This window comes from Pectinophora gossypiella, chromosome 2 (assembly GCF_024362695.1).
Source record: "Pectinophora gossypiella chromosome 2, ilPecGoss1.1, whole genome shotgun sequence".
Classification (NCBI taxonomy): Eukaryota; Metazoa; Arthropoda; class Insecta; order Lepidoptera; family Gelechiidae; genus Pectinophora; species Pectinophora gossypiella.
The window spans coordinates 11,181,875-11,326,053 of NC_065405.1; the positions used below are offsets into that span (position 1 = coordinate 11,181,875).

General features: G+C 38.0%; 1 protein-coding gene and 1 non-coding gene across 3 annotated transcripts; one reads left to right on the top strand and one right to left on the bottom strand.

The window, feature by feature from the left end:
* Window positions 1-38,659: 38,659 nt before the first annotated feature.
* Window positions 38,660-84,954, top strand: LOC126373290 (uncharacterized). 2 transcript variants are annotated; one of them, XM_050019382.1, is made up of 16 exons: window positions 38,660-38,768; window positions 40,865-41,023; window positions 41,988-42,171; window positions 43,940-44,089; window positions 45,459-45,574; window positions 46,943-47,117; window positions 54,695-54,823; window positions 57,650-57,795; window positions 69,370-69,598; window positions 71,012-71,286; window positions 71,617-71,798; window positions 77,907-78,092; window positions 81,178-81,337; window positions 81,788-81,912; window positions 82,018-82,187; window positions 83,007-84,954. In XM_050019382.1, exons 1-16 carry the CDS (start codon window positions 38,675-38,677, stop codon window positions 83,251-83,253), a joined length of 2,727 nt encoding a protein of 908 aa, XP_049875339.1. In that variant the 5' UTR covers window positions 38,660-38,674; the 3' UTR covers window positions 83,254-84,954. The 2 variants fall into 2 exon arrangements, with proteins under 2 accessions (XP_049875339.1, XP_049875349.1); XM_050019392.1 differs by lacking the exons at window positions 81,788-81,912; window positions 83,007-84,954 and having other exon boundaries at window positions 82,018-82,062.
* A 49,479-nt stretch (window positions 84,955-134,433) lies between these two features.
* On the bottom strand, window positions 134,434-134,505 carry Trnav-uac (transfer RNA valine (anticodon UAC)). The gene has a single exon. It is a non-coding gene; the product is annotated as a tRNA-Val (tRNA).
* Window positions 134,506-144,179: the final 9,674 nt, after the last annotated feature.

Consider the following 144,179-nt stretch of genomic DNA (forward strand, 5'->3'; position numbering starts at 1 on the left):
GTTTCTTAAAGACTTTTCAGCAATCTGTGGAGATTAAACGGTGGTTGAAGATCTCCGAAATGAATGTAAGTACTAATATACTAATATATGAATGTAAGTGTAAGTATATACGTGCATAAATGCAGGTATATAAATACCTATATCTTACCACAAACCTAACGTCAACACATATTAAATATATAAAAATCAAGAAAAATAATAATCATTACTTACATTCATTTCGGAGATCGTCAACCACCGTTGAGCAATAAAATCTTCCTCTATAATGAAAAGGCATACTTAGTTCGCAAGGACTTGCCTATTAAGATATTATACTCAGAAATGTACAGAAGCATGAGAAATCTATCTCGTTCTAAAATTGTTCTAGGTTTTCTAGGTTCAATTATTATTCTTTGAAATAAAAATATTAGCGAAAAAAAAGCAATTCCTGCAGTTTCGAGTTGTGTTTAAGCTACCGAATGGGCTATTATGAATTGAACTATTATATTCAGCAGTTAGTCACAGCTAAAAATACTTGTGCTGCCAGCTTAGTGTCGACATAACTTTTCAGATGGGTTATGAAGTTATGGATGAATAGCAAACAGTCGTTAAGTCGCCAGTTGGCACGGCATAGTCCCGTTAATTTCGAGGGCCGAGTAGGTCGCGGCTACGGTTAATGTGTCATGTTAATGGGCCCCGGTAAAATACTGCACATTTCCGTTTTATGGTCTTCCAATTTTATCTCCCGATTCGACGGGAGATATAAAAGCTGGAGGCCATTTTTGTTTTTTGCCAATCGGTTCCTTCATTTGGCGTGAATTAGTGCGCTTGTAAAAGGGTTCTTTTAAGAGTTAACGTGCTTGACTTGAAGAAGATAATGTTTAATATCCGCCTGGAATTCACTTGCAGTACACTACAGAGGCATTAACACTGTCATTGTAACTTAGTGCTGTGTCTCACCACTCACCGCCTTGCTTCTCAAACAGGGGCGCCGCGCCGCCGATTTGACTGATAGCGCACTTGCATCAATCAATTATGGATCTACCTACTCCACTCCAATCTGATCAGTCATCTCGTGATCATGGCACTTGCAACAGTGTCGAAATATCGGGAGTCACATATCTCTATTTTAAACGCGGTAAGAACCCGTTATTATGTGTTTTAATTATGATAATAACCGCGTAAACTTAAAACAATTAATTATTAATTTATCTTAAGTGCAATTTTCACTAAAGAATGATTATAGAAGGCGATACGACTCACCACTTATCACCTAGGTCGCCAGGTTGAACAGATGTTGCGATGCATATACCTCTGACTAACCCATTGGGAATATAGTCGTGGGTTTATATTATGTTACATTACAGGATAAAGCATCACGACATTTCTTGCTCAAGATGTATCCCTAACTATTAAAGTTTACCTTGCGCTTAGACGTTCCCAAGCACGTATGGTCCATTACTTTCGCTACAGGAAGCACTATTATGCCTAAATTGTTTACATAATATGTACCCTTTACCCACATTTTGTGAACTCCCATGTGGCCTGTTCCACGAATTTCGCCTGTATTCATACAATACCCGCGAAATGGCGATAATGGGTGCGAATAAAAATTTATAGGCCTGCAAATGGCCTTCTATTCTGTTGAGCTCCATCTCAATTAAAATCCTATTATCTGCTAAAATGTTGGCGGCCATGTGCCCCGAACAGCTACCATAAATCTGTATCTGTACTCATAATAATACTGGAACGGAGAGTCAGCCCACATCTTTTGAATATCCATTGTAATTTGACCATTATTAAATCGTATGTCGCTAAAGAAGAACTCATAAGTCATAACTGTAGAACCGTCAAAGGTGTATTTTCTTTACTAATACATCTGTCGTGGCCAGATCGTAAAATTGATCCTTTCATGATGTTTTCGACCATTTCATGAAATGGTCATATTTCATAAAATTGCCAACTTAAGTTGACCATATCTTTGAAACGTCAACGTTTAATGATATATCAATCAACGTTTGGCCATATCGTTAATGTAGGCGGTGTTCATGTTATGTGGTGTAATAGAAATGCGAATAGTCGATTAATTTCTTAGGATCAAAATTATGTATATATTCGAGATGGAAAATTGAACAATTACATTGATTCATCGATTATAATATCAATCAAGTTTTAAGTATAATCGACACCAGCGCCACTATCGGTGGATAATGTTACTAATTTTACGATAAGTAATGATTGCCAACGTTTGGCCATATCATGAAGTAATCATGCATTTAGTTACTCATATCGTTAAACGTATTGTGTTCATTGATCTGGCCAAAATATATCATGATGTGACCAACGAATGATATTCTATTTCTTATGACCATGTCATGAAATGTTCGAGCACATCATGAAATGATCAATTCTATGATCTGGCCACACACACCCACAAGAGTTTTTTAATGTGCTGAAAAATAAGCATGACTTCCATATAATACCGAAATGCAAAGGTAGCCGTGCTTACAATGTTAACCACTAAAAATCATGTAACTTATTTTATAACACCGTTGAATGCCATTGCGTTATTACGTTCAAATTATCAATTGGGCTTAATAATAATGATCATAAATTCCCCTTAACAACGTAATTTACTTCTCTACGTAATGAACGAAGTAACATTTAGGGCTTAATGGTACTCTTTTCACGCAAAAACACAATTTTCCCGGGTTTTTATTCAAAAATCCCCCCTAATAGCGTATGATTTAGCTAAAGTACCGGGGTAGCGACAGTTATGAATCAAATACCAGCTACGAGCCTCTACAAAGTCTTATTAAATGGAGACTGCAATTTTATTGAGATGAAAATGACGCGGTGTCCTCGGCTCCATAAAGTAGGTATTTTAAAAAAAGGACGCGATTTTGTAGTTCAATAACTTGGCAGGTGACACGAATGTAATAAGCGGAGATAAACATTGGTAACATTACATTTTACACTGTGAAATTGATAACTTTGTGAGTTAGCTTGAGTGTGGATTATTATTAAAAGGTTTTATCAGTTTTCACTCAAAAAATATATGATTAGTAGTAATTTTGATCGGGTCCATACGCGATAAGGTCTTCTTCATATCGTGTTGGTATCAACCCTGGTGTCAGGGTTATTATTGAGCCACCAAAAGCCCCTGACATGGCTCATGTAACGATTACTCACTTACATCAGTAATTAGTAACCGGGACCCACGACGCGATAAGGTAAAATCCATTGATGTAGGTAAATAATACCTAATATTTTATTTGGTTAAGCTCATTAGTGAAATCAATCACGTAATTAATTTGTTTTTCCCGAGGTAGATAACTTTATTAAAAACGAAAAAGAAAATGAAAAAGAAAAAAAGGTACAGACCTATACTTAAATCACTTATAACCAACCTCAGATACCTCAATGTATAATGGCTAGATAACTTGGGTATCATGCCAAAGGTCTGAAGAGAATCCGGGTCGAGGCAATTTAAGAAATGAACTCTGAATTGAATTTGTGTATATACCTTGTTAAACATATAGAAACTGTATAGATAAATAAAAGTGTTATTAAAAAAATAAAGGGGAACTCATTCCGTCACGTTGTTACAGGTCCGATTATTACAAACCCAGTAGGTTACTTAAAATGGCGGCTGAGTGCCATAAAACGCGGGAGTTTAAATGAAGCGTTCACAAGTTTTATTATCAGTTAGCCAGTGTTAGTATGAATAATAAGGAGCGCAGTGCTGGCAGAAGTCAGGGACGGAGCTATCTCTGGGGAGATGATCTGGGGCCTCGGGACAAGGCCTTATGGCATAATTGGAAGGATGTCATTGGTCATCACTCTTTTAGGTGAGCTTATAATCGCTTTACATCAGGCGAGTTGATGATAACATAACATAGGTTGTATTCCTGAAGATGTAGGAAGAGGAACAGTATATACACCAACTGCCCGTTAGCTACGTGTAAGTTTCAAGTAATAATAATAGGGGGCGAGTCTATTGCCATTAACCGGGCACAAAACCTGGTAATCATCATCATCAGCCGTTCGACGCCCACTGCTGGGCATAGGCCTCCCCCAAGGATCTCCACGACGATCGGTCCTGCGCTGCCCGCATCCAGCGGCTTCCCGCGACCTTCACCAGATCGTCGGTCCACCTTGTAGCGGGCCTACCCACTGAGCGTCGTCCGACACGCGGCCGCCACTCCAGAACCCTTCCGCCCCAGCGGCCATCGGTTCTCCTCGCCATGTGTCCTGCCCACTGCCACTTCAGCTTTGCAACTCTCCGAGCTATGTCGGTGACTTTAGTTCTCCTGCGGATCTCCTCATTTCTGATTCGATCAAGCAGAAATCAAGTGATATCAATTATATAATATATGATCCAAAAATGAATTCAAACTAATAAAGTTCAGATTAGCGATGTTTTAAAAGTTGTTAGGTTATTTTATTTTCTACATTTGTTTATTGTTAGAAGCTTTGCATGCGAGGAAGCGAGACGACTTCTCAGACAATGGGTCGATGCTACTCGGAAGATGAGAAGACCAAGATTGTATAAAGAGTGCGCAAGAGTGGGAGAATTGTAGAGAAGGCTTACGTTCAGGACTGACATAGGACCTTACTATTAGAGGCGCTAGCCTAGCTTGGGGCCCTGGGAATTTTCCCTACTTTTGGCCCTGGTGGCTGGCTGCAGCAGAACTCAAACAACCGTCGTCAGCTGTTTGCGAAATATTCAATGGATTACCACCGGCTTGATTGCTTCTGAGGCCGAGTTTGTATAGAGAGGATGAATTGATTTGCCTTGTCTTCGTGTTTATTTTATAAGTCAGTTATAGAGAAGTACATAATTTTCAGATATTAAAAGTTCATTTTGTTGAGATTATTAATATTTACTTACTTAACGAGCTTAATTAATAACTAGCTTCTAAAAACGTCACAACAACACACATCGGCAATTTGTTTACTCGAAGTACAGGTAGATAGGGTGTTTAGCACGAAAACCAGTTACGAACCAAACTTGTACAATATTTCTAAATAAATAAAGCTAGCAATTTTTTCAGTTCCCAGTACATAATGTTCGCTGTAATAGTTTCCATATCTAAATTAAACATCGTACTCGTTATGTGGTCACGAGGGTTACCCTTTAAAAATATTAAGTTCTACTACGGAATAGAAGAAAGATGTTTTGCTTCTTTGTAATTGTATTGTCAAAAATTTTAAATGATGTTGTTGTTTTGTTTTCCGGTGTGGCGTCCTTTTATAATAAACAATTTCCTATTTTATTCTATTCTAAAGAGGTTGGAAGGGCCAAGTGAGCGTAAAACCAGCGCCTTCCTACTGCTTCAACTTTGCACTCCTACGTCCTTGTATTTATCAAAACAATACTTCTGCATGCAGTAACTTACGAAAAGTAATGATAAAATTGCAGGCTACTACATAAAATATAAAAAAGGCTAAATAATTTGAGAAGCAGTAGAGCTGTCATAGTTATCTGTTTGCAGAAGTAGTAGTAAAAAAGAGTGGGTTGGAACTGGCGACAGTAATTCTCATAAAAAGTGGGCCTTTTCAGCCTCGGGTCAAATAAAACTTAAGGGTGTTATTATATCAGTTGTATATTAATTCGCTTGATGGATGTTTTCGCTGGACCAATGGGGAGCGATGACGGCAGTTATACACTTTTTTACATATATTTACATATTAACAAAATAAAGAGAATATGTAACAAAACCAGGACTTGACTCTTCCAGAAAACAATGCACAGTGTAATAAGTAATTTTATTTGAAAATAAATATGTAGCACAAATGAATAAATGAAAATTCACATCGTTATTTTTGTTAGAAAAAAATATATTTGGCCGTGAAATACATGATAAATACTTTTCTTGTATAAATATTATTCTAGGTTTTAAATAAACGTTCTAATATTTTATAAGTAAATAACGTAACGTTAGGAAGTAAATTTCCGACGTACTTAATATATCTTGTCTTTGCTGTCTTCTGTAGCTTCTTACATGATTCTGTACCTACTTTTATTTGGACATAGTTGTAAATGTCAAAAACGACAATAACATAAGCTCACGACTATATCCCGACTGGGGTAATCAGAGGTAAATCCATAGCAAGATGAACTAAGTACCCACACCTCACCGAGCTTTCTGCTAGACCAAGATAGGTGGTGAGCCGTATCGCCGTCTATAATGCTGTACCGTCGGTGAAAAGTAATACAAGTCCAAAATTCAAGTTTTGAGAAAATCGAGTTTAAAGTTTAAAAAATTCTAGCTCGCGACTTATAAGGAATAATGGAACAGAAGTTAGATGTGTCGATAGGTGATGATGGAAGGTTTCTTTTCTAATATTTAGTTATATTTAGAACCTAAACAGAAATGGTAGAGGATCAAAATAAATTACATGTATCAGTTGACACCAACTTTTATACTGTGTAAATTGATACAAGTCTAGTTATACCTTTTTACACACATAACTATACAAAAGTCATCGTTGATATATCATATTTCAATTAATAATTTTACAGTCTTATTCTACAAAAAACAAAATGTCTTGGTTGAAAGTTTATTTCATAAAGTTGTAGAAAGGCAAAATTCTATTTATTTTCTTTAAAAAGTAAAGAAAAGTAACTTATATCAATTGACACCAACGATAAACTATAACGAATTTGTGTCAAGTGGTTTAACATGACTTATTTTTTCGGTTTTATTGTGTAAAATGATACATGTTTTTACGAATTTCTAGTAATAAATACATATAAAGATGGTACACGTATATATAGTGTAAGGTGTCGATAATAATATATTTTTGTTATGATTTTACTCTCAAAACTCATAAATAACCGGTCAAAACCACCACTGCTGCCCGCTACAAACACATTTTGTCCACTACACTACGCCCCTAATCAAAACCACTTTTTTCCACCCCTAACAAATGAAGGTAAGAGAAATCATATTAAGACTGGTCATTAGGAATGTTTTGGGCTAGCCTGGCAGTATGGCCTGAAGATAAAGGTGATGTACCTACTTACTTTTAAACCAAAATCACACAAACCGGTAAGTGTTACTTCTTTCCTGCTGAAACTATTTAAAAGATCACAACTCATTCCACAATTAAAATCCCCTAAAGTAAAGTAACATTCAATATAAATGGGGATATGAGACTGAGGGAGTCTCATATCCCCATTTAAACGCGGTAAGAACCCGTTATTATGTGTTTTAATTATGATAATAACCGCGTAAACTTAAAACAATGTATAAACATTCGATATTTCGAATTATCAAAATTCCCGGTCTAATGGTAGCCCGCAACATTGACAAAACGATAAACGGAGTCGAATCAATGTTGACGATAAGAATAGGTAGTGAAAATGAAGATCATTGGTTCACCTCCAAACCTATAGGTTACACAGGGCTATCCTCAGGGTAGGCCTTATCACCTTTACCATGGTCTGTTATGGTTAAGCTAAATGAGCTCGTTTCCGTAAAACTCTACACGTAAGCACACGTGGGGGACTTTCCGCGTATCCTCGCGTATGGACCACTATTGTGAAGTGGGCAAACTTCCCACTATATCATCATCATCCTCCTGCCCTTATCTCACTCTAGGTGGGGTCGGCACAACATGTATGGGCAAATGTCCCATCTTCTTCTTCTTCTATCGTGTGGATTGTGAGGTGAATTACCAACCCCATCAACCCTGGTGTCAGGGTTATAACTGAGCCGCCATAGGCCCCTGACTTGACTCAATGAATACTCGAATGTCCCATATGTAATGTTATTTTAATGGGCTCAGTTTTCCACATAAACGCAAGTGGTCCATTATGCGTGCTTTTATTGACTATGTAAGCCTACTAACTCCTTACAGAAGCTCAAATACCTCCTGGGATTTTTACAAACTTTGTGACCTGGTTTAATTAAGGGGTTGTGCCCGTGGTGTTGCCAATTATTTATTCTAATCTAATCTATCCTACAAGATCCCACTGCTGTGCAAAGGCCTCCCCTTCCTCTTTCCAGTTTTCACAGTCCTGTGCGTAATTCTCTCTTATGTAATCAAAATACAGAAAAAAATATTAACGGTGGTGCTCAAGACTTCAGAGTAGTTATTCCGTTTATAAAAATGAGGTAGCTCGACAAATTTACACCATTCAACGTGTTTGAGAAACTGGTAATCTTCTCTTGAGAAGATGTGGCAGATCCCGATGCTGCCGATGCCGAGCTGGATCCCAGTAGGACCTTATCCCCAAAAGTATGTACGATCATCTACGGCTGTGTAGGTTCAAAAATACCACTACCGGCGCTCGCATCAAAGATCTAACCAGCGTGTATTTAATAGCTTGCATATTAATTGGAGCTCGATAATATTTGGAGCCATTATTTCACGTCTACAACCTCCTTAACAATTAAGGCAGCGTTCAATCTGCCACCGCTTAACCTGCATGTAATCAAGAAAACTATGTAAAACAGCTATGCTTCGGGCTAAGGGAAGGAGACTAACGACAGTTATGACAAATCTCAAATACCTCTTGACTAACCCTGCCATGGTGATAACGACGCCATGATCAGGGCCCACAACTTATTGAGGTACTGTAATTAAGTACTACAAGGTGGCTATAGCAGAAAGAGAAAAATACGGTTTGGTCTGAAGTACTAACTTAACCTATACCCATTCGCAATGCGGATCAGATATGGTTTGCTGTGGCTCTAGACAAAATGTCTCCCCATAGACAGGTTTATGCGGAGGTCACCCTAGGATACACACTGGTGGCGCATGGAATCGAACTTGTATGTATCATTATACACGACACGTTATTGATATCCAAGATGGTATTTTCTGAAATATTTTGATATATATTAATTTATATTACTTTTCACGAAAAAATAAATTTGGTGTTTGATGTTACAACTAAAATTATATCATTAAACACGGACCGTGAGAATTCAAGGATTGCGTGTATTTTAATATATGTTGAGTTGCATTTACTTACACCAAAATATTTAATGAAAATGTTCATTTTACTTTAATACAAGTTAAGATGAATTATGTTACACGTGATATATCAGCATGAATCCTTCACAAACAGTACTTATATCACTGAACACAAAAATTATCTCCGTATTTATAATAGCTACAGTTACGAGAATTAGACAGAAAGAAAGAGAATTTTTTGAACATGAAGTGTGTGCTAATAACTCAAAAGTGATACAACTCGAGTTGTATTACTTTTCACCGACGGTACAGATGGTCGAGCGAACTGTGTTAGAGAAAACTGCACTTAAGATAAATCGACTGTCGATTGTGTCATCTAGTTTCCATCATTATAGACTTAATAGAGGTGGTGTACGTAAAAAAACAAAACATTAGAATAGGATTATAGAATTAGCGCTTAATCTTCACTGACTTCCGCGAAATGTAAAAAAATAATTTATATTACTTATTAGTGGTGATAAGATAACGTGAAAAAAATGCTTTTGCCGTCTTTCTTTTTATAAAGAAGGTCTAAAATGTACGAGCAATTTTTCCAGTGGCATTATTTTATTTATCAAAGCATATATTTTGTGAAATATCATCCCCATTTTCACAACTTAAAATAAATTACTATAAACTTACGAGTACGTAAAATAAAAATGCGAGTCTGTTACATGACAATGTGTCTCTTGCATACACAACAGTATCATTTTATAGATGTTGTACACTCGTGTAATGTATTTGTCCTTGCCTCAAGGTCTAAATTTTTAGTATTTATTTTTAAATGAAGAATGAAACTCTCGGAATACAACTTGCACCTTGTTATTGACTTCATAAGACTTGATTTCTGTAAGAACAGGTTACCGTGACATTCAATCGTCGATTACATGTCCTCAAGTTAAATAGGAGCTTAGAGCAACACGGGCCTCTTTGGATAGAAGTGACTTAAACGTGTGGTTAGGCAATGCAATCCTGACTGGAGATTGCAAAATCAAAATCCCGCGGTATTGTAAATATCAATCTCGCGAGATCCCGAAATTTTCGGGATCACGTCTAATTGATAAAAAAAATGTAAAGTTCTTCGTCTTCTTCTTCGTCGTTTCCTCACTGCTGAGGATTGCGACCACAGATTATGTTTTTCCACTCGGTACGGCTATATGCTGCGTGGACCGCCTTCTGTATGCTGCCGCCCACCGTCTTCTTCGTAGACGCCCTTCCTCGCGCATGTTTGCCAACTGTTCGCCCAACGATGATCTGCTTCTCCAGACTGTCCGAAGAAGCTTAGGACACGATAAAGGGAAGGAGGGAAGGGAGGGGAAGGATAGGGGGAATGTAAAGTTAGGATTGCTAAAAACGATGAAAATTTATTAATGAGGTTAATGAGGTTTGTGATAATGAGGTTAATAATAATAAATATTTTTTGAAAGAAAACAGAAACCTTTATTCTTCAATATTACTAACTAAATAATTAAGTTTTCTTTGGAAATCAGCATAATCAAAACAAAAAGTATTAACTGAAGGAGTTTCGCCCAATTCCGTTAATCTATTAAACCTATTATGCTTATTATTCTTCTAAAATTAGATGGGATCTCGCGAGTAAGGATCCCGCGAGATCGGGATTGCATTCCCTACGTGTGGTATGTCAAAAATCTCTAACATTAATGAACTGTGGAACTCTTGTTACAATGTGTAATATATATAAAGTAATGTAAACTCACTCAGGTACACATTTTTAATTCCAAGAAAAATCTCAGCACTCAGTCTCTTGGAATGTGTGTTCAGGAATGGACGCTAATATAGCCCTAAAGCTGGGTACACAATCACGGGCGGCAAATGATCTCGGATGCGATTGATTGACGCAGAACAAGGCCCGGGATCAATGGGCACTTGCGGCGCGTGTGTCATGGCCACAGAAAAGGTTTTATGTGCGGCTTAATCTCCCTTCGGGGGTCAGCCGCCATTAATTAGGTCGTCCGCTGCCTTGGCGGTTTTTGCGGCGACAATTGACGTATGCCTTCCTCACGCACTGGCCTTTAAGGCTATTTGTGTGTTGCGTCCCCGGCTTAAGCTTTTAATGTGGGTATCTCCCGGACGTTATCGTGGAACGCGCTAATTGCTCATTGTCGTTTGTCAAAATGTGAAATAAATATATATCTATTAGTACTAAGTAAGTTCTTTGCTGGTAGCAATTACCTTGGGCTTTATTTGCCGTGGCCAAAATGTAATTATTTTAAAAATGATGGCTGGGGCTTAATAATGTGTCACTTTCTCCCGTTACGTTTGATTGATATTTTGAATAATTAAAACTTAAATTCGTCAATATAGCAAAATATGCTAACTAGCAATGAAATTGATTTTCCAATAACTAATCATAATACGTAAGTACTACTTGTCTTTATTTCCCAGAATCTACAACACAAATTAATTGCTCCAGATGAGCTAAACCCTTGCATCGTTTCCGACCATCAATATTTCCTTTTCATAATTCGATATTGAAACGTTTTGTCATTTTGCTGAAATTCGCAAAATCCCAAAGGCTTTAGCAAAGGTACGGATTACGTCTTCTTATTGCGACATGTACAAATGAGTTTTAATCTGTGAAATTTTTCATTTTTAATTAAGTTTAAAATCAATTGGGAGCTGGAAATTCAGTTGGAATAAGACGACTTGATTTCATATTTGTTTTAATAGTTTCGTAGCATTTCGTAGTATTTTGGCGCCGAAAAATTACAGTTAAGTACTTAAAATACATTTCACCAAAACATATTTAACAATTTCACAAAATAATATTTCATCTTATATTATTTTGTGTAACTTGTTGAATATGATTTGATAAAAAAATATGTTATATTATTGTTGACTGTATTTTTGTGTAAATTTGATTTAAAACAAATATAATGAAATGTTATCGGTAAAAATGACTGTGGGTATTTTCTGTTATGAAATGTTTAATGCTGTAGCTTAAACTATGACATTTACGTTTAATTTATCAGTACCTAAAATAAAGTCTAGATTATTCAAAATTAGAACGTGAGTTTTGAAACGGCTCGTTTTACATAAAATATTGTAACTATGCCATTCAAGTACCAAACTCCAAAGAGATAATTGCGTTTGATATCCGTCTGACGTTCAATTAAGCTTTATTTTCCTTTACAACATATCGATTGGTTCAAAATATCACGGTATTCTCATAGGCAATAGGCGCACTGTTTTAATTTTAAATGAGACAGAGTTATTGCATCGACCGGCTACGGCTAGCCTGAATAATGTGTTTGCTATTGATTGCTGCTATTTTCAGCGGCATAGTGTCTCGGGGCTAGGCCGATTTGTTTCATTAAACATAGACCTCCAGTCCACAAACTGCGGCATGAAAAACTTTGGATAAGAAGTAAATTATTTACTAATAAAGGACAACACAACTATTTACAAACTTACGCTAAAGACATCACTACATAGTATAAAACAAAGTCGCTTTTTCTGTCTTTAAAACTACGCAACGGATTTTGATGCGGTTTTTTTAATAGATAGAGTGATTCAAGAGGAAGGTTTATATGTATAACATCCATTAAATAGTTGAGAAATACTGTTATTTTTGAGGTTTTTAATGTGATTCACTTCAGTGATATGGTGGTGATGTGAACGTCCTGAATATTTACTGTTAACACTTTCAAGGACAGAATGTCTGCGGACGTTCTGATTCCATACTACCTATTATGAACCATCAATGACCCATGGTCTCTGTTCGTAAAAGGGTTAAGATAACCTCGGCCAAGTTAGACGGCGTCGTGAGCTCCGACCTGATACATGCAAGGTACATGATGAATACTCACGTTCGTAACTAGTGTCGGGGTAGGCAGAACTTATGCATCTGATGATCTAATATAAATGTTATTAGAAGAGGAATGCATAATATTTTTACCGACTTCAAAAAAGGAGGAGGTTCTCAATTCGACCGTATATTTCTTTTTTTTTTTTTTTTTTTTTTTTTTTTTATGTTTGTTCGGGCATATCTTCGTCGTATATGAACCGATTTTGATAATTCTTTTTTTGTTTGAAAGGAGATATACCCAAGGGGGTCCCATGTCAAGGAAGTCAGGATCTGATGATGGAAGACCAGAGAAATCGAGGGGAATTTTCAAAAATCGTAGGAGCGACTAGTGCGTTTGTAAAGTCATATTGATCGGATCGATCTTTAAGCTTCGGGAAAACTTCCCGACCTTCGAAAACTGGTCAGCATCAGGGAGATACCCTATGGCCTGGCAAAACTATACAACCTGGAGCAATTTTTCTTTCACGAAACGTATTTAAATCTTGATCAAATTCAATCGCCGGTGCAAAAAAACATAATGGCGGAAAAAAAGATGGCCGCCATACAAAATTTTGTCGATTTTGGAAGAAGCCCGTTTGGGTAAAAATAATGTATGGGGCGCTTACTCAAAACGTCATGTAGAGTACGGAAATACTTTCTGGTCACCAAAAACTGCTCCGCATCAGAGAGATACTCTACGGCCTGGCAAAACTATCGCACGTGAACCAATATTTCTTTCAGAGCACTTATTTAAATCTTGGTCAAATTCCATAGCGCGTAAAAAAAAAAACAAAATGGCGGAAAAACAAGATGGCCGCCATACACAATTTTGTTTTTTCAGAAAATGTCTCGGGATATAAAATATATATCGGGGTTGTGATTGGATCGTCATGTTAAGTATGGAAATACTTCCTGATTTTCGAAAACTGCTCCGCATCAGGGTGACACCCTACGGCCTGGCGAAACTATCACACCTGAACCAATTTTTCTTTCACGAAACCTATTTAAATCTTGGTCGAATTTAATGGCCGGTGAAAAAAATACAAAATGGCGAAAAAACAAGATGGCCGCCATACAAAATTTTGTTTTTCCAGAAAATGTCTTGGGGGTAAAAATGATGTATAGGGGTGTGATCGGAACGTCATCTTTGAAAACTGCTCCCAATCAGGGAGACATCCTACGGTCTGGCAAACCTATTGCACCTGGATTTTGTTTGTTTCCACGACACCCATTTAAATCTTGGTCAAATTCTGTCGCCGGTGAAAAAAAACAAAATGGCTGAAAAACAAGATGGCCGCCATACGAAGAGGGACAGTTTCGAATAAACAGGACACGCGAGCTGCTTTAGCAGCGAGCGAACCACGCGAAATCTACTGTATCTATATGTATGCGTGAGTGTGTATGATAGCAGCTTCCACTGACAACCACATGTGTGTATATACACATACACATGTGTGTGTGTGTGTGTGCGTGTGTGTGCGCGCGCGCGCGTGTGTGTGTGTGTGTGTGTGTGTCTGTGTGTGTGCGTGTATCTGTGTGTGTGCGTGTGTACGTGCGCGTGTGCTCGTGTGCGTTAGCGCGTGTGTGAGTGTGTGTGTAAACATGTTCATCAATAATAATTGTGATCACTACTAATAATATATTATATTATTATATATGAATATAAATCAGAAAATCTGTCTGTCTGCATCCTTGCTCGGTCTAACCATCACTTAAAATCGTAAAATAAAATAAAATTTTTAACAAAAAAAAAACCGACTTCAAACGCAAAACTAAAAAGCAATAAATAAATTTACTTCGCACAAAGTAATTAGTACGTATTTTCAATTAGTTAATTAATTTATAATTCTGAAGTCGGTGCCAAGTAAATGCTACAACAACCCTACTACAATATCAAATTACTATGTACACACAATATTGTTTAATACCTATATCAAAGCAATTACAAAACAATGTCAAACAAAATATTACAAAACAATCAGTATTGAAAAATATATGAATCGGTACTTCGTTGTAGCATTTCCTTGGCACCGGCTTCAGAATTATAAATTAATTAACTAATTGAAAATACGTACTAATTACTTTGTGCGAAGTAAATTTATTTATTGCTTTTTAGTTTTGCGTTTGAAGTCGGTTTTTTTTTTGTTAAAAATTTTTATATACCTAACGAATGATAAACTCACCCCTCTAACATCCTCTGCCTACCCTCTCGGGGATATAGGCGTGATGCTCTCTTGTTGTGTTGATAAACTCAAAGTTGACAGGGTATCCACTTTGGTACTTGAAATTAGACATGATGGAATCCAAGACAGATTTTCCAAAAAAGAACCTGGATTGGAGGCTTGAAGAACCTCCAAACACGAAAAGAACTAGAGAAAAAATAATTAAAAAAGATTGAGGAAAAACCCGGCTATAGTAAAATCAAGCTCTAAAAAGTATGAAATAAGAAAATAGGTATATTTCTCTGAAATTCTTCCGAATAGTAATGTTTAGTAGATAGCCGTTTTCGCATGCCGTGATAAGCAAACTTTTAGAACAGATTGTGTGTTTAGAAGTTACTCATATATTATATACATACATATCAATTAAACACATAAAGAAGTCGGGTAAAAAATAAATTCACATTTATTACAAACGACGACTATAAGCCAGCTTTTAGTTCGCGTTTCGCATATCAGATGGTTTAGAAATGTTTTGTTTCCCATATAGTTTGTAGCATTGTTTATTTTAGACTACAAAAAGATACAGCTGTAAAACTAGGTTTTGCTACAATCTATACGGGAAACAAAACATTTCTAAACCAACTCGGTTCCGATTGACAGGAACGTGCGCGGAAAACATATTTCACGGAATTGGTTATCTATAGTCAAATAATATTTTTGTTTAGAATTTTTGTACATTGCTCTTTGTTTTTTGGGTGGCCAACGAAAAAAAATCACTAAAAACTGATATATTCTACCGTTATGCCCATAATGGACAGAGATTGTAGCTTTCAAATAGAATCTATATTCGAATGTTGATAATATGTTTGCGTGTTTTAATATTTTGACGAAAAACCAGCTTTGGAAAGAGATAGCAATACCGCGTGACGTAAGCAACACGAAAATGGTCACGTGGATTAAAGATTGTTACATTATGCAACGGCTGTAAAGAAGTAAAAGATATGTCGGTGGTGTGTTTACATCGTGACAGCAGGCCGCAAAAACGGGCAAGTCGCAGCATCCACTTAATTCTGATCACGTTCTGGGGCCAGGAACAATGAACGCGCAAACATACAGAGGATGCGCGCATCAAACGGCATGTTCTGACTGTAAGAGATTGATTTGAACGTTCTGTTGTGTGGTTAGATTTATTACAGTATAACTGGGAGACGGTCTAGAAAATGCTAATAACGAAAATATTACAGACTGTCGCGCTAACAAGCTAAATGACCGAGTAAGGTAAATTATAAAATGCTAATGTAGAAATAAAAGCTAGTCCAAGATAATTAAAAATCAACTTCATTTTTCTTTTTCACTGATTTACAAATTTTTGCGTTTTGAAAAACGTATCTCATATGACTGCAGCCAATCACATGTAGGTTTCATCATCGTACGCTAAAGACTGCGTAACTTATATTGACAGGAATAAAGATTCCAACAGAGATTCGAACCTGGAAACTTCACATGAAATCTAAAAGGACAAAGGCTTCAATAGGCGCTCTAAACATTCCGTCGGTTTTGGGGCATAAAGTGCTGATTGTGGCACTGCACATTTTCCAAATGTACTTATGAAGGTGTCGTCCACCGAAAAGTTAGCCGTACTTAATTTAATACTAAAAGAAATTGGAACCTGGGATCATCCTCTCCGAACATCCTCTTGATGCAATTTAAGAAGACAAAGGCTTAAATAGATGCTCTAAACTTTCTGTCGTTTTTGGGGCATAACGTGCTCGCATGCACAACTTCCAAATGTGCTTATGAAGGTGTTTTCCATCGAAAAGTTACTCGTACTTAATTTAATACCAACAGAGATTTCAACCTGGGATCTCTTGATACAATCTAAGAAGAGAAAGGCTTCAAAAGGCGCTATAAACAGTCGTTTTTGGGGCATACACCGCCGCACTGCACCACCGAAAAGTTAGTGGTAAGTACTTAGTTTATATTAATATGCTGATACTTTTCAGAAGAAGCTTCTGTAGATACTGTAATCTTGAATATTTAAAACACGTATATAAACAAGACAAAACCCTTTCGAAACTGCTCATTTATTTTATTACATTGGACAGTCATTTTCTCCTCATCAATAGTAGGGAATACGGTATTCTATGATAACGATAAAAAGAAAAAGGTATTTCGTATTAACATTTAGCCGGTCTTTATTTAAACTGAGGAGGGTCTAAAATCTAAAATCCCACTACAGTTCTAAATTATAAACTAGAGAATATTCTCGTTCCGATATTAATTCGCAAAGTAAATCAAACCCAGCCGGAGGGTATTATTGGTAGTTAGTTGGTAAAGGTCGCTGTCCGAACTAAAAATACGATAAGGAAGCTATGAAGCAGTTGGTTTTCAGGTTGCCAAACAGATAACCGACCACTCATGAATAGAAGGTGTGCTGTATAGGCAGCGCACAAAGTATACGTGATCTCAGTTTCCTTGCAAGGTGTGCTATTGTTAATTAGTCGCGGGCGAGCCAAATGCATGGAGGAGGTGGGAAAAAAGAGAGCTCTACGAGTAGTGGAAAACTCGGGGTTCTTGAGGTGTTCGTGTGAGCTCAGGCTTATTGTTCGGGAGGCATGCGCGGTGTGGCGAGACGGCAGCCACTCGGCAGAGAGTGCCCCGGCGCGGAGGGTCCCGGTCGTCCGCGCTCGACCGGCGACCTCGAACCTACTTACGTAAGTCGAACCCTCACGTGTAACTAGTCCACCGACTTACGGCCAAACGTGCTTGATTGTATCAGCCTGGATTTAATAAATAAAGTTGCGAATGTACCTTCCATGTGAGTAATCATAAGTGAGTGAAAAGTGTCGGACGATTGTTTGTACCCGAAAAGCGAAAGGTAAGAATTTATTAAAGGATTTAATGTTTTTAGCTTCACTGAAACGAATTTAATTAAAATCGTAAACACTCTGGAAGCTTCCAGAATACAATATGAGAAGTTTGCATAAATTATTTATTGGAAATTTCTAACGAATCAACGAATAAACGATCAACGGAAATGTCTAAAGACAAACAATGTAGTCATTATGTTTAAGCAAATATGGGTTTGTTTCAGTAACTCAGTGTGTGTGTGTGTGTGTGTGTGTGTGTTAAAATATTTATATGCTAAGCATTGTTAGGGCATTAAACTTGCTATACGCACCTACGTAAGACATTTGACTGTAGAAAATTTTTAGGTACTTACAATATTTTCTTAGCGTGGCTGTAAGAATGTGTAATTTGAATAAAAGATGAGAGTGGAAAACATATTATTATGATGAGTTGAAAACTAAAAAATCCTGTCTGATGTGATCACATGTTGGCGATAGGCTGGTAAATAAATACTTACACAATATCAACAGCTGCATGTTTTCTACTGTCAATTGCAGTAGAGTGGTAGTGTTTACTTAATCATAAATGAATTTTGAACGAGTGAATATTGTATGTTAATTACTACTATTACAGTAAGTACAGAAGGTCTTTGTTTTGAATTATCTATTCTATGATATACTTAAGCACGTGGTTTTCTGGTTAGGGGTCATTACACAATTCAATTGTGAATCTTGAGTCTGTATGTGTGTATAAATCCTCTATCGAAGGTTGTCTGGAAGAGATCGTTTTTAGCGAAAAGACCGAATTCGTACAGTTTTAGTTTTTCGTTTTACCTGCTCTGTGGTTGTGTGTGTAAAAATGTACTTATACAATGGTGATGAAGATGAATATAAATAACTTAGGACCCTATCTCCACTAAGACACCAAAGTGGCGCAACAGTGAGTGCATACAACACGTTGAAAACAGTTGAACTGCATATTGCTGGTGGCGGCAGAGGTGGCGCCATCATGGTATCCTACAGAGATATGGCCCTTACTGTTAAAAATATGCAATTTCTAAAACAATGTAATTATGTCAAATTTTCAATTACGAAAGTAATTAAAATTAAATTTTAAATTAAATTTTGATTATACAACTTCAAAGACTTTCGCAATATATCTGGGGTGTTTTGCAAATAAATTACTCACCTTATATAACTGAGTGCGTCTTCTGTGACAGAGCAAGTCGAGTGGTACTCGATCCGTCCAGGGCACGATGTCTTCATGTCAGATTATTGCAATAGGGCACTGACATACTGTAAACAAATATACTCACATTCGCTAGGAAGTTTTTCTAAAAAAACCATGTTTATGTACATAGTATAAGTTCGTTCCCTCAAATTAAGATTTTAATGGCTGTTCAAATACGCCGTTGCACCGCGTTCTTTATGACAAGATGCGCCGCGGCCTTTTTTTAAGGAGATTGGTTGTCTATTTCTTATACGAGGTCTATGCAATAGGGGTAGAATTTTTTTTAGGTAAATGACGTCCATTCGTTAATATTTTTCTACTCATCATCATTAGGCCTTGTATATCTTGACAGATGATTTAAACAGCATCTGTCCTAGGGGCACAACAACTCCGCTCATGGATTTCTAATCCTAGAATAGAAATCATTTATATTACATACATATCTCCCTATCCATCCATAGGGAAGGCCCGTGCCCCAGCAGTGGGGACGTTAATGGGCTGATGATGATTTTAGATATAAGTAGGTATAGGTACACAGTAGGAGTGAACATAATAATTAAACCTTAATTATAAAAAGGGACGTCAATATATTGTGACACACCGACATTGAGGGAGTGCCACAACGCTGATTATCAGCTGTGCCACATAAATACTAAAAAAATATAAATGCTTAAAATCTGAACAATAAATTAAAATTAATGAACTGTGTTAATAAAGTGTGGATTACAATGTATGTAGACGGCGCATTCGCGTGTGTTTGTTAGGGTGCGTGTGTGTATGTGTGAATAGGGTCAAATCATGGCTAAATAGACCGATTTTTCTACTACATTACTCATTATCACTCTCTTATTATCTCTTATTATTATTATGTTTTCGTCTTTTGTTATGACATACATCAGATAAACTGGCGTTGGCGACGTTTTCCTTTCTTCGCCGCTTATCGCCATTGGCCCACTCCAGGCCGCCTCTCTTCGATATAATCCTCACAGACAATGCCCACACCATAGACCAATAAAAAGTAACACTACGTATAGAACGTCAACTCTCCGCTCCCCACCAGCGTCTGGGCTAGGTTTATCTCACCTCCCCTCGGTCTTATTTTAGTCTTCAATCGTATGGGCGTCGGACGTCACTATAACGTCAATGTGTAGTGTGTGTGTAAAACGAGGTGTTTTGTATGAAGTGTCCGGGGTGTGCAGCAGTACTAAGAATGTCAATTTTGTGTTTTTGGATTAACTACTATGGTTCATCCAGTAAGTTCTAGGTCTTTGATCATTGGTAACGGCGTCATGCTCTTCGTTGTTTATGTTTTATTTGGGTTTCCTCGCGACTTGGCAACTGTTTCCGTAGACGCGATGTTTAAGCTGTGGAAGAGTTTTTATTGAACTTGATCAATACCGTGCAGCTCACTTGCACACAGTTAGGTATTTTTTGGATTATAGGTAATTGATATGACGTTGGTTCCAGGATTTGTGCCCGGTTAATGGCAATAGGTTTGCGTACATATTATGCATCTCTGTCTCTCTGGCGTGATGATATTATGTTAACTTTATAATGTTTGACTTCATTTACAAAATTGTCTTCAAAATTATTAATATAAAAATCAACTACTTATTTGCTTTAAACGATGAAAGAGTAAGCATCTGAGAAAACTTCAATATTTGAACTTGAGGTAACATGGTTTCAGACGCGTTAGCAATAAGGACGGGAAGGTCGGAACTTACTTCCTCAAACTAATATAACAAGAGTGGAAGTATTCCTTACTCTACCTGAGGTTTTGCTATTAATATTTGCTTTACTTTCTCGATGGCGCAGCGGTTAACGCGCTCGGTCTGCGATTGTTGAAGTTAAGCAACTTTCGCAAAGGCCGGTCATAGGATGGATGGGTGACCACAAAAAAAAAAGTTTTCATCTCGATCTCCTCCGTGCTTCGGAAGACACGTTAAGCCGTTGGTCCCGGCTGCGTTAGCAGTCGTTAATAACCACCAATCCGCACTGGGCCCGCGTAATGGTTTAAGGCCCGATCTCCCTATCCATCCATAGGGAAGGCCCGTGCCTCAGCAGTGGGGACGTTAATGGGCTGATGATGATGATGATGATTTGCTTTACGACATTACGCTTCACTACCATTTTTATTCTACCAACATTTTCTGTATTTATTTATGAAAAATAAACATTTTACTTACCTACCACGTCGGTTTGACAGAAACTCGGTGAGGTGTGGGTACTTAGATCATCGTGCGAAGTATGTACCTTTCACTACCCCAATTGGGGTATAGTCGTGAGTTTATTTTATGTTATTTGCTATAAGGACTCGAGCCATCTCAGTCCGACAGCATAGAAATAAACAATAATATACTACTAAAGCCTCCGTGGTCTAGTGGTTAGAGCGTTAGGCTCACGATCTGGAGGTCCGGGTTCGATTCCCGATGGGGACATTGTCGAAATCACTTTGTGAGACTGTCCTTTCTTTGGTAAGGACTTTTCAGGTTTGCATCACCTGATTGTCTGGAAAAGTAAGATGATTCCGTGCTTCGGAGGGCACGTTAAGCCGTTGGTACAAAAACACCTCCACCAACCCGCATTGGAGCAGCGTGGTGGAGTATGCTCCATACCCCCTCCGGTTGATTGAGGGGAGGCCTGTGCCCAGCAGTGGGACGTATATAGGCAGTTTATGTTATGTATGTTATACTACTAAAGGCTATTGACGATGATGAAAGAAGCAGTAAAGGCTATTACAATCATCGCACGCCATCACCAAATTTCACATCCATTTCTCCTACTGCAGTAGTAAATAAAGAAAGCGGTGATAACTCAAATCCTCGTGCAGTTACATTGTTTTGGCTCGGGACTGAGCGGTGTCGGATGAGATATGGGTCACGCTTGTATCAGGCTAGAACGCCACCCACAGGCGCATACTAACACTTCTATAGCACTTTCATTTTTTGCATACAAGCGAGAGTGCCAAAAGTTTTGCGCACTGCGTCGCGGCGTCCTCCAGCTGAATATGTATGGGTCTCCAAGCGCGACTTGGTCTTGCCAAGTCAAATTTGGTTACTTATTCACCGTATTTATTGGATGTTTTTCCAGACCTTCCCATTTTACCGGTAGAATATTCAATCAACTTTTTAACTAATTGTGATTCAAATTGTTGTTGTGTAAAAGTATCTCTAAATAAATCCTGTAGTAGCGAAATAAGTTTAATCGCTTAGAAATTGGTATTATTAAATTTTGTATCGTATTCATTCGCACCTATAAAATCTCACACCCACAAAATAGTTTCTGAATGTTGAATGTTGTTTCTAGTTTTGGTATCACGCTATTCTCGATAAATATTTGAACAACTGGAAATATCATAGTACTTACTTACATTATTTTTATTAATTCTGAACTCACGGTGGACAATACAACACGACAAAGCTAAAACAAATGAGTGTTTTCTAGTACTGAAAGCTTTAAACACAACAACAGGGTTACTACACAACTGGCTACCTTTTCTTCCACACTGGCGAGCTCAAACAACAAAACTTTCACACAATGTCGTATAAACTTGAAAATAGGGGATACTTAGCGGACTTTTCTTGTCGGGTGTAAGGACTAGTATTACGTAGAGCCGTTAAAGAAAGGATGCAGGATAAAAGGACATGGCAAGAGGATCGAGAGCTCTAAGCCTTGAATCAAAGGACGAGAAGTACACCGAATAAGCATCCCACTTTGTCTGCTTTTGTTTGCTCGTTAGTTTTTCTGTTACTTTTACTGAATTAGATGTTTTATAAAGGAAAAAAGGTAAGCTGTCTTTATCTTTGTTATTTGATAACTCTGTTATGTTGTACCATTTTTTTTAACGTTGGGAAATGCCGCCCGGGAGGGGGGGGGGCGTGGTTATGTGGGACTCCCCGGGTGTCGCTACCCGGTATACCCACTAAACCCAACGGTGTTCCTCCTTGCCGCCCTGTGGCGGGGATACGGGAACGCAATTGCACACAACCGCGTCCCCGCCGGCGGATGCCCTTTGGGGCCCAGCGCCCAAGCGTCAGCGTCAAGCGCCTCCCCCTCCGCCGAGGGCTGCCCGGAACATTTGGGGAGCCCTACAGCACGGGTGTTATGTTGTACCAACAATATTCGCATTTATGTGACATGAAAAGAAATTGAGAGCGGGAGTGCGTATAAGCAATTTTTCGGTTTTTCCTTATTGTTTTCCTTATTTAAAAAGACAGCTATTTATTTTTTAATTTCGAAGAAGGAAATACATTTTAATATCTCTTAAGTAAAATTGATGACGCAGTGATTTTATATAAAACGACACTAGCGTGTGTTGCATGTTACGAGCACTGCAATAAAACTAAACCAATTTAAAAAACGTTTTTACATCAATTAAATATGTATAAGTACGTTGATTATTTTAGCAGCAGGATCAAAAATATAGTAAATAGTCTTGTGCGTAAGAGATGTATCAGGAAATGTATTGTTCTGACAGCTGTCAGATTAATCAAGCTTTATCTTACGGAGTATAAGTGTCAATCGAACTGAACTTCATCCAAACTTCTGAAAAACTTTCCCAAATATTACATAAGGAAAAGGTACAGAAACTAAGCAGTTGGTCCCGGCTACTATTTACTTAAGTTAGTAAGTATTTAGTCACATGCTACATGAGTCACGACAGGGGGGGCCTTTGGCAGATCAATAGTAACCCTGATATCAGAGTTGATGAAGTCGATCATAGGTCTGACAACCACAGAAACCTAAGCATTAAGGTTATGCACATTTATTTAATCATTTCACAAACATATTTTAAAATACCCTTGTAATTTGTTTAATTAGTAGTGTTGCCAATTAAGCAAATCTGTGCTTTCATTTAATTTCTACTCTTTCATTGCTGCATAAACAGATGTGGTAATTAATGCGTTGTCACTGTTACATGCTATTTGAACAAACTGACCATTATTTGCGAAGAGAAGTAATTGCTTCGTTACGTTGTTTTAATTACTATCTAAATAGGTGCTCATTGGGGACCCACTGACTCGTTTCAAATCCAATCATATTGCCAAACCAATTATTATGTCGCCAGACCCAATAATCTGCGGCCCTTGGTGGATTGGTTTACAGAGTCTACCCAATTATAAGCAGTTGTGAGGAGAACTTCAACAACCCTCGGTGGAGCAAGGTTAGAGAGGTCTGTGATTAGATGTGGCACGTACATTCGCTCTTTATGTTTATTACCCCACAGACGTGAAGGACTGGAATAAGATATACTTCGAACCATTTTCCTAGTTAGATCGCGAAACAGCAAAAATGTGGTAGTTTCCAACTAGTCAAATCAGTAACTTTTTACTAAACGTCAAAACACAAAATTACTATGGAATTTGTTTGAAAAAGCAACCAACGTCATAGGAAAACGTGACCAAATCCCGATGGGGACATATCACAAAAATCACTTTGTGATCCCTAGTTTGGTTAGGAAATTACAGGCTGATCACCTGAGTGTCCAAAAAGTAAGATGATCCGTGCTTCAGAAGGCACGTTAAGCCGTTGGTCCCGGTTACTACTTACTGATGTAAGTATGTAGACGTTACATGAGCCATGTCAGGGGCCTTTGGCGGCTCAATAATAACCCTGACACCAGGGTTGATGAGGTTGGTAATTCACCTCACTACCCACACGAGAGAAGAAGAAGAAGTGACATAATGACGCACTATTTACATTTTTCTTTATTAAAATTCATAAATAAGTTAAATAAAAAAAAGAAAACGTTTTTTGTCACCTTTAGATCTGTCTTTATTTAGTAATCAGAATTTTATCATTTATCTTTGACTTAGAACTACAAAGTTATGGAGTAAAGTAGTTACCGTACAATTTGAAATGACGTGTTGATGTTTGAGTCGGTCGAGGCAAATTGGTCATCCCGCTAAATGGAGTTACGGTATGTCTGCATTTCCACGTCACGGGGCATCGTAACGTGAAAATTCTCGTTGACGTTGTTATGAAACATCGTGAGAGATACGTACCGGCCCACCGGATCACGTCACGCCCTTAGTCGTTTTAAAATTCTGCATGATATTTTTTTAAGTAAGTAAGTAGAACGTGAAAAGGTATTTACTAGGTAAGCGAGTAGCACCTTAGGCCGTATCATTACTAGTAAGTACGATACTCACACAATTGTGGTCAAACACAAACCTATTTTTAATTTAAGATAAGTATTTAGAAAATACTGCTGCTGCAACCCAATAGTAAGGCCGGGTTTCCACTGACGCGGATATGAGCGGATAAGAGCGGAGATGTGCGGATTTGACCAATCACAGCGTTCGAGAGAGCGAAAAACGAAGACGCTCTGTCACTCTCTCCCTCACGGTGATTGGTCGATTCCTGCACATCTCCGCTCATCGCAGACGTATAAGGCCAATGATAAGGCCGCTCATCGCCGCACAGCTCCGCGTCAATGGAAACGCAGCCTTACAGTTTACAAAATTTTTTTTTCTTTGATATACAAGTTGTTAGTGACATCGTAACGAAAATTTCGAGGCATGATTCAGATCATGATTCTGAGTTGATATGAAGTGGATTTTCCTCTGAGAAAATTCATGAAAATTTTTGTGTATTTTTAATTATTTTCAGTTCCATACTTTTGCGATGGAAAATTCCACTTGAATAATGGTCTGAATCATCCCTCAAAGTTTTCGTTACGATTTTTATCAGAAAAACTAGGTCCAGAATTAAATAAGGTAAACATCTTCAATTCGAATAGTGACACAAACCGGCGGCATTTGGAACAAGAACTACTGTAAACTAAACCCAAACGAAACGTTACGTTGCCAAAGTTATTTGATTCTCGGACTTTAAACGAGCTTTTGTTATACATTCAACGTAGCAAATATAAATTTAAACAGGATAAATTAATGCCTTATGCGTCGCCGGTTACAATTAGGAGGGCCTCGTTGGACACCCTGAAGTTGCGATTTGCGCCAGAGTTGCGTTTAATTGAGTTCTGGAACGTATCGCTTTATGCTATTATTATATTAAACTTTAATACTTAATACAATACAAACTTTAATACAATAATAGCATAAAGCGATACTTAATAGATACTTTAATAATTTAAAATATGAAAAATATTAATTCAAAGAAAAAAATGAGAAATGTTAAAGTATCTATTAAGACATAAATATTATGCACGTTAAGGTTTCCAGTTAAGCAGATAGTGAAGCCATCCGAAGATAAATACAATAAGTAAGATTAAAAAAATAACTATATCGGGAAAAGGAACCATGTAGATCAAGTTCATGACAGCAGAAACGAAAGTCAAGAGAAGTGCTATTTGTTAAGTGACTTCATGAAGTTGCAATTTATGTCCTCGAGTTGAGTTGAAAGAGTTCCGGACAGTGTCGCACTAAACCATTACGACCTACTTTGATATAATTACTTTGTTTAGTAGGTGGGTAGTTGTCGTAACAAAGTTGACGTCCCGTTAACTTAATTATATTTATGCGTATTATAATTTTAAATTGTAATATAATTTCGAAAGAGAAGAAGAAGGCTAAGAAAGAGCTTACATGGAATCAATTTAAGAGAAGGCGAACTTTCTTATAAACATTAAAATTAAAAAACATTAACATTAAAACAAAAAATAGTATAGATGGCGCTGTCGATTTAAGGTGATAATTACCTATTTTCTTATAACTCGGGCATATAATTTTTCTAATATACAATTTAATGGCAGAAGCATATACAAAAATAATTGTTGCCTGATATTTGGACCACATTATGTATATAGCCGTTGGATGCGGGCAGCGCGGGACCGATCGTCGTGGAGATCCTTGGGGAGGCCTATGCCCAGCAGTGGGCGTCGTACGGCTGCTGATGATGATGTATATAATTATGTTGCTACCTATACTGCTTTTCTTTATTTTGATCAGAATAATAATGTGTAGAAGATGTAATTGTGCCTGAATGTAATAAAAAGGGTCATCATTTATACGCAAAAACAAAGATAAATAAAAGACGCATTTTATGCCTGTTATCCATGAAATTAGAAGGTTAAACAACGAAAATCTGAACAGCGCCATCTATATTGACTTTGAGGAACGCAGCCTGGAAAGTCCCTCTGTGGTTTTGGATACACAAGAATGCTATACCGACAGGAGTGTGGTTTTTAAGTTCATCATCAGCCGTATGACGCCCACTGCTGGGCATAGGCCTCCCCCAAGGATCTCCACGACGATCGGTCCTGCGCTGCCCGCATCCAGCGGCTTCCCGCGACCTTCACCAGATCGTCGGTCCACCTTGTAGCGGGCCTACCCACTGAGCGTCGTCCGACACGTGGTCGCCACTCCACTGCCACTTCAGCTTTGCAATTCTTCGAGCTATGTCGGTGACTTTAGTTCTCCTGCGGATCTCCTCATTTCTGATTCGATCGAGCAGGGAAATACCGAGCATAGCTCTCTCCATTGCCCGCTGAGCGACACCGAGCCTCTTTTTAAGTTAATGATGATCAATTGTATTTTCAACATTACTCTTCTATTACCGTGCCGTGTGGCCAAGTAATGTCATTTAATTTAATTTAATATAATATACTAACATAGTTCGTAAGTCTCTATTGTTTTACTAACATTATATGGATGCAGAATCTGAAATAAATATTTTATTATTATTATTACACTTGGAGCTTGGAATAAACAAATACTACGTACAGAAGGGACACTCCCCGCCCCGCACCAATATGAGCTTGGAGTGAGCTTGATTTTCCTCATCTTCCCTTACTAAGGAATCCTTGGTCGACATTTACGATACGTCGTCATCGTCGTTAAGCTTTTGGTCTTGGTTAGTACTTACTGATTTAAGTGGGTAATCGTTACATGAGCCATGTCAGGGGCCTTTGGCGGCTCAATAATAACCCTGACACCAGGGTTGATGAGGCTGGTAATCCACCTCACAACCCACACGAATAAAGAAAAAGAGACGACACGTCCAGTATGAAAAGAATGAGGGATGAGTGTGTGTGAGTATAATTGTTCATCACATCTATTTAAGGACTTCAGCACCAAGTGTGACTGCAAGTACCTAATCATCTGGGAGCTTGTCGTTCTGCCATCCCCATAAGGACGCGAGTTGTTCATGTCCGAAACTCCACAGTTACTCGAAGTTTCTCTTTGACCTTGGTAATAGATTATGCATGATAGCCAATGAGTTTCCACTTGATTTCATGCTGGCTGACCCTACATGTGATTTGTGCGTAAATTAAGGCCATTTCTGACCACTTAATCACAGTAAATTGACCACAATGTACTAATATGATAGTCAATTGAAGCTAAAAGTGAAAACATCATTCGACGACGAATATGTTTACCGTTTTGCATAGAGATTTTTTTTATTGAGACCCTGCTCTGTGTTTCTGCTCGATGTACAAGAGAAATTTATTAAAACAGGTTTACATAATGAAATAGGAAAAAAAACATTTTTTTCGTCCGAAGTTTATGTCCTCTAGAGGGCGCCACATTGAATTTAGCGTGACGTCACATAGCCTATAACCACCGGACAATCAAGACGCTTTTAATGACACTTCATTTGTTAAATTCTGTTAAGTGGTTTAGAAATCAGGTGGTAACAGACGTGCATACATACATACATAGCGGTCAAACACATAACTCTCCTTTTTACTTCGCCGCATTCGGGTAAATAACATAGCATCACACGTATATCCTCGAAGCGGTATAGTATACCTATATACTAACACCATACTGGCTATGCTTAAGCCATGTATCGTAATAGGGTGCGAGCCGGTATTAAGAAATAACATTTTGCGAATGTCTTTTAAAAATATTTCTGTGGATGGAAATGTCTCACTAGGACAACATGGTGGCGCAACCGTACAAACGCTACCTCACTTGGTATGTATGATTAGTTGCGCAACACTTCCACCGTTGAATCACTCTGACGGAACCATTACTATCCTAGTGAAACAGAGCCCTTACAGTATGTTCAAATATATATTTTTCACTCCTAAAATAAATGCATTATCATTGTTCCTGTAAAGGTGTCAATTTTAGAAGGGATTTGGAGCCCTGAATAATATATAGGATAATTAGCAAGTGGGTAAAAACAGAAAACAATAGTAACAAAAAACGAAAAAGCCTTTTTAAAAGTAAACATAAATCTTGTGGGTTGGGACTTTTTCGGTCCTAGAGGGTCAGCTAAGGGCGCTTACAGACCAACGACGATGGCGTCGACGAGTTACATGTACATTTATTTATTACATAAAAAACTATTTTCAGCGTACTTTTTCGAGTGAAATACAGTGAAATCAAGTATTATAAAGCCTTAGTAAAATTTTATTGGATAAATAAGTGAGTGTCGTATTTACGTAAAATTTTCCTTACTACTTGCTACTACTTAATACACTGTAGTAAAGTAGTGAAACGTCAAAACTGAGCGTCTGCCGTTGCCCCATGGCGACGATGTCGTCGACACCATCGTTTCTGGTCTGCAAGCGCACTAACACATAAAATAAATTGTTTCCCTTTTTTCAGTCACCCTTTCTTTCGGTAACTGTGCAGAGTATTTCATTCTTTTTCTCTCAAAACGTTTTATTATCTGCTAATGCTGTTGACGTCACATCTTACAAGACAATCATAGCTTTTGTTTGCTCGTTGGTTCATTGGTTACTACGTAGTTATTAAGTACACTTACATAAGAATTATAATAGTTTGCCCATAGGTACGCACGATAGGTAATGTTTCGTAAAATCATACAGTATCATAAAGTAAAAACTCTTTATCTTTAAAAGTAGTTTAGTTCCGTCAGTAGCTTTCTGTGCTTTAAGTCATTGTTTTATGCTCGTTACATTTAATAAATGCCTTCAAAAGCGTTAAGCTCTATGCGAACTCGCGAAAGTTTATAGAAGAAAGTATATTATTTTAAATTCAAGAAGTTGCCGACAAGAACAAAGTTGCGCTGTAGTCGGCAGCGCGGCGCTCAAAAATTATGTTCTCGTTTGTGGGAGATGTCACATTACCCACAAACTTGAATATTCCCGCAAAGTTCTCACCTCTCGGGACCTTACCTCAATAAAATTTGCTTCTGTTTAATTAACCAACAAATGACTTTCACAAAAATAATTACGCTTTAACCAATTAGTTTCTCTTCACAGACTCAGATAACAATTTTCCTATTACAGTCAGAAAAGTAAGCAGAAAAATACAAAGCTTTTATAGAAATTAACAAAAATATCAGCAATTAGAGAGTGGGTAAAGGATACACTCGATTAAATGTCGTAAAACAATGGGAAAAGACTCTTAATGTGATCCAGGGTACTCCTACTGACAGTCCCTTTTATTGATGCACAGATAGGGAGTGCCCTATCAAAATTTAAATGCGGTCCATTTTGGTGTGTTTTCCGGCTCGGGGCTGTAATGAAAATATCCTATATTTTTCCCTCTATTGGATTTTTATTCGTTTCGGCCCCCGATTTTCAAAGAGGCTGATTACTTTCCGTGATTGCGGTCATCGTCTTCGGACATGTTATTTTCTAAGATTCCATTCCGAGGTTCATTGCTGGTTTTACTTTCCATTTTTATTCAGATCCGATTCTGTTATATTTACGAGGTAAATTGCAACCTCAACCCGCTGTGTGCCGGTGGAAATATAGCGCTTTCATAAAATCCGAGGTGTCATTTCCTTTTGAATAGTTCGTTATATGTACGCGGGCGTCGTGTATAAAGTCTCAGGTTATTCAGGTTATTACGAGTCCCGGCCATCTTTCCTCGTCAAGGCACGACGTGATATACAGGAGAGGACACTAAATCTCGTCACTATTGACAAATGACGTCGCTCGTTACATTATACGAGTAGTATCGCTTTCCGCGGCCGTTGGATTTTATATTTCCACCGATTTGATGCCGTATGATCGTAAACTTGCACGCTATTACTTCCTTCCCGTGAAGCGTAAGGATTGAATATCCCTCTTTTTGTATATTTCCTCGATAAATTAGAGCGCTATTGGTATTCGTTTACCAGTCTCCCTCTTTATGGCGATGTTTTTGCGGCTATTTAGTGCTTCTCCGTACATTACACTGGCACAAGGATAAAATATGGACGCTATAATCGTTCTTCTGCACTGAACATAGTTCTGCAAGTACTTATTTAACAAAATGTGTTTCATCACTACTATTTCACTCGTTTGTATGAAATATTACTAAGTGGTCGTGTTTCAATGTTCACGAGTAATTTATAATCTGAACAACAACAATAAATTACTTGAACCGTCAATATATCACGAGACCCTCAAACATATTTCTATTGAATATGGCGTATAGAATATTGGACGAACGTGGAAGAATTTGTTACGTTCTCATTGTTATGTAGCCAGTTTTGTATCTACGTTTTAGTATCAGACGTAAATCATTGGAACTTATCTCCTTGTTCATAAACAAAACCACCACTATGTTATGGATCGAAATTGTTTAAAAAATATTTCTTAACAAGATAAGCAGAACTTGTAAATAAACTCACTTTCAACAACTCAACGTTCAAAATCCTACCGTAAATATGAACTCAGATATAGTTATAATAGAAATAAAATCTAAGGCAACTGTAAGAAGTGTAAGAAAAGTGTTTTCCGAACATGCTGAGAGTGCGATTTCGCAAATGGCAGAGCAAAATGTTTGCTTCCGAGTCCGCCAATACAAACAAAACACGAGTGCATTTCCATGGATTCCCAAGCAAATGTGAACGTGGGAGGCAAAGAAAGTGTTCGTAAACTTGTATGCTTGTGCAATTTTAAATAAATACCTGCAGCCGTAAATAAATGCAGTGCTTTGTTATACTTACAACAAAACGTTCAGTACTAGCAAATAACAACAAGCATTTAGTTTCGAGACCCATTCACTTCCCAAAATGTGTGAATTTTATTGCACCCCAACAGGAAACATTGTTTTAGAATTTCATTAAGCAGAAGACTACATATCTTCTGCAGCGAACGTGGTCGCCGTTTTTATACGGAAATGATGAGCGGAATCGGCAAGTAAAAGGCATTAAATCTGTCTGCGGCGTTCGATTTGCATTTGGAAAATTGCATTTTCGAGTCGCCCGCGACAAGGAGGCGGCTGGAAATGTTTGCGGATGCCTTCGAAAGATTTGCTTTAGAATTTCGCCTCCGGTCTCACCGAGCTAAGATGACGTTATGCAAAGTAAACGACGAGAACGACGCTGGAGTCTAGAATTTGCCCCTAATTATTTGCCTTATTGTTGAGCAAACAAGTACAAGTAAATAAATTTTTCAAAAGGAGATTTGCTTATATTCTAAAAAACAGGCAAGTTTACAACATGAAATGTCACTTATTATAAGAAAATTAAACAGAAGAACAATTTCATTTCATTATTTGACATTTATATTCAATGTCTTGATTAGTTTCGATATTTTACAATAAATTCTTCAAAATTATAAGTGTTTCAAATATTATGATATAAAGTTATTAGTAAAAAACTGAAAACAAAGCAAAATTAAAAAATGTGTTCGTACGAAAATAGTGGGGACTGCTGTATAGTTCCACCGTTGGTGACTCCAGCTAATCCGGTGTTGGAATACTGCACGCTGCCACCGAGATGTGCTCCTTGCCTGCCGCCTTGCGAGAAGATTGTGTACATTAAGCCGAAGCCATCGAGGGAGTCGCAACCGCAGAAATGTTGTTATGAGTCTCGCAAGCCAAGCCATGACTCTCACGAGTGCTGTGGGGAACATCATGAGCATTTTCATTGTCATATTGTACGGCCATCGTGTGAGAAACCCAGACGAGAACCTGAGTGTCCTCCCCCGCCGCCCCCTAAGCCCAGGGTGTGCTGTCCTCCCCCTACATGCTGTCCTCCCCCCACATGCTGCTACTACTGCGGCAGTCCCACGTCTAGCTGCCCTGTCCCCGTCTGTTGCAGACCTGTTAAGACGAAATATGTCATACCTTGCTACAGATACGAAGACGGTCGTATTGTAAGTAAGAATATATTCCACAATTACATCTCTATTAGTGTCATTAAATAAATAGTATTTTTTTTCGTCTTAAAAGAAAGTGTAAATGATTTTTTTTCTATAGTGACACTAGCACAGATGTTACGCTAATATTTACCAATTTCTATTTTATTATTCTCTATCATAATATGACTCTCAATTGACAAGCCAGCAATGGATGGTTACTCCTAGAATGATGTTTTTATCATCGGATTTGGTCGAAAGTTGGGATTTTATTATTAGTTACAGGAACGGTATGTTCCGACCCGACATGGTACTCTGCCTTTGTCCGCGTACCGGCGGAATGGAATGCAGGACCAAATCCACGGATACAGAGGTGCGCAGCGCTACCTCTGCGCAGGATCATGCGACAGCGATGGATGCTATGTTTACACAGTCGTAGAACCCCTCCAAAAACATTACACCCGTGTTACAGATGAAGTATCGCCTGTCGGAAGAAAGAAAGATAAAAAATAAAAACAATAAACTTACAATTTTGTTGGTACTGTTATGTGTAAAACATGTTAAATACCACAATAAATGTTGTCTCCGTCATTCTTGCATTATTTTGTCTGGCTACAGTATATTTTAGTAAAAAAAACAACCAAATTGAAAAATTGGTCATCATCAGGTCAATCCTATACCGACATCCGCGTTAAAGAGAAACGGATTGCAAGACAAACACTTCTATGATGGTGGTGGCGTTGGGCATATCTGCAAGTCTTGGAAAGATGCAATATACAGCGACTACCCTTTTGTACTCCATGTTAGCCCTCAGAAGAAACTTCCTGCTATACGATTTATGAAATAAATGATGTTTTGGGTGCGTAAATTGAATGATTTTGTAATAAAGTCGCACACGAGTTTCCTGGCCTGAAAGTGACTGGTCTGGCATTTATTATTTGGCTTGTTAGTTTTTGGTATCCACACACTAGGATATCAACGGAGAATAAGCATCTGGTAATGAATTAAAGGTAGCTGTCTGGTCGGTTACAGGTACGAAAGCTACCGGTGACTGCATTCAAGCGTAATGGCATACAGGATCAAGAACACTCTTTGCTGGGAACGACCAACTTCCTCACCAGATACCCTCGGGATTTGATGATCGAGTGCGATGTTTGCATGAGCCCAATGAAAGTGTGCGATCCACTGAAAGTGCCAGAAGAAAGCAGGCGTCTAAGCGATAAAATGCTTAAGAAGAAACCTGTGGTTGTACAACTGGACGACATAATGGATGATTAAACGATATAAATTCTAGATTGGACGTCACTAAAATATAAATATTTTGTGTTTGTTACATAACGAGTTTATTACGTAAGCAAATTATTCAAAAAGTATTTAAAAATAAATATAGGCTTTAATTTAGGATGATTTGGAATCATTTAGGTAATACAAGTAGTCTAACAAAATCTAGCTGAAAGCAGTTTGTGTTGTTGCAGTTGCATCAACCAACGAAGCTGATGCGGCGAGCGTTCAAGGTGGCATTAGGCCAGTGGCCGCGAAACGAAGACGTTGACGCGCCTAACTATTGCGTCGACAAGAACCACATGGTGCATAAATACAGTACACTAGAAAATCAGGTAATGTCAATGTATAATTTACTTTCTATTTAATAAACTCGTGTACTTCATCTCGATAATATTAAAACCAGACTTTAAAATAAAATATTCACTTAAATAACCCTGGTCTGCTCTAGTGGCTTTAAATGAAAAAATCATTTGGGGATATGGAAAAAGCGTCACCTGAATTGATTCCCACGCAATATCCTTTCAGAAGCCAAAGTAAAAAGCCGACGAAACGCTTTGCTGGTGACGCTACGGGGAAGAAAATTCAATTTCATTAGAGCTCTGCTAGAAAAATGAATCCGATTTAAAGCCACAAAAATAGAGCTAGATTCCTTGATATTAAAAAACTTTGGCTTGAGACGCAACAGTAGATCGAACAGTTCATCGGCCCATCACTTTCAAATTATTGTTCTCACAAAATCTGAATGTGGTTTTCACGAAAAATATATTTCATAGGTACTTACTTAATATTCTTATGTAAGGAAGTCTTTAGATCCTAATTTTGTTTACCTACCGACTGATTAAATTCGCAAACTTAAAATTGAAAGTGTTTCCGAATCAAGTTATCTGGTGAATCACAATTTTAATTGAATCGCCGTGAGACCGTTTGCGAATAAATTGCGGAAGATTAGACGTTACTCGTGGGCCTGTTGTTTTTCGTGTTTTTGACATCGATCGTGTCGCCTCTGGACCGCGATGTTTATTCGGCGAACGCGTCGAGGGTTCAAATGGGGATTTATTTCCGACTGGGCTTAAGATACCGCTCCTCGTGATTGGCCCTATAATCCGACGGCTCGCAGGATTGTTCCTTCCATATGTGCAACACACGTCTTCCCCTCATCTAATCAAACATTATTCCGTGCCGAATCTAAAAATCACGAACAAATTGACTATTTGCTGGATCATATCACCCAATTGCAGTAAACTGCCGGGAGGGAATAATGAATTCGCTACAAAAGCAATTATAGAATTTTGCAAACAAGCGCGAATTTCTCAAATCTCTTCCGAAATAAATATGGAGATAAGTTGGTAGGATAACGGAATTTAAACTTTCCGGCCTCTCCTAAGCTCAGTAATTAACAGAAAGCATAGTATTACTCGAAATACGAAAAGTTTCTGGATAGGAATTTCTTAAGATTTGTATTTTTTTACCTGGTCTGCAAAGTTAATTAATTTACGAGATCCGAGTTAAGAAACTCATCTGCTTATGCAAAATAGGAGTTTCTGTCGCTCGGCGTTGGGTAATATTTGTAGCGATATGGATTGTTTTCATTAATAAGTTTGTTTACACTTCGTTCTAAATGGCAAACAATATTTCGTCTGTTACATAAATAATTGATGTATTTGATATTTGTTTTATCTATGTCGCATCCAATGATATTATATAATATAATTATTTGGTCGCACCTTTCGTTGATTACCGTGAATAAGCAGTTGTGTAAATAGGACCCTGCTTTGGTGGAGTACCCCTTTCAGTAGATGGATCAATCTGAGGAAAATCACACCACCACATTTTCGTTTGACCGTTTCTTATTTCCAACAGGACTGCTGTTATCAAGCCGTGACAAAGAAACGTCCTTCCCAAAAAAGCTGCCCTGACATGCAATCAATGCCGTCCTGTGACTGTAATATTTGCAACTTCGAGGCAGGTGTGGTAGCGAACACAGTACCACCCGGACAAGAAGGCCTATTCTTCTAGAAACTCTACTCTGCTAATAACTGTAAAATTTACTGTGTCATGTCCTGTACCAGTCCCCAAACAAATGGCGGCTATGTTATTAAAAGTATTTTTTTATTTGTTTCTATTATTTTATTTTTTGTTTACTTGAGGCGAATAGGGTGTACGTGTACGACACAACTACTTAACTTTCCACAAAAACGTACGTACGTTCCTCAAAAACAATATAGATGGCGCTGTTCAGATTTTTCTTCGTTTAACCTTCTAATTTCATGCATAACAGATATATGCATTTTTTTTAAGCTTCGGCCATTACATTGTATTTTGGAATAATTATGTACTCTACTAATGAGAAAATAGGTAATTATCACGTTGAAGTGGGGTATCGTGGGTCCGGAATGGCGCCACCTATATTGTTTTTGGTGAACGGAGCCTGGGGTAAGTAGATAGGTAATATAATGTGAACTGTTTACCTATGAGGGTCTATACTCTCTACCTTATAACAACGCAAGAAGAATCTAACAAATGGATAGTCATTTGCGAGCATATCACAAAAGCTTACGACTGTATGGTCCGATTCCTTTGGGGTAGTCAGTCGCCCTCCGGACACTAGGATCCCATGACTTCGCTCCCATGGGATCCAAAAATAATTTTTTCGCCTCTTGGCTCCCATGGTATCCTCAGATACCATGACTCCTCTCCCATGGGATCCAAAAATATTTTTTTCGCCTCTTGGCTCCCATGGTAGTCATGGGATCCTAGTGTCCGGAGAGTCAAATCCCATGATCCCGCTCCCATGGGACCCGAATATAATTTTTTGGCCTTTTTGTTCCCCTCCAGACACTAGGCTCCCAAGACATCGTTCCGATGGAATCCACAGAAACAGGCCACATTGAAGTTTATATAGGAGCAAAGAGGATTATAAAAATTCGTATTAGATTCCATGGGAGCCAAGAAGAAAACAAAATTATCTCAGGATCCCATGGGAGCCAAGAGGCGAAAAAATTATTTTTGGATCCCATGGGAGCGGAGTCATGGTATCTGAGGATACCATGGGAGCCAAGAGGCGAAAAAATTATTTTTGGATCCCATGGGAGCGAAGTCATGGGATCCTAGTGTCCGGAGGGGTCAGTCGGAGGTACATGAATGTATATTATTATTATTAGCCTGTATGATCCCACTGCTGAGTAAAGGCCTCCCCCAGTATATTTATATACAGAACACTACTCTTTTGAAGTGAAAAATGTTTTTTACTAATACATGATTTGCAGCACTTTCCCGATTTTTGTGCAAATCAAAGTTAATTAGCAACACTGAAACGACGATGAAGCCACCCTTTAGTTCATAGACAACTATAGGTGCCTACACACGAGTTAGCGTGTTAAGCCGCCGCATTTCGGGCTGATAGGCTGGACCGGTACATCGATTTACCCTCCGTTCATTGCATCATCATCCCCTAGCATTATCCCGTCTTTCACAGGGTCCGCTTACCTAACCTGAAGATTTGGCAGGTCCGGTTTTTTATAGAAGCCATGTCGCCGGTCATTGCATGATAATACAAATGATAATTATGCTTGCGTGGTACCAAAGAAGCAATGAATGATATGAAAAGTTTTATAATACGATTGATCGCCTCAGTTGTATGCTCGTTTTGTGCATATTTCGGTCTCACCGGCTATACCGCCGCATGTCTCTTATAATAAGAACTGTGTGGCTTAAACCATTTTATCCTAACTAGTATGGAAATAATACATTGGATTTGTAAGAAAATTGCTCACCTTCGAGCAAACAAGCTGACGCATTTTCCACCGCGCTATAGCCAGATGACGTTTAGTTTTCTATAAGATATTGGGTTCGCTACAATTTGATGCAATTTTTAGACAGGAGGCGATGACTGAAAAAAGAAACATTTTTTCCTGCATCTTTAGGCAAATGCTCTACTATTGTTTTCATTTGAGAGGGACTTACTGGTCACAAAGAAACGACAAAGGAAGGTCACAGATTAGCCAAAATATTAATTAGGTATTCTAGAAAGTTAAGTTTTTACCCATGTGCAATGAAGACACGATGATGATCAATGACGATGATAAAGATGAAAATATACCTGTCCCATAAGTCCCGTAACGTTAGACTGTAATATTATGAACCCAATAGGTACATATATAACTCCTACACAAATTGCTTTTAACATCAAACGTTTTTTGTTACAGGCAAAACGATGGGCGGAATCCGGAGTACAATAAAATGGAAAAAATCGAGGTCCATAATAAAGCGTCTATAAACTAGCTCCGTAGTCAAATAACAATAAAGGGATTTGGAGTTTTGCAATCATGCGAGTTGTGGTGTGTGATAGTGATTTGTGTCGGTGAGCGGTGTGCGGGGGGAATGCGAAGGCGGCGCGGGTGGGTGGGGCGAGGGGCGCGGTGACCGCGCGCGCGCACCATGCGCACAGCTCCGGCGCTGCTGCTGCTCGCCGCTGCATGCGCCGTTGCCTCTGCGCAGATCGCTTGGACACCCATCTTCCTTGATGGCAGTAGTAAGTATTCTACCTGACACGATTAACACACGGTGCAGCTGCTATTATAATATTTTGTCCTAAGATGCGCAATTCTCTTGCGTCTTCTTAACGCGTGGTACCTTAAGATAAAATATTAGTAGTATTTTCACCGTTTTTATAGAAATCAATACTTACTAGTGTGTATAAAACTTGAAAACATTTTAGCTACTACACAAATTAATTTGATCTTTGGAATCTCTTCATCCGTACTTAATCGTTTTGATTGTGTTCGGAAATGAGGAATTTATCCACAGTTTACTGAGCAACAGACCTATGCTATTGCTCAATGATGTAAAAATATTTTTCTCGATAATTTTATTAGATTCCAGCTGGAACTATTAAGTAAATGATTAGTCACGTGATCAAACCCCGGGTAGAGTAGTAAAAGTGGGGCACCCTGTGAAGACTTCGTTCATGAGATACAATCGTAATAAAAATAGAACAGTGTAGCACAAGCGCATTAAATCTTGTCCCCTCGACGAGTTCACTAGTAAAACCATGGTTAGAGATATACCGCGAGTCGGAAAAGTCGGAACTTATTCTGCCTTCCTCTTCAGACCTCGGCGATTTTTCTAAATATTTCTATTACTACTGAATTAAAAAAAAAATTGAAAAAAATAGTTTTGTGTAAATTGTAGCAATATCTTAAAATAGTAAAAATGAAATGTTGTCAGTTCTGTAGACTTAAAATAAGTAGGTACCTAGATTAAAAGAGATGCAAGCGTCCATGACAAGTACGACAGAATTATGAGAAGTTTAGAAATGTAGAACCTTCTTCTCCACAGCATTTACCTATAATAAAATGTATTTTTTTGATGTGGATGAAAATAAAGTAAGTATCGTAAAGGTAGTGTTTTATAAAATCGGAGACAACTGGAGTTAAAAATGGCTTACTTCGTTACTCTGTAACAGTTAGGCGTCACCGTATCATTCTCCTGTCTTGTGTTTCTTCGCGAGTCTCTGGATCTAACAAAAACAAGATTTTACGACGGATTCTTTGCAAGTCCGTGCCAAGTTTATTGTAGCAGTAAGTAAAGGGGCTACACCAGGGTTACACGTAGTATATCGTCCCCTATAATAAATACATTTCGGTTCATAGGGTCCTACTTCTTATGCGGATTGCAATAGAATTTTATATTGCACCAGATGAGCATCATTTTTACGATCTTTTATATTTAAATGAGGGGATTTCTGAATTAAGTTTATGTTTGTGTTTGTCTATAAAATAGCTCAATAACGGATTGAGGATTGATCTAGGTTTCAGTCTTTAATTTACTTATTATATTCTATTTTTGTGTATTGTATTATTTTAAATTTGTTCTAATGATTTTTTTGTAACAAATTCCCTTTCGCGGTTTTGTCGATAAGTGAATTCATTACCTTGTTTCATTTTGTACTTCTCGTAAAGTTTCATTTGTCATTTGCTTCTACAGTAGAGTTGTAGTTGAAAGAGATAACAATAGAGTTTTAAGACCTAAACTTAGTACGTTCGCCAGCTTACTGTTACAACTACGTAGAAACAAGAAAGCATTTGAAAGACATTTTCCTTTTCATGCTTTAGTCAACAGCGTAATGTACTGAGGTAATGTACCTCGCAATATGGGACTGGTGCACATAAAATAAATACATTGTTTTAGGTTTAAGCGGTTATTATCATAATTAAAACACATAATAACGGCTTCTTACCGCGTTTAAATCAGGCGTCTTAACTCATCAGTCATCTCGTGATCATGGCACTTGCAACAGTGTCGAAATATCGGGAGTCTCATATCCCTGATTTAAACGCGGTAAAAACCCGTTATTATGTGTTTTAATTATAAAATAAGTAAGTACTTAAATAATTGAATTAAAACTCAACTGTTTTTCCATGCAAATCATATGAAAACGTGTGAACCATTTAATTTATGAACTGCCTATGAGCGTATTTGAGCCTGCCACTCTCCAGTGCTAACTCTAAATTCTGGTTAAGCTTAATTTTCTCTCAAATAGGGACTTGTTTTATGTTACTGTCGTGTCAGGAACAAGAAGACCTTCTTGTTCGTGAGATTCTGCAGCACTAATAGTAAATTCGCCAGGTCAAGTGGACCTGTGGACGCAGTCGTCGACGGGCTGCGCGTGCCCGGGCGGCGCGGGCGAGGACTGCGCGTGTTGTGTGCGCGATGGCGCATGCCCATGCGGCGACATCGCGCCTGCGCGCTGTGCGCAGTGCGGGCTCGAGCAGTATTGCGCTAGCAGTAAGCATTATGTTATATCAATGTTTTAATATGATGCGTCTTTATGCTAAGCTATTTTGCAATGAGATGGCATTGCTTTTTGTACTGTGACAACTGTTAATTTTTTTAGCTATTGTCGTATCCAATAGGTTCAGCTAAAGTTTTATAAAACAATATTGTGGCCTGTATCTAACTATTCTATTGGTCTTTCGCTTGATTACACTTAACTTTCATAATTAACGAGCTCTTCGCGAACACAAATCGTAGAGCTATTCTCACATTAAGTCGGCATGTACCTGATGTATAGAGTTTCGGAGCCACGTATCCGGGGAATGTATTCCGTGATAGCTCGCAACATACATTCCAAGTGGTCATTAAGATTCCCCGCAGATAATCCACACCGGATTCTGAGACGATCGCTCTCATTAGCGAGGCTTAGAATATTTTTAGCACAGATTTACAGAGCAAACAAAAGAAATGGACGACAATTTCAGAACCGTGGCCGGTCTGCTGCTAGCGGCCCCCTGGGTTTGAATTCCGGACAATGTTTACCTTTTCCTTGAATAACGGACCATTATTAACCCTTGGCCAATATTAAAGCTTTAGGATGGTTTTACTTGTCCAGTGAGATTGTACAATTTGCCCGTTCACGATTGCTTAGTCACGTTTTGTTATAATTTGCGAGTGTTTATTCAAAATGAATGTTTCGAATGGAGGTTGTTACGTTCGTACTCTGCTGAATTTGTAGGAATCTGTTTCTTCTAACGATCCTATCACACTAAGACACCATGGTGGCACAACCATTGTATGCAAACCAAACAAAATGTATGCAGTTGTATAAACACTATCTTGTTGGTTCTGCAGCCAACAAGACACCGGTGTCAATTGTATATATTTTGTTTCTGGCGCGATCCTGGTGGCGCTACCAGGATGCCCTAAGGCACCATGTATTTACAAGTTGTATTTACGTTTTTCTTTCATATAGTGTGCAACATCACAATCGATTCGAGGATTCTCAAGAGCAAGTCCGGGAAGACCTTCGGGCAGATCAAATCTCCATCGATCGAGGGTCCAGGAGCATGTTCCTACTTCCTACAACCGGACGCCGGACAACGGGTTGAAATACAAATCTACAGGCTTGTGTCAGTCGGAAGATTTAATGGCTCCAGGTGAGTTTTCCAATATGGGATTTAGTAGGATTTGTAAGGTCGTAGGGATAAAGTTGTAAGTCTATCAAAGGAAATTCGCTGGGTGAGACTTTATAGGGTGGATTGGATAAAGAAAACCTTTCACGGTGGTTTGTTGAATGAGAGTTTATTCGATCTCAACACGTACCAATGAATTGGGAATCGATCCTGATTTTTATGAGCCATATAATAATATAAACCTGTTACGGAAACGTGTAGGTACGTATTTTACGATCGCCACATCAAAATGGGTGAGTCATAAAAATCAGAGTCTGATTATCTGTGGCGCCCTGATCGTCAGCTGTTTTGTTGGATCGAGAAACAGATTAAAATATGTTTGCCGGATTAGGATCGACTGAAAGGGACGAAAAAGGAATTGGGTGTAAAGGGTCCGCCAGCAGGGTTGTCATACGCACGCAGCTGTGATCAATGTCCCGTCAAATTGAATAGGTATTTGAAGCGAGACATCTTCGGACGACCGCATTTCACTGTGGAAATACGTTATTTTCTAGCGACAAATCCAGAACCAAAATAATTCGGGTTGTTAACAGTATTCATGTAAATATTCAAAGCCAAATATATTTGAATGTATAATTTGAAAGACACAAGCGCCCAACTAAAAGGTATTTACATAATATCCACCAAAATTAGCTAATGGTACATGTATTGTTATAAGTACATAAAAGAGATTTTGCCTTGGATATTTTATGAAGAGCAACGGTCTTGATATTGTAATAGCTTTTTGTTGTGACCTTGTCGCAGTAAAATCTAGAGAGTTATTATTGTAGACAGTTGCTGCGGGAGCATAGCTAGTGGGACAGAATTATGCACAAAACCATGTTATATAACGCAACGATCTTATTATAAAACTGCCCACATCATTCATTTCTTCTTTGGTATTGCGCAACCATAACTAATGCTCGTGTCACTACGCAATGAACGGCTGGTAAATCGATGTAAATGTCCAGTCACAAATGTCTTGAAGCGAAAGCTTCACACTACGACACGAGTTAACAGGCGACATGCGAACTTATCTAGTTTCTTTGTTTCTATGATCTGTGGTAAAACCATTAAAGTGAGTAAGGGAGGCGTATTCCCAAAAGATGTGAAGTTGTAAGTACCTGTTGAAAAGGAAGTAGAATAAAATATTATACCTAATACATTTGAACGAAATATCACCGGGCCGTTCTTATGAGCTTATTCATTTATTGCCTATGGATAATAGTAATAATTATAATAATTTTTCTATTCATGTTTATCAGGTAATATGCCAGAGTTAGAACTAATTCCAGATCCGCTGACTCCATCATATTACCTTATGTATTATCCAGTATATACCATGCGACATATATCATGTCGAGGAGAACACAATAAAAATCTTCTTCTTTAAGTAAAAGCCTTATGTGGAAAATAAGATATGTTAAATATCTCTTACCAATAGTATAGCATTTTCATTATCATCATAAGCTCATGACTATATCCCAATTGGGGTAGTCAGAGGTACATTCATCGCAAGATCCACTAAGTACCCACACCTCACCTATCTTTTTATTAGATTAACGTGATTGGTGCTGAGTCGCATCGCCGTCTATAATGGTTGAGCAAACTGTGTGTTTAGCAGTTTAAATTAAATTTACAATTATTTCACTAAATATTCTTGTTTTATTTTCCGGACGGAATATAATAACGAATGCCCGTGTTTACCGGCCTGTCTTCGCTGTAATAGTAATATTTTTGTTTTTTTGCCTAGTTGCGTGGGAGGCTGGCTGCAACTAGGCAGCGCGAGCGCAGTGCGCGGCGCGGGCGGCGCAGCAGAGATGAGACTGTGTGGTGCCAACGAGCGGTACACACCGCCCGTCGTGTTGTTCGCGGACCATGGTGCTTCTACACTTGAATTTAGGTATTTTTTTATCCTTTTTGTCAAAGTATACAATTATATTACACAATAATGTGATTGGATAGAGTGAAAGTATGAGATAAAACAGGAAAAAATATTTTTGTCGAATTAATATCCTGTACAGTCAATGTATACTATCATGAGTTCCTCTACAAAGTATGCTAGGACACTGTTAGGGAAAGTGGATGCTGTATCTTTGAAGGTGGTAAAAACAGTGACAGGATCTATGAAAATATTAATCGGCACGTACTTCTGATCATTATGCAGTCGCAGCTGTATAGTCACCACCTCGTAATTTTCAATTCGTCGAGGGGTGATATTCGCTTCACTGATCACATTTTCTCACTCCCCCAGATCGTGCTAGCGCCCCTTTGAAACGCTGAAACACTGATCGATCATTAAGCGCAACACGTTTTGGAGAGTGAATCCGGCCTATTTTGCGGCGGCAATGAATCCGCCCGAAATGAGCAATAATTAATTACATTTTCGCTCACTAAACGGGAACTGCAAACTCGTACGGGCATTACTTCCGTGCGGTGGCCGCGCGCTTGAACACACGCGGTATTTATCTCCCGGGTCCTCCTGTATCGCACTTCCATGACAAACTCTTGCAAAGTTAAAAGGTAAAAGTGTCTCAAGTTTCGACGAATAATATCAAGGGAATATCCCGTATTTATCAGTAACACAACCACCCCAGTTTTTATAAAAGATCAATGTGAAACAAAAGACTACGAAAATAGGAATTTTACGTGCTTTTTAGTTGAATTCTTGATGAATGTTCGGAAGCGCGAGTTGTGGATGGCAAGCGGGACTCGGAACGGAACAAAAGGTCGTCACAGCGGAACCGGTAATGCTCGATTCGGATTGTGGCCGGACGGCCGGACGGTGGCCGGACGGCGAGTGCTACGAATTGCCGCGTTACAGCAACACTGCAACGAGGCGATTTTGTGAATTGCTTTTGCATATGCATCTTGAATGGACATGCCCGGCGTGAAAAGGGACGGCCATCCGGAAAATACCTTTCAAGTTGTTGGACCTTATTGCACAATACTTGTTGAATTTAAGTGGGTCCATCAAAATCAGATATCGTTAGCTGTACTGCAGTATTGTTTGGACCAAAACTGTGTCTTGTTTCCATAATAGAGGACACCTGCTAAAACGATTTTTCAAGTGAATTATTTGTTAGATGACATCCGCCCCTATTTATTTTCGTCTCTCAGACAGTATTCTCTGAAAAAGTAATAGCTTCAATTTCTGATGATTTCATTTTCTTGTAATCCGTTTATTTTTCCACTCTAGCGCGTTCAATTTGTTAGAGGGCTTTTAGAATTTGATTTGATATTTTTATAAATATGAAAAAATATGTTACCAGGATAATAGAGAAGACCGTGAGGTCGCAGTTTCTCGCGTTCTTCAGCTTCACTTCTCTAAGCAACACCCAAGGAGTGGGTTTTCATCCTCGCGGCGGATCGAGGATACCTCAAACTGGTAAGAGTTCGTTTTTATTTAATTAAATATTTTAATGAAAAATAACTGTACAATATGATGTAGTAGGAAGATGTACTTTCGCGTAAAATATAAGGTACGTTGCTTTGAAAATAATGAAAACAATTGCAAGTTTATTCTAACTGCATCATAAAATGTATTATTTAAACACACTGGCACTATTATTTGCATACTTCTTCACAAATGACTATAATCTTACGTCGGAAACGTTGGGAGAACAGCTAGGTGTATTAAAGAATTATGGTCATAAATATCTTGAAAAGGTTGTTTATCTCGACACCGTTATAAAATTTGCATCTCCAGTTTTATTCCCGCGAAACTGTTTTCACCTTTTGTTTTCAGGATTTTAGTTTAAGTACCTCCTTAATACAGTCGCATTGTAAGCTCGGTCTTACAAGCTTATGTAAATTGTGGGTAATAAGGTTTAGTAGGTCAGTACTCCTACTTGGACGTAATTATTTATGTTGTCAGTAAACAGTCCAGCTGGTATTTATTGCTCCATTGTCTACAAGTCTTTCAAAGCAACGCAAGTGTGGCGGACGTTGGCGCGACCCTCGTCACTCTGTTTATAAATACGTATACTGTCCAGTTATTGTACTTTTAGCTACTTATTCAGGCCAGTGTGTATTTTCCATAAGTCCGCTTAATTGAGAATTATGTTCCAACATTATGACTGAAAAGGCTTTTTCTCACTCGGCTATTTTTAACAATAAAGCTAATTTGTTCAGGTTTTTTAGGGGAGTGCTGAATTATACGTCAGGGGCACTATAAAATTAGTCGGCAAATTGTAGTTGGAGCACGGTGAAGAGCACTATTTTCAGGTTTTATCTTGTGCAGCGCTCGTCGGGAACACTAGGGTGCACACAATGATGTGGCAACCTCGCTCGAGAATACGGGAAATTGTTTCCACTAAATTGACACCCTGCATTTTCGTTCTTCCTTCACGCGACGCTAAATTCTTTTGAAAACGTTTCGGTCTGAGCTTATTTGCGATGTGTTTGTGTAATAAATTTTGTGTTGAGCTTTTAACCAAACGAGAGTCCTACTCGCGTAATATTTGCCCAACAGAGTTCATTATATAACCTCCCCTTTTTTGCGTCACTGCTCCGTTATCACTTAGCGTCAATTTAATCCAGTTTTGTTAAAGCAAATAACAGCATGTTATATTATGTTGAAATCACAAACCGGAATATACGTAGGTGATTCGTTATTTGCTCTGAGTTGCGTAAAATTATTTAAGTGCCTATTTAGCAAATCGGAAATAAAGAGATTCGTTATTTTGGCAAAGTAATAAGTATCCGTCCCTTTGTATAACTACTCCGTCTTTAAACCGCATTATCTTCTGTACAGATTGTGACTGGCTCTACCAAGACGTATCGTGCCGGGGACCGGGCGCGTGCGTGCTCGCGAGTCCAGGGTACCCCGGCCTGTACCCACCACACCGGCGGTGTCGGTACCTCTTCGCCACCAACTCCGTGCACACTAGAGTCAAGATCATATTCAATTCCATACTGCTGCCTAGAAAGTGAGTATTTTTAGGAGTTTCCATTAAATTAGTGTATAACTTTTTACTCTTTTAGTCAATTTCGCATTTTTGCAATTTTGCATTTTCGGAGGTATGTGAAATAACGTGTATTGGGTTGGTTTTCCCTTCGCGTGTTGGAATGCCAGACAGGCTGTCGCTTCTGTGAAAAACCGGACCTGTCAAATCTTCAGGTTAGGTAAGCGGACCCTGTGAAAAACGGGATAATGCTAGGGAGATGGTGATGATGACTTTTTTATCCAATTTAGATGACGTCGATGTAAGATTACATTCGTTTTTCATTTTCTACGTCTAGCAATGCATTATCATATCATGGACTGTTATTTTAAAATAATTTGGCAGTTAGGTAATTACCTAACGATACTGACATACATATGAGATTATGCCTGTTTCCCATTGGGGAAGGCAGAGATCACGGAATCGCACTAACTATGATCTTGGCACACCACTTCTGCGTCTTCCACTTACATCAAAATCTTCATACGTTCTTGATGTTACACATAATGTAACATCGTCTATTATATCCAAAAATGTCTATTATGACAGCCTCTGTGGTCTAGTGATTAGAGCGTTAGGCTCACGATCTGGAAGTCCGGGTTCGATTCCCGATGGGGACATTGTCGAAATCACTTTGTGAGACTGTCCTTTGTTTGCTAAGGACTTTTCAGATTTGAATCACCTGATTGTCCGAAAAAGTAAGATGATTCCGTGCTTCGGAGGGCATGTTAAGCCGTTGGTTCCGGATATTAGCCGTAAAAACACCTCCACCAACCCGCAGTGGAGTAGCGTGGTGGAGTATGCGCCATACCCCCTTCGATTGATTGAGGGGAGGCCTGTGCCCAGCAGTGGGACGTATATTATAGGCTGTTTATGTTATTATTACCAAAACAGCTGACTTGTATGCTATAGTGTGCGCTACCAAAGCATATATATTTATTAGAAAGAAATATCGACATAGCGATAGTTGGCCGGGAAAATTATCTAGTCCATAAATTGAAGTAGATAACCTCTCGCAAGAACGAGGAAAACTTGTTAGATAAACTCTTTACCTGGCGGAATAGGAAGGTTTGATTCGACCGTCCTCTCAAACTATAAGGTTAAGTCTACGGGTTAAGTGGAGTATAAGAGACGGCTACAGCATTAAATAGCTAGTTGCTTTATGGACACACATCCCCGAAAATGATTCTACAGAAATATCTTCTTCTTATCGGGTTGTGAGGTGGAATACCAATCTCATCAACCCCAGTAATAACCCTGACACCAGTGTCAGGGTTATTACTGAGCCGCCAAAGGCTCCTGGCGTGGCTCATGTAACGACTACTTACATACATCCGTAAGTAATAACCGGGACCGACAGCTTAACGTGCCTTCCGAAGCACGGATCATCTTACTTTCGGACAATTGGGTCGTGTACTAGGTTCAAGATAAATTATGAAATTCTGATTACTAAATAAAGACACATCTAAAACTAACGAAAAACATTTTCTTTTTTCTATTAAACTTATTTATGAATTTTAATCAAGAAAAACGTAATAATAAGTCCGACATTTTGTCACGTTTTTCTATGACGTCACAGAGTGCTTTTTCATACAAATTCCATAGTAATTTCGTGTTTTGACGTTTAGTAAAAAGTAACTGATTTGACTAGTTGGAAACTAGCCTATTAGGTGATCAGCCTGTAATGTCCTAACCAAACTAGGGGTCACAAAGTGATTTTTGTGATTGTCCCCACCGGGATTCGAACTCGGGATCTCCGGAAAAATATAATAATATTACACTAGATTGAAAATTCCATGAATAGCTTCAAGAAAACGATGGTGCCGTTGTGTTTGCTTGGCTTGGCGATAAATATTACTTTCTGGACATTTTCAAATTCACATAATTAAGATATTATGCATTCTCAATCCGAAAACTCGATTCAATTTATAAGTACATAATTTGTATTATCGGCTCCGTACCAAGGCTAGAAACTTAGGTTACACTTCTAGATTTTCTATAAATCCATTGCCGTAAGGTAATACTTAAACTACGAAAGACAGAATAATGTGAAAAGAAAATACCGCAAGGAAATCAACGTGTAACCCATGTGACATTTGTGTGGCGAGCCATTACCCTGCGGTTGTGTATGTTTCGTGACCAGGGTAAATAATACGAGTAAACTCGTCACACGCTCGCTTCAAGGTCGGGCAGAGACCAGTGTTGTCATGTTACCTTTTTCAGCGTTTTCGGGGACCATTTGAGCTTAACGCTGACATAAGAAAATTGTTCTCATGATTTTGTATCTGTAAGTGTCAGAGAAAAGGTAGCCTAAGGCCGTAGAATAAGGAAAAGTACTACGTATAGATCGGCAACTCTCCCAACCAGTGTCTGAGCTAGGTTTACCTCCCCCCCCCCCCCTCCCCCCCTCGAACATAGTTTAGTCTTCAGTCATATGGCATCAGATGTCACACACACAGATGCGCGTGTACGATAACGTCATTGTGTGGTGTCTGTGTAAAACGCGGTTGTTTGTATGAAGTGTTCGAGGTGTGCCAGGGCCTCCTTCTCTTCTTACCGTGTGAGTTGTGAGATGGAATACCAACCTCATCAACCCTGGGTCTGGGCCTGGGTCAGGGTTATTACCTGGTGTTAGGGTTGTTGCCAAGGCCTGAGAGAAATGTTATGTTAACTTAGGGTTAATACATTTTGTGTAATATGATACTAAACGTGTTTAGTAGATATTATTTGATCAATAAAGATAGTGATTTTAAGCAAACTACTGTACGTAGTTTTACATTTCTTTCATTAATGAAGCCTTCAGTTTTAATTATGGTGAATCATCGATATCCTAAGGATCAAAAATTTAAAATTTCATTTTTAAGAAATTAAGCCATTCTAAATTACTTCACTACTTAAACAGCGAGAAATCAGGACTACCGCGGTAAACTTGTGCGGCACAGAAATTGTTCAGATGTGTGAGTGGGAGAGTATTTTCCCCGAGTAGGTTTTTATATTATTGCAATTTCTCATAAAAGCCACGACCATTACGCGATGACAATAAAAAATTAGACCGTTATGATGTCTCGCGAGGCCCATTCTGTCCGGTTGTATTTTTATCAAGCACCCGTATGAAATCCATTCGCTCGCGTTTTGAAAGGCGAACAATCGTTTCACAGTAAATAAAAGGGCCGCCATCCTATCTCCCTTCCGCCCCCGTGGGCCCGTGATGTCGCGGTGACGGAGAATTTACGTCGAGTTCATCGACTTTCAAAAATAGCACATTCATTCCATTCAATTACTTTGTCGTAGAGGGGAATCTAAAATTACCGAGCTTTCATGGCTTCATTATACCGTTTTATTTCGGCCATCAAAGGAATACACCGCGTAATTATTTAACTTATGTTTCAATTTCGCAATGAACTTGCTACAATAAAATTATTTCGTAGCCGTGGTGTAGCGCTGCCGTAGCAATGTCGTAGCGTTTCGTAGCGGTGGCTGGAACTTTATAGGTGTTCTTTTAATTGCACGAAAAGTAATTATTTTAAAGTTTTTAAGTATGCATTTACTTTGTAGACTTAGCCATAATGTACGATAAGTTGAAAGATGAAATCGCAGTAAACGCTGTATTCGAAATGAAACTTAATCTGTATTTGCATACGCAGCGAACTCGACTACGGTTTAATTGCGATATCCGTGCTTCACTCTATGATCCAGGCTTGTACGTCGGCACTTTAATCCTAACAAGACCTACTTACTCTCATTGTAAGTGCACACTTAAATTATTACATTGTCGTGACATAACTTTACATTGTAATTTTATGGAGGTTCGGAACTAAAATCGCTCTAAATTTGCGGTGTTCAACGAGTAAGGGGATAACATTTCATACTAGAGTAGATATAAATTTTATGCAAGAGGATAGATCCTTTCATATAAGCATTGGGGAGGAATTTTAAAATTTCCCTTCGAGCGAAGAGCGCGCTTCGATAGCTTGATACGATGCAATATTATTAAAATTTCTTCCTTCGCGTTTTTCCTTGTAAATGGTTCTTCCTTGTGGGCATTTTTGTTTTAACCACGGCAGTTGAGCAAATCTATTACTTGCAAGCAGAAAAGAGCTAGTATCGCCCACATAAAACACGTTTATACTCAAAGGAGTGCCGGGGAGCGAGAAATAAAAGCGCTATCTTGGTGCAATACGTTTTCAGACACACTAATAGGTACGGGGCGCTCACGCGAGTGTAACCCAGCTCTCAGATTTAGAGCAAACACATCTACTTTAAAGTGCAAAGAAAGCGCTATACGTTTATATTACGTCTGTTGATAACATGCTTGGTGGGCAGACCACGTAGCGATCTGTTGCAAAAACAACAAGTTTATAGTCCACAAAAAGAATAAAAGCAAAGAACGGTTTCTCTTTAAAGTACCTAATGGAAGATATTTTACAGCTAAACGTACTTCATTCAGGTTTTTCCAAACAGAACAGTTCGGAAGCTACGAATTATGGCAAAATTAAAAATGATTAAATAAGCAGCCTTTAAATATACAGGTACAAAGCATACTTTACTACCAAAAACGAGTCATATTAGCAAATCATATTAGTAAAGAAAAGCTGCTTTAAAAAATTGGCCTGACCGGAAATCGAACACTGTACTTTAATTTTAGGTGTCTAGCTACTACACTACAGAGGTTATTCTTTTCGTGTATCTTAATTTTATCTTGTTTCTGTACTGTGTCCATTAGTAAATTAATAGTATCTTGTAGAGATCGCAAATGGAAAAGCCTTTAGCGCTCCTCATTTGTCCGACCAAGTGGTTAATAGGTTGCCTGGCAGAAATTGCTATTTAGCAATAAGGCCGCCTATTGTACTTATGTTTTTATTCGTATGTTTATGTCCTTTCTATATGTCGTTGTGCAATAAAGTATTATTGATTGATTGATTGATTGATACCACCTAAAAAGAACCTAAAATAAATCACGTCAAAAAAGAATGGTAGAGGTAAATAGAAGTGAAGGGAGTGTTTGTATGGGTAATGCCTAGCAATAATGTAACGAATATAAGTGTTGTTAAATTGTAAGTTCATCAAGTTGTGTGTAATAGTAGTAAAACCACTTCTATTTCCCAGCTGGGTGGGTCCTACTTTGTACGATAACAATGGGACTAAAGATAACAACCCTATTGTGTTCTTTAGATTTTTATTGTTGCTCCACAGAGACACCGATTGAAGATACGACGCAGTGGTCGAATCTCGTACTTTCTAATTAATTATATCGAAGCGTTCTTAATTTAAAACTAAAATTACAAAAAAAAAGATTGAATGGTACTTATCGACGACCAAAAGCGTCTCTTTAAAATAATCATATTCTGATGCGATTTTCTTTAACGAAAACGCAATTTTCTTTAATAAGTTTCCACCCGGGTAAAAATTGAGGTCACAATTTTATACCTGGACTGAAACTAGCTTGTCTATTGTGAGGTTTTGTTAACAAAAATCAGTCCAATTATGTCAAAAAGGCGCTTGGCAACTTTCTGTCTTGCATAGCATCGTAAAGTAGAACAGTCAATGCTGTGCCAGTGCTGGGGTTAAAACTATAGCGAATTTCTATTGAAACAAGTGTAATTAAATAATTTATTGTTTACATAAAACGCAACAGCAGCATAAGGTATAATAGCGCTGTATTTATGTTCTATCCATGTAATAGGGAGCGAGCCTATTGCCATATATTGTTCACTTTCAAAAGATACATTGTCCTTTACTAATATAAAAATAACATGAACCATTTTTAATATTTAGGTTCATAAAAGATAAAATACTGCACGTATTAAATTGAACCTCCTATTTGCCGGTTGAAAACAGCTTTTAGCGTTCAAAGCAATATTATCCATTTCGCTATCAGTACGTTGAGCACTATCAGATGCATTTGCTATTGGCAATACGCCATACACCACTCGCATGTCGCGACAGTGGATTAGTCGTAGAATCCATGAATAATACTGGTCTTTTTTGAGAATTTTAGTATTGAAGACGGTTGTAAACTATATGTACTTGGTAACTCAAGATACCGCGTTGAGTAGGTACGTGCTATGCGAGCTGAAAAGAACGTAGGTTAGTTTTTGTTATTTTTTCGAGTGGATAATAATTCATTTAAAAATACCCTATTTTTTATTAGACGGACCGAGTTTTTGTTAAACAAACGATGTGGAATATTCTCCATTACGCTATAACATGATGGAATACCTACATGACAAAATTGGATAGAGGCCTCATTTGCTACCAGAAATACTACCATGTATGTTCAGTGATTATTTACGGTTTAAAAGACATAATAACTTGTACTAAATAGGTCATAATTAGTACATTTTTTAAAGATTTTCTACCTTATTTCAGAAATAATTATTTTCAATTTCATTAAGCTAGTGGTATATTAGCGGCACCTTTGTTTACGTTTTAGGTTTCAATTCTATTTGCAAGTTGCAATGTTGATTTGTAGTTCTGCCCACTTTGGAAGGAATAACGGGCGTGAGTTACGACTGTATGTTACCAAGGAATAACAGAAAAAAGTAGGAAGGGCCATATGAGCGCCAAACGTACGGCATACAAGTATGAGCAAATAGTTCATACTTTAAGTTTCCACTTCATTCGTCCGCGAACTTTACGACACGGAGCTCCGCGATAGCATATTAAAAAACCTGCAATACAAAAAATCAAACATCGACTGTCATGCAAGGAGATCCCTCCTTATCATAGGAAAGCTGAACACATTAGTATGATTTATCAAAAAATATTATGTATGCAGTATCTAACCAAAAGTAATGATTAAATTGCAGCCTATCACATAATAAACATTGCCGGTAAAGTAGCTGTCCAATTTGAGAAGCAGTCGAGCTATCGTAGTTATCTGTTTGCAGGAGTCGTAGTAAAAGAGAGCTGGGTTGAACCAGCGACAGCGGTTCTCATACAAAATGCGCGTTAAGGCGATTCCATACCTTCTCTTCTATTCCGTGATGTCCACCACGCTTAATTCCATTAAGTAGTTCTAGAGATTACCCCCGCGTACATACAAACTTTTAACTCCTTGTAATATTAATGTAGATATTGCGCACAAGATACTTGACGAGTTGTTCCTGCTTTCTCATCCAAAGTTGCTCTCAAACACAGTACAGGATTTGATTCTATTTACAATAATTGAATGTCCTACCATTAACTTAAAACCTTTATATATCCATCCAAAGCCGATTTTCGTAAAATAATCCGATGAAAATGGATGTATATTTCATTTTTATCATTTGTTCGGTATTTCTATTTCGTATTTTATATCTATCACTTACATATATCATTCAATTCAGTAACAAATTGAAAAATATATTAAGCTAAAAAAATCGGATATTCATTTAATAAATTGCTTTTTTAAAAGTTTTTCCCAATCACGTGGATGTTTCATGAAAAATAATCAATTGCTACTTGGATTTTCTAAAATGGCTCTTTGGACTCTGTCCATCCATTGTAGGTATTTTTCTAACTACTTACAATGTTTGTATGTTCAATAAAGGTTAGATGTATAATTATCGTGTGTTTCCTAGCCACTGCGCGACGGATTATCTGACACTGCGCGCTGGCAGCTCGCCATCCGCCCCACTGCTGGCCTCGCTGTGCTCGGAGCGGAGTACTACCCTGGAGCATCCCGGACCTAACCTGCTGCTTGAGTTCAAGTGAGTACATACACAAAAATAATTTAGGATAACTAAAAAAAACATGAATTTTTCGACGGAGAATTCCACTTGATATTAACTTAGAATCATGGTCTGAATCATCCCTCAAAGTTTTCGTTACGATGTCACTAACACCCTGTATAAGATCACGCCTATTTCCCGTCGGGGTAGGCAGAGACCATTTAATACGATCTTGACACACCTTCGCTACCTCCACTCTTATGACTTTATACATGCTCGCCGGAAGGTTTATGGAAGCATAAATCATTGAAAATCATTTTGGTTTAATTAGAATTTTATTGCGTTTCTTAAAATTATATTTTTATGAAAAAAGAATTTGAGTTACTTCATTCATCAGTTTGTATGTCTAATTACACTTCATAAATATTTTATGACATCTAATATGCTCTTAGAACTGCGATTGGCGGTCGTAATTACTTTAGCAAAACAAAACAGCCGAAGTCAAAACATAATTACTAATCATCGTTGCCAAAGTAACAAGTTAAGAAAGTTATAGGGGGGAGATAAACAATATCAGAGCTTTTGTAACAAGATATTAATGAATCAAACGCGACCTTCAAGTTATACGCTTATTACGTCTTTAATAAATAATGAAAGCCGTATAGAAAGTTAGCTTTTTGATTTTAATAGTTCTTTTTGAGAAGTTTTTCGATGATAGAGCGTCTAGTTTTTATAGCTAATCAGAATGTTAACTCTTGTTAGCCTTAGTGGTTCGCATTTAATTTTTCCAAGCTTATAAATAAAATGAAGTAAATTCGTACAGGCAGACAAAATTAACAGACAAATACTAATAGGACAGTCTCACAAAGTTTTTTCTGTTACACTTGTTTGTTGTGCTTTTTAAATTATTTTCAATTCTAAATATTTATTATGATTTTGCGTTGGAAAATTTCACTTGATATTAACTTAAATCCTCCCTCAAAGTTTTCGTTACGCTGTCACTAACGCACTGCATATTTTTTGTTGTTATATTATTTGCTGTGGGAATATATTTATTTAATGCGGCCTAATTATCACCACATTTTCAAGGGTTTTGTTTTACGTGGAGTTAACATCACCTGCAACAGTGTCCGGGAATCGAATACAGGACCTCTCCACCCGTATAGGTGAAGCCGTTATAGTTTCAAATCAAAATCAAGTCAAATCTATTTTCCCGAACTCATAGAAATACAAAAATGTGGTAAAATAGCAGATAACAGAGCTGCGATGGATTCGGCCTGCATGCAAGCGTATAAATATTTTAAATATATATATATTAATTGGTAGTTTAAAATTAAAGCTAGCATTAGGAATTATATTTTAACCTTGTCTGGTGTCGCAGTGCAGCTCGCTCCGGTCGTAGGTCCGGGATAACCCGCAGCTCCCTCGTGGCCATGACCTCGGTAAAAGCGAATGTCTAGTATAGTCTAGATAATCTGTGAAACACAGACCTGTTTAAAATTTTAATTGTAGTCAGATTATTTAAACGGTAGATGTACCTATTTGCTTTTTGCCTTTTTTATACACACAAATAATAAATAAGAAATAGGCGTGAGTTTATGTAAATTGTAAAATAATGAATATTGCGATGGAAAATTACACTTGATCTTAACTCAGAATCATGGTCTGAATCAACCCCCTCAGTTTTCGTTACGATGTCACTAACACTCTGTATATTTTTCGATATATCGCAGATTTTTCTTAGACGATATATCCTGTTTCACCGGACTAATGAGGACGTTAGATCTGTATTACAATAAAAAAACCCTACGTTTTTATCTTACGTAGGTATTCTCTGCAAAAGGTACTGTATGTGACTTGCACATTTTTTACCTGATCACAATTCCATTTTCACTAATGAAAAAACTGAGCAAGTCACGAATTGACATTTGTGCAAAAGAAAAAAACACTTATTGTAATACAAACTTCCCTTATCAAACCCCAAATCATATGGGATGGTGCTTTATCACAGTGGTTTCCAACCTTTTTTTACTAGGAACTCTAGGTTAAATAAAAACTCCAAGAGTATTAAAATTCACTGATTCATTTTATTTAGTAAAGGGTGATTAGAACTTTATTTCGCGGACCCCTCGTGAACCATAGGCCATGGGTTGAGAGCCCTAGCTCTAGGGTACATTTCTTTTGCCGTTTGTTGAAGGTATTTGGAATAAAAGCCAACACAACACAATTGTCAGACTTTTCAATCACACAAAGGTTTAGTTGAACGCGTGACATGTTGTATCAATATCTGAAATGGACAGTTCGACGGGCCTTCCGGAAACAAGGATAAATAGTCGCTATGTAGGTAGGAGAGAGGGCAAAGTCACAAATAGTTAGAAGACATCTTTTGATACGATGTCAATATGTAGGGTGACGTGTGATTGCCTATCGAATATTTATAATCAATTATGTTGGCGTGAAAGTTCATTTTATTCTGGTTCTTTTATCCGTGACTCATTAGATATTTCTCTCTCTATCTTTCTCTCTCCCTGTCTCACTCTCTAGAGTGTTCTCATTCGCTATTTTTGTTTACTTCAATAGTTTGTCGGCTAGAGGGCGCCACATAGAATTTGATGAGACGTCATATAGCCTATATATACAGCAGATATTGCAGATAATCGAGACGCTTCTAATGACATAATTTCTTAAATTCTGATGAGTAGTTCAGTGGCTAGGTGGTAACGGACGTACATGCACATTATACATACATAGCGGTCAAACACACAATCATACTTTTTGCTTCGCCGTAAAAAAAAAAACAATGGAACTTGTAGTACATCAGTGATATTGGTCGCGATAATACTTTAAAAATGTTTATCCCAACAGCTCAGGAGCCTTAGTGCCGCCATATGACTACAACGGATTTATCGCTAAGTTGGAGTTCGTCGAGAGGATCGACAGCAGCGGGCCGCCCCCCACCGTCGTCGCCGCCTCGCCGCCACTAGCTGCGCTTACGCACGTGTCGCAGCACGGTAAGTTTTTATCCTTACCAATATTATAGCGAGTTTCTTTCTCCACTGGAATTATACAACTTTACATTGCCAGGGGATAGTAACTGACATACTGGGTAACTATGCAGGAACTCATTATCATCATCTCCCTAGCGTTACCCCGTTTTCACAAGGTCCATTTTCCTAACCGATCCGGACTAAATAGAAAAAACACAGGTATTCATATTTTGAAAACGTTAACATAAAGGCATGACGAAAATGTAAAATATAGATGAAAATTGAATAAAACCTATGCGATTGAAAATTAAGTTTCCTGGTATTGATTTAACTATTTTAAATCTAAGCTGGGCACCGTTGTACAAATAGTTGCCTTCAATATTCTGATCAAATTTGAATTTTGATTTTAACTTTGCAATGTAACGTTAATAGTAAACTAGTGGTAATAAATTGCATATACGTCGTTGCGTTAGTAACTTAATTATAAAAAAGTATGTACGCTAAACCAAGACTTTAATAATTGATAAGAGTGTTTCATTCCAGTTTGTAATATTAATAATTTTGACATTAAAACGCAGACATTAATTACTCATCATCAATTTAAGAGCCACGCTCTTGTCGGTGCAGCATTTTCCATGCCACCTTTTTAGGGAAAAATAGGGCAGTGGTTTTCCTCTTAAGAGCCTTCCGCTCCGCAGGACTCTGTCTGACGCAAGTGGGATGGCGCCCAGAGTAGTCTATTACAAAGCCATACTAGGACTCCTGTCCGCCGCCTCTAAATAGTACTGACAGTTACTGCTGCCCTCTGTCAGCCCTGTCAGGTTCCAGGTTACAGTCCCTGTGACTTGCCCCTTCCGTCCTGCATTGCCGTACCGATGGCTCCTATCTTCGCCTCTGCAACCGTTGAGGTCTTCACCCGTATCCCTGGGCAAGGGTTCTACGTTATACCCCGTAGGTCCATTAATTAGGTACTGTCTGACTTAAAGTGCACCCTTCACAAACATCAATAACTATTAACATTATCATTTGAAAACCAGGTTCGTTTGAATGTCAAAACATCTTTACACATCGAATTAAGACGTTCGATAGCAGCGCTTGGTGGCTTAGCAGTATAAGACACATTTTATAAGTAAACAGATTTAGCAATCATGTGGTCTTGTGGTTCATCGGATTGCTTCTCAAACAAGGAGCACCGCGCCAGTTCGAAGCCCGGTACCGGACTTGCACCAATGAGTTATTAGAAAGAAAGAAAGAAACATTTATTATTTAGACACCACAGACACGGATTACATATATATACATTATAATGACATCACATCAGAAGTCAACGCACACACGAAATATTTTCTATATAGAAACATGGAAAACGAACACAGAAACTTATACCTAAATTAAAATGTGACGTCATGTCGGCTTACCCATGTGTAGAGTGGATGGTGTCCCGTATAAAAGGTCCTCACTCAACTTATGCCGCGACGGCGTGAGCCGCGACGCTGGTATTCTGTGAGACCTGAGTATTGAGTGAAGTACGGACATCGCGCCACCATACGTACATATACGTACTTACTTACTATTATAGGTTACTTAGATATTATCATAATATAATTACTACATAATATAATTACAAATAAAATAAAATATAGATGTAAATAAGCATAATATATATTATTTATATATTGTGCAAACTCATAAAGAAAAACAAGTAAAAACAATCGTGAGCAGGTTAATAAAATAAATGTTTGAACGAATAAGATGTAGGAGTGTGTACGTGTGTGTGTTAGGCAATGGTCCCGCACCGGTCGGCCTTAATTAATTTCTCTTAAATGTAGTTTTCAGTAGTAGTATTTAGTGTAGCTTTCGGAGGCATGTAACCTAATCTGTATTGGGCTGGTTTGTCGTTTGCGTCGCAATCGCTTCTGCCAAAAACCGGACCTATCAAATCTTCAGGTTAGGTAAGCGGACCCTGTGAACAAAACGGGACGGCTAGGGTGTAGTTTTCAGTAACATAGTTGGCTCGCTCATTATAGACGGCGATACGGCTCACTGCCTATCACGTTGGTCTAACAGTCAGCTTTGTGTGGCGTGGGTACTTAGTTCATCTTGTAATCGATGTACCTCTGGCTACCCTATTGGGATGTAGCTGTGAGCTTATGTTATGTGTTGGGATTTATTAACATCTCTTCGCTAAGGCGTAATTCATTATTGAACGAACTTTTGACTTCGTATCTCGCCACATTACTACGTGACCAGGGGGTATTCTTTTGGCTAATAGTATATAATTAAATTGGACTTGCGGGAAATTAACGGAAGTTAATAAGTCCGTTAACAGTTTTTAAAGTTAACTTTAAAGCTGATTCCCAGCTTGAATATTAAATTAGTTAATTAGTGGTTAACAGATTAAAGGTCTGGTTTCCAGCTACGCTTTTGATACCTGATAAATACGCCTACGAGGATTGGTTAAAACATTGTTCCATTAGACAAGCTTATTATGTTCCGTACTTCTTATCGTGTGGGTTGTGAGGTGGAATACCAAACTCATCAGCCCTGGTGTTAGGGTTATTACTGAGCCGCCAAAGGCCCCTGACACGGCTCATGTAACGACTACATACTTACGTCAGTAAGTAGTAACCGGGACGAACGGCTTAACGTGCCTTCCGAAGCACGGATCATCTTACTTTCGGACAATCAGGTGATCAGCCTGTAATGTACTAACCAAACTAGGGATCACAAAGTGATTTTTCTGATATGTCCCCACCGGGATTCGAACCCGGCCTCCGGATCGTGAGCCTAACGCTCTACCACTGGACCACGGAGGCCGTTAAAAAAATATGTTCCGTATAAAATTCACCACATTATTATTTTTAATTTCCTCGCTGGAAACTAAAATTGATTTTCCCTCGCATTCCGAGTACAGCATAATAATGTGTAAAGCTTTTGTTGCTTCATTTATTGTGTCTACTTTATTATCCTCATATACATATATACCTATATAGGGTCAGACAGGCAGTCGTTTCTTTAAAAAACCTTACCTGTCTTCAGTTTAGGTAAGCAGACCCTGTCAAAACGGGACAACGCTAGGGAGATGATGAGTCCTCAGCGATCCCCATTTGTCCGGCCAAGTAGTTAATGCCATTTGCGGCAAATACATACATTACTAATGTATGTACGTCACGTCAAAAACACCCACAGACACACATACACACTATACACACACAGAAATACAGAAATGATGGAAAGATTTATTTAAAGAAATGTACATCTGCCCATTTATAATTATCTACGTAAGTTAGTGTACTAACAGTATTCGTATTCTTTCGTGTGGGTTGTAAGGTTGACGAATGACCTCGCCGACCCAAATGTCTACAGATCATACAACGTTTATTATTGAGCCGCCAGAGGCAGACATATTCATATAAGATAGATATATCGTGGCCATATCATAGAATTGATCATTTCATGAAATGATCGACCATTTCATGAAATGGTCGTATTTCATGAAATAGAACAACATTCGTTGGCCACATCATGATGTGGTTTGGCCAGATCAATGAACACAAAACGTTTAACGATATGACCAACTAAATGCATGATTACTTCATGATATGGCCAAACGTTAGCGATCATATCGTAAAATAGTAACATTATCCACCGGTAGTGGCGCTGGTGTCGCTTTGTTTATGTTTTGCATAATGGCGGCGGACAATAATTATTCTTGTGTGAACGCGAATAATACGAATAATAATGAGCAAATACAAGATAAAAGTGCATTGAAGCAATGTTTTGACACTAAGGTGAAAAGAAAAACTCGTATTAACAGTAGACAGCAACTTTATTTTTATTTTTAGGTTATATGGCAAATAATGAAGGTCGAGTGACCACGCTACGTAAATCAATGGACTATTATTGGATTTTAAAATATGATATAATTAAAACTGCGAATGAAGAGATATTAATTTTAAAAAAGAAAAATATAGACGATCCTACTGTCCGTAAAGTTTCTTTTTTTGACGTGACTTATTGTAAATATGCCGCAGATGGCATTAACTACTTGAAACAGGATTCTATTAAAACGCATAAATGTTTTTGTCATAATTTAAATTATCATAATCCTTTTTTTTATAATTTTTACAAGGCATAACAGTAGGTTAGGGTGCGGCGGGGGTGGCCCTTGGGCCACCCCTACGCCGCCAGTATGTTTATCTTACACACGAAAAGTATACTGAATGATGACCAATGGCATGAAATAGTGTCAAAAAATATGACGACGACTTCAAAGCGAGATGCAGTTACGGCGTATATGTCAACTACATCAACACTCCGTTAATCGAAAATGACTTTTTAATTTTTAATTGACTTTTAAACATTTTTGTACTTTGTACTAGAGTAATACATTATTTCCTACTATATTTCGCGTTTTTATTACACCACTTATCATGGACACCCTACATTAATGATATGGCCAAACGTGGATGGAAATATCATTAAACGCTGACGTTTAAACGATATGGTCAGTTGAAGTTGGCCATTTCATGAAATACGACCATTTCATGAAATGGTCGATCATTTCATGAAATGGTCAATTCTATGATCTGGCCACGACAGATACAAAGAATAGTGGTTGAATTTTTTTCTAACAGTTGTCACAACTAGCTACTTTAACTTAGTGTCTTAGCTTAAGATTATGTACATTATAATTGTACATCAAACCCTCAGATCAAACCCCACATAATGTCTGCATCTGTCATTATAGATAGGAACTACGGTGACGTGTCTATGATGACAAACAGCCCTCGTTGACAATTACTTCCGCACAATATCCTAGGAAGAGGAAATGACTAAAAACCAGCACTGTATGGCGCCATATCATGGCTCCATCACAGCACAAGCTGAGCCATTTCCTTTTGCCCGTATTCGTAATAGCCATAATTACCTAGTTCTTATTATAGCAAATGTAAATTGTTACTGGCAATAAATTTATTTTATACTTATTCTTAATGAGCAGTGGGTCTTTCTTACCATCTTGTGTCATGTGAGGTCGATGACCGATCACATCAATGTTGTTGTCATAGTTATACTTATTGAGGTACTAGAAACCCCTAACATTGCTCATGTAAAGACTACGTTTGTACATATTTGTGCCTCACTTTAGCATTAGAAAATATATTGCTACAGTCTGCTAATAAATAAATATAATAAAGTACCTCATTTCCCATTTCGAATAATGAAACTTTTTTCATATTTACCACAGAATAGGGTTTACATGGAAATAATATTTACCCACAATAACATTGAGAGACTTTGAAGGCAATTTATTCGTACGCTTTCTTATGATATACAATACAATATTTGTTGCCGATCAATGAAAAATGAAAATATAATTATTTTCATCTCATCTTGCCTATTTAAACTTACTGAAGTGGGACTGGTCCGCCCACGTTTGTCGGATACATCCGGAGCGACTCACTGAGTCCCTCAAGACAGCACAGAAGTCCAGACATACCCCGTAAATGATGGTGTGATGAGGTCATCACAAGCTCATCACACCGTCATTTTATCGTAGGGATTGGTCAGCGATCGCGCAAGACTTTGCGAACCCGACTTGAGAAATTGTCTGAACGAAGTGAAAAAAATATTTAATGATACCTTTTATTGTGTATTTCTACTACGTAGGTTATATAAAGTATATATAAAGTAAGTATTACGTTAATTATATGTAAACCCGGGTCCCAAATTACCTTGGAGTGATAGTGGTGTAGTCACTCAGTAGACTTTTATCACATATCCGGGATGACAAAAAAAAACGAATCACATTTTCCGTTTTGAATTTTCCTACTTCCGGTCCAACAGAGAATTTTAAAAAGTAAAGTCTTCTAAGTAAGCGTGATATTTTTCAGCGCTATCTTTACTTTCCATACTTAATTTAAAATTTGAAAGCAAACTAGAAAAACGCTGGAAAATTATTCGCCTTTTCGGCATTCGTATGTACCTAGACTGTAGAAGAAATGTTGCAGACTTTGCTTTTACAAATCTTTTCATTTAAATACTTAGTTATTTTACTTCATAAGTTGTCTTTCAACACAACATCTTTCTACTATTTAACTAATATACAATAAAGTTACATAAATAAATTCAGTGACTAAGTAGGATATGTACTTCGGATAGGACTGGTCAATAAAACAAAAAAATTAACGCCAATAATATTTATTTATTTACTATTTGGGAGATCAACAAATTAATAATAATAATTATTAATAATATAAGATCAAACGAGCTTCGCAAGCGAAGTTCGATCGATATTATATGAGTACGCTTCATTCGAAGATATAAGAATAACAAAGTAGTCCTTTTTATCCTACAGGCAACTTCGCACGGTTTTAAGAGACAATCAATAGACTAGATAATTTTTAAAAAACGAACGAATGGTCGTAGGTGGCGCCTGTGGTGCGGCCCTTGCCTTGACTCGGTCCCAACTTCATTATTTCAGAGACTTCACGTAACATAACTTTCCACCAGGGTATGGGATGGGTGGGAACTTATATCTTCGAATGAAGCGTACTCATATAATATCGATCGAACTTCGCTTGCGAAGCTCGTTTGATCTTATATTATATTTCGTCGCTTCATTCTTCAGATATAAGAATAACAAAGTAGATGTTTAGAGCGAAAGTTGTGTTTATATATCTGTATAGTTTTTCAAATGTAATGGATAGGTATAATTTCTTAAATTAAACCAATAAAGTAACAAAAGTATTCATTTTATTTTTATCTTTAAACAGAACGTTAACATCTTCTATTGATTAAAGAGTAAGCAGGTACAAATTAACTAATTACGTAATATTAGGAAAACAAATTGATCTTGCAAAGATACCTTCGTCTATTACTTGGCGATGATAAAACCTTGCAAAGGTTTGTGACGTCTCAGTCCACGCAGCCGCCTTCCTGATGACGTCCATGGACACGCCCTGTCCGCGAGCCGCGGAGGTGGCCGCGTGGCGCGTGCTGTGCGCGCCGAATGTCGCTACGTCCACGCCCGCCTCGCGCAACACTTGCTTGATCCAGCGGCTGATGGACTGAGACGTGGCGGGCCTATGTGGCCGTCTACACGTCAGAAACAAATTTTGTGAATTCTGTCTAATATCAGCAGTCATGTTGATATAATCCTGTATGGCTGTAGCCGGACATATGCTAATATTTTGATTGAAAAAAGGTAAGATCAAAACTGGTTGATCTCGTCCCGCAGCCGATGTTTTAATAATGTCCGAAATAGCAATCTTAACTCCATTTGTGTTCGTTGTAATGTTGTTCAGTTTTATTAACGAAAAAGTCTGCACTCTGTGTGCAGTGCACAAGGCTAGCAATATTACAACTTTCTTTGTGATTTTTTCTAACGAAAGATTTAAGTTAGGGTGCCAATTCGAAATGAAATTCAAAACAACTTGAGGGTCCCATGTTGCGGTGTACCTAGGGGCAGTAGGCCTTAATTTGTACACACCTTTCAAAAATCTTTTTGTTTGGTCGTTAGAGCCCACTTCGCTCCCTAAAAGCAGCGAAAGCGCGGATCTATGGCTATTCAAAGAGCCATAAGAATCACCGTTGTCAAAGCGCTCTGTTAAGAATGTTAAAACATGAGAAACCGTTGTATCTAAAGGGTTAAGATCGCTATCTGAACAGTATTGCCACCATAACTTGTATGAAGTACTATACTGAGACAAAGTGTTTTTCGCTAGAGATGCGAGCATAAGTTTCATAGCAGCTGGTGGAGTACCTCGCCTGGCGAACGCGAGCCGCAGAGCGTCGCCGCAGCCAGGGTAAACGTTCGGTGCCGACTAGAACAAGAACGGATGTCGTTATCGGAGTTCAAAAAAATAACTTCAGACTCAATCAAACTGTTCAGTAGCGGGAACCAAGGCTGCGACGGCCAGTATGGAAATACAAATATACCTCTAGCTTTATCAGTAACAATTTTACGCAGGCATCTTAAAATCAAAGTAAAAGGAGGGAATGCGTAAAAGAACCAAGGAGTCCAGACCAGCGTAAAAGCGTCCACTGTTAGAGCATCTGGGTCTTGTTTCCATGAAACGTAAATATCGCATTGTGCATTGGTGCGAGATGCGAAAAGATCAATGTCTGGAATGCCAAAGTATAGTGTAATTTTTTTGAAGGCATTGTTTGTTAATTGCCATTCAATATCAGGATTTCTCCTTCTTGATTCTTCGTCCGCTTCTACATTTTCTGTTGAGTTAATATAAGAAGCAAACAGCCAGATTCCTCGCTCCTCGCACCATTGCCAAATGGACTTGGTCAAATCATTTAAATGGGGGAATTGGATTCCGCCCATGCGGTTTATATAACTCACGGCCGTTGTATTGTCCACACGTAACAATATAGTGCATCCATACATTTCCCGTGCAAAAGACTTTAAGCCTAGAAACACCGCGAGTAACTCCAAGTAGTTAATATGGAAATTTGTTTCACTATCCTTCCATCCGCCGTGCGCGCGTTGATTATTACAGAATGCACCCCAACCTATACGACTAGCGTCCGTAAATATTTCCAGATCGAACTGTAAGTCACCGATCGGGATGTCTGTAGACTGAACATTATTAATCCACCAATCTAAATCTGGAAAAATATCCCGTGAAAGCGTCATCTTCGCGTCATAAGTGGGGTTATTCTTTAGCGCTAAAAACTTTAGCCGCTCGAAATGTTTGGTGTATAGCCACCCGTATCGTACGGCCGGGCATGCCGCCGTCAATATGCCAACAAATTGTGCTAACTCCCGAATTTTGCAAACTCTCAATGACTTAAACTTGTTCGCTAGATTAACTATGTTGTTACGTTTTTCTGATGGCAATGACAACGTCATTTCAACCGAGTTATATATAAAACCCAAAAATTTGCAAATTTGTTGTGGGCGAATAACACTTTTATCGTAGTTAACTACGAAGCCTAAGCATTCAAGAAGGCGAAGTGTTTCGGTAACATTATGGTGACATTCATTGTAATCGCGACCTATACACAATATATCATCTAAGTAAATTACATTGATGAATCCTCGATATCTTAAATGTGTTACTACCTCCTTCATAAGCTTTGTGAAGGTCCTAGGCGCAACTGATAGACCGTAAGGCATGGCCTTAAATTCGTATAGATTATCTACTAATGAATTTTCAAATTGAAACTTAAACCTTAAGTATTTTCGGCACGAAACCGCAATAGGTACCAACAAATAGGCCTCCTTGAGGTCTATTGTTGCCATAAATCCGTTCTTAGGTATTAATTTTACAGCGGTTCTATAGTCTTCCATCTTGAAATGGCATTTCTCAATGAATTTGTTCAGTGGCTTTAAATTAAGAATGAACCTTTTCTTACCGTTAGGCTTGGGAGCCAAAAAGATCTTAGATAAAAACTGGTCCTCTAAAGGTTTACATTGTTCAATTGCGCCTAAGTCCAAAAGATTCTGTATGGCAAGTGACATTTCTTTAAGTTCATTTCGAGAAAATGTATTATTAGGTTCACTATATTGTTCTACATTGTGAGAAAAGGGTATTTGAAAACCATGACTAATCCAGTTTAAAACGACAGTATTGTTTGTGATTGATTTCCAACAATCATAAAAAGTTTGCAGTCTGCCGGCATGTACCTGGTTAGCTATCGCGTTGGAGCACGTGGCTTGCTGCCGCTCGAGGTGTAGGTCTTGCCGCTGGACGTCGAGGGCTGCGCCCTGCGCGCCGCTCCCGCCGCAGACCCGTACCTCTGCGCTCCCCCTCTCCCCCCCCTGTTCGACGACTGGTAGCGAGAGGGGGCCGACCAGTTTCCCTGGGGGCGACCGCGAGATGTCGAAGATCCATGAGCAGTAGTAGTAGCACCACTTTTAGAAACAGGTGGTGGTCTTTTTATCTGCAATCCCTGTTTCTCGATAGTTTTTGAAGCTCTTATTTTTTCAGCCAACTTACTACCGAAAAGAGTTTCATCTCTTTCCAGATCCTGTATTGAGCGTACAAATGACTTGTCTAAACAAGGGTTTATGAGTTTAATTCTCGTTTGTGTCTCGTTGTAATGGAGGTCCGCTAAAATTCGGCAACCGTCCGATATGGCTTTAATTGCTTGAACTTTATTCTGCTTATCGTCCTTGGTAAGAAGAATAGATAATCCATTACTAACGGCTGAAATACCCAACCCGAGCTGATTTTGGTTCGACTCTAGCCTCTTGTCGCGAGCTCTGTTTACATCCGTAATGGCCGCTGTCATTTCTATGTTTAGTGATGGGGATCGCAAAAGTTTGCAATTCTGCGGTATTGTGTATTCCTTTAACAAAAGGTCTTTTTTCTCCTTAGGAATACCCTTACGTAAAATTGGTAGCAACCTCTGGGCCACGTCTTGCACGATCTTTTCTCCATATTCTGGTATGTCGTCGGCCGGCTCACCCAACGCCGCCAACAAATCCGAGTCTAATTCCAATTCTGGTTCTTCCTGCAAAGGGTCGACTTTTGTGGCAATAATTTCCGGCGTAGATTCGTTTTCAAACATCGAATCGTTCGTGATCCCCTGTTGTTCGGGGTCATTATTCGTGATCTCTTGATGTTGAGAGTCTACGACAAAGAAAACACAAAATAGTTATATTTTTTATTTTTGTGGGTATGTTTTGTAAATCACCAGGAACATTATATTGTAAGCAAATTGATGACCTTGCCGAATCATGATCAAATTCTTGATGGTAATTAAGCCGCGTATTGACTCGCAGTCAATATCTGGGCTAAAAAACCATCGTGTTGACTCGCAGTCAACATCCCGGCTGAAATTCCTTTGCATTAACTCGCAGTTAACATCTAGGTTTGTATGAAAACACATGAGACAATGATTTTTGTCGTGTTCGTAATGATCGGGAAAGTAAGTACTTATACATTTTTAAACTCACCTGAATTTTCTGACTCATCCGAATCGGAATAGATTATCACTCTTCGCCACTTTCTTTGAAGTTCTTCACATCCTTGCGGGGACTTAGAACGCCTTTTAGGCATTTTTAAATAGAAATATTTCACAAAAAAATATAATATAAAAATAACGAATATGTAGGTAGCTATCGTAAAATATAAATTGATGGCGCGTGCGTCTGTTGCCTCGCACGAAAAAAGAATGAAGTTGGGACCGAGTCAAGGCAAGGGCCGCACCACAGGCGCCACCTACGACCATTCGTTCGTTTTTTAAAAATTATCTAGTCTATTGATTGTCTCTTAAAACCGTGCGAAGTTGCCTGTAGGATAAAAAGGACTACTTTGTTATTCTTATATCTGAAGAATGAAGCGACGAAATATAATTAGCGAATTATGGACACATGGTCTAAAATAAAATTATTGAATTGAATTGAATTGAACAGCATTCACTTACTGACTAATCATTAAACTAGTAACACAAAGAAAATTATAGATCCCCACAAGTAGTGACAAAATAGAAGTAATAGGTGAGACAGAAAAAAAACAAAGAAAAGAGATAGACATACGCATCGCTTAAAGTGGAAGCCTAATCACTATATAGAACAACATAAACACAACATTGCTCATGAAGCATAAAATATTGATATTAACTCTTTCCCAACAGTGGATAGAATATCGTCATTGGAAACTAACGCTGTTTCCAATGAGGTTTCTAACAACAACGGCGGAGGACACATAGGGTGTGGTGCGACTGTTCGCGGGTACGGCGCAGGCGGTTTACGTTCCGGTCACTTCGACACACGCGCAACGGCCTGGCGGACCCAGTGCGCCATTCACTTGCTAGGAGCACCGACAGACGTTGTCCAAGTGTCACTTTTTAATTATAATTTAAGGTAAGATTCCACACATAATTTATTACTTACCTATTAAAACCGCAAAGCAATACGTAAGCAAATATTGTCTTCAGACGGATTACAATTATAAAGATATACTTAAAAGTTCAAATGCTGAGTTGACCTTTAGTCAAAAATGTTTACCATTAAAGCAGCGATAAAGTACTTTGAACCCTTTGAAGAAAAGGCCATTTTCATTAGTCTGAATAAAATAATGGTTGCTAAGTATACCTAATCTTTATAAAAATCCTAATTACTAAGCTACTGAGACTCAAATCAAGTATATTAATAGAAAGCACTTGTGTGGGGTAATGGACTCCAATTCAATATATTAATACATGTGGAGTGTATAATATATAAACCGTATTAAGTATACGTGGAATAGTTGTGAGTCTCAAAATCAATCAAATGTGTTATTCCTCCCTTGTTCCTCTTTGATCCTTTGTTCTCAAAATAATCTCCCAAATTGTCTCGGTCTTTCAAAGTTTGTATTGTACGGTGTTCCCTATTGATTTTAAATTTAAATAGGAATTTGTTCTTAGTGTTTTGCAAACTAATTTGAATTTCATGAGATAATTATAGTCAGTGAGTTAATTAACCTTTGGACCACTTTGAGGCCTTTCATTGTTTAAAACGGGATTTTGACATCAGCGAGTTCAGCGAGGTGATGAACTATTTACCTGACTTCGGCGAAGCAGAAAGGAGGGTTATGTGTTTGATCGCTATATGTGTACATACATGTTCCAACCTAACTTCTGAACCACCTGTCAGAATTTAGCAATAAATCAGGTGTCACTAGAATCGTCTTGATTATCCGGTGGCTATGTGACGTCATGAATCGTCTGAAACAGATGTATAAGGCCAATGATGATGATGATGATGATGATGATGATGTGACGTCATGCTAAATTCAATGTGGCGCCCTCTAGAGGGCATAATTAAAAAATAAATTCAAATGGTATTGTCTAGGTATCAAATGATAGGGCTTAATTTGAACATTTCAGATATATACAGTATATTACTAGCTTTTACTTGCGGGTATCCTTGTCTATACTCGATCTTCTTCTTCTTGTCGTTTCGATGGCATTCAGATTGTTACTCGATAATTACGTGGAATTGATAACATAACTGATCAGACATGTTCCGAATAGGTTTTATCTGCAAATCTTGCATAAAACACGTTTCGGAATCACGTTATCTTAATTAATTAAAATAACTCCAAAATAATGTAAACAAAAATATAAGTATAAAAAATTAAACCCGAATAAGGAAAAATCCGGCTCTAAAAAGTATGAAACAAGAAAATAGATATATTTCTTTGAAATTCTTTCGAATTAATGTTTAGATAGCCGCGGTCGTATGCCAATTTGTCGTAAGAGTTTGCATACTGTAACTTATATTTTTATTTGGCAGGTTACAAAGCTGTAGATCTCATATTGAGATTGTAGAAGGGCTTCACGAGTTCGTAGGGCGGGGGGAGCGAGGTGACAGGTCTGAGCGGGGGGACAGGGCCCTGCTCAGGGTGTGCGGGCCGGCGGTACGGGAGGCTCGCGACCCCTCCGGCAGGTTCCTCATCCGTCAAGCAGTCACGTCTAAAGGTGCTAACCTGACTATCCTCGTACGGCGAGCTGCTACACAGAGCGTCGATGAAGAGGAATTCGTCGATGGCGGATTTGCTTTCCATGACGGTAAGTTCTGAGTAGTCGTAACTCCAAACTCGTACTAAATATGACCCAATTTGAACAAATTCAACCTTCCTCCTGCAAATTCAAATGTTGTGCAAAAACACGGAACGCTAGAGAGAGAAATTGATTATTTTGCGAGAGCCGACTAAAATATTCAAACGCTCGTTGAACCAGGCGGCGCGCGCGCTCGAATTTTTCTTTTTGTTATTTCGTGAATTTTGTTCGTACAAATGGTCGGTGCATATAAGAATTGCTTTTACGACATGTAGGTAATGCTAGAATTTCTGGTATTTTTGTGAAGGAAGTTTTGAAACTAATAGATATATTTTTTAGAACAACACGAGGGCACTGCATCTCCTGATGACACGTGTGCGTCAACGCACTATGGGCTGGCTGCGCCGGCACACGGGGGGGTCTCCGCTCCATCACACCATCACATATTCTGGAACATCGAAGAAAGACTGCTGTGTACACATCGGTTCATTCCTGCTGCCAACCAAAGCGTCACTATTGAGGTATGATTAACTGGAAATATTTTTAAAATCCATTAAGTTTTTTTCTTAAAGTAGGTAATTACATTACCATTTTTGAGGTGACTTATTCTATGTGCCTAAGGCGGTTTAACCTAGACTCTAGGGGTGGTATTAATAAACGTATCTCAGCTGAGACTGCCCTCAAGATCATGCTCAAGTCTCTGTTTTTATATGAGAACTGTCAGAATGACATGATCTTGAGGGCAGTCTCGAAGCTGAGATTAGTTTATTACTACCACCCTAAGTTCGTGATTTTAAGAATCGAAGTCTAGGTTCTAGACTATTTTATGAAAATAAATTATATATAATTCGATTCGTATAGAGGCACTCGAACCACTTACCTACTTGATGTTGTAACGCTCGTGCAAGAGAAATAGGGCAGGAGGTTCATTAAATTGCCTATATAGGTAGATAGAATATGTAAGCTTAGGTTAAGGCTCTTAGCGCACCTACTTTAGTATGAGTTCTTGGTGGCTCAACCAAATTTCGTATAAGTGCTTTCTGAAAAACTTTTACATTCTGTGGTTTATTTTACGAATCTCTTATCGTAAATAATATAAGATCAAACGAGCTTCGCAAGCGAAGTTCGATCGATATTATATGAGTACGCTTCATTCGAAGATATAAGAATAACAAAGTAGTCCTTTTTATCCTACAGGCAACTTCGCACGGTTTTAAGAGACAATCAATAGACTAGATAATTTTTAAAAAACGAACGAATGGTCGTAGGTGGCGCCTGTGGTGCGGCCCTTGCCGTGACTCGGTCCCAACTTCATTATTTCAGAGACTTCACGTAACATAACTTTCCACCAGGGTATGGGATGGGTGGGAACTTATATCTTCGAATGAAGCGTACTCATATAATATCGATCGAACTTCGCTTGCGAAGCTCGTTTGATCTTATATTATATTTCGTCGCTTCATTCTTCAGATATAAGAATAACAAAGTAGATGTTTAGAGCGAAAGTTGTGTTTATATATCTGTATAGTTTTTCAAATGTAATGGATAGGTATAATTTCTTAAATTAAACCAATAAAGTAACAAAAGTATTCATTTTATTTTTATCTTTAAACAGAACGTTAACATCTTCTATTGATTAAAGAGTAAGCAGGTACAAATTAACTAATTACGTAATATTAGGAAAACAAATTGATCTTGCAAAGATACCTTCGTCTATTACTTGGCGATGATAAAACCTTGCAAAGGTTTGTGACGTCTCAGTCCACCCAGCCGCCTTCCTGATGACGTCCATGGACACGCCCTGTCCGCGAGCCGCGGAGGTGGCCGCGTGGCGCGTGCTGTGCGCGCCGAATGTCGCTACGTCCACGCCCGCCTCGCGCAACACTTGCTTGATCCAGCGGCTGATGGACTGAGACGTGGCGGGCCTATGTGGCCGTCTACACGTCAGAAACAAATTTTGTGAATTCTGTCTAATATCAGCAGTCATGTTGATATAATCCTGTATGGCTGTAGCCGGACATATGCTAATATTTTGATTGAAAAAAGGTAAGATCAAAACTGGTTGATCTCGTCCCGCAGCCGATGTTTTAATAATGTCCGAAATAGCAATCTTAACTCCATTTGTGTTCGTTGTAATGTTGTTCAGTTTTATTAACGAAAAAGTCTGCACTCTGTGTGCAGTGCACAAGGCTAGCAATATTACAACTTTCTTTGTGATTTTTTCTAACGAAAGATTTAAGTTAGGGTGCCAATTCGAAATGAAATTCAAAACAACTTGAGGGTCCCATGTTGCGGTGTACCTAGGGGCAGTAGGCCTTAATTTGTACACACCTTTCAAAAATCTTTTTGTTTGGTCGTTAGAGCCCACTTCGCTCCCTAAAAGCAGCGAAAGCGCGGATCTATGGCTATTCAAAGAGCCATAAGAATCACCGTTGTCAAAGCGCTCTGTTAAGAATGTTAAAACATGAGAAACCGTTGTATCTAAAGGGTTAAGATCGCTATCTGAACAGTATTGCCACCATAACTTGTATGAAGTACTATACTGAGACAAAGTGTTTTTCGCTAGAGATGCGAGCATAAGTTTCATAGCAGCTGGTGGAGTACCTCGCCTGGCGAACGCGAGCCGCAGAGCGTCGCCGCAGCCAGGGTAAACGTTCGGTGCCGACTAGAACAAGAACGGATGTCGTTATCGGAGTTCAAAAAAATAACTTCAGACTCAATCAAACTGTTCAGTAGCGGGAACCAAGGCTGCGACGGCCAGTATGGAAATACAAATATACCTCTAGCTTTATCAGTAACAATTTTACGCAGGCATCTTAAAATCAAAGTAAAAGGAGGGAATGCGTAAAAGAACCAAGGAGTCCAGACCAGCGTAAAAGCGTCCACTGTTAGAGCATCTGGGTCTTGTTTCCATGAAACGTAAATATCGCATTGTGCATTGGTGCGAGATGCGAAAAGATCAATGTCTGGAATGCCAAAGTATAGTGTAATTTTTTTGAAGGCATTGTTTGTTAATTGCCATTCAATATCAGGATTTCTCCTTCTTGATTCTTCGTCCGCTTCTACATTTTCTGTTGAGTTAATATAAGAAGCAAACAGCCAGATTCCTCGCTCCTCGCACCATTGCCAAATGGACTTGGTCAAATCATTTAAATGGGGGAATTGGATTCCGCCCATGCGGTTTATATAACTCACGGCCGTTGTATTGTCCACACGTAACAATATAGTGCATCCATACATTTCCCGTGCAAAAGACTTTAAGCCTAGAAACACCGCGAGTAACTCCAAGTAGTTAATATGGAAATTTGTTTCACTATCCTTCCATCCGCCGTGCGCGCGTTGATTATTACAGAATGCACCCCAACCTATACGACTAGCGTCCGTAAATATTTCCAGATCGAACTGTAAGTCACCGATCGGGATGTCTGTAGACTGAACATTATTAATCCACCAATCTAAATCTGGAAAAATATCCCGTGAAAGCGTCATCTTCGCGTCATAAGTGGGGTTATTCTTTAGCGCTAAAAACTTTAGCCGCTCGAAATGTTTGGTGTATAGCCACCCGTATCGTACGGCCGGGCATGCCGCCGTCAATATGCCAACAAATTGTGCTAACTCCCGAATTTTGCAAACTCTCAATGACTTAAACTTGTTCGCTAGATTAACTATGTTGTTACGTTTTTCTGATGGCAATGACAACGTCATTTCAACCGAGTTATATATAAAACCCAAAAATTTGCAAATTTGTTGTGGGCGAATAACACTTTTATCGTAGTTAACTACGAAGCCTAAGCATTCAAGAAGGCGAAGTGTTTCGGTAACATTATGGTGACATTCATTGTAATCGCGACCTATACACAATATATCATCTAAGTAAATTACATTGATGAATCCTCGATATCTTAAATGTGTTACTACCTCCTTCATAAGCTTTGTGAAGGTCCTAGGCGCAACTGATAGACCGTAAGGCATGGCCTTAAATTCGTATAGATTATCTACTAATGAATTTTCAAATTGAAACTTAAACCTTAAGTATTTTCGGCACGAAACCGCAATAGGTACCAACAAATAGGCCTCCTTGAGGTCTATTGTTGCCATAAATCCGTTCTTAGGTATTAATTTTACAGCGGTTCTATAGTCTTCCATCTTGAAATGGCATTTCTCAATGAATTTGTTCAGTGGCTTTAAATTAAGAATGAACCTTTTCTTACCGTTAGGCTTGGGAGCCAAAAAGATCTTAGATAAAAACTGGTCCTCTAAAGGTTTACATTGTTCAATTGCGCCTAAGTCCAAAAGATTCTGTATGGCAAGTGACATTTCTTTAAGTTCATTTCGAGAAAATGTATTATTAGGTTCACTATATTGTTCTACATTGTGAGAAAAGGGTATTTGAAAACCATGACTAATCCAGTTTAAAACGACAGTATTGTTTGTGATTGATTTCCAACAATCATAAAAAGTTTGCAGTCTGCCGGCATGTACCTGGTTAGCTATCGCGTTGGAGCACGTGGCTTGCTGCCGCTCGAGGTGTAGGTCTTGCCGCTGGACGTCGAGGGCTGCGCCCTGCGCGCCGCTCCCGCCGCAGACCCGTACCTCTGCGCTCCCCCTCTCCCCCCCCTGTTCGACGACTGGTAGCGAGAGGGGGCCGACCAGTTTCCCTGGGGGCGACCGCGAGATGTCGAAGATCCATGAGCAGTAGTAGTAGCACCACTTTTAGAAACAGGTGGTGGTCTTTTTATCTGCAATCCCTGTTTCTCGATAGTTTTTGAAGCTCTTATTTTTTCAGCCAACTTACTACCGAAAAGAGTTTCATCTCTTTCCAGATCCTGTATTGAGCGTACAAATGACTTGTCTAAACAAGGGTTTATGAGTTTAATTCTCGTTTGTGTCTCGTTGTAATGGAGGTCCGCTAAAATTCGGCAACCGTCCGATATGGCTTTAATTGCTTGAACTTTATTCTGCTTATCGTCCTTGGTAAGAAGAATAGATAATCCATTACTAACGGCTGAAATACCCAACCCGAGCTGATTTTGGTTCGACTCTAGCCTCTTGTCGCGAGCTCTGTTTACATCCGTAATGGCCGCTGTCATTTCTATGTTTAGTGATGGGGATCGCAAAAGTTTGCAATTCTGCGGTATTGTGTATTCCTTTAACAAAAGGTCTTTTTTCTCCTTAGGAATACCCTTACGTAAAATTGGTAGCAACCTCTGGGCCACGTCTTGCACGATCTTTTCTCCATATTCTGGTATGTCGTCGGCCGGCTCACCCAACGCCGCCAACAAATCCGAGTCTAATTCCAATTCTGGTTCTTCCTGCAAAGGGTCGACTTTTGTGGCAATAATTTCCGGCGTAGATTCGTTTTCAAACATCGAATCGTTCGTGATCCCCTGTTGTTCGGGGTCATTATTCGTGATCTCTTGATGTTGAGAGTCTACGACAAAGAAAACACAAAATAGTTATATTTTTTATTTTTGTGGGTATGTTTTGTAAATCACCAGGAACATTATATTGTAAGCAAATTGATGACCTTGCCGAATCATGATCAAATTCTTGATGGTAATTAAGCCGCGTATTGACTCGCAGTCAATATCTGGGCTAAAAAACCATCGTGTTGACTCGCAGTCAACATCCCGGCTGAAATTCCTTTGCATTAACTCGCAGTTAACATCTAGGTTTGTATGAAAACACATGAGACAATGATTTTTGTCGTGTTCGTAATGATCGGGAAAGTAAGTACTTATACATTTTTAAACTCACCTGAATTTTCTGACTCATCCGAATCGGAATAGATTATCACTCTTCGCCACTTTCTTTGAAGTTCTTCACATCCTTGCGGGGACTTAGAACGCCTTTTAGGCATTTTTAAATAGAAATATTTCACAAAAAAATATAATATAAAAATAACGAATATGTAGGTAGCTATCGTAAAATATAAATTGATGGCGCGTGCGTCTGTTGCCTCGCACGAAAAAAGAATGAAGTTGGGACCGAGTCACGGCAAGGGCCGCACCACAGGCGCCACCTACGACCATTCGTTCGTTTTTTAAAAATTATCTAGTCTATTGATTGTCTCTTAAAACCGTGCGAAGTTGCCTGTAGGATAAAAAGGACTACTTTGTTATTCTTATATCTGAAGAATGAAGCGACGAAATATAATAACACACAAGCACAACTCACACCTGCAATCCCTGACGGGGTGAGCAGGACTACACTTGAAAGCTATTTGAAACCATTGAAGTCCATGGGTATGATGAAATGTTAGGATAAGTTGGCCGGTTATCGCTTACCTACTCCTCAAGTAGACCATTACATTGAAGATAACACAATCCCTTTCTCAGTCATTCATTGGTATTTTAGCTTCAATCAGTGAGGTTACAAATGCGAGGGTCGTCAAACCTCAATCAATCAATTGATGCAGATACATGACGAATTATGACGTAGGTTTCTATGACGTTAACGGTAGTGAATTATGATATATTTTTAAGCACAATACATCGCTAAATAAAGTCTATTTAACCCGGCGAATTTGTTCAGCAAGATAGCTACAAAAAGGAATAGAATCTCTCAAGGATGCAAAAATGCTTAGCGATAAGACAGTTATAGCATGTTTAGAATGTTGTTTGGAACAGATCCAGCGGTTGGATCGTATGTGGAGCGCGGAGCCGCCGGGGACTGTGGGCGCGGCGGGGTGTCGAACCGCGTGCGGTGACGCCGGCTGCGAGTGCCGCGCGAACACACCGCTACACTACCACGACCATGTCGCCCTGGTAGCTGGCGACGGCACGCACTTGTCTTGCCTCTGCGGGGACTTCCAGGTAACCAAAACATGATCTTCTTCTATACTGTGGGTTAAGAGGTGGATAACCCTGCTGTCAGGGTTATTGATGGTGATGCATTGAGGCCCCATGACTCATGTAACGACTTCATACATCAGAAAGTAGTAACCGGAACGAAACATAATTATTGAAGGTCAGTGGATAGATTTAGTTCTTATCTTCTTCTTTCTGTTTCTCCCCTATGGAAGGTTAAAAAACATTAGCTGTATTCTTATTTTGGAGACAGCAGCTCTAAAAATGGCTCATAAGAGAGAAAAAAATATATAGTCCTCCTTGATGTATCTGATACCGCTGTTTTCACCCCTTTTTTGAAATTTTAATTCAAAGTAACAATATAACATCGTCATCACTAATTTAAGAGCCACGCTCTTGTCAGTGTAGACTTCTCTATTCTTGTCTATCAAAGGCCAATTCTTTCATTTTCTTATATTTCTTCCTTCCTTTATAAAACACAACGTTCACCTTTTTTTAATCTGTTCCATGTAAAAGCTTCTTGGTCTTCCCCTACCTCTCTTACCTTGTAGCTTCCCCTCTAGATGATGTTTTTAATAAATTCGTCGTGTCTTAACATTTCACAATAAAAATACGGTGTCTCATAAACGTATCGACAGGTTTTTCTGTTTACAGTAACTCATCGTCTATCGTTATATTTTGTAGGTTATTTATGGAGATGGTAGTTTTGTGGAGATGCAATAAAAATATATATTAAGTGGATATTTTAAGTAGGGTTTAACACTAGGGTTGATGGGGTTGGTAATTCATCTCACAACCCACACGATAGAAGAAGAAGAGTGGAGTATTTTGATAAATTATACATTACGTTGTTCGTCTTGTCATCGCCGACACAAAAGAAGAAGAAGTAAGTGAAGAAAGCAGTTCGCTCGTTACCGCTAGCTAAACAAGTTGAACGTCACATAATATCACAACAAATATTAGTGATTACACTCGCGTATTGCATTGAGTGAGTGACTGGGAGTACATGCATTGGGTGTCAGGTTCTACGGTTCCTACACCACTTACTGATCCTATTTACCGGCTATACTTAATGTCAATTTAGCTTGGCTGTCAAATACTTCACATGTTCACCATTTCTTTATAATAATTGTATAAGTACCATTATTTTGTTGTGTAAAAGGGACTTCAAAGAATGTCGATCGCTAACTTGAAGACACGCATGTCATATTTGTCCCTCCGGAAAAACTCAAGGTTTGAACGAGATATATATTGCTACCTACTTGGTTCCCGTTGCGTAATTGTTTGTAAACAAACGGAACCCAAAAATCATACGAGGGAAACTATACGAATAACGGTGTTTTTTTCCTTATATTCGCACATAAGACAAAAAGGTTATTTTTGTTGTGGTTCAAGAATATTATGCCCACAATAAAACTCAAATGTTTCACTAACAAAAGTCAAATTGAATGATCAATTTTGTTAATTGCCCTATAATCACTTATTGATTGAGAAATTACACACCTCAATAAATTTAACTCGGTGTAGAATGTTTATTTTTTTTGTCGAAAAACAAAGTTAATTGAAACGGAAATAGAAAAACAAAATATAAAATGAATGAAGAATTTATATTCGCCCGAAGAGAAATTGACGCTAATTGCTTGAAATATGAAAGGAGACATTGAAGGCAATTGACAGGAAATTGACTGTTATTTAACAGCTATAAAACGACATTGATTTTGTGTAAGCAAAAGCCTAATTTGGTGCGACCGCTTTATATTTCTCCGGGATTTTATAATTTAGGCTGCGATCAGTTATTAAGTTTGGTGAAGGGTCTAATATTTATTTCTGAATAAATTCACACGAATGGCTTTTCAATTGGTAGCAATCGGGGACTGTAATCTAATTTGTCGGAAGTTCCGTCATTACATCTGATGCTCTGAAAAGACAGTAACAAACAAATTAATCGTGTTACTGGGGTCTTATGCTAACACGGCCAAAGGATGAGCCAACCCTTCCATTGCCGCCCCGAGTTGCGGCGAGATCCGCATAATTAAGTAAGAGGGTTACTATTAAGTATGTAACAGCAATAAACCCTGAAACGTCCACCCGACAGTAAGGGACTTCTACCTAAAAGCAAATTTGTCACTAAATAATTTAACGTGTTTACGATTCCTCCATATTTTATCACAAATGATCTGTCGATGTCAATTTCCACCTACATGGCTCTAAAAGCTCGTCTTTGATACACGTGTAGGTAGTACCAACTTGAAAACATTTATTTCATGGTTAGTTACTCTGTTGAAAATTTATCGTTCACTAACTTTTCTCACTTTCGTCTAAGTTTCCGCTGCGCCAACTTTCAAAAGACTTACTGATCGAACAGCAATTAAGTGATTGCTAACTTACTTTTATTACGAAAGTTTATTAAAAATGTACAACAAAAGAGAAACTTAGTGAATATTAATTACTTGTAGATTTCATTTTATTTGGTATTTTATTTATGTTTAAAAAAAAATAACTTAATTGCTGAGAGCGACTGTGATATCAATAGTACCTAAAGCAGCACATTAAGATATGTTATAATTATCGTTATGTATGAGAGGCGGGAGAGACTAATTTATAATTAAAGCATTGCCCGTATCATGGGCTGGCGGCGTCGACGCGGAATGGCGAGGAGCATGCCGCAAAATGAAGTTACTGTAATATCCGATGCGGGTGCCGGTGGCGCGTCCCGCTGGTCATAAAACATGGCCTAACTGGCGGCACGTCATCCGTCCGCCGGCCCACTGTCCCCGCCGGCCACCGCCGCCCCCGTTATTAGTGACCGGCGAATGCGCCCATCACCCCCGGCGACAGACCGACTCTCGCCTCTGAAAATTCAATTACTTAGCAGCCAACTTCATATGCGTGCTGCGTAGACAGTTGCAGGGCAAATTTGTCAATATCCCACGCACGTATATCCCCGTACCGAACACAAAGCTTCCACATCGCTGTTTTTGTTTCCCAGAAATTCAGCGAAAGGGAAATTAAAATAACTTGTTCGGGAAACGTGTTATTTTACCTTCCTACTTTATTTTTCTTGTTTTGTGATAATTTGGGTTTGTCGTAGGCGGCGTGGCTGCCGGTCGTGGTCCGGAGTTGGACGAGCGTGCGTCTCGAGTATTCGGTGGCTCACTACACGTACGCCAGTCGCGGTTTCGAGTACGCGGCCGCGTACAGTTTCAACGACGACGCGATGTGTGGACAGCGTACATACACTACACATTCCGGTAAGCTCCAACCATAAATCTTCCCGCTCACGCCCTCGACCAATTGTCTCTATTGTATCCACGACACGAAAACAAAACCCAAGATAATCCGATGAAAACGTCTCACGGGAGGTAGATAATCGCCAATTTGTCTGAAATGAACTCTGTAGGCCCCAAAACGAAAAACAAACAGTTCAATTTGACATTCGACTCGCGTCTTCCACGTTTGAAAAACTCGTCGAATATTGTTCTCGCTGTCGTGGGGCGTGTCCGAGAAAATTACATGGCACGACCCAGTTTCTCGCCGCCCAGGGTGACACTGAATAGAAAACCTTGAACGAGATCGTAATGTTCCAATTACACCGTTGCTGTTGTGGTGATGTTGCGTCTGCGTTCATTCCATTAGGAATTGCTCCCATTTCGCAGTTGTGTTCTACATTATTTATATGGCGCCTCATCTTGTCTGCCCAGGTGAAATAACGTCGAAAAACGTGTCAGTCACGGGCAGTTTGAACGAGTTTTTCTACCAGCAGTGTACCTGGATATTGGACTCAAACGTCGAAAGGCAGCTATTCATAGATATTTCTTCGGAGCAGGTATGATTTATATTGCCTACCATATTCTTTGATCGTTTATTATGATTCATGCCCATAATTTAGGAACTTTGCTGGGCACTTTATCTATTATGCTTCTCACGGCAGGATAAATCTTGTGGTTCGTGGAACATCACGTTGCACGAGTGGTCGGGCTCGGGGACCCACAGCGAGGTAGGGCTTCAGGCCGCGGCCGGCGAGCTCTTATACACTTTCTGCGCTCGACATAAAAACCACACGTACACCCTGCCTTGGCGACTCAACACTGTCGTTATAAGGTGAGTATATTCTAGAACTTATCATGAAATAGTTAATATCGTCCGAGGTAATCAAACTCAACACAAAGTATAAAATTGCTTTAACTTTCTGCGCTCAACAAGATTTCTCCTTCGTCTTTCCAACGTCGCAGAAACTCTACATTTTAAAGTCGGTTCATCTCAATCGTTTTCCTTTCCGCTGCAAAATGTACTGTGAAGTCTGAAAACTTTAGCCGTAAAAGCATAAAATATCTGTAGAACCAATGTAGGTACAAAAATACGTTTCTGGGAAGTCAAAGGAAATCCTTCTGTGTGGATACTTTGGTATGGTCTAAACAGTTTCCAACGGAAAGAAAAACACTTTTCACATCTCGCACTCGGTAAATTATTTATGAATGGCCCTCAGCCTAATACAGCGACCTACGTGCCAAATACGTGAAAGCACATGCTTTTATATAGGTACTTTCTCACAAAGATCTTTTTCTTTGTGCATATTAGATAGGCAGCCGTAAGCGAGGACGTGGTGTGTTTCCAAAATGACATTTTCACTCGTAAATCCTGAATAACGATGTGTGAAAACGCGCCCCGTCTATGAAGCCGAATTCGGAGGTGGAAAAGATTATTTTGAAATGGACAGACACACCTTGAGGAAAACGAGTAAAATATATTCAATTGAACAAATGAAAGAATAAGGCTTTAAAAGAGGATAGGGTTTCACTTAGTCAAATATAATCTCGATAAATAGAAGCGTCAGAAAAGAAAGATACCTTTTAATAAAGATTTAAACAATATTATTACCTTGAAGTTTATCCTGATATTTCGTTTATTTTATATCTGTAGATTGGTGGCACTATCCCGGGTTCAGCCACTATACACGATACGATGGAGGTCGCAGGTGGTCCGGGCTAACAACCGCCTGGGGCCACCGACGCCGGCGCCGGCAGCTTCAGGCACTGCTGCCACATTGGACAAAACAGCACTGACTTATATTCTAATATTCTTCCTTCTAAGTTGGTGTAAGCAAAACCTTGCGCCCAGTGTTTTGATTAAGTGTTCGACTGTAATTGTTGTGCTAAAAGTTATGTAGGTTACGTACGATATAAAGTGACTTAGCTAAGTGTACACACGACTGTTTAATGCAATTGTGACTTTTTTGTACAATTGTATTTATTAAAATGACAGTGAAAGCGAAATGAAAGTGTAAATAGTGAAACATGCGTCGCTTTATGTAATATAGTGAAATGAACTCTACATGCGAAGGCTTTTGGTAGAATATTGGTTGAGAGTTAGCGCCGAAGTTTCTAATAAGTAAGAAAAAGCTAATTTGGTTGATTTTCAAACAAAACAATGTACAAGTATCTATGTTGCTTAAACATATTTATTGAAATTATTTCATGGCAAAAGGGAGCACATTTGGTTGTACCTTGTCGCTCTTGTCAGCTCTAGTAGCATGCTGACCGCATATCGCGCGCGGTGTGGCAAATGAGCCAATATATTATAATTGGCTATTTTATTAGAGCGCTATTAAATATTTCAAACATGCATCGACAAAATTTGAAAAACCTACCTTATTATTACTGTACTGTGATCGTTATTTGTAGAGACATAATATATGCTGTTTATTGGAATATTGTGGGAATACTGACAACAAACCACGGATAGAATTGCCAACAGAGTTTAGAAAAAAATACGTTATTATTTAACTGCTTTGATCTTAATTTGAATGGAAATATTCTGTCTGCCGAAAAACTTTGTTGTAAGTATTCTCACAATATTTTCACGAATAACGATTACAGTTGAGTCGTAATAAGGTCTATTTTTGTTTTAATCCTAAACCACGATAAGCCTAAGCCATTGCAAGATGTAATACTTATGTGACGTAGGTGTACTTAATGTTCTTACATTGCATGCGGACAACATTCTGGTTACATGTCAAGAATTTGATAATATTATCATGGAGTTATGCAAATGTGTGGTCGACATCTATAACTCGCAAATCCCTAGTAAAGAGTCATAATATCTGGTCGTTGTCACGAAGTGTCATGATTGCTCCATGCTCTACAGTCACTAAATGTAGCTTAAAGCCCAACCACAGATTATCTACTGTAGTATGCCTAACGTCAATTGAAATGGAAATTAATGGAGATTTGTGAAATATGTAGCCAATGGTTTTCCTTTTTAATAAAAACATTTTAAAAAGCACTGATACTAGTATAATTGATTTCTTTTTTAAAGGCTGTTAAAAATAAAATAATTTTCCTTTATTTCTACATTTCTTTACATATACGTTCTTTTCGTCTCTGTGTGTTTGGACTTTATAAAGCTATTTATAGTTTGCAATTTGCAGTGTGAGTGGACAAATTATTATCGGTACTGATTTTATATCAACCGTTACTTAGTTATTCATTATATCATCATCATCGTTCATTTTAATTTATTAGTATAATAGCAATTTAAATGTCGATCGTCAATTAATTAGTCAAATAATGACAGTCATTATAAAACAGTATGTTAACTTTCAATAACCGTTCGTTTATACAAAAGTTTCACTTAAATAATAATTGTAATATCAGACATTAAAGTAATCTTTCAAGTCAAAACATTCAGGCTGTGGTATTTGTTTACATGGGCAAAGCGGCAACGTCGCAATTCTGTGATGCACCAGAGCACCCCGAGCTTTCGTAGAATCTACCTACTTGTAAAGATTGTTTAAAAAGTTTCGGCGAAAAATGCGACGTTGCCGATCTGTGCCCGTCCGTACTACATAAACTAAAAAACTAAGGACTATTTTTTTGTTATTACGTTTTAATTAAAGATATATTATGTTAAGAGGACGCCATTTGTTAGTTACCAAGCAGTATTAAATACCTATGCTAACTTTTCTTTAACGAATTGATTGTAATCAGTCGTGTTATTGTGTATAATATTAGCTTAATTTAGGCTCATAGTTAATTATTGAAATACTTCGCGATTGTAGAAGTGTTTCATTCAACAGTCAGTGACATCTATGAAGTCCCAAGTTCACTGTACTGTTGCTATTATAACGATCTTAACAAATATCTTGGGGCATATTCTAAAGTACATAATATTAAAATTTATGATATGTTACGCATGGTCGTTTTTTTGATGGCTGGGAGCCACATGAAAGGTATTTCTATGAAAAAAAAATCCAAATCGGTTCAGGCGTCTTCGAGTACCTAATCGGGGAACATACATAAAAAAAGATCCCGACCTTTTTTTTGAAGTCAGTTAAAAAACGCACGAAGACGCAACTTGTTTTTCGCGGTCAAAGTTACAACAGCGTGTACGCTGTTGCGCTTACTGTAGTAAGCGCGATGACGTACTACCATTTATTTAACTATGTAGACAGCATACGCTGCGTCCATTGGCTGAATGAAGCTCGCGTTTTTTTTTAAATATTTTTACGCATTTGTCGCGTCGTGCTCGTCTTACTGCGTCTGAAATTTTTGTTTCACATTTTTTCCAATAGACATTATCTGTAAAAAAAACCTTAAACAATAAAAACACCATGTACTATGTTACCTATTTTTATTAGTTAAGTATATATTTTGGAAAAATGTTAACCATAATATTTTTATCTGTCCAACGCCCTTACGATAATTAAGGAGTAAAACTCCACCCTTAGATATTGTATTTATATGAAATTCTTTGTTTAATTTTATTTAGAAAAAAGAAACGTGTATAAGCATTTATTAATACTGACTTAGACATAGTTTTCTAAATATTATTTGTACATAGAAGACCTACACACGTAAACATGCAAAAAATATTAGTATCGCATCATCGAATTCCATTTTTCAACTATTAAATATATTTTATTTAGTAGCTACTCAGATTTTGTTGTAGTTACTAAGAGCAATTTTATGCTTTTTAATGTTGTTTTTTCCACGGAAAAGAAACAGGTTGGAAATACCCTAACTCGTATTTTGAATAAGACCCGCTGTCGCCGGTTCAACCCCACTCTCTTTTACTGCAAGCAGATAACTACGATAGCTGTCATCATCATCAGCCCATTATCGTCCCCACTGCTGGGGTACGGGCCTTCCCTATGGATAGATAGGGAGATCGGGCCTTAAACCATCACGCGGGCCCAGTGCGGATTGATGGTTATTAACGACTGCTAATGCAGCCGGGACCAACGGCTTAACGTGCCTTCCGAAGCACGGAGGAGCTCGAGATGAAAACTTTTTTTTTGTGGTCACCCATCCTATGACCGGCCTTTGCGAAAGTTGCTTTACGTCAACAATCGCAAACCGAGCGCGTTAACCGCTGCGCCACCGAGCTCCTCTACGATAGCTGTACTGCTTCTCATAGCCACTTTACCGGCAACGTATATATTATGTGATAGGGTGCAATTTAATAATTGTTTTCGTAATATACTACATAGAAAAGTATTTAAAAAATAGGCGATCATACTAGGCTTTCCTGTGATAAGAAGGTTGTTTGATTTCGTGCCCTGTCGGTTATAATGCACAAAATAAGACGATCTTTTAATATTATTATCGCGGAGCTCCATGCGTCGTAAAGTTTGCGGACGAGTGGAGTGCCAAGTTGAAGTTTGAGCTATTTGCTCATACTTGTATGGCGCGCGTTTCGCGCTCACTTGACCCTTCCAACCTTTTTCTTCTATTCCGTGGTATTTTCTCACCAACGAAAGTCTGATGCAACACAATGAACCTACTTAGATGATAAAAAGATACACTTTACTATTCTGGGTGGATGAGCTTCTGTGAATATTTCAACTACTTAAATGTAATTACGCTTCTTTTAGACCAATAACACGTTAGGAAAGCTGAATCTATAAAAGCGAGGTAATAAATTTATTGTATTGTAACTATTTTTTTTTGTAGTTACGTTATCAAAATGCACGCCAATAAGAATTATCAAATTATTGAATTATGGATCTACCTACTCCACTCCAATCTCATCAGTCATCCCGTGATCATGGCACTTGCAACAGTGTCGAAATATCGGGATTCTCATATCCCTGCTGTAAACGCGGTAAGAACCCGTTATTATGTGTTTTAATTAAGAATTATCAATTATTAATAATAAAAACGTTTATATCGAGTAAACCACAACACACACAAACATTTACATACAAAATTTGAGAACAGTAATTACTGAACCTAAGAATGAAATAAAAACACAAAATATAAATGTTAATGGGTACCGCAGTCCACCGAAAAAAGGCCAGGGTTCAGCGATTATTTGTCCAGAGGGCAAAACTGACTTTCAACCCTCACCCAAAATCGTTGTTAGCACTCCAATATACGCTACTCTACCTCCTTTTTTGAAGTCTTTTTTTAAAAAGTGAGATTAAAATATAATAACCTGCAGTTATTTGGTTGATTTATTCATAATTGTTCTGTAAAATGGGAATTATCATCATCAATTTAAGAACCACGCTCTCGTCGGTGCAGCATTTTCTATGCAACTTTTTTAGGGAAAAATAGGGCAGTGGTTTCCCTCTTGCCTTCCGCCCTAAAATGGGAATAAGTTACTTGAAATCGGCCATTATACCTATAATATACTGTTAACACCCTCAGTACGTAATAAAGTAGGTACATAGTTCTGAATATTGAAAAATAATTTTTATCGTGCTATTGGTTTGAAAGAAGCTTTACAAAAGCATTGAATGGTTCTGCCGTAATATTGGGTAGGCAGAGATGTATAGTATATACACCCACTCCCCGCCAGCTATGTTGAAGTCCCATGTAATAGGGGGCAAATCCTGGAAACCACGTCATAATCACGCCACGTGGCACGTGGGTCTGGCTGGTTCTAGAACACTCTTATTTAAGAATCTCACATTCTGTTTGTATACGGTAATAATTATTTGTCCTGAAGTTGACTATTGCGTAAACGCGCTCAGTTTCGAAGGATCATATTGAACAACTATTGTCCCTATAAAAATGATAAAATTATAATCCGATCAATAAGTTTACACAATACATTATAGGGATTACAGCACAGATCACATTACTCAATAGACACCGTCAAGAGATAACTAAGATAGAACGGACCTTGATGTCTCATGGTATAAGCTTTATATATACCTATATTTTGTCACATCTAGTTTAATGTCTTTGTGTAAAAATATCACGAACTAGCTATCGGGTAGATTGTACATAGCATAGTAAACTAAATCGAAATGCTAATTTAATAGACAATTCCATTAACGTACTTGATAATGTTTGTTACACCGAAATAGATGAATGAATGACAATTCTGTTTTATTTCCTCCTCCCTTAGATACCATTTACTGTGGATAATAATAGAATCGGTGGGAAGGATCCATTGAATGATTTAAATTGAGTAATCTACTAATGCTTATGTCTGGATGGATTTATCCATTACAAGGGGTTTAAAAAGGCCACATTGAAGCAAGTAACATTAGCTACTATTAATCATTATTAATGCTGTAAGTTACCAAAAAAATATAATAATAAATAGTAATAAAATAAATAAATAAATTCAACTAAAAAAGCAATATTGTTATTTGAAATTTGTTGCGCGCCTACATTTTTATATGCGTAAATATTAATTGCAATATTGTAGTTATTTGAAATACGTGGTGTACAGTATGAGCAATATAATATACCCACTTTAGGACTCTGTCGCACTAACATATTTGACATTTAGTGAGACTTACAGTTTAATTTGTCAAAAAAGTGAATGTGACATGGTACCAAAGTGTACATATTAATGCTCGTGACCGTACCTCATAATTATATGGCACACAATTGGCTACTTGACAGTTGTAACAATAAAAAATGAAATATGTCGGATACGGTAGTTTATTATTACCCACTACGGAACGGATCAGGTATATGCGTTTAGGGTGAGAGATGTTTGTGTGTGCGTTTGTGCAAAGTAATGTTACCACCTATCTTTTAAACTAATGATCCGATTTTGATATATAATATAATATTTCGTTACATAATAATTGGGTTAAGTCGGGGGTTTTGAGTTATTTTATTCTTTTTCGATGAGATTTTTACCGTCGTGTGTTTTTTTCAAAATTTTTAATTTTGCTTAATTTTATTAATAATAATAATCGATTGGTTTTTATTATTAAGAAAAAATTTAAATATTTTGTTTTTACAAGATAAGAATGCGATTTTTTCGAATGCGAAGCCAATGTCCCGTGACCAACCGTATTTGCGTGAAATTTGAAAATAATGAAGAACAATATGTTTTTTCCTATTACTTTAAGCTTTTTCGAGAAAATAACATATTTTAACAGTTATAAAATAAGCGTTTGTAATTTCTGAAATACTTATCCGAAAACTAGCAAGTAATGTGTTTTAATTATGATAATAACCGCGTAAACTTAAAACTATCAAGTAGCCAATTGTCTAAAATCCTTAATCCTGCTACGTTTAAAGTATCTACTTACTTAATACATTATTATTTCTATCCTTTACATTTATTTAAAAGTCAATGTTAACAATACGTCCATTTGTAACCATTTCAGATCTGCCAGCCGTGGGCAAAGAGATAGGTTTGTTAAGACCGTTACAATGAACCATCTATACAGCTGCCGACCTTCGTTAGCTTTGAAGTAGGTATTCAGACTGAAACAGACAAATACCTACCTACCGAAAGTATAGTAAGTAAGTAAATGGTAATTATTACAGAACAGAATACGCAAAGGACATGTTCTTTCGCTGGTTTATAAGTACCCTAGGCTGTATAAAATCATAATATAACATAACATAAACTGCCTATATACGTCCCACTGCTGGATACAGGCCTCCCCTCAATCAACCGGAAGGGGTATGGAGCATACTCCACCACGCTGCTCCACTGTGGGTTGGTAGAGGTGTTTTTACGGCTAATAGCCGGGACCAACGGCTTAACGTGCCCTCCGAAGCACGGAATCATATTACTTTTTCGGACAATCAGGTGATTCAAGCCTGAAAAGTCCTTACCAAACAAAGGACAGTCTCACAAAGTGATTTCGACAATGTCCCTATCGGGAATCAAACCCGGACCTCCATCCAGATCGTGAGCCTAACGCTCTAACCACTAGACCACGGAGGCTGTTAATGTAATATCATCATAAAATTATTTATTAAATAAAAATACATAAACAAGTACATTCCATTCAACTACAATTGTAACAACACACATATTATTAAAAAGAAAACCTATTATTACCTGACCTGAACCCTGAAACCTGTTATTTTTTCTTGCCTTTTGCTGTAGAAACATTGGGCCCATGGGGTCCAAAAGCACGTCAGTATTTAAAGACGATTTCAGCTCGCCTCATCGAGGCAACTCCCGACCCTAGAGCACGCAGTTATTTTGCCCAAAGGGTCAGTTTGGCGGTGCAGAGAGGCAACGTGGCCAGTATTCTGGGGACTTTACCTCGATGTGGTGAGCTGGAGGACATTTTTTATTTATATCTTTTTATTCTTTTTTAATATAATCATAAATACGTTTCCAACGTGAATCTGTGAAACGTGATACAAAGAAATATGTATTTATTTCACATACACAAAAAATACCAGATACTTAATAACTTACAATATTATATTATAACTTAAGAGATATATAAAGGCCTCCGTGGTCCAGTGGTTTCAGCGTTGGGCTCACGATCCGGAGCTCCGGGTTCAATTCCCGGTGGGGAATTGTCACAAAATACACTTTGTGATCCTTAGTTTGGTTAGGACATTACCGGCTGATCACTTGATTGTCCGAAAGTAAGATGATCCGTGCTTTGAAAGACACGTTAAGCTGTTGGTCGCAGTTACTACTTACTGATGTAAGTAAGTAGTCGTTACATGAGCCATGTCAGGGGCCTTTGGTGGCTCAATAGTAACCCTGACACCAGGGTCGATGGGGTTGGTAATCTACCTTATAAACCACACGATAGAAGAAGATATACGTATATAACTGTTTAGTGACAGAAATTACACTTTACACGACAATACCGTGTCTTATTGTCATCATCAATATATCATAAAAACAGTTTCTAAAGTGCAATCAAGGTATGTCGTTGTAACGATTTATCACAGGTACGGTAGGTATTTATCGATCATTATTTATTTCACATTGATTTTAAATAAAATACACATTTTTCTACGTTTCTACAAGTTGAACAAAATTTCGCTATTTTTATCCTACTACATCTTAATACAGTCCTGTTTATGACATTTCTTCGATGTTTCCTGTAGCGACTTGAAAATATCTATAGAACGAACACAATAATAAACAAAGCAATAAAGATTCAGAGAACGGTCGAAATATAACGGTTTACTCAGAAATTCCAACTATTTTGATTTAACAAGTCGTTGGAAGTTTGCGTAATCAGGATTGCAGGCTGAAGGCAAACATAGCGATCGAAGTTCTCGCCGCTTTTTCAGTTCGATAGGGCGTCAGTTTTAAAACTTTACATTTGAAATGCTCGCTTCTGCCTTTCTTTTAACTTCCGCCACTTGCCTTTGAGGTTTCTAAGAAGGAAACTTCTTTTTTACGAGTAGTTTCGAACTGGTGCTTTTATTTTTCTATTCGTTCCCGACTCTATTACACGAGAACGTGAAACTACACTGCTAGTAAATTGGTAAGCTTTAATGGGATTTAAGTAAATTCTCGTTTGTGCTCGTACTTTTAACGATGGAGGATAGAACGAAAGATAGACCAGACTGCCAGTTTGTGCTCAACTAATTTAGTTCTGTTACAAAAGAATTGCTCCTACTGTTACGATGGGTGTACGTGCATCTGTTCTTGTGGTAATAATGATGTAAGTATGTAATGGATCTTTTGTGTTAATGATTGAATGGTTTACCTCACATCATGCAACGCGTGCTAGCAGAATGATTTGATCTTCTTCTATTGCGGGAGTTGTGAAATCATTAATCAACCTCTGCAACCCGTCCAGGGCACTAAAGACCCGACATTCAGGTATTTAAGTTTAAGCTTTATGAAATCCGCGTCGGATCACGGTGAAAGTATAATATATAATATTTTATTCGTTTAGTTTTGTTTTTGTTTTATTTAAGTACTTTTTATTTCTATTTTACTTAAGTACAGACCAAAATTCGTCCGTATCGTAAGTACGCGCTTTCAGAATTAAATATATAGGTTAGTTAGTATTAGTTATAGGGAGATGAGTGAAACGACTGCTAGTTAGTAACACACTGGTTTATTATTATAACAAGGTGTGTGCGTGGCTAGCGGCCCACGCATATACCTACCTAAAATGTAAATATGTTTATTATTGCTTTCTTTTATCGAATAATTTTACCTTTATTATGTTAGAGACTTTACTTGAAAAAAAAAATCGTGTAATTAGCACTCGGAAATATATTTACGTGTAGATAACTACCTACGCTAAAGCACGCGATGTTTATGACTTTAGGGATGGTTAAGATGTTAATGTAATGTTTTATAGACAAATAATATCTATCAAAAGTAAGCGAATATAGAGCAATTATAACAGAGAAAAGCGTTTTAGGAGCAAGTTGGCAAAGGGACGCTAGGTTCCTCGCGCTTCCAAACTTGTGTACCAGTAAAAAGTCTGCACATCGGGCCTGAACTTGCTCGCAACCAGCCAACGTCTTTGTAGACCCACTCAAAGGAAACGCAATTTAAACTACATGCGGGCACGGCAAATATTCATTCCATTTACCTCAACCCTTTTCTGTGCTAAAACAAGTTTATAAAGATTTAAGTGTATCGCTTGAAGTTGTAATACAAACACTTGAATTTTGGTCGGTTTTGTGTTTATTATCGGTGACTTGGTAAGTCGTTACTTAATGGGTTCAATAAGGGTATAGAAGTTGAGGTAAATCCTGTAATATATGATGCCATCGACGCTTATCGGACAGATTGGCCAGAGATTGCGCAGAGTCGAGAAGAGTGGAAGACTCAAAAGAAGGCTTTTGCCCAGCAGTGGGATCCAATAGGCTTGATAAGATAAGATACAGGTAAAGATAGAGTATCCAGTCGTCAGAAGCACCCTGAAATGATTAAACTAATTATTATTTGCGAGCATATAATTTCCTTTGGCTTAAGCTTTATTTTCGTTGGAATCGTCATTGGAACATTACTTATAACGAATCGAATTATTTTGTCTTGAAATAGTACTGATTCATCATCAGCCGGCTATCGTCCACTGGAGCACATAGGCTTCATCCAAGGCTCGCCACAATCACCGAATCTTTGCTGCCCGCATCCAGCACTTTCCCGCGACCTTCAAAAATCCACCCACGCTCCGCTTTTCGGTCCACGGAAACCACTTGACAACCTTAAGGCCCCATCGGCCGTCCGTTCTACGAGGGACGTGCTCACTTCCATTTCAGCTTAGCAATTGCTTAGACTATGTTGGTGACTTTGATTCGTCTGTGGATCTCCTCGTTGCTGATTCGATCACACAGGGAAACTCCGCCCCTTCCACCGTCCTTTGAGTGACCTTGAATAGTACTAGAATATAGAAACTACAACAATGTTTTCTATTTTTATTTTTATCATATAAATTACAAGTACTTCTTCCTTCATATAAACTTAATAAGGGTCGTTTTATCATCCGTTACACACGAGATAACATTTATTTTCTACTAAGGAACGAAATTTCTAGCATTTCGTTAAAAGTTAAAACTTCCTAATTGGGCTCCAACAAAGTATGGAAACGTTTGAACCGATGATTGGTACCCAGAAAAGCAATAACCAATTTGTAAGAGGATTATCTATCTCTTGTACCATTTGTCAAGGCCCACATGAAACGTGTGCGCGACCGCGCTGCGTTTCTAATGGGCCGTCTTTATTGTCTCCTCAACAAACGTAGTAAACTATCCCTTAGGAATAAGGTGAAAATCTACACACTAGTTTTTGCTCAGACGAGTCCCTTTCAAATCCATCGCCTACAGGTGATACAAAATCGTTTCATGCAGAAAGCCACGGGAGCCCTTGGTTCCTTCGCAATGAAAATCTGCACATTGATCTAGGTCTGCCAACCATTGTCCAATGGCTCAAATTAGCATCAAAACGTTTTTTCGATTCTGCTCCGCACCACCCGAAGCCTGGTAGGTGCGGCATCCGAATACATCCCGCTTAGAGACAGTACTGAAAAATATCTGCACCAGATGGATATAATATATGATCCCGACGACCCGCACTCTAGCCATAGAGGCGGCCAATCAGCTCGCGACAACAAACACTTCTGAACCCCGATATCGACCCCGCCGGCGTGGTCGACGACTCCCCACTCTCCACAATCAGCGCTTATCGTTATCAATCCACTAGAGTCGATTAAATGTTTCAAATATTCTCCTCATAGACGACGCCCTGAGCCGAGCTTCAACCCAACCCAACTGGGCACCCTCAGGCCTGTTGTTTTAAATTTTGTACTGGGTGAGAGTCCTCAGCGCTTCCCATTTGTCCGGCCAAGTAATTAATGCCATTTGCGGCACTTCACGTCACGTCAAAAAAAATACCATTTGATACTGTTCGCTGTTCGTTGCATTCACAAAATACAGATAATAATCGTTGTTCAAATATGTTAACGTCTGTAATACGGTTTGTAGCTTATCTTATTAATCAAAGTCACTGACTATAATAAAGTACCGGGAAGGAAGACATGCTCACTTTACAAGTATATCTTTTCTTAATCTACACCGCAGTGCACACCAGTCCCCTTAAATGAAGGACTTTATGTATTATGCATGGCCGTGTGTACGCCATCTTATGTACGAGAACATCAGAATATTGAATTTTTCAGTTCAGAGTTCGATTTAAATAAAAAACCCGTTTTTCAAGTTGGTAAATACATTGTATTCGTGGAGGCAGTCCGGCGAGCGTGCGCTATTGTTTCGTCAACATCACGAGCGATTATTTGTCACAGCGCAGCACTTACAAATAGGTTCCGCTGAAGAAGTTAGCGCGCCAGCTCGGTTGAACACAAGAATAATGACTTGCCTAGCGTTCCCAGTCGCCGAGCCTTGTTCCACCGTGTTCATTGCTGTCATAATTTAGTTTTTCAACCAAGATATATTAACTGAAAGATATCCTACAACAAAGGCGAAACAGCAACCGACCCACATAAAAATGTTTTCTTCTTTTGTTCTGTGACACTGAATTAATTAAAGGGATTAGGCATATAGAAGGGACGTCACACAATACCCAAGGCAAATGCAAAATCTATGTTCAAAAGGATTCGTAACTCATAACAGCCGTAAAGGGATTAAAAATATCCCGCGTTTGATGTAATAAAATTTGTCAGAAGCTGTTGAAAAAGTTTTAAGCGTAAAACAATTTATTTTAACGGGAATGGAGTTTGTCACGGAAGTACTATAGCCCTCTTTCGGGGTTAAATAATATTGTTCCCGCAACTACACAGTGTAATACGAATGTCAGCGGCATGGAGAATATGAGACAAATAAATTGACCGGAACGCTCTTTATTTCCAACGAATATTCTTTATCTGCAGTCGAGTCTCAAGGGGATTACTGGCATACAGTGGAGAGGTTCCATTGTCAACTGTAGGCCTTTGAGAACTGTGTAGGTTAACTTTGAGACCAGTCGCTGTGTTAATTAGAAGTGAAACGAACGTGGCTGCCGCGTGTTTCCGACACAGATAGTTTGTTGTTTGCTTCCCGTATATTATTTGGTTCGCCAGTCTAAAGTCATGTCAACTTGCAAACATAAATTATGTTCGTGACTTTTGCGATTATGACTTTTACATTTTCTTTGTGTTTTGTACAACGAAATACTATTTCACGCTACCTTCACAGCGAACAAAATTGCTAACGAGTGGTCCAACAACAAAAAAGTAATTTTATACGCAGCAACGATTTCACGTAGTCATAAAAGTATTTTTAAAGGACATAATTACGTACTGAATTGCTTTTTTCCTCTTTGGACATTAAATTATAATAAGGGAGGATGGGCAACATTAACTACTAGAGTTTACTAGTAGTGGGTAGCGTATTAAATATAACTGAAAAGACTTTTTTATCAGTGTATGCAGAAAGCTACGCTGACAGAGCTGCAGAAAAAATTAGTAACCAATTCAGAACATTCTAAGCCCGTGCCTGAGCTGAGAAGCTAACTAATTGAGCTATTTTAAACATAGTAATGATATTTCTTCTACATGGATTACTACTTCAGAATTAGATGATCTGATTCCAGCTATTATTCAGCAACACATGCCGTAGATAAGGCACTAAATTCAAGCAAGAAAACAAGCTAATGTATACAAAACCGAAAATTGGTCATGCCTAAGCTAAATCGAAATGTAATAAGCAAACTAGCTTAACAGGTTCCGATTAAATGCCACGTTATTAGAGGTTTATTCACTCCACCCAGGATCTAATGGTCTGCCAATTTTGAATAGCGTTATGAGACCCTTGTGTAATAAAGGTCAATTTGCGGAAACCTGCTTAGTACGGCAGCAATTTGCGAAATGCACCACGATAGAACTAGATCGCGAATCGAAATAAACAATCAAATGGAAATGACGGGTCATTATTTTGTGTTTGTTATCCTGTTATGTTGTTTACTAATAAAAAGCTGTGAAATAGAATATCTTAAAAGTAATTTCCATAACGAATTCATGTCAATTACTCGTAAATGGATTTGTACGTTACACCTCGTAGCATTTCAAAGAATCGTAATGTAATTAGGAAACAAGAACACGGCCGGTATTAAACATTCAGCAATGCGTATCACACGCCAATCTAAGTTAGAAATACCTGTCGGTGAGCGAGTGCGTCTGCGCCTGCCGGGTCGAAAAGCTCAGTAAGTAGATAAAGCAAGTGGAAGTTAAATTAAACTAATTATCATACTGTTCCTGACGCGACATCTACTAATTGACCTTCGCGACAAGGCGAAAGTTCCACATTTGTTAATTGGAGTTCAAAATTAGACTCAGTCTTCGCAGTTTTAAGCTTTTTCATCGAGCCTGCGCTACTTGGCCCCGCGTACAGGTTCCACTTTTAAATTTTCTTTAAAGAATACCCTACGAGTAATAAAGTATGAAATGAATTTCTTATTCATTCTGCTTCTGAACACATAATTAATTTCCTATAAATCAGCCGGGGCAAAACAATTCCGTTGCGTACACATGAAATACTCATTTAATGCTATTCAGTTGGTTCACACGGCGGAAGCGCGCGAGCGGGGCGGGGGGCGTATTGTTTGTATCGCTCTCCTATCGGATTCAAAAAAGGTGAATTGGAAAGGTCGATGTAGAACAGTTCGGTGTGAAATACGGTTAGTTTGCTTTGGTGTCGAAGCAATTTTGGCGTGCAATGGGCCGAGAGAGAATATCCCGCCCGCGACCGCGCCGCGGCTGCCACAGTCGCGCGGATTATAACGGGTCAAATGAAATGATTTCACCGGGTTTCGAAGCTATTTGCTTGATTTGTTTTTGTTTCAAAAAACAAAGGATTATAATAATGAAGTGCGTCACACATGCTTAGTTCAAACTGTAATTTAAGATATTTTATGAAGATTGAATTCATGTTTTATAAATACAGGGTTACATAATTGAAAAACTATTTGGAACGTACACAAATGTAACTAATATTAAATTCGAAACCGTTTACAAAAGCGAGAAAAATAATTATAATGTATCAATATAATAATAAAAGAGAATTCTGAACAATGAATGCATCACATGCAGGATGCATTATACATAATACTTGTTTAACGAAACAATGTGGCTGTCCCATCTGGTACGCGGAACATAAACCAACATTGTTATCAAACTATCAAGATTCTCAGAGCCATCAGTACATCGCTAATATTTTATGAGTTCGCTAATTGCCTAGTCTCCCGGAATGCATACCCGCAATTTCGAGGCAGGTATTGTGTGTGACAGAACCTTCTTCGAAGAAGAAGAAGGTTGTGGTACTCCAGTACCAACCTCATCAACCCTGGTGTCAGGGTTACTATTGAGCCGCCTAAGGCCCCTGACATGGCTCATGTAACGACTACTTACTTACAGAACGTTCATTTAAAATTCTCAGAAAACACGTTTAGGATTCAGTAACTTGTTAACTGAACGGCACAAAGCTGATTCAGTAAAAGGTAGATCAGGGGAGTTAAAATGGCCACATCGAAGCAATTCATCTAAGAAAGCAATATTGCTATTTGACATTTGATTGCATTGCGCATTAACTTTTATATGCGCAAAATATCAAATTACAATATTGCTTTCTTAGATGAATTGCTTCGATGTGGCGATTTTAACCCCCCAGTATTTTAAATATGGCAAATATTTTATTCGTGTACTTCAGCGTGTAATCGTGTAATTTGCTACCAGCAGGGCTAACATGTGCAACGTGATAAAATTATCGATGGGTTCAATAAAATTTCTCGAAATGTATTTTGCTCTTTTTCCTAACATGCGTAGTCCGTGATTTTGTTCGTATCATGACAGAACGACATGACTTATTTGTGTTCACATATTAGCACCAATTGACAAAACGACATAATTATATCGTCAGAATCGATAAAATTACCGTGACAACATTTTATTACGTTGCGCGTGTTAGCGCATTATTTTAAAACTTTCCACCGTTTTACTTCAATTTCTTGTTTTTACACGTTCTATCGTTCACCATCAACGTTTAATTAAAACTTATAGTTCACAAAATCAAATAAATCTCTCATTGAGTAGCGAAGTCTTAATTAATCTTTTCACAATTGATATATATTAAGGCTATAAAGAAATTTCAGAAATAACCAGCGACTTGTCGAACGTTACCACAACGGTTAACGCCGGTTTTAATTAATTTACAAGAGCGGCAATGCTGCGGCAATCTAATTAAAGATTAAAATTAATGAGAATTCAATAAGGACTTTAATCAATTTACGATGCAATAATGTCACATTATGTTAGCCGTGTAATCTTTTAAATATTGAAAACGGGCCCTTGATATGAAAAGCAATTTACGTAGGCCACTTGAAAGCGTAGCATTATGAACTTATCATCACAATATGAAATACAAAGCGTTAGGAGAGAGACAGGGAAAATGAACAATTTTACTTGTTGTAATTCTGAAGAATGGCAAAAAAATAAAGTACCGGGATAAAAAAGGCTCTATTGTAGGGAGGTAAGCTTGTTATTGATGTGGTACATGAACGAAAAATAGTTTTCATTTGTAACTGCCAACACCTGTCCGAATCCGACGTACGCTCGCGTTGTTTACTTGCCTGTTATACCGGAGGATTAGTGAGCAAAACAAGGGATTAAGTTTTGAATTTCTTTATTAAAAGCTGTAACAAACTTTTTAGAGGAGGCTTTAAAAATATATGGCAACAATCATAATATCACTTTGAGATTTTGTAAGAACCTAACAAGAACTGTAAGGCTGTAATTTCGTCAGGTCTATCATAGTCTTATAATGTAGCCACCTTTGTGCCTACCGTTTGTAATTAAATTGTATATTTTTTGGATTTGTAGCAATTACTTCGGCGGATTTCAAATTGTAAACAGTTGCTTTTATATACATACATAACAATATATGCAGGGTGTTAGTGACGTCGTAACGAAAGTTTTGAGGTTTGAGGAAGTGGAATTTTCCGTCATAAAAGTATGGACCTAAAACTAATAAAAAAAACCACTAACATTTTCATGAATTTTCCGAGAAGAAATTCCACTTGATATCAACTCAGTATCATGGTCTGAATCATCCTCTTCAGTATTCGTTATGGTCTCACTCACACCCATACATACTTGTATGAATAGCTACCTATACGTACTTATACGGAGCATAAGTGATATCGTAACGAATACTGAGGAGAATAGAATTGAAAATAATTTAAAAAACACAAAAATAAACATGAACTTTGCAGAAGAAAATTCCATTTGATATTAACTAAGAATCAAGGTCTGAATCATCCCCTTCAGTATTCGTTACGATGTCACTAGCACCCTGTATTTATGATTAATACCTGTTTTATTTTTTTGTTTCTTGGTCTAGGATATGTACTACGTAATAATATTGAGTGTATTATGAATGATGAGTCTATAAAGGCCTACAAGACATATATTACATATCTTTAACCGACAAGAGCACACTCCACAACACTCGTTTCATTGTATAATAATTCAATCCAGTCATCTTCTATTGATTTGTAATCATACGTCCATTGCCTTTTATCGATTTTAGACCTAAACCACCTGCCCTACTTGTAAGTAGTATGACCCTGTGGTAAGTATTGCGAGTAAAAGTCGTTTCGCTATAAATTGGTATAATTTCAATTCAAATTGTTATTTCACACCAGTGCCGTGTTTATCAAAACTTACAAGTCTACACGTTCACAAGCTACAAGTTATTAACAAGTACGTGTAAATTACTTTTATCAAAAAAAGTAGAGGGATTGTACCTTAAAATTTACTTGTGAAATAAATATTGACACTTGTAACATGTAATTTAAATGTGTAGTTTTGATAAACACATTCTTGTAATAATGAAAATTTTTACAAGAAAATTTCTTGTGATACATTGTAAGTTTTGATAAACGGGCAGAGGTGTGATAAAGTCGGTCATTCACCCTACATGAGAGAAGAAAACAAATGACAAACCAAACGAGTGACGCCTGAATACAATAATATTCATTTTGTGGTAAGTTTCATATACATTTCAAAAATGACATGAAAGAGTCCTTTATAGATCGACCACAAGAGGCTAATGACGATTTACTCGTATTATTCCCGTGATTTTTGCTGCAGTAATTCTTTTGACAATATTTAGTGAATATATCTTTATTTCTTTTTTTTAAGGATTCCTGTTGTGCGCAGCGAATCCATGCGTACCTAGGCTGGCCTAGAATTACGTGATACAAAGATTTCTGCGATATGCAGCGAATCAGAAGAAGCTACCAATAATTAAAACAAAATGACATACTGATGTGACTAAGAGCGCAACATTGACGAGATTACAGGCTCGCAGGACAGTTGTGATATAAACTGCCCATTTATTAAGGGTTAGTGAGATTTAACACGTTACCTTCTATTTGTTGCAGTTTCCATCAAGCCTGCTGGCTGATCTAAGGGATTTTTTTGGGATCACTTTACCCCTCGGGGTAAAGAGATTAAACAGAGCAACGTAAAAGGGCACCGTCAACGGTTTAATGAGGGTAAATTGATGCCTTTTTCGTAAATTCCAGAAATAAATATTTTGTTTGCCTAATAATATTTTAATGAAGCTTTTTGGTAAAGTGGATTGGTGAAATTATTATTAAAAGTAAGTGAAAGCCTGAGGGTATCATAGTGGGTGTCTACAGCGATAAACAACTAACTTCAATAATACTGCATGCTTTATCTTTAAGAATATAACTGATCTAGCTAACTGAAAGTCAAAATCAAATGAACCTACTTACTTAAATTATGAAAATTACTAGTTGTGTTTATACAAAACCAAATCTAAACAGTCCATGTAACCGATGAGTGAATTCTGAACTTCTCTATTCTGAACTAGGGGTTAAAGCTAATTACCTACTCCAAAATTGGGTTCCAAAACTTAATAATGCTTACACATTTATCCATAATACAAATTACTACGGAACTCAACCTTAACAGATAATCAAAAATACTAAAGTAAACTAGTCTTATAAAATAACATCTAGGCATATTCAATAAACCACAGAAAGGTAAACTTAGGAAGACATACGAGACCAATTTGGTTCCAAAGAGATTAATGATTCCATATAAACGACAGGGGCTGAATAAACTAGGGTTTAAACCCGCAATATACGTTGTTGCCTTTGCGTTGATCCACAGACGTTGTATTACTTTATTTTTGTTCGATACACTGTACGGATTTCATTGTGACAGCGAGACGAAATTGCTTGCATAATCGGAAAATAGTGGCAGTAGCTGCCTCCGATTTTATTCGCTCAATCTTTTTTTAAAGCGTTCCACGCTCAAAGCATAAAAAAAAACAAAACCCTTTGTTTTTTTATGCTTTGTGCGTAAACCTGAAAAAAGATATCTGAGGCTAAAGTAAAGTATTCAAAAGTATTAAAAATAAAATAAAAAGGCGGGCTTACAAAATATCTCGTATTTATTGTTTAAACTGTAACAAACCTGTGTTCCACCTTTGCTAGGTAGGTAGTACTTTAACAGTTACCCAAGTAGCAAACCATATGGTCTCCGGCACAGACATACGCGCATGATTGCACCAATACATAGGGACAATCGCACCCGACATTTGCCAATATATCCTGTTGCCACTACTACGAAAATAACTAACGAATTTTTTTTAATATCAATTGGAATTTTCCGTCGCTAAATTCATGACTGTTTTTGTTTTTTTATTATTATTTTCAATTCTATACGTTTGCGATGGAAAAATCCACTTGATATTAACTCCGAAAAATGAGCTGAATCATCCCTCTCAGTATTGTTACGATGTCACTTACTCCGCGTACAAGTACATACAGGTAGCCATACAAGTAAGTATGGGTGTTAGTTGTTAAGATAGAAACACGATTGATTGACAAGAAGTGATTCCAAATTTAAATAAGTACATGATCATAAACTATCTTGCCAGATACAGGTTATAATACACAAAGGTTCAATATTTTCACATTAGTGACACCGTAACGAATGAGGGAGATGGTTCAGACCATGATTCTGAACCATCCCTCAAAGGTTTCGTTACGTCACTAACACCCTGTATAATTGATATCACATGGTTTATTATTGTTGTGTTTATTTCGAAAAATTCGCCGTGATTGTCAAACACAGGGCGACATCCGAACGCGCCGCATACGAGTCGAAGAATCCTGACATGCTTTCGGCTTTTATATGATAAGTCTGTATAATATTGAGTGTGTATAGTCATAATATCTAGTTCATTCATATTTTATACACTTTACAGTGCGCAACAAATTGCAATTCCAACAAAAGTAGAAACTGTTTTGTTTGATAAATCCAGCAACATTCGTTATAAGACTGTTTCGTGAGTCGAGTAACTGTAGTACGGGTGGAGCTCAGACAAACGGCTGCATCTAAGACGTGATAAGAAATAAGACTCCGGTGCTCAGTGCAGACGAGCTGCCCTCATCAACTCGTTAACCACAAAGGATTCTGATCCCCTATCAAGACCAGAGAGATAAAAATTGCCACTTTATTCCTATCCCATTGCAATAAAGTCGCTATTGAATCTTAAGTACGATTTTCTAGCGATCGAATGCAAATCTTTCTTGAGCTAAGCGTTTCTTTCTGTAGAAAAGTATTAAAATTATGATTAAATGTGAAATGTCACGAACTGCGATCATCGGCGTCGGTCTTCTTACTGGCAAACCGTTGTAACGGCAATGAGGGACTTTTCAGGCTACGTTCCTCAAAATCAATATAGATGGCGCTGTACAGCTTTTCCTTCGTTTAACTTTCTAATTAATTCATGGATAACAGACATATGCATCTTATATCTTTGTTTTGGACCCTTGTTATTCCACTTAGGCACAATCATATCTTCCATCCATTATTATTCTAATCAAAATAAAGTGAAGCAATTTAGGTAGCAACAAAATTGTATACATAATCTGATCCAAATTATTATTATATATGCTTCTGTCATTTACATTGTAGCAATGATGAGAAAATGGGTAATTTTCATATTACAACTGTACAGCGCCAACTAAATTGTTTTTTGGGGAACCTGGAAAGTCCCTCGTTCATTATTTATCTTCAAGTTTTGCAAGTTGTTTTGACTAATCGTTGAGTCGCAGCGTTTCACCGAAATATCGCTGGTCTGTAAAATATAGTAAATGCATAACAATGTAGTTACGACAGTTGGCCATAATAGTCACGCAAATACGTTTCCTGACTTCACAAACGTTTGGTGAGGAAGTACCTTTTGCGTCGAGTTGTGCTCATCGATTGAGGTCCATAAACAAAATAAGTACTTAAAGTATTTCACAGACCGACCAGTTGTTGAATGATTTTTCGGTTAACAGATTTCACTTTGAGGACGGCCCTGTTTCTCTAGGCACCTGAAACAGTCGGTTCCGTCTATTTGACGAATACAAGCAGCAGCTTTCAGATAACAAAACATATATTATATTTTTACTTGACATATTTGCCTTGGATGACTTTCTCTACTTAAAATAGGGAGTGCTGAAACTCCCACTCGATTTAACATAAACTGCACCAAGGTCACCAGACTGTCACGTTTCTCAGGTTAGGGCATTGTCTAACAATATAATCTTTGGGACTAGGAGCGAATCGATAGCGATCAACCCTGGTGGAGTGAGTGTCAGAATCCAGAATTGGTCGCAAACAAATCACACTACCGCAGTGGTAACTAAGCGTGGCTTTAACTAATTCTCAAGATGTTTATTGTGGATTTCTATCGTTAAGCATTTATCACTCTCCAAACTGCTGAAGAGTAAAGTTATATATAATCTGTGCTTCAATAATGGGGCTATAAATGGTTACTTACGGATGTAAGTATGTAATCGTTACGTGAGTCATGTCAGGGGCCTTTGGCGGCTCAATAATATCCCTGACACCAGAGTTGATGAGGCTGCTATTCCACCTCACAATCCACACGATAAGAAGAATGGTTTAATTCCACCCTTCACCAGTCTCTTCTAAGACCATTTCTTCATACCGCAGACGTATCAGTATTTAGTCTCCTCTAAGTTTTCTTCCTCTTTTGTCTGCAAAATAGGAACGTCAACTAAACAGATACCAGAGACAACGGGTACCTGGGTGATCCGTTGCAACCGACAGCGAATGCAATACATAATACATTCACGAATGGGAATGAAAATACGGTCTACACGTCCTCATATCGTGTGTGTGCTAAAATTGAATGACCGTGTTCATGAAGCCGAAGACATTTTCACATACGAATATCACCTATATAAGTCCCAGACATGCATTCATTCAAAACCTAGCTTCAATGTGTTCAGTGTGTAGTGCCGAAACTTTGACGCCCTCAGATTGCGTCTTCAAAGAAGAATTGGAGCTGGTTTAGAATCCAATTTTTAAAGGTACAGGATTACTAAAAGCCTTTGTATAGAAGGATGTAAATTCTTAAAATCTGACATGTGTATTATAACAACACAAAGTTTGCATAGTAAATAATGTAGTAGGGTTATGTAAACTTGAGTTTACAGTGATTATTTTTTACAACATATTTCTCACTAATAGTAATAATTCACGTTTCAATAAATATGCCTAATAGGAGAATTTACGCCGGAGTGCCGTGGTAGCCCAGTTGGTAGAACGCTTGCCTCTCACTTTGAGGTCGTAGGTTTGAATCCAGCACAGGCTTTAACCAATAATTGTCGAATTTGTTTTCGAATTCATGTTTGAATCATAAACTATTATCACGTGTTCAGCGGTGAAGGAAAACATCGTGAGGAAACCCACATTCCCGATAAATGCATTTTCGGAGGTATATGACCTAACCTATATTGGGCTGGTTTTCCTTTCGCGGTGCGGGTTGGAAGGTCGGAGAGACTTTGTAAAAAACCGGACCCTGTAAAAAACGAGATATTGCTAGGGAGATGATAGTGAGGTGAATTTACGCCACTCATGAGATGTTTGTAATTTTGTGATAGATAGTGCACTATAGTAACATAATTATACATTATTGGGTAGTGCAGGCTGCAAAAAAGCCTACAAAAACAATCTTATGTATTTGGCGGCTCTCGTAAAAAGGTAACCTTAAGGTGAAATAGAAATAAGGTAACCGTTTATTTATTACCTTCAACTTAAATACGTCCGAGCAAAAAGAAGACTTTAGAGCGAGAAATGAAAAATGTTTCTTGCTTGAAATGTGTATTGCGAAGCAGTTTTCTGTCTTCACAAGAAAATGCATCTATTTTTGTAAAATAGGAAAGAGGAGAACCTTGTCAAATGAGATACTTACCTACTCGTACTTTTAAAAGATGTCAAAACGATATATTTTACGGAATTTGTACAGAAATATACAAGTAAGTACGACAAGTTTCTACGACAATTTTCTTAATACGACATTTGACCACGTTTATTGAAACGTGGTCAAATGTCGTACTCTTTGTACTTTAATTAATATACTTAACATAACACAACAAATACTATGTTGCACACAAAGGAAAAACAAAATACAAAACAAAAGAGAAATAGGAAGAGTACAATAGGCGGCCTTATTGCTAAGTAGCGCGTATGTGGGAAATACACTATTTCTCATCGGGGTAAGCAGAGACTATGGAATTCATTTGCTTCGATCCTGACACACTTCCCTTGCTTCCTCCACATTTATGAATCGATTCATACGCGCACGCCGGTTTGGTGCTAAGTAGTAATTGTGTCAAAAAGAAAAAAAGGTTGATTTTTAATCATCTTGAACCCTTGAACAAAACAAGCCGCGGTCGAACCTTAAACTGGTTTTTACTTTTAGACCAGCATTTTATAATTTATCTTTAACCCAGTTATTACCAGACTCTTAGCGCAAAAGGGTTGAAATCAAGGATGTGGCGTTCCCGGGAATATCCTCAAAGTGGGAACGTTCCCGTTGTAAAAACTCCTTAATATCAAGGACACTGTCTGCTTGTCTTTTTCAAATTGTATTTTCTTGTACTTTAGTCAGATACAAACCTCTATTTACATAAGTTTTGTTCTTTTCTACTGCTGAGAACATTCCCAAAATGGGAAATTTACCGGGGAAACCCTTTTATGTATTTATTTTACACGTATCTACGTATTCCTAGGTTTGTGACAGACTACAATCCACTTCAATATATCACGACCCTGCATTAGTTAGCATTCTGTGTAGCCCGACACAAATTCCGATTGTCCATATGCATAACATGTTTTGAATTAAGTCACTAGTCCCACTAGCTCAACTGACAAACAAACATAAACATAAATTGCGAGTAATATACACAATGGTAGTACATTCCCTTGTTATTCTAATTAAACACCACTATTGATGACCATACACGTTAATGCTAAATAACATTGGTGGTAAACTCATTGAAACACGTGTTCAAATAGAAATGTTTATTAACGGTCGTGTTTCCGAAAGTACTGTCGAACGTAAAAGATAAAAGTGATAAAGTAAATAAACTTACAAAAGGAAGGCAACAGAAGTTACATTTTATGTACCTATATAACTACAAGCACAGAGCATATTGAAAGTATCGTTGCCTTTGTAAACAAGAAAATTAAATGGGATTAAACGCTTTATATTTACGAGGTAAAACGCTACTCCTTATTAAGGAGAGAATACAATTACGCAGTCGCAGCAATTTAAGAAGATCTAGCACCGTTTAATTGCTCGAACATAAATTGTCTTCTGAACAGATAATTTCTTGGTGCCTGTTTTATAGAGGCCCCTCGTTAAATTTATATCACTTAGGCCGCAACGATTTGCTTCAGGTAACAGCGAATTAAGTTTTATAACCTGCAGCACAAAGTTCATTTAGCCAAGAATATCAGACTGATATTAGATTTTTCTGTAAGATTAAAAGACGTTTTCATTTTAAACGTTCAGATCGGAGATGGAAAGTGCGTCCTATTTTCAAACTAATTGGTAGAAGCTGAAATCTTTAATAATGGAGCGAAGTGCCTAAATGCCAACAATAAAAAATCACAGATAAGGAATTAAATTTAAGCAACCGAGCCCGTTGATTAAATCGCATCCCAAGACGTCCCTTCTCCGCTTATTAAATATTTACAACCTAGACATTTTTGGAAATTAATTTGCGAGTTAAAAATAAATTGGAAACTTGTGTACAGTTTATTGTTATTTGGAAACTCTTGCCAACGACTAGATTAAAGGTCCCTGAAAGTACTTCTTTGTGTTTGGGTTTATTAGATTTGTCTTTAAAGGAAAAAATAGAAAGTATCTATTTGAGGATTAGGTTAGAGAACCCGATAGACTCTACTGTTGTCGTCGGACAATACTGTTGTTGCTGTCGTGTGCACTGAATGAGGTTCGCTTCTAAATTAATTGATTTTGCACATTTGTTGGGTTCTCACGCTCTATCCTATTTCTTTTTCCCTCTTCAATCCTTTTTAAACCTGTAAATATTCAGTTCCAACCCGTCACTAATCCGCCCGATCGATATTTTTGTGAATAATCTGTTTGCCACGCGTTCGTGCGTGTCTCGTTAAGGTACTATCATAAAAGAACGAATTTGCAGTTTTGTCCCGGCGGGAATTTTATAAATACCGCCCTTTATACATTGCGGCATTTTTGAAGCGATACTGTCGCGATGCAGCAGCGCTACAAAACGCAAAACGTCAACCTTTACACACACGCGCGCAACTAAAAAGCGTAAAAAGTGTAAGTTATATAAATGTATGTATGTATTTTTAAGTAATAATACTTACAAATACATACTCATAATGGTGTCTTATATTCATAAGAATATTTATTTATTTATTTATTTATTTATTTATTTATTTATTTTGAGGAAGACTTACGGCCATATACATTTTCAACATAATAACCAGACAATAACTAAAGGCTAATTACAAGTCTCCACCTAATAGTGGCTAAGTTATTTACCCTTTTACAATTATAAAAATCAAGAAGTAAGTAAATAGGTTAAAGCATGTTAAGTAAGGTAGGTATATTGTATGTGTTATTTCAATTTAGTTTCTTTTTGTTAGTAATGTGCACGCCTATCTACCCTCTCTTAGTTTTTAAGTTTATCTCTTTCCCAGTCTGCTGGCAGAGATTTCTACTAGAAATAATCTGAACCGATTGTTTGTCTTTTGTTACATACATACATAAACTCACGCCAATTTCCCACCGGGGTAAGCAGAGACTATAGAATTCTATTTGCTTCGATCCTGACACACTTCTCTTGCTTCCTCCACATTCATCAATCGCTTCATACACGCACGCCGGTTCAGAGTAGATCTCTGTCTTTTCTGGTTCTGTCTTTTGTTAGTCTATTGCTTTTTTTATATCCTGTTCTGTGTTTTTAAATAAAATACACATGCAACTGTATCTTTTCTTTTCATCATCATCAGCAGGAAATCCATGTTTCCTCGGGTCGCCACAATGACCGATCTTTTGCTGTATCTAACGGTTTCCCGTGACCTTGAAGTGACCGTGAAGTGGTGATCGGTCCACCTTGTGGGGATTCTGTCTACGCTGCGCTTTCCCGTCCGCGGTCGTCACTCTAAAACTGTCCGTCCGTTCTATGAGCGATATGCCCAATGCCATTAAAAAGTATTTACCTATTTAGTAGGTGAAGAGAATATTGTGAAGCATATTGCTCTTGCTTACGGTGGGTTTGTGCAAGCGTGTGCACTGAGTCTGAAACGATAGGTGATTACAACCGACGTCGGATAGGTACTTAATTATTGTGTATCAAGTTGGATCCTGATAGACTATCTTCATGAGATGATTATGGCGTGCCGTAATATGATCTCGTTAGTTAGGTTAAATAGTAGTTAGTCGCGTTTTGTGTGCGAACGATGTGGCAAGAAATGCCGCGCTGCTATAGGGCTCTATAGCCATCGGCGGCGCTGCGGGAACCCGTAGACTCACAAATGCTGCAACAATCATCTACGATAGATGCTGTGGCCAATGATGATAATGATGAGGTTAAATATAGTGACACAACAAAATACGAAGGTGGAAAAAAGTAGAAAAATGTGTAACACAAAAATAAACGTTTATCCACTTGTTAGCTTTCAAATATGTATTCCACATAGCAATCTATCGCTGTACATCGTTCAATTTTGAAAACTATTAAAACATTCGTCGACTGACAAGCGAGGGAGAGGAGCTACGCCTGATACCTACTATCCATGGTGACCTATAGGTACCGAAAGCAATCAAGGGACGATTTTTAATAAATGTCAGTGGCGGCTCCAAAGTGATGTATGACTATTCTCGGACACAAGTTCCCGTAAAAACGCTGTGTCAAGTGCCCTTCATAACATCGGAAAATCTTGCCTAATCATGATTGGTATATCACTTTTTAAATAATTATTGAAAGATGATTTTAGAACACTTTCCGATCTCAAGGCTACGCATGTTCTTTGGCTATTATTATCATAACATTTGGAGCTGTCGGTAATTTATATTAAGAACAGTTTCTGATCTCACCTTATCTTACTCAGGTATATATCAGAAATTCATTAATAATCTCAAGTAAATTCATTGTTCGCAATTATCGTCAGACCGAAATTCATGTAGCTCAAAGCGAAACCTACTTGCGGAAACAATAGACATAACAATATACGCGTACGTCCCAGATGTGAGGATAACTGACGCCATTGAGGCGCAAGTGTTCAATCTTCCATCATAACTGCCAACTCCTTATCTTAGTATACCCATTGTTATGGAATAGCGAAGTTTTCCGGACAGAGAGAGTTACGTACGTGTCAGAACAATGCCATTAAATCACACGAAGAGGCGCCTCCGACCAAGTGCTGGAGCATTCTCTAAACTCACGTAACTGTAATATAAAAATATTCCAACAGTTCCGCAACGAAAATCATTTTGTAAACTCCTCGAGAATATTTCCGAGATAGTTGCGCGGTGTACATATGAAGTCATAAAACTTTACATGTGAAACAAAATGGCGATACATTTTCTTGGGTGGATATTTCTCCGCTTGGAGGTGGCTTCTGAGATTTAAAGCAAACATAACTCTAGAGTGGGGCGCTAAGTGAACAGCGAGCTTATACCTCGTGGAGTAGAGTGGACACTTGTCTGCCCTCGACGCCAGTCTAGTTGTTAACAACCTCATCGGCTATTTCATTGCTAGTTTTGGACGGACAACATTGTTCTCTTAATGTAATGGACTGTTAAACCATTCGCTTTGTGTCATGGTCTAGTACTTACCTCAATATATCAAACAATATGTTGTTAATCTCTAATTTATACCGCGATTATACAACATTGGATATGAATTTGTGATAAACAAAAGGCCTGAATTAAAAAAAAAAGTCATTTATTTCTGAAAGTACATACTTAACAGTTGTTCGTGGATAGGATTTCCCAGTAAGTAATGAGGATACTTGAGTTGGGAATGTCCCGCTACTTAACATTATTATATTTTCTGTATTGTACATTGTTCTTATCGAGTTATTTCCATATTATTAACTATTATTACTAGAATTCCCAGTTTCGATAAAGCAATAGAGAAATACGAGAGGAACTTGGAGATATGATAATGTCGCAACCAATTCTATAGCTCAACTGAGGCGAAAGTAATATGAACACAATCTATTATGGTGTGTCTATAAATTTGATATTCAGGAAGCGTTTTCTTGCCCCTACACTTGCATTGGCTAACGATAATATTATACAAGCCAATTCGTTTAAATAGCGATACTAAAATTTTAAGGTTTAATAAAGTTGGTAAGAGTTACTGTATCACTAACGTTTTGCTTTAGAAATCGTTTGTGCAATAAATGTTTTACTTAACTTTCGGGAGGTGAATTTATACATAAAAAATAATAGGTCATGTTTCGCTCTGTGTCTGGCTGATCGCTCTGTATTTAAGATGTACTTTCAGTGTTTCTGTATCACAAAAACATTATTTATTATTTTCAATTTCACCGATTATATTGTTAACTAAGTATTCAACAATTCAGATTTTCATTGCAGTATACTTTTTAACATAATTAATTTGCGATTCATACTGTTGAAGACGAAGTAACATAAAAGGAATGCCTCGAGTGCCGGTGACGAGTCGACCCAGTGGAAGTACAATTAACACCCGCCAGTTTGGAGCCCGCGGCCAGTTTTAATGTTCTAGCTCATTCCACAGCTCCGCTGCCTCACTGTCACCCCGCAGAAAATGGACCGGCTGGAACGTTAATTACGTAATGCTGCCATGATTAAGACGACCATATTCTGCAAAGCGACGTAACTTTAGATCAAGATGGATAACATTTTCACAACGTGAGCTTCTCGCGTATTCCCCACCCTCAACTTAAATTGGCTCACCGCAACTCCGTCACAACAACCAAAAGAACACCGCATCCCGGAAATATTTTAGCGAGTGGTATTTTATCCAAATTGCCAATAACGTAACAAAGTACAAACATTTGTGAAACTAAGCTAACAGAATCAGTGACACCTGTTACAGGGTTCACTTTCACTTTACTTTTTTTCAGTATTCCAATGCGCATGGCGTTATGCAAATATTAGATATTTCACGGTACAATATTCCGTAGCAATTTACTTCCTGGAATACTGACAATCGCAGGAAGCACGAAGCAATCGCATTAATAAATTGTACCTCAATATGTCCTGTGTGCATCGCCAAAATATCGCTATGAGAGAGAAATTCACGATCATCATTTCCCTAAGCTATATCCCGTTTTCACGGGGTCCTCTTACCTAACCTGAAGATTTCACAGTTCCGGTTTTTTACAGAAGCGACTGCCTGTCTTACCTTCCAACCCGTGAAGGGAAAATCAGCCCAATACAGGTTAGGTCACATACCTCCAAAACGCATTTCTCGGGTATGTCGGTTTCCTCCCGATGTTTTCCTTCACCGCTGAGCACGTGATAATCATTTATAATCCAAACATAAATTCGAAAAACGGTTTCGGAAATCATAGCACTAGGCTCATGCTGAATTCGAACCTCTTACAGTGAGAGTCAAGAGTTCTTCTAACTAGACTAACACTGCTTACGGGTTTGGGAGAAATTCACGATAATATAAGATAAACACTTCTTCGTTTGACTGAAATAAACGGAAATTTCAAATCTGTCCAAAATCTATCTTTGATGTGCAAACCACGTCGTTACGCGCACAAAAAGGAGGCAAATATGAGTGGATTATTTGGCGATACATTATTTATTTGCCGCATGTCGAAATGAACGTGAAATATTTGCGTCCAGTTTTCGATTTTGGTTATTAGTAACTTATTACGTCCATTAGGTTATCAGAAAAACTTGATGGTATCTCTAATTATAATTTGTGGCGACCCATTAAGGAACTACGAAATGAATTATAGGGTTTATTGTGTTCATGGAAGAATTTACATAGACAGGACAGCATCAAGGAATGTTCTTATTACACTACCGCCTATTTCGTAGTGGCAAACGACGCTATTATATGATAAATGGATTGTCGGGAGCATTGGCTGTTGTCGGTTCGGGGTTTGACAGCGTTTCTAAACGTTTACTTACCTATATATTGTGTGGTGAGATACCAACCGCAGAATATAATGATGTAAGTAAGTATTTAGGAGTATCTGCAATATGAAAGAATTTGTTACCTTCGTCGCAGTACTTTACCCAGCAAACAAATACAGCCTAATTGAATTGATCAGGTAATAAGAGTGTTCGAAAAATTATTCCTAATTACATCCAAATCCTTTTGTTTTCGATCCCAAGCATTAATTTCAAGCCCTACTTTTGCACTCAGAATACGAGAGCGAAAATCACTCTAAGTACTCGCGTAGGCAGGCATATAAAAGCAGTCTTAGCTTTGAACTTTCCGTGGCGGAAATTGCAGTGCTTCTTTTCAATATCCTTGCCTTACTTGAAGCTGAGATTGGTAATAAAATTCAGCGCTATACACGTACAATGGCAACCAATCAGACGCCGGCGTGTATGTGACGAGAATTTTCCGTGACACATTTTATAATTACTCCCTAAGGTTTAGAAAGCAATCAGTGTGACGAAAACCACACGCCAGTGAAATCAAATTGTTGAAGTCTGTTAATTATATGTAACGCAAGGATTTGTAAGGAAGTGTAATTTATTTAGTAAAGCCTACGATTTCTAGCGTATTTCGTCCCATCGCTGAGCAATCTGTCTTCTTTCACAGTTTACCAGTTTCAAAGCCATATAATGCATAATACTGTAAGCCATGTAATGCATACGCATACAATTTTATCTACTCACAAAATAATAAAAACAGTTCACGAAAAGTAATTTCTGTAACCGCATGCCTTAAAAATGCTACGATTCCTGTAGCGTAGCACGTACTCAAATAGTTTCACATCAAAACGTGCTACGCCGTAGCATTACTGCAAAGAATACAAAGCTACAAAATGAATTAAGTTTTCAAAAAGTACACTTTAAATTCTTCATAACTTCCCTTCTGAATTACAATGAATGCAGTAGAATGCTAACAAGGTTGGTATAGAAAACTTCACTGTCAAAATGTCTGTTACAGATTTTTATCTCTGCTGAAATAAAATGGTACTAGGTTGATACTTAAAATGATAATAATGATAACAAATACTGAGCTTAGACGAATTATAAAAATATAGAAATCTGAAATCTCACATGACATAGAAATGCCTATTATCGATAAGCGGAAGACATTGTTATACTTTTGCGAATGTTTACTGTAAAACACACTCTATGGAATAGTCGGGACTATACCACGCTGCTCACCTGCTATTTAGTTGATAAATACAACATAATAATATGTGAAAAATACATGAATCATTAAACATTTATAAAGTCAATTCAGTAATCCCATGTAGTCAGCGAATGGAATTATTGCTACACAGAAGCAGTCAGTGAGTCGTACCTTACCACATCGGTGAAAGCCAGCCGAAACATGATCCTGATAATGTGGTTATGTTTTCACAAATCCAGTTACAAAATCTCTACCATGTAATTGTATTCAATGGGTAGGAAAATTCAAACTTTATAATTATAAATAATACACAATTATTATTTACGTTAAACACAAAAAGAGATGAAGAGCATCAAAGGATTCAAAAGCAATCAATAAGCTTGTTTCCAACCAAATCAGCTACTTTTTACTAAACATCACAACAACGGGATTTCGATGAGAACGCAACTTATGACGTCATAAAACACGCGATGAAATATCAAACAATTATTATTATCATAAATCAGTTCAATAAGTTGCTTAGGATATTACTGTAGGTATCAATAATTACAACTGGAACTAACCATCATTGCAATTCTACAATAAATGGTTAACTAGTAACCAAATAATAAATGCATTATTTACTACATGTTTTGGGTTATTTCATCGCAGGCGGAACGGCCTCCGTGGTTCAGTGATTGAGCGTTTGGCTCACGATCCGGAGGTCCTGGGTTCGAATCCCGGTGGGGACATATCACAAAATTCACTTTGTGATCCCTAGTTTGGTTAGGACATTACAGGCTGATCACCTGATTGTCCGAAATTAAGACGATCCGTGTTTCGAAAGGCACGTTAAGCCGTTGGTCCCGGTTACTACTTACTGATGTATGTACGTAGTTGTTACATGAATCATGTCAGGGGCCTTTGGCGGCTCAATAGTAACCCTGACACCAGGGTTGGTGATGTTGGTAATCCACCTCACAACCCACACGATAGACGAAGAATCGCAATGTTGTTGTGCGATTCTCGAATTCTCCTCTACACTATTCAAAGCGTACAAAAACAAGATCAACATTAAAACATGCCCATGCGAAGGAATGAAGCAGGAAATTGTTGGGGGTCTGCGAAACTTGTTAAGGGTACGGCCATCTGGGTACTCTCGATTTCATTATCAATCCTTTTGTAGACCCTACAGTCTGCTACAAAATTGGGACAGATCTTTATCTACTAAGGTACAAGTATCTATAGCTAAATATAATGGAAGTATCATTTGTCTCGTATAAGTAAAGAATGCGCTTATTTGCAAACCCCGGCAGTCTGTAAGCCTTGTCTCTTTAAGACAACATAGTTTTGTACCATCAGCGGGATATATTATTACCTAGTAAGATAGGGCCCTACAAGTTGACGAAAATGTCCTCACAAGATGAACAATCTAAATGGACTTGTTCAATTGATTTAGACACATAGAGCGGATGATGGATAACAGGATTACGAAAGCAGTATATAAAGTGAAGGTTGATGGCAGGGCTGGCAAAGGAAGTCCTAGAAGGACGTACCCAAATCGGAGATATCATTAGAAAAGGTTCAGTACGAGCTACTCTGAACCGGCGTGCGTGTATGAAGCGATTGATGAATGTGGAGGAAGCTAGGGAAGTATGTCAGGATCGAAACAAATGGAATTCCATAGTCTCTGCTTACCCCAGTGGGAAATAGGCGTGAGTTTTTGTATGTATGTGTATGTTGTTCATCCAAATATTTTTCTCGTGACGTCAATAATTAAAGAAGAAAATATTTATTATTAAGTGATGCCATAGCAACAATATATTTCATAATAAAAACTTACAGGAAATAAAGTTGTGTTATAACTAGTGCTTATGGAAGTCATTTTACGATTGTAGATAAGACTAAACTAGGACCTTGACTTTCAATAGAAAAAAAGCAGGTACTTAATACTACTTAATAGTAGTAGTATAGTTTCAACAGTTCTCCGATGATTTTGCATTGAAACTAAAAATAATATCATGGAATGAATGAATTTGCATGTATTTCTTGCTGATTACTGATCCAGTACGCTGTGCAAAAGCAGTAAGTATATGGAACTTGAAAAGGATCCCCACATCTCTTTTTTGACAGCTTTACACAGTTTGTTGGAATATGTAAGACAGTGTACCTGTCACGGTTATCAAGAATAAGTAGACTAAGAATTTTTAAGCATGCGAAAAATCACAAAATGACAAAAGAAAAGTAGGTATCAATTTTATTCGTTTTTTTTTCACGTCAACATGCTCGTAATCTGGAGTTCCGGGTCTGGTTTCGTTGAAGACATTGCTTAACATAACAACCCACGGGATAGAAGAAGTTTAAAAATAAACTAAAGAGCTCATCCGCTTGATTTTAAGTGGCGTGTTGCTTCCATAAACAGTACTCAGAACGGATTCTTATAATTCTTGTTTTACTATTTAATAATAAAGATAAGAAGCTTTTGATAAAAATAGCCTGAACAAAATAACGTAAGTAGGTACTTACTTATTTAAGGAAAAACATTTTTATTACGTCAAATTAAAATACCTCGTAAAACATCTTGTATTTTTCTAAGCTAGCTTAATCACTTGGATTATTACCAAAACATAAATTCAAGATAAGAAAACACGTTGAAAACACGGCGTTATAAATCCGAGCGAATTTCAAAACACAAAATTTTAATTCAATTATGGCTGAACTTTTCAACGTTTGGCATTGTTTATTGGTTAGCGGAGTCCAATGCCGCATTGACTAAATATACTAAAAGGATTTTAATTATTAATGGGACCACATGCATTCCTTTGCGACAAAACATACATACATACATAAACTCACGCCCGAAATCCCTAATGGGGTGGGCAGAGCCACGAGTAATCAAAGACAACTTGCAGCCACTGTTAATACGATGTCGTTGTAATACGATGTGATGTAAGCTGGATATGATAAACCTTATGGTGATAAGGGATCAGCCTATCGCCCATAGCATTAGTCCATCGTGTTAGTGGACACAATCTCTCTGTCGGTTTTTACGACATGCCCGGGAAGACAAGCAGCTGAACGTATTCTGTTTTTTATTTGCTCTCAGAACAGCATAGAAGCACCTACAACCTAATCCCTTGCGACAAAAATAACATGAAAATATAATCATGTTCCATTTATAAGTACATGGGAAACACATTTATCTGTTTCAAGTATTTTCGTTAAGCAACGGTTTACAAGACAGACGCAATGCTTATACAGTCATATGATACTGACGCGTTTTTTGGGATCAGAACCCTTAATATGTTTATGTATCTGTTAGTTATTTCTCGTATGCTGGAATGGGGAGCGAATAAAAAAATGTTATAGGTACATAATTATAAAACTTTACGTATATAAATACTTAATACACAATTTAGCACCTACCAATTATAATGTTATGTTTGTATGGTTTGCCATTCCCTTTTGTTAAGACAACCAATTGAAAGTTAGAATTGTGACAAAGCATGCATTTACGAGTTTCTACAGATGCGATAGGTACTCACTAAACTACTAACTAAGCACGATTCGCCGAATCCCCAAGCAAATGTGAAGCGAAATCTGTTTCAATTAATTTAGTTACGTAAACATCGATAATCGATATTCAATCGCGGCACTAGACTAGAGCCGCGTGAAGCTCGCCGCCAGGAAAGAGGTCCCCAGAGACGCATCGGTCTGTTACAGAGGAAAATAACACGCCATCGGTATAAACCACTTTTCAATCGCAGACAATCGAGTTTTGCTAACTCTTTATAAGCTCAATCCGATGAAATTGATCGCTATTAACCGGATAATGCGTTTTGTAAGGGGTAGACCATATTGAGTAAACAAAGGAGGTATCTGATTACAAGCGAATATTTTGTTTTAATAAAAATTTTATATTATGGTAATTTATACAATATACTGAAAAATATTGTGTTAATAAAAGGGATAAGCAGAGACTATGGAATTCCATTTGCTTCTATCCTGACACACTTCTCTTGCTTCCTCCACATTCATCAATCGTTTCATACACGCACACCTGTTCAGAGTAGATCATACTACACCTTTTTTAAGGACATCTCCAATTTGGTCAATGCACGTCCTTCTAGGTCTTCCTCTGCCAGTCCTACCATCAACCTTCGCTGTATATTACTGTTTTCGTAATCCTATTATCCTTCATCCGCTCTACGTGTCCAAACCAACTTAATATTCCCTTGTCAATCTTAGTCACTATATCGTCTTTTACATCACACCTTTCTCTCTTATCACACTGTTTCTCACTCTATCACTCAACTTAACACCGCAGATGCTACGCAAAGACTTCATTTCTATGGCATTAATCCTACTTTCATGCCTTTTTTGCTTTATTAATAAAAACGTCTTCCCATTCAGGTTCAGGATAAAGAATAAATCAATATATTTTTGGCTTTGTATATTTTAGGTAGGTACTTACCTACACTGCACTCCAAGGAAGTAGAACAAAGCGTAGACCCTCTTCTTACTTTTATTAAAATCTTTATTTATTTTCAAACATTTTCCGGTGACGTTTTCGTTTACGGAAAACCTATTCATGTTTTTTGACGTAAGTAACTTATTTTGGACTCTTATTTTGATTGACACGGGGAGTGCTGAAGTATATAAGATAACATGGTAATATACAATTATATAACAACATTCCTGAGAGAGCCCAGAGACTTAGAGAGCAACTATGGAGGAAAGTTGTGAACGTCAACTAAGTGAGAAGATTTTGTCCGAGGGAAAGAGAGAGGGTCTGAAGCACCCCGATGGAAACCGATATAGGATAAGCGCTGTTAAGGGGAAAAACGTCAATCGTCCCGGCGATAACTGTCATGTCATAATGAATTTGAAAATTGGTAATTTTAATCAAATGTTTTTATCTGTCTTCTGTGGTTAGATTTATAAGCAGACTTTTACTAAATAAAGCTTCTGACACTTACGTTCTAGCCGTTATTTGCAGGTATATACATGAACGTGTTGGAAACAAGATTGTTGCAACATATTGCAACTAGATCGGAGCTTACTACAAAGGGTGCTAATTGTTTGATACGATTTGCCTGTATCGACCCGTTTAGCCGGCATTCTACATCGATACACCCAATACCATCACGTTAGTTACTGTTTGTAACATAAGGTGGTTCATTGGGACTATGAAACTAAATTTACTTTATCGCGAAAATTATTTTATGGAGTATTTGACATTCAGCAACAATTTTGCTCAATGATGACTGTTGATGATTGTAAAGATGTGCATAGGGAAGTTAGCGAACTAAAATTTGTTTTTACATTTTAGATGTTTAGCTCTGCTGTTCGCTTTTCTTCTAAAAAAAAGTTGACATGACATAAGCTCACGACTACATCCCAATTGGGCTAGTCAGAGGTACATCCATCGCAAGATGAACCGAAAACCAACACCTTACCGAACTTTCTGTTAGACCAAAACATGATATGTTACCAATATATTTAATAAAACTTTCTAACCATTATAACATTATTAAGTCTAAAGAATAAGAAAAACACAAGAACCACATTCAAGAGCCACACAGTCAGTTAAGAGCTCTTTTTAAAATAAAATCCCCATTATTTTAACTACTGTCTAGCAATCTTCGCCGCAGGAATATATAGGTAATAGAATGGTTGTAAACGATGAGTTGCTTACCTATCACTATGCAGTTCATCTTATTTATCTACTTAATCAAAATAGAAGTTGTAGGATTGTGTTCTCAAGATTTGGTGCTTTTTTTGACGTGACTTATTGTAGATTTGCCGCAAATGGCAATAACTATTTGGCCCGACAAATGGGGAGTGCTGAAGGCACTCATCCGGTACAACGTTTAAGACAACAGGCCTGAGGGTGCCCAGTTGGGCGCAAATCTCGGCTCAGGGCGTCGTCTGAGAAGGAAAATATTTGAAAGAATTAATCGACCCTAGAGGGTCGATAGCGATAAGCGCTGATTGAGAGACATCGTCGACCACGCCGGCGGGGTCGGTATCGGGGAAGATTTGGTGCTAATTCCAATAGGGGCTATGGGCATAATTAAGAAGGTATATGACTGTCCGTGTATATGCATATTTTATTAGTATGTAGTAACAGCCTCCGTGGTCTAGTGGTTAGAGCGTTAGGCTCGAGATCTGGAGGTCCGGGTTCGATTCCCGATGGGGACATTGTCGAAATCACTTTATGAGACAGTCCTTTGTTTGGTAAGGACTTTTCAGGCTTGAATCACCTGATTGTCCGAAAAAGTAAGATGATTCCGTGCTTCGGAAGGCACGTTAAGCCGTTGGTCCCGGCTATTAGCCGTAAAAACACCTCCACCAACCCGCAGTGGAGCAGCGTGGTGGAGTATGCTCCATACCCCCTCCGGTTGATTGAGGGGAGGCCTGTGCCCAGCAGTGGGACGTATATAGGCAGTTTATGTTTATGTAGTATGTAGACGGTTATCTGTCCTTTTGTCGCATACACAGCCATGCAGAGGGAGGAAATGTGTTTGTTTTTAATTTAATTAAAAATTAAACATGCAAGGATCGTATACGTCGCAGTGCAAAATAATGCCGTCCTGCCAGGGATATGCTAGAATATTCTAAAAAAATATAATCAACGTCATAGCAGAACTAAGTATAAGAGTAGGAGAGTATAAACTGAAATAATGTTTGGTTATTGTATTATAAGTATACTTACTTACAAAATTATTGACAACTAATCCATGTATTACTAGAAACAAAACTGTTTATTTTGTAAATAAACTTCTTAAAATATTTCGGTAGTAATTGTGTAACCACTATTTTTATATACTTATATTGTAACCACTAACCCGCATTGGAGCAGCGTGGTGGAGTATGCTCCATACCCCCTCCGGTTGATTGAGGGGAGGCCTGTGCCCAGCAGTGGGACGTATATAGACCGTTTATGTTTATGTTATATTATAACATAGCAACCTACATACGGCCCACTGCTATGGAGCATACTCCACCACGCTGGCAATATTTTTTTCAGTGTAATGTAGAATCATTAGTAATAGTATTTACTTTTCTTCTTTGCTTAAAATACGTCTTCTTCTCTCGTGTGGCTTGAGAGGTGGATTAACCAACTGGTGTCAAGGTTAATATTGAGCCGCCAAAGGCCCCTGACATGACTCATGTAACGACTACTAACTTGCATCAGTAAGTAGTAATCGGGACCAACGGCTTAACGTGCCGTTGCGATCCGTATCCGAAATACGGATCATCTTACTTCCGAACAATCAGGTGATCAGATATGTAATGTCCTTACCAAACTAGGGATCACAAAGTATTTTTTGTGATATTTCCCCACCGGGATTCGAACCCGGGACCTCCTAACGCTTAGCCACTGGACCACGGAGGCCGATCTGGAAAAAAAATCAATCAAAAATACATCAATCAATTGTGATAATATAACATATGTTTTAGAATTTGAATTGCCATCTAGTCATATTGATGAACGTATTAAACAGACATAATGCAATATGATTGAAAGATCACTTAGGAAACTCATAAGTTTACCTTCTTAATTCCATTCTGAATATGTGGAGTTAAGAAATAAAGCCTGAAGCACAGTTTCCTCCTGGGTAAAACTAATTCCTACTACGATAAGTACTTCTCACCTGGCATCGTGAAGAACGGCCTTGGGGACTGGCAACGAATGCGCAGAGTACGTACTGAGTACGTACCAAATGCAGAAACTAGAGCCAGACAGAATTTACTAGCGCTTCTGCTGAATACCGCTTAATATTTAGCGTGAACATAGGTGAACACTGACTATTTATTATAATAAAAGTTTTAAATTACCTACTGAAGTAGAAAGTTTGGCCACAAATGGCCTTATTTCAATCAATCTATCAATAATACTTTATTGCACAACAACATATACAAAGGACATAAACATACGAATAAAAATATTTATATAATTTCTGCCAGGCAACCGTAGGGTGAAAGAAGTTATTTGATATTTTGGTTATTTGACTAAAATGCAATCCTAATGTGGCCTAAGATGCCCTTTCTGGAATCTTTCGGCGAACGATGATAATGATGATGAGCTGAAAACTTGTCACCATACCATACCATATCATCGTGGGCCGAATATCAGGTGTGGACCACATCGTGTGACTGGGGGTTGTCTTATCATTGATTTGTGGCTTTGAAGGAACAAAAACATCGCTCGACGTGAAGCCACTCGCCGAAAAGAGACTCGCTGTAGCGGGAATCACCGTTCGGGGAGTCGCTGTCAACGCCATAATTCATTTAAATAACCTACGAGTACCTGCGAAGAAACGTACCACGAGGATAAGGTAAAGAAAGTGGAAAACAAGGAAGAATCAATTTTTAAAATTACACAATTCGATGTATTATTTTTTCAACAAAAAGATCGATTTATTTCGATCAATATCAATTCTAGTAAAAAATTGATACGACATTTTTGTACCTGGATTGAAACTAGCGTGTCTATTGCGTGGTTTTGTTAACAACAATTACATCCTTGTGTGATTTTTTAGAAAGACGCTTATGTCTTCATTATAAGGCGACGCTATGGAGCATGCTACACTAGACCACTCCCCGGGCACTTTCTACACATTGTACTGCGCTGACTCTGCGCCCCGCACCAATTTTTGTGGGGGGCCGACCTCACCCCCTCCGAGTGTGTAGCCTAAAGTAACCGTAAGCAGCTGAGGAGTGAGAAAGAGAGCGCACGGTCTCTCTCGCTCACAATTACGCTTTAAGCCGCACACAGTAAGAATGACATTTTGATATGAAGTGTCCGGGATATCACTAGACCACCAATCACTCTTCTGTGTCCGGTGCAAGCACAACACTACGTGTGCAGGTGTTCGCCAGAGCATCGTCATTACACCAACGGATTGCTACACAATGAGTAATACGCCGTCTAATGTGCTCCGCTGGGCAACTGCCGTTCGTTTACCTAGCAACTACACCCACGGGACGCCATATTGAAAGCTTGTATAGAAAACTGAACAGTTCGGTGTACGTCAGGATTGCTCTATGAGAGAAGAAATAGACCATATAACGGACCTCCGCCATTTAACACAAATGAGAACTCTCACCCGCTACAATTTAAGACAACAGGCCTACTGAGGGCCTAGCCATCGTCGGCTCAGAGCGTCTGGTGGATTACAGTTGAAAAAATCGGCCTTAAGTAGGCAATAATGAGCAGCTAAGAAAAACTTAAAGACATTCAGCTGCTTATCAAGCTCATGTCGTTTAAGTTAACTAAAGGGATTGTGTCTGCTCCTAGGAATAACGTGAGTACGGTAATGAGTACTAATATGTATACACTTTGAAACCATGTCACATAAATTTTTTTGACAATTAAAACCGTAAGTCTCATTAAAATGACAAATATGATAGTGCGACAGGGTTCTAAAGTGTGTACATGATATTGCTCATGACTGTACGTAAATTGTTCAGAAAACAATTCGAAAGAAGTCGAAACTCATTTTAAGCTCTTGTTTTCTTGGGTTTCACATTAAAATCATAATATTTAGATTTTTTTAAAGTTGTATTGTGTATAATACGGGAATGTTCATGCATAAATGACAATAACAAGTTGTTATTGCAACGCTACAGAACCTTACTACATTATTTATAACAAAATCCTCGCTGAAGACGTCAGAATAAACTAACACAATCATTGAGAGCGACAAATACATAATTCAAATGCGCCTGGCCAGACATTTTATGTTTCTATACCCGTCCTCAGGAACCCCATATCAATGACTATAAACATAACATAGACATGAATAAGTATGCCTGTTTTATGTTCAGCCATATAAATCGGGAGATGGTCATTATATGGAGCTATGGATGTAAAGATACTCGTGAATAACACTCACCTTGATGTTACTTATAATAACGGAATGCCAGAAAAAAAAACAACTGTTTAATAACACCAATACAAACAAACTCAGGCGGGTGCCGAGCAAAAGCATTGATAAGCAGAAATATCTAAAAATGTTCAAATCTAAATCTACTTTCGAGATATTATGCCTCCTAGTGCGACGAAATGTAATCCTAGTGAAATGCAACGACCTACGGGTTGTAATGGCTTTAGCTACTGCACTACTACTACTACTACTGTACACTACTACCGTACTACTACTACTACACTTCCTCCTACACACACACACACACTACACACACTTCCTTTTTTTTGTGTACTGTACTTTTACTGTTGCTGCTATGTTGGCTTGTAATCCTGTGACTTCTTTGATAGTAAAGGTGAACGCAGACCAAAATTCTTCCGCATTATACGCGCCATTACTATTTTCAGTTTTCTAAGGTAAATATATGTATCAAAATCATAGGTAAAACCTTTAACACACATATACATTTACAACATATACAATAATCATTATTACAAAACAGATTACGGAGAATTTTTCTATGAAATTTTTCTTATGGTGTGATCTGAAAGTTTCGGCAAGTAACATACACATTCACACGCTGGATAGCTCCTGAATTTTTGAAATTAACAAAACAAAAATCTACGTTCTTAGTTCTGCGATATTGATTAAAATTCCGTATAAAATTGAAAATTGTGAAAGCGCGTACAATGCGGAAGAATTTTGATCTGCTCTCAGCATTATAGTAGGTTTTAGTATCTAATTGTACTTCAACCCCTTGAGCCTGGTTGTTGACTACTTATGAATTATAAAAAATATATATGTAACTAGGTAAGTAAGTACTACATATTTCTTGGTAGAAGATATACGCACCAGTGTTTTTTTTTTTTATAATTAGTATGATAAATTTATCCTTAGGTATGAATAAATAAATAAATGTAGCTAATACAAGAACTTAATTCTCATCGAAATTGTAAACATACTTTTCTCTTATTCCTAAATAGATAAAAAAACAAGTCTGTGGGATTATTTTTATATCCTATTACACTCATTTCGACATAGCTGACTGATCATAAGGTGAATGGTGTTTGGGAGGAATTGTATGGTTTCATACCATGATGTACCCTTCTAACTTAGTTTCGTCTATTATGTCAATTTGTGAGCACATTTGACAACAATTCACAAACAAGCAAGCATATCTGAATAGAGCGTAGATTGCTTCCGATTTAAACCTGAATATTGGATTGGGTACGGACTAACATGACTCGTGGGTTGCTCATGTAAAACTCATTTCTCTATTTGTTTTCCAACATGAGAACATTATTTTAAAGTGCCTGGTTTTAAAATTTTACATATATGTTTATTAGTGGCCTCCGCCTCCGTGGTCTAGCGGTTAGAGCGTTAGGCTCACGATCTGGAGGTCCGGGACATTGTCGAAATCACTTTGTGAGACTGTCCTTTGTTTGGTAAGGACTTTTCAGGCTTGAATCACCTGATTGTCCGAAAAAGTAAGATGATTCCGTGCTTCGGAGGGCACGTTAAGCCGTTGGTCCCGGCTATTAGCCGTAGAAACACCTCCACCAACCCGCAGTGTAGCAGCGTGGTGGAGTATGCTCCATACCCCCTCCGATTGATTGAGGGGAGGCCTGTGCCCAGCAGTGTATAATATGTATGTTTAGTAGTGGTATTTAAAAATATATCATTGACGTCTGATGCCTGGTTGTATGGACAGTCTCATGAACGTAAAGGTGCTCATTGTATAAATGGAGCTGTTGGAAACGATATTTTAAAGTACAAAATATTATAACACACTTATCGTGAGCCATCCTATCTTCTTCTTCTATCGTGTGGGTTGTTAGACGGATTATCAACCTCATCAACCCTGGTGTCAGGGTTATTATTGAGCCACCATAGACTCTGACATGACTCATGTAATGACTACGAGAAATAATAATGGTACAGATCATATCTATATCGTCGTGTATATATGTGTATAAATTGAACACCCATCAAAATCGTGAAATACAGCTCATTTCAAAGTAATACTAGGGCATATTCTATACTTACAATACAACATAAAATATCTCACACAAACAGTTTATAAATAGAAAAGGGGATGAAAATACAGTGAACATAAGGAATTTCTTTATTTATCCGATATGGACCGGTTCCAGATCGGCGCCGTCAGCCAGATTGGAAAATAGCTGCATTTCATATCGGAAATAAATATCTGTTGCTTTTCTTTTTCATTTAGATTCTATTTGCTTCTGCAAATGTTCATTTTATAGCTAGAAGGCATGCTCTGACGCTTCACCTGCAAATACCGTGATTGAAATATGCTTGTAGATTTCTTCCTACATTTTTGTCGCATATATTGTTTTAAAAAGTATGAGGTATACAAAAAAATATTGTTTTCTTTTTGCGTCTGATGTATGATGTGATGTATGTTATGCTGAAGGAGTCAAAAAAGTCAATAAACGACTTTGTGTAGAAGAGGAACAGCCTTGAGCTACACGTTACCTATATCTACTTATATAGAAAACAAAATATCAATAATATAAAGTTTAGTAACATTTTATTCACCTATAATCACAAAATAAGTTTTACTCCAAACAAAATCGAAGGAATTCTCTAGTTATTCAATAAACAACCAAATCTTGTAACACTCAAGTGTCATTGTAACCGTTTTATGTACCGAATGTAAACATTTTATTACGTAAAGCATGCGAATAATGTACAGTTTACCCCACACTTACTTCCACATCGGGTGTGTAATATTCTGTCGTTACAACTCAACTTTTATTGCTTCCTTCCTTATTTTGACTGTCTCCGAAATTCAGGGTATCTTTGCTGGGAAATAGGGAAAATAATGATTCAATTTTGGAATGGCTATGGGCATAAAGGAAAACTCATTGAAGGGTAGATAAATTGATAGGCTATGTTATTAAAATGCCGTTTATGAAAAAGGTAGGTTGTATAATTTAGTATAAGTATATCTATTATTACGAGGAGCTCGGTGGCGCAGCGGTAAATGCGCTCAGTCTGCGATTGTTGAAGTTAAGCAACTTTCGCAAAGGCCGCTCATAGGATGGGTGACCAAAAAAAAAGTTTTCATCTCGAGCTCCTCCGTGCTTCGGAAGGCACGTTAAGCCGTTGGTCCCGGCTGCATTAGCAGTCGTTAATAACCATTAATCCGCACTGGGCCCGCGTGATAGTTTAAGGCCCGATCTCCCTATCCATGCTGGGCATGGAAGGCCCGTGCCCCAGCAGTGGGGACGTTAATGGGCTGATTATGATGATGATGATACCTATTATAAGTCTCTGAACCGAACATAGCTGCGAGATATAACTTATTTCTGTATGGTTAATTGTTTTAAACAATATTGTTAAATATAAGGCTCATCGTATCTATTTTAGGACTTCGTATCAATAGTGGCTGCAAGTTCTCTTTGATAACTTGTGGCCCTGACTGCCCAATTAAAGATTCCGAGCGTCTATCTATATTCAGTAGACAAACCCCACAAGCTATGAGGATAAATGAAAAACCATTTCACTCCCACCTCCGAACAATTCGCATTTAATTGACCTACAAAATTGAGTGAAAAAAAAATATACTTCAAAGGTCTACTTTAATTGTTAAAGGCCAAAACGCAGAGTCCAAGAAAGATTCATTTTAATTAAGTTTCTCGCGGAGGCAGTAACGACTTGGGGAGAACCTCACTTAACTACCAATCTTCATTAGTTTCATTATTTCCGCGTAAAATACTACCACTGTTTACATACAGATAGTTAGTGACAACGTAACGAAAACTTTGAGGGAGTATTCAAACTATGAATCTGAGTTTTCCGTCGCAAAAGTAAGGCAATGAAAATAATTAAAAAAAAACACTAAAATTTACATCAATTTTCCGACAGGAAATTCTACTTGATACCAACTCGGAAGGCGGAAGGCAAGAGGGAAACCACTGCCCTATTTTTCCCTAAAAAGTAGCATGGAGAATGCTACACCGACACGAGCGCGGCTCTTAAATTGTTGATGATGACCAACTCGGAATCATGACCTGAAACACCCCTTCAGTATTCGTTACGGTATCACTAAAACCCATACGTACTCGTATGATTACCTGTACGTACTTGTATGGTGTGTAAGTGACAACGTAATGAAAACTGAGGAGGGTGATTCAGCTCATCATTCTGATTTAATATGAAGTGGAATTTTCCATCGGAAAAGCATAGAATTGAAAATAATGTTAAAAAATACAAAAAATATGAATTGTGAGAAAACTTGAGAAGAACTCAGTATCACGACTTGAATAATCCCCCTCAGTATTCGTTACAATGTTACTATCACCCTGTATATATTTAGGTGACGACACGCCTCAATATTTATGTTTTCAGGCTCTACTCTTACTTCAACGGATCGAATGATATGAGTTAATGTGTGTTTGGGTTTGTATTGTATTGGTTTGTTGTACGTACTTGTAGGTATTTGTATACTTATCTGATATTCCCATTTGGTGAGGCAAAAGTCATATTTTAAGTTAGTACAAATATCACATAATAAACTTTCTAACCGCTATCTCATTGTAGTTTAAATATAGAAGACACTTCTCACAGAGCCAAGCAGTCGGTGCAATCGCTTAATTCTCAAAGTTCCATAGCATCTGTATATCCGTACAAGCATTGATTTGATTTATCCTCGAACGCCGTACTTGTGACCATACGTTACTTAGGTGAAGTTGTGGAGACATAAATCCACGGCCATTTCAGAGCTGAACGAATGGCCGGATGAATAATTCTGAATACATTTAGCTAAGCATTAGGGCGATGGATCGCATAATCTTATAACGTCACCCGAGGGACACTTTTAAGACTTACCTCTTCTGAAAATGTTTTCTTACGAGACAAATACAGGAGTCAGCGAAATGAACCAACCCCTTTGAGATGTTGAGGTGCGAAAGTTTTCGGCTTACTATGCAAAATGAGTCTCTGGCAGCGAAAGGAATTGGACGATATTGTTTTTCTGTTTCATGTTGCATAAGCTAAATATGATAGCTCCACCCCGGTTATATGGGACTTAAACATAACTGAAGAGATGTGGGTGCATTATACTGTACACCCCTTCGGGGTTACTTACACACGGGATGCTGAGCTACGTCATAAGCTGAGGAAAATATTCCACATACGTCTGAAGAATGAGTCACTTATAACTATACCTATTACAGGTAATTACTTTGTAACTCTTATTCAATCCACTTCTGTTAATACGAAAAGCACTTGAGCCCATTTCTTCTAAATAACAAAGTTTTGATTTGTTGGAAGACAGAACAGAACTAGAGGCAACAATACTTGGAAGTTCTTACTGTTTGGCAACTCTCCATTTCACGAATGTATGGGCTTATAACTTAGAAAAGTGCTTGAAATAAGAAAATTTTCTTCCCGAGTGAATTTGGGTACATAATAAACTCTAAAGAATTTTACGTAAGTACTTAAAGATTTTCTTTATTATGATTTTTGCCTTGAAATAAAAATTCTATGGGCGCGTACTAAAAGGGTCTGAATTGACCGACAAAGTTTTTATGACGTTGCCTACTTTACTCCATGGGTATTTTTAACTTTCGTGAATATTTTACGTTTTATTCACGGTATCATGGAAAATTTGGTGACAATTTTAATCTTAAGTTTTTGCCGACATTGAACCCAAGTGAGTTATGATAAATGTACTTATACAAAAAATTAAGCAAAATTAAAAATTTTGAAAAAACCCACGACGGTAAAAATCTCATCGAAAAAGAATAAAATAACTCAAAACCCCCGACTTAACCCAATTATTATGTAACGAAATATTATATTAGACTTAAAAATACTTTCTAAAAAGAGTTGATATCTCGAGACATCGGTAATAGATATACTTAAGTACCTAAACAATGAATATGGATGTTTACAGTATTTTCCTAACGTGTCTGTTTCTCGAAAATATACTTAAATGTAGCGATAATAATTTTACCATAATACATAACCGAGGAATATCCGTCGGGGGCTGCCATTAACCCAGCTAAAGTTTTTCTAGTGACGTGAATACAATTATTGAAGAATTGTAGATGTTTAACGACGACATAAAATACACTTATGAGTATGATTAAATTTTTGTTGAAATTTCATATAGAAAAGGCAGCCCCCGACGGATATTCCTCGGTTATGTATTATGGTAAAATTATTATCGCTACATTTAAGTATATTTTCGAGAAACAGACACGTTAGGAAAAAACTGTAAACATCCATATTCATTGTTTAGGTACTTAAGTATATCTATTACCGATGTCTCGAGATATCAACTCTTTTTAGAAAGTATTTTTAAGTCTAATATAATATTTCGTTACATAATAATTGGGTTAAGTCGGGGGTTTTGAGTTATTTTATTCTTTTTCGATGAGATTTTTACCGTCGTGGGTTTTTTCAAAATTTTTAATTTTGCTTAATTTTATTTCAGACTTTTTAGAGAGCATATACGAATCATAATCTATATAATGTGTAGGTAAGATCTCGCAAAACAATAAGTGTGATTCATCCTACCACATAATATTAAGTCCCTTATTATATATTATACAGTTGCTTTCTGTTTAAAGTTACCTCTATAACACTCATCTGAGAACATGCACCAATCACCCACGAACTCATTCCTGAAATCCGCATTGAAATCAGACAATACGTTTTAATTTTAATAATATTGCAATATAAACGTTTCACACTAATATAGCAGCGCCTCCTAGTGAGTTAATATCATAAGACTTATCTTAGACCATGCACCATTCAACTACGAACCCATTGCTGAAAACCGCATTGAAATCGGACAATTCGTTTTAATATTATTGCAATACTATTTTTCACTAATATTGTAGCGCCCTCTAGTGAGTTAAAGACGTAATTTTTATTATTTGGGAACATGCATTAAGCTACCACGTACACATTGCTGAAAACAGAATTGTAATCGGACATTTCGTTTTGATTATATTGCAACATTGTTTTGCACTAATATTGTGGCGCCCCTAGTGACAGCCATGACATGAATTCATCAAACACAAACCCGCTATTGAAAACCGCCTCAAAATCGGATCATTAGTTTAAAAGATAGGTGGTAACATTACTTTGCACAAACGCACACACAAACATCTCTCACCCTAAACGCATATAAATGCTCCGTTCCGTCGTGGGTAATAAATGTAATTAAAATTATACTAACCGTAATTAACAACACTTTGCTTTACTTAATACATAACATACATAAACTGCCTATATACGTCCCACTGCTGGGCACAGGCCTCCCCTCAATCAACCGGAGGGGGTATGGAGCATACTCCATCACGCTGCTCCACTGCGGGTTGGTGGTGTTTTTACGGCTAATAGCCGGGACCAACGGCTTAACGTGCCCTCCGAAGCACAGAATCATCTTACTTTTTCGGACAATCAGGTGATTCAAGCCTGAAAAGTCCTTACCAAACAAAGGACAGTCTCACAAAGTGATTTCGACAATGTCCCCATCGGGAATCGAACCCGGAACACCAGATCGTGAGCCTAACGCTCTAACCACTAGACCACGGAGGCTGTTTACTTAATACTACCTGATTATTGAGTGATGGGTTCAACTTTATGAATTAAATGAGGATTAATTGGATGAATTTGATTCACTTGACCACACAATCCACGTGCCACTTATAGTCGATCTTGATTTTTCTTTAATCTTCGCCAATCACTTCGTATTAATTTATCTACAATTTATTGATTGTGATCTGGGATCTTCTCTGAAATCTGGCTCGAAGGACCATGAATATGCCATCAGGCAAAAAGGCATATCAATGCCTTTTTACTGATTTTTAAGGGATTTAGGTAGCAATGAAACAGCACCGTGTTCGACGTAATTACGTGTAATCAATGGAACCGAAAAAAAAAACGCCTGTCAAAAACAATTAACTAATAAAAACTATTGCAAATACACATACATACATACATAAACTCACGCTCGTAATCCCTAATGGGGTGGGCAGAGCCACAAGTAATCAAAGACAACTTGCAGCCACTGTTGATACGAAGTCCAAAGATGGATATGATGAACCTAAATAAATTGCTATTATAAATTGAACAGGCGTTTCGGATAATATTTATTCTAAACACTAATATTGTGGCGCCCCCTAGTGAGTTACAGACATGACACTTGTCTAATAACATGAACTCATCAAACACAAACCCGTTATTGAAAACCGCATCAAAATCGGATTATTAGTTTAGAAGATAATTAATAACATTTCTTTGCACAAACGCACACACAAACATCTCTCACCCTAAACGCATATACCTGCTCCGTTCTGTCGTGGGTAAAAAAGTAAAGCTATATTTTTATGCCTTTTTTGGAAGTCGGCAAATATACATTTTTGTTTACTTTATGTAAGAAAATAAAAAAAATAGCTAATGTCAGTAAAGATTTGTAGTTTACAGCATATTCACGTTCGGTTTGAAATGCAATATATTTGGAAATCACATTAAAATTCAGAAGGTTACGAAACTCAATGTCGTCTCCATGTACGTCTGCGGAATTCACGTAAAAAGTATCGCACATGAAAATTCAATTTTACGTTTATGAGATTTTCATTCATGCATTCCTTTATATCTTCATACTTCTTTTTTCCATTTCCTCTGCCCTCCTACAGAAATCACAAGCAGCTATAACTCACTCAGTTATAGAGTAAAATTCCTTGTAAGGCGATCATGCTCCTACAAAGTTTAATACGATGTTTCCCGTTCGTCACGGCAGAAAGGGAGACATGGAGCGAGTAATTTTAAGTTAATGTGCCTCCCTGCTATATTCCCTTCTGGGATAGCATTGTTCTGAGAACGCTGCATGAGCTGCACTATTTCGAACAGCGCGTTATTTGCTGCGAGTTTCGAGCATAGCGACGTAGATAAACCTAATCAGATATTGGTTGTAGGGGTAAGTTATTGCGAAATAGTTGTGGCAGCACACGCCGTGGGATGCACTTTAGATAAATTATGAAGCTAAAAATATCCACTGTATCAAGAAGCCCAAGATCTAACCCAAATAACCTTGATGTAAGTATAGAAACGAAACTGCACTTAAATGAGATTAAAACTATAACAATATATCTAGGTACAATAAATTATGTCTCTGTTGTGTATCGAATTCTCACCATAGAAAATCACAAAACTTCATGTACAGTGAATGCAGCGTTTTTCGTCAGAAAGAAAGCTACAGAGCAAACAATTGGATGGTCTTTGTTTCGTCAGTTTACTCCCCCTATACCCATACCTACCCTCAAAGATAAGTATAATAAAATAAATTACACCTAGAATATTTTTTTGTCCATCCATAACTGAACTCTAAAATTTTATGTTTTCTATCTCTTCTACTATCGGTAGTACCAGTTTTTCGTACCAGAAACGAAGCTATTACTCAATGTATTATTAAATTACTCAATCTATTATTAAATTACTCAAGCTATTACTCAAGCTATTATTTACATTCACAACACGCCATTAGAGTGCTGCAATTGTTCTCATTATCTTGGACGCATAGAGTTCTTCGGAATGAGAATTTACATATCTCTTTAAGAAGTTTATGTCGCGAATCGAATGTAGATCATTTTTCTCCCATCTAACACCGCCAGCTTTTACAAAGTTGAATAAATTGTTTCCTGGTCGTCACAGCTGAGAAAAAGCCATGAGGCGTGCAATTTTCATAAGCCCACACCCTGTAATACCCTGCATGTTATTAGGACCGAAAGGAAGGCAAAAAATTCTTATGTAAGTAATAACTACTTATGGCGGTCTTCTCTTCTTCTTATCGTGTGGGTTGTGAGGTAGAATACCAACCTCATCAACCTTGGTGTCAGGGTTATAATTGAGTCGCCAAAGGCCCCTGACATGGCTCACGTAACGATTACTCACTTACATCAGTTAATAGTAACCGGAACCAACGGCTTAACTTGCCTTCCGAAGTACGGATCATCTTACTTTCGGACAATCAGGTGATCAGCCTGTAATGTCCTAACCAAACTAAGGATCACAAAGTGATTTTTGTGATATGCCCCCACCGGGATTCGAACCCGGGGCCTCCGGATCGTAAGTCCAACCCTCGACCACTAAACCACAGAGGCCGTCACTTATGGCGGTAACGGAGGCTTATGATATTATACATAAGTTTGACACCGGTAACAGTAGTATGGTAAGGTATATAATAAGTACCTACCCTTTCAAAGGTTTGAAGGGATAAACTCTCATCACTATTTGAGATTTTTGTTGACTTAGTCTCTCAGTGTACTTGTAGATAAAAAATACACTCACACACTACCTAAGTACACCACACTACCTAAGTAGATTTTTCCCCTATGATATTTGATAAAGACTACAGACTGTCTTTTTCGTGAAAACAAAGACATAATAATGTACGTGACTATGTACATTGCATTACAGTGCTCGTTGTTTAAGTAAAGGATAAATGGCATCAAATTGTTCGAGTCTTAAAAAAGGCAGTCAAAAACAAAACATTTATTTTATAACTGTACAGTATCAGGTAAGTACCATTTTTTAATTAACTGGTTAATTGATACTTCGTTTTTTTTACTAAAATCCTTCTAGAAAACGTGAGGCCCTGGTTCATTCATACTTTATCGAAGCAAAGATTGTTTTTCAAAACATTTGTCAGAATTTGTTTGATAAGTACAATGTAATTATATTTTCTCGTAAATAACATAGTGGTGCCCCTAGGGTGGCGTATATAATAAGCAAACCTAGAGGAAAGGCGAGAGCGATTTTATCGGTGTTTTCTTTTTGATCGGACCACAATCTAGTAAGTAACGATGCGCGCATAGGAGGAAGTCACTTACCCAGCTAATGCCTATACACTTCAGCCTTCAAAACTTCAACATAATAAGGTCTGAAAACAGCATCCAAAACAGCATTACGTACATAGAATAGTAGGGCTTATTACACCTACTTGTCCGATAGGTTACAGGACACAGGCCAGATCCGTTTGCCGATCAGATCGTGTAATCTAATAGCAAAACGGCGGGGCGTAACCATGGTAACTACGATCTCGACTGAGTTGGTGGGGGAGTAACTATAGCAACCACCTGTGTTTGACGCATCTGGCCCGACAGACAGATAGGTGTAATAACCGCTTATTATTGATTGATATATACTAAGTAGATCAATATACCTAACATCTAATGAGAATAGCATTTACCTGAACTCTTGCAAAAGATAAAGATACTCGAAGCGCACTCGCTGGCGCCCTTGTCTTGTATAATGTTTGTATATTAGATCTACACGGAAATACTGAGAAATAATAATATGCTTTCCTTGTAATTACGATTGCGAAAACAAAATACCATTAGATGATTGAATGCCATGAGACTTCAGATACATTTCTCATTAAAGCCAACACTAGTCAAGGCGAAAGTCAAGAATGCAAATATTTGGGCAATTACTCCTATTATTATGTAAACCGTTATCTGAACGGTAGCAGCAAGGAACTAAAGTAGTCAGTTGAGATTAAATAACTATATCGTCACTGGAAAGGCAAAATTACGTAAGCGCCAAAAGGCCATTTCGAGAAAAAGCCGTTTAAAGTTTCATTTTTTCGTTTTTTTATCATAACTTTTTACCCAATTATCCAATTTAGATGATGTCAAAGTAAGGTTACATTGTTTTTTAATTTTCTATGTCCAGCAATACATATTATAACTGTTGGATTGCTATTTTAGGATATAGTGGCGCTTACGTAAAAATGACTTCAGTTTACAGTAAAGCAAATTTACTTAACCGCCATCTGGTTAAAATATTATTTGGAAGGAAAATTACTTACAGCTCTTACGACAAAGCATACGAGAACGACAATATTTCTTTAAATATAATAATACTGTAATGTTAGCGGAGTAAAAGTTACTGTAACGACTTTTACACATCTGCTCTCATTATGTAAAAATTGCCTAAAAAGTGATCGATTGATTATGTCAGTTCACCAAAAATTCTTTAAAGTAAGTTTTTGTAATATCTTACATGGGTAAAAAGACGTAAGAGACAAATAATTATTCTTAATACCTCCTTAAACTACTTATTACTTCAATTGATTTATAAGAATGGCTATTAAAATACTGAAGTGCCAGAAATAAAGTTTCATAAAATATAAATAATAGCGTACAACCCGTTATCTGTTTGTAAAAGTTTCTTTTTAACACTTTCTAAGACAGAACGTATACGGACGTTCCGATTCCAAGGTGCCATACTACCTATTATGAACCACCAATGACCCATGGTCTCTGTCCGTGAAAGGGTTAAACGGTTTTATTTAGCTAAACCCGTAGGGTATATTTGTATCAAAATTAGATATTGCAATTTAAGTACCTTCCTGTTGTCAGATTGATCTGAAATTTGGTACGCACATTTAATTCCGATGTCAATACAATATAATAAAATCAATAACATTATAAATCTAAGATGGCAGCCGGTACATAATGGGGGATTACATATTTTTCCAAACCCCCTCAATATGGGTATCAAATGAAATAGCTATACAAGTAGAATACTGTGATTATGTCAAAATTTAAAATCCAAGATTGCCGCCGTTCCAAAATAGCGGACTAGGTACATATTTTTCCACAACCCCCTCAATATGGGTATCAAAGATAGGACTACACTAGTAGAATACTGTCATTATGTCAAAATTTCAAATCCAAGATGGACGATATTACAAAATGACTGAAAGAAGGATGTTGCCCTTAATTTTGTCATTGTCATCCACCGTCCATAATATGCAGGGCAGCACAGTGGATCGCTGGGTGGGGTCGCTCCGCGAAGCCTGTGAAATCCCCAGGAGGCTTCTGAGCTTCTGGAAGGAGATAGGTTGGCTTACGTAGTCAACAATTACACGCATAATGGGCCACCTTAGAGTCTAAATGCGGAAAACAGAGCCCACTAACATAACATAACATATGCAGGGCAGCACAGTCGACCATGCAGTAGTATATTTGGGCTCAAAATTGTTTGAATTAGGACAAGCATACGTGGCTCTAAGTAGAGTCAAGTCTCTGGAAGGGTCAAGTCTTTTTAATTCCTCAATAATTCCCCTTATTGTTTTTAAGAGTATTTACCACGAAGTTTAATACACTTTTCCATTCGCTCGAACCAGGTATTATTTAACATTTATTCCACTCCAAAGTAGAAGTGTTCAAAATGGCTGACTTGAAAGCGTTGGCCGCTTCTTCACCGCACTGGAACCTTTGATCGCGAAGAGATTCTTTTTTAATTTTAGGAAATGTAAAGAAATCATTGGAGCTTAGGTCAGGACTGTATGGAGGATGGTCAAGAATTTCTACGTTTTCCTGCTTCAAATAATCGTTTGACGAGCGGTGTGTGAGCTTGCGTTGTCATGGTGCAGCATCCTGCACTCCTGCGCGTCATCATGCGTCGCTTTGGGTTAGATTTTCGAAGTTCGGCGATGACTTGTGGTAGACAAATTGTGGTATACCAATCTGCATTAACCGTCCTACGATCTTCAAGTGCAATAATAATTGTCGCAACATGACCGATTTTCTCCACGAAGGTAGCCACCATCTTCTTTGAAGTGCTTCGAGAGCGAACAACTTTAGTCGGCTTTGACTCGTTTTGGAAGACCCAAACTGTGGATTGTTGTTTGGAATCAGGATAATAGCATAAATTTAAGATTCGTCACCACTGATGATGTCGTACACGTGATTTGACTCTCCTCGGTTGAACCTCTGAAGAGTTTTCTTACACCATCTGACGCGGGCTACCTTATGATCGTCAGAAAATGCGGGATGCAACGGCAAACTAGTTTTCTCACACCAAGTGCCTCATTCAATATCGTTTAAATGGCCCTGAAATGCCTAATAACGCCTCTATTCTCGGTATGTCACATGACGATTTTTGAGGATTAGTTGTCTCACAGCAACGATATTATCTTCAGTGAAGGCGGATGTCCACGCTCGAATTCTAAATACCAGCGTTCGATGGCTCGCAGACATGGCACTTCATCGTGGAATAGAGATTTTAACTGTTTGAAACACTGAAGTCGCAGTAGGCCTTTTCGAAAGTTATAGAAAACTAGATGTCGCGTGGTTCGCTCGCAGCAAGCTGCTCGCGTGTCTTGTTTTCCCGCCATTTTTTTACCGCGATAGAATTTGACCAAGACTAAAATAGGTCTCGTGAAATCAAAAAAGTTCTAGGTGCTATAGTTTTGCCAGGCCGTAGGTTGTCTCCCTGATGCGGAGCAGTTTTCCAAGATGACGTTCCGATCACACCCCTATACATATTTTTTGACCTTGAGGAATTTTCTAGAAAAACAAAATTATGTATGGCGGCCATCTTGTTTTTCCGCCATTTTGTTTTTTTTTCACCAGCGATAAAATTTGACGAAGATTTAAATAGTTTTTGTGAAAACAAAAAAGGTCCAGATGCGATAGTTTCGCCAGGCCGTAGGGTGCCGCCCTGATGCGGAGCAGCTTTTAAAGATCGAGAAGTATTTCCATACTCCACAAGACGTTCCGATTACAACCCTATACACAGTTATTTTCCCCGAGACATTTTATAGAAAAACATTTTTTTGTATGGCGGCCATCTTGTTTTTCCGCCATTTTGATATTTTTTCACCGGTGATGGAATTTGACTAAGATTTAAATAGATTTTGTGAAAGAAAAATTGGTTTAGGTACGATAGCTATGCCAGGCCATAGGGTGCTGCCCTGATGCGGAGCAGCTTTCCAAGATCGAGAAGTATATCCATACTCAACAAGACGTTCCGATTACATCCCTATACATAATTTTTACCACCGAGACATTTTATGAAAAAACAAAATTTTGTATGGCGGCCATCTTGTTATTCCGCCATTTTGATTTTTTTTCGTCAGCAATAAAATTTGACCAAGATTTAAATAGGTTTTGTGAAAAAAGAATCGTTCCAGGTGCGATAGTTTCGCCAGGCCGTAGGGTGTCTCCCTGATGCGGAGCAGTTTTCCAAGATCTGGAAGTTTTCCCATACTCACCGGGAGGTCCCGATCACACCCCTCATACATCATTTTCACCCCCCGACGCTCCTTCTGGGAGAACAACTATGTCAGTCAGTCAATAGGTAGGTAGGTACATGGGTTTGTAGCTATATATAGTATAACTAGATGTCGCGTGGTTCGCTCGCAGCAAGCTGCTCGCGTGTCTTGTTTTCCCGCCATTTTTTTACCGCGATAGAATTGGACCAAGACTTAAATAGGTCTCGTGGAATCAAAAAAGTTCTAGGTGCTATAGTTTTGCCAGGCCGTAGGGTGTCTCCCTGATGCGGAGCAGTTTTCAAAGATGACGTTCCGATCATCAATTTTACCCCTGAGTCATTTTCTGCAAAAACAAAAATTTGTATGGCGGCCATCATGTTTTTTCACCGGCGATAAAATTTGACCAAGACTTTAATAGGCTTCGTGAAAACAAAAAAGTTCCAGGTGCGATAGTTTCGCCAGGCCGTAGGGTGTCTACCTGATGCGGAGCAGATTTCAAAGATCAAGAAGTATTTCCATACTCAACGAGACGTTCCGATTACAACCCCATACGCAGTTTTTACCAACGAGACATTTTCTGGAAAAACGAAATTTTGTATGGCGGCCATCTTGTTTTTCCGCCATTTTGTTTTTTTTTCACCGGCGATAAAATTTGACCAAGATTTAAATAGGTATTGTGAAAACAAAAAAGGTCCAGATGCGATAGTTTCGCCAAGCCGTAGGGTGCCACTCTGATGCGGAGCAGCTTTCAAAGATCGAGAAATATTTCCATACTTTACAAGACATTCCGATTACAACCCTATACACAGTTATTTTCCCCGAGACATTTTCTGGAAAAGCAAAAATTTGTATGGCGGCCATCTTGTTTTTCGGCCATTTTGTTTTTTTTTCACCAGGGATAAAATTTGACCAAGAATTAAATAGGTTTCGTGAAAACCAAAAAGTTCAAGGTGCGATAGTTTCGCCAGGCCGTAAGGTGTCTCCCTGATGCGGAGCAGTTTTCAAAGATCGAGAAGTATTTCCATACTCAACTTGAGGTTTTGATCACACCTCCTATACATCATTTTTACCCCCGAGGCATTTTCAGGAATTTTGAAAAATTTGTATGGCGGCCATCTTGTTTTTCCGCCATTTTGATTTTTTTTCACCCGCAATAGAATTTGACCAAGATTTAAATAGGTTTTGCGAAAATAAAATTGATCCAGCTATAATAGTTGCGCCAGGCCGTAGGGTCTCTCCCTGATGCGGAGCAGTTTTCCAAGATCTGGAAGTTTTCCCATACTCACCGGGAGGTCCCGATCACACCCCCCATACATCATTTTTACCCCCCGACGCTCCTTCTGGGAGAACAATTATGTCAGTGAGTCAGTCAGTCAATAGGTACATGGGTTTGTAGCTATATATAGTATAATTTTTCTTTGTAATATTCATTTTCGGACATGATCTGACAGATTGAAACCAACGCTGTGACTAAACAATTGCATTAATCCTAATGCTTTCAATTGTTTTGATATTCGAAATTCCAACAAATTTGAATTTTGAGTTCTCAATTCAAACTTGGCGCTAAATATGCAAACGACAGAACTTAAAAAGTATAACAAAGTCGCTTTTTCTGTCCCTATATCCCTATGTACGCTTAAATCTTTAAAATTGCGCAACGGATTTTGATGCAATTTTCTTTAGTAGATAGTGATTCAAGAGGAAAGTTTATAGGTATGTATAATAACATCCAATAAATAGTGTAGAAATACTGTTATTTTTGAGGATTTTAATGTGATGTCGTAAATAATTTCATTTTTCCTCAGCATTGCATCCGAGCGAAGCCGGGTCGCTAATAAATTATAAAATCAATTCTAAAATAGTTTTACTTTTAGATCTATTGTTAAAAAATAACTTCCTGGGAAACTTACTGCTAGCCCACAAACTTGCTTAATAACAGCATAAATTTACGTACACGCCTTACTTATTCTAAATACTGTAAGTCAAAATTACTTATTCGCCATTCACTGCATAAACATGCTAAGACATTTTTTTCTTATACGCCTTACTTATTTTAAAAGCTGTAAATAAAAATGACTTATACATAGTCTATTTTTTATTTTCAGTAGTCCAAAATTACTAATAAAATGATACTTTTCAAACTATAGAATGCCAAATTTACTTAAAGTTAATATGTAGTTATTATATAGGACCACAATATTACTTATACACCAGTCACGAAAAAAACACCAAAATCTTGTCGTTTAAGAAACTGGAATTGAAAAAAGTCAACTATTTTCAAATTTACGTAAGCGCCAAAAAAGTGCTCGTATCGCAATGCTACCCAGACAGATCGACGCAGAATGAAACGCTGATTCCGAATATTATAAAAAACCCAAAATACCTATTTTGGCGCTTACGTAATTTTGCCTTTCCAGTGACGATATTATATACTTAGTTTGAATTTTCATTATCATCATCATGCCATCCAAACCGTATCCGACGGCGACACCTAAATATCTATGTTGTGGTGTGGTGTGGGTCATTGTTGTGGTAGGCTCTGATGTGGCCGGCGAAACCGTATTTGGATTTTTATTATAGTGGAAATTCCAATTAGTACCACGTAGGGATACATCAATATGTCCATACTAGTCAACGCCCATCTAAAAACCTCAAAATGGTATCTGAAGAAAGCCAGCCGACTAAAGAATAACGTCGTACTTAACTTGACGTACCTATTTTTTGATGAACCTATCTTTTATCTAAAGTGAATTTATAGTGTATCATGATGGCTGGTGGTTCTATCTGAAGGGATTACGCACGTGAAATTTTCTGATGTGTTTTTTTTACCTTTGATGGATTTGCTCTTGGCCCCAGATTTGCCCGAAGGTATTGACGAGGCCTAAGATAGAGCGAGCTTGCCCAGAAGGTGCCTGTTCACTCTGGCTTTGAAAGCACCCGGGTTATATGCATTTATTATTATCACCTTAACAGTAAAATATAAACAAACAGTGAACGTGTGTGAGCTTCAGCAGGGCTAACATGCGCAACTAAATTCAATAAATTCTGTCGAAATCGATAAGTTTGTTTTTTTCCTTAACATGCGTGGCACGCGATTTTGTTCGTCTTTTGACAGAACGACATGACTTACTTAAGTTCACATATTAGCACCAATCAACAAAACGACATAATTATATCGTCATATATGTCGATAAAATGACGGTGGCAAAATTTGTTCACGTTGCGCACGTTAGCCCTACTGGTGATACTCATACGATAACTCGCACCACTCGCACGGTGGAGCGGTCGATGAGGTCGCATTGACTTGTATAATTTGCTGATGCCTAACACACCGCTGCAAAATGCTTTTTTTTTTGACGTGACTTATTGTAGATTTACACACAATAACCTGACACAGAAGGACAGAGAGAGACTCGAGGCCTTTGAAATGTGGTGTTGGAGGAGGATGGAAAGAATAAGTTGGACAGAAAGGGTTATAAATGAGGAAGTGCTAGTAAGAGTAAGGGAAAAGAGACAAATACTGAGAATTATTGAGGACAGAAGAGGCAAGATGATTGGACACCTAATAAGACACGACGAATTCATTAAAAACATCATAGAAGGAAAACTAGAAGGAAAGAGAGGAAGGGGAAGACCAAGAAGAGCTTACATGGAACAGATTAAGGAAAAGGTTAACGTCGTGTCTTATAGGGAAGTCAAGGAATTGGCCTTTGATAGACTGGAATGGAAAATGCTACACCGACAAGAGCGTGGCTCTTAAATTGATGATGATGTTATTGTAGATTTGCCGCAGATGGCATTAACTACTTGACCGGACAAAAAAGCGCTGAAGGCTCTCACCCGGTACAACGTTTAAGAAAACAGGCCTGAGGGTGCCCAGTTGAGTGCGAACCTCGGCTCAGGGCGTCGTCTGAGAGGAAAAATATTTGAAAGAATTAATCGACCCTAGTGGGTCGATAGCGATAAGCGCTGAAAGAGGGAAATCGTCGACCACGCCGGCGGGGTCGATATCGGGGTCCTGAAGTGGTTGGTGTCGCGAGATGATTGGCTGCCTCTATGGCTAGAGTAATCGGGTCGTCGAGATCGTATAATTATATTACGTCCTTCGGACGCCGATACTTTTCAGTACCGTCCCTAAGCGGAATGTATTCGAAAGGCTGTAGAATGCACATCGTGTGATATCTATCGATATAAGTCTTTGATAGTCAACACAGACAATTGGATTCAATTTTACTTGACTATCAAATACTTATAAGTACTTACTCTTATACACACGTTCACGGCGTGTTTGTTTTTTATTGGTAAACACATTGGTAAGGATGTTAGTAAATGTCGAAATCATGCATAGTAGTTACCTTCGCAGACGGCAGCATGACGTGTAGTTATCGATAATGAAGACGTCATCATTTTGTCAAATTAAATAGGCTATTTGACAACCTAGTCGAATGAGATACTTTTACGAAACGTCAAAACGAAAGTTTTCTTTGGATTTTGTATCGAAATCAAATGGAAATACTGTCTTGTGACGTCATCAATAAAAGCGGTCAAACGTCGTACCCATTGTTATGAATTAATCATAAATGAAATTCGAAAATAAATCGAAATGTAAAACGAGATTGATGTTTGATCATGTTAGACTGTCTTCTATTTCTAGATAGGCATTTTATAATTTATCTTTGACCCAGTCAAATACCCAATAGTAGCATATGCATAGCAGAAGCCATTGTAGAGGCAGGTATTTGTAACACAAACGACTTATTATTACGAACT

Coding starts and splice junctions, on each gene's coding strand:
- LOC126373290 (XM_050019382.1), top strand. CDS start 38,675: ATGCGCACAGCTCCGGCGCTGCTGCTGCTCGCCGCTGCATGCGCCGTT. Junction 42,172..43,939: donor GGAAGATTTAATGGCTCCAG/GTGAGTTTTCCA, acceptor TTTTTTGCCTAG/TTGCGTGGGAGGCTGGCTGC. Junction 44,090..45,458: donor GCTTCTACACTTGAATTTAG/GTATTTTTTTAT, acceptor ATATGTTACCAG/GATAATAGAGAAGACCGTGA.